Here is a 144,179-nt window from a genome sequence, read left to right on the forward strand (position 1 = left end):
TTTGTTAGGACTCCTAGAAAGTTCACCACTGTTCCAAATTATTTGTGAATAAAGGCTCCAACTGGGCTCCAACTAATTCAAAATCCTCTATCGTCCTCTACCATGCTATATAATGGAGGCCTAGTGCATAATACTGCTCTGCCACCCAACACACAACAGCTTAATTCTGAACTGCTATAATGTTATGTTGGAGTCCTGAATTAGTAAAATCTTACTCTGCCAACTTTCTGCATCTCTTTTACAATAAAACAGCAGAACTAAAAATAGCTAAAGCTCTACCAGTACGTACCTTGTCATCACATCAGATGTTATATGTTATCATGTCACCCAGCACTTTTACCAATGCGCAGTTGTGCACTGATTTTGGTGCACAGCGGGCTTCCTTGGATACTGAATGTGATGTTGTGCTCTTATCCTGCTGTTTTATTTTTATGCCTGCGATTCTGTTACGACTAATGAAGCATGTTTGCAGTACAGTGTTTTTTTTTTTTTTTCCATCTATACTGCCATACGCTGAAGTTCTACTTTATCTCAGTCTCAGTTGGAGAGAGGAAATGTGTTTCAGCTGGATGGCTTAACTCCAGCCTTAGGCTTCCTTACACCCTGTTTCCATGGTTACCATAGTTTGTTTCCACAATTCAGGAGGAAAATCTTTTGTCTAAGTTAGAATTTACATCTGGAAACTGCTTGCACTTACTTACGTACCTAGATCATGCAAAACAAACAGGGCACAGGTATGGATGGCTGTTCAGCTAGCCTAGCAACCCAATTGTGTAAGAATCAGTGTGTTCTCTTTAATGTTAATTTCCCCTTAAACCTACAGTAAAAAGTTTGCAAGGGGAATGTAAACTATATGACCAAATGTTGGTAGATACCTGACACAAACGTGTTGGACATTGTATTTCAAAACCAGGAGTTTTAACATTGTGACTGGAGCAATCCCATTTGAAATGAATTAGGACATGTAACATTGTGGTTGGATAAAAAGTTTATTTATCTGCTCCAAATCTAACATTACTCTGTATACCTGAGGGCCACACTTAATAATAAGCGTTCCTTGGACTTAGCTTGGGGCTAAGATCTCAGGATTCAGCCATTACATTAACCCAGCAGTGCTTATTCAGGGCAAGCTGTTGATCGTTGTGAGTAGAGGCTGGCCAACTGTCTAACTTTGAAGGTGTAAACCCATGAATCAGTTTCATTACCATCATTAACAGTAGATTTCTTATTTTGACAATATTATGCATACAAAACAAAGCAACTCTTTTTGGTCTTTACAGCCATACAGAGGTGAACATGCTCTTGTACTTCAGATTATTAACTTAATGCATAACCTAATTTAGTTTAATCTATTTAGTTGAGATGTTGATCAGGCATTTGTCTTTATCATTTTCTGTTAAGAGAGTGGAATTCATGGTTCTAGTAAATATGGTTTGTCCAGGCTGTGAGGCAGCAAGGCATTGTCACGTTAACACAGTACCACGTAAATATTGTAAAATGCTTTATGCCAGATGTAACAGGATCCATACCCTCCAAAACGTTTCACTTTTGCTTTACTTTCCATCAGACATCACGTTCTTCTCAAATGTAAGAGAAGCTTTTATGTTTCTCATTTGGCAACTGTTTTCATCTTTCAACTCTCCCAATAATGCAGTTTTCACTGAGCCTCCTAGTAAATGGTGAAATAATGAAAGATAACTTTATTTGAGGTGAATAAGGCCTGCAGTATTTGCAGATGTTTGTTTGGGTTAGTTTGTGACTTCCTGGATGAGCCACCAACCCTTTCTTGTAGGAATGATGGTGTTATCTCTCTCACAGAGATAAACACTCTATCTGTGTTTTGCTGGTCTCAGAGCCAAAATACACTGTATAGACAAAAGTGTTGAGACACCGTTTCTAATGAATGAATTTCAGCTGTAACAAGGTGTAATAAATCAACTATATGAAGGAAATTAAATGCTTCTAACTTTACAGCAACAGTTTAGGGAAGGCCCTTTTTTGTTCCAGCATGACTCTGTCCCAAAGCAAGCTCTATAAAGACATGAAGAAAAGCTTGGTTTAAAGAAACACCAGTGACCTCAATTCTGACCTCAGTCCCACTAAACAGCTTTTGAATGAACTTGAGGCTTTCTTGACCAACATCAGTGCCCAGCCACTCAAAATTTCTTTTGATTGAATAAGCACAAATTCCCACAGACATATTTTAATGTGTTGTGAGAAGCCTTCTCAGAAGAGCGGCTGTTATTATAATTATTACAATTATTAATTTAATTTACTAAAAGCGCAATTCATTTTTTAAAACAGGGTTAGATTTTATTTTATTATTGGCCATTATTATTATGATGATTATGATTATTATTGTTATTAGTAGTAGTACTCACTCACTCACTCACTATCCCAGCTTTTCAATGGGCGCAAGGCACACAATAATATGGGCACCGGTCCATTGCAGGGCAGACACACATACACACACATAAACACACCCATTCACCTATAGGGCAATTCAGTGTCTCCAATTAACCTAACTGCATGTTTTTGGACTTTGGGAGGAAACCGGAGCTCCCGGAGGAAACATACGCAGACACAGGGAGAACATGCAAACTGTGCAGAAAGGACCCGGACCACCCCGCTTGGGGATCAAACCCAGGACCTTCTTGCTGTGAGGCGACAATGCTACCCACTTAGCCACCGTGCCAGTAGTAGTACTCATTAATATTATTATTGTCGTTATGACTATGATGGTGATTATTATAGTAGTAGTACTGTAGTATTTGGTTATGGTTATAGTTAATATTATTGTTGTTGTTGTTATTATTTGATGACTGTATTTATTCAGATTGTTTGTATCTTTTATTAGACTTTGTTTAAAGATCTGAAGCAATTCGCTATGACAATATGCAAATCATGAATGGGACAAACACTATAACACTATACGTGTTCCCTACAAGAGTATGTAAACTTTTCACTATAATTGTTTATTCACTCATTGTGTTCTGTGGATATGTCATGGCAAGACTTTAGGTGTTAGAGTCTTGTGATTATGTCAGTTATCATATTCAGGTCTAACCGGTTTGTTTCTAACCAATCCTAACGGCACTGTACATGCTGCACAGTCAGAGGTGCACAAAGATTACAGCACTGTTTAATCATGATGAATCTTTTAAAACTACAGCCTTAAGCAAATCCACAGAAAAACACACTGTGAGTAAAATCACTCATTACATTTCCTAGAGGGTGCTCTCAGATATTTGCATGGTGCAGGTGGGACCCACATTTACAATTGAAGTTCACAGTTTGGCAGTGCCAAAATCATGTGGCTCTTGGGATTTAGGTTTTCTCATATATGATAATACTAGCATGTAAGTTAAATAAATGCTAGAGAGTAGGATTGGTAAAGAAAATACAATGCAGCCCCTTACACAGAAGAATTCTTATGCACTGTGTGATGTGATACATTTACCTCAAGTCCAGTGTTAAAATTATCTGTAATTTAAGCCAGCCGTCCTCCTGTTGGTCCATACCAGAATACATAGCCTTCATGTCCTCAATTAATGAGTGACATCAATGAGTACTGGCTAGCCAACAACCTGTCAACAGTTCATGGCTTGTTCCTCCTCAAACTCATCATGGGTACCTGTGAATGACCCATGCTGTTTCATGAAGACTTTATGATTTTATGATTTGGCCCTTATGCAGGTCTTAATGCCTGCATTTAACGTGTACTAAACAATAAATTTACATAAATGTAATGGCAGTTATTTGTGTAGATTAACTTTACAGCCTTAAAACCAACAGCCAATCATAGCATGGCTTTGTAGACGCATGTGTACGTGTGGCCTTCCTGCAGTTCAGATCTGTCTCCTAGTGAAAGTGCAGCGACTTTTGAGTCTTGTATCAAGCAAGAATGGACAAAGATTTTAGTATCTTCACTTCTCAAATGATAAAAAAAATTTAATCAATAGAAAAGGTAATTAACACAGTGGTAATTATGCCTCTACATTTTTAAATGTGTTCCAGGCATCTAATTTAAAATGTGTTTAATTTACAAAATACAATTAAGTTGGTCAGTGACAATATTGGAAATCTTATAATTTTACCATTAAATAAAGGTTAAAGAGAATTAACAAACCTTAACAAAGCTTCTTTTTTAATTGCATTTCACAAAATGTAAAGGATTCCTTTAACCCACAATGCCTGCTGCAAACTATTAAGTATGGTAATAAATCCATAATAGAATAGGACATTTGACAGAACTTCTTAGTGCATCCCTTGGTGCAAATACTTTTCTTTTCTGATGATTTTGATTAACATCATGACAAACAATGTGATTTAAAGATTATTTAACAATAATAATCATTATTATTTATCAAAATCTTTATCTTATAGTGCCATTTTGTTATAAGATCCTAATATTATTTTTGTTGCTAGTTTGCATTATTCTCTCTATTCACTGTGGACACTTCTGTTTGGTTTAGTAGAGAATATTGTACTAGATTATGTCCCCTTAGGACAGTACAAGATGCAAGTTACGTCTCTGTCTAGCCCCTGTCTTTCTGCCTCTATGTTCTCGTCTATTAGGCATGCATGGTGAGTGCTCTGTCTGAATCGCCTCACTGAGAAGTATACATGATACAAACTGACAGGCTGAGCATTTATCTCTGCTTGGAAAAGAAAATAAAAGGGGTGGGAAATATGGTTATTTCCCCCTAACACTTAGTGAAAAAATAAAACCCAGCCCCTCATTCAGTGCTTGAACCCAGAGCACTGCCCGGAATGTGTGGGTTTAATTTGGTGCTTGCTCAGTGATAAGTGTGTTTATTGCAGCACAATGTGTCTACGGGGCACAGTAATTATCCACACTGTCGGGCATCTACACTCACACTGCTGAGACCTGCATAGAGGGTGATGCATGGGGAACGTGTGGGAGTACAAAATTTGCAGATCATTTTGAAGTATGCTACAGACTATATAGGCAGAAACTTAAAAAGTTTATACTAATTTTGTAATATAAGATGTTTTCCAGAGTAAATCTGTGTATTTATTAATGGTGGTCACAAAGATGTAAAAAAACAGATCATGTCATTCACGACATTTGCTAGTGACTAATGTTCTGCCATTTTTACATAACAACATATTCTACAGTATATTTAAAAAAAAAAGATATCATACAGAATTGGACTACTAATCTAAAAATATGAGCTACTGATTTATATAATGGGTGGCACGGTGGGGCAGGGCGGGGCGGTCTGGGTCCTTTCTGTGCAGGGTTTGAATGTTGTCCCCGTGTCTGTGTAGGTTTCCTCCAAGAGCTTCGGTTTCCTCCCACAGTCCAAAAACATGCAGTCAGGTTAATTGGAGACACTGAATTGCCCTATAGGTGAATGTGTGTATGTGTGTGTGTGTGTCTGCCCTGCAATGTGTTGGCACCCCGTCCAGGGTGTTACTGTGTGCCTTGCGCCCATTAAAAAGCTGGGCTAGGTTCCAGCACAAACTGAGACCCTAATTGGATAAGCGGTTAAGAAAGTGAGTGAGTGAGTGAGTGAGTGAGTGAGTGAGTTATAGTACAATCATTAAAGTAACGTTTATAATTTTAAATATATTAACTTTTTTGTGTCTATGTATAATGTATTTTAGTTCAACCACGGATACAAATAAAAAATATGATAATTAAATTAATGAAATTATGACCTTTTTTCATAAAAATGTATTATAATAAAAACTATGATACTTCAACCTGCTGCTGTCTTTCCACTTCTCATATTCTTCTGCTTCTCTCCCATAATGCCAGCTCCTCCACCTCTGTTCTTTCAGATCTTTTATTCCCTTCCCTTCCCCCTGGTCCTCTAATGTTTTTACTTTCCTGCAGTCCTGTGGTGTCCCAGTGAGAACACTACAGGCACAATGCACCCTTTTCGTGTGTGTGTGTGTGTGTGTGTGTGTGTGTGTGTGTGTGTGTGTGTTAAAGTCTCAGTGTTCTTTGAGGAATGTAGTTTTGTCTGGCTTGCATTCATCTAACCATGACCCCTAACCTCTTCAAGCCCTAAATACTCTAACCCAGGGCCACATGTGAATCCACAAAACACACACGCACATAGGCATGTATAATGTTAGTGTGGGTAAGAAATCTAACTTTTGCATTGTAGCCCTGCCCTTTACTAACAGGTGCATAAAATTGAACATGCTGTCTCCATAGAGAAAAACTAGCAATAGAGTGCGCTGTACTTAAAAGATAAGTGTTTTTTACTGTGCCATTGTCACTGAAAGCCAATAATTCAACAATTCATACAGCTGTATGCAAAATTTGGTCATCCATGAATAAACATCATGTTCTATTAGTATTGGAAGAAAATATAAACACTTTTTTTGGCAGTAGTGTTTAACACAACCTTTATAACCTTTCAGTAATACGGCCTTAAAACGTTATTGTTAGGCTTTGATTAACTTGTTAGGACATGACAAGTAAAAAGAAAAGTATCTTTAGGAATAGTCAGCTGATGACAGTTACAACGCGTAATACATTCTCTGACTCATCATACCTTATAATTCAACACCAAATGTCTCCTTCAAGCGACTGACTAAGGATCTAAAATTGAAGCTAATAATCACCCACCAGGCAAGCAAGGGTAATGTCTACAAATATTACAGTGCTTTTAGCTTGTAATGTTTACTGTCTAAATTGACATTAGGTAATGGCAGTTCAGGGGAGCTGTGGAAGTCAAGGCTATTTAAAACACTTATTATGGCAGCAATGGATCTTTAAAATGATTTAGCTGACACAGAAATGGTGATGCATTCTTCTCCTGTGCAGCTCGGCTTGAATAAACAAGATATACACCTATCAGCCATAACATTAAAACCACCATCTTGTTTTTACACACACTGTCCATTTTATCAGCTCCACTTACCATATAGAAGCACTTTGTAGTTCTACAATTACTGACTGTAGTCCATCTGTTTCTCTGCATGCTGTTAGCCCACTTTCATGCTGTTCTTCAATGGTCAGGACTCTCCCAGGACCACTACAGAGTAGGTATTATTTGGGTGGTGGATCATTCTCAGCACTGCAGTGACACTGACATGGTGGTGGTGTGTTAGTGTGTGTTGTGCTGGTATGAGTGGATAAAACACAGCAGCGCTGATGGAGTTTTTAAACACCTCACTGTCACTGCTGGACTAGCCGAGAATAGTCCACCAACCTAATATATCCAGCCAACAGTGCCCCGTGGGCAGCGTCCTATGACCTCTGATAAAGGTCTAGAAGATGACCAACTCAAACAGCAGCAATAGATGAGTGATCGTCTCTGACTTTACATCTACAAGGTGGACCAACTAGGTAGGAGTGTCTAATAGAGTGGACAGTGAGTGGACACGGTATTTAAAAACTCCAGCAGCACTGCTGTGTCTGATCCACTCATACCAGCACAACACACACTAACACAACACCACCATGTTAGTGTCACTGCCGTGCTGAGAATTATCCACCACCCAAATAATACCTGCTCTGTGGTGGTTCCGTGGGGGTCCTGACCATTGATAAACAGGGTGAAAGCAGGCTAAAAAAGCATGTAGAGAAATAGATGGACTACAGTCAATAATTGTAAAACTACAAAGTGCTTCTTTATGGTAAGTAAAGCTGATAAAATGGACAGTGAGTGTAGAAACAACATTTGTATCTGCCTTGCAGGAGATGCCTTGGTCAACTTTAATTGCTGTTATTGAAAATGTAATAACTAATGCTGTGTAGTGTGGTTTACCCTGTGACTAAAAAAACTTAAAAATAATTGAACACAGGCAATAAATACAATACATTCATGGTTAAAATGTAAAATACACCTTAGAAAAAAATACAAAAATCATTTAATAGAAATGCAAAGAACAGAGCATTTTTTATCTTGCTATTGTTGGACACGGAATGAATACATTAAAAATAACGGTTAATTTTAAAACATGGCATGACACACTGTGTATGTATGCAAAATTACTTGAAAGTAAGAAGCACAGCACTATGACAGAACCAGACGTAGAACGCAGCAAAATACTGGTATATACTGGTACTGCTTTTGTCATCTGTCTGTCTTCACAGAGATGAGTTAAGAGGCTAGCTCTGAGAAGCACCAGCGAATAATGCAATATTGTCTCTCTCTTCAACAATCAGACCTTTAGTTCTTGTGTTTTGTTCTTCATAATGGACCAAAACAACAAACATTTCACAAAAGCAGAACTTACAACTTATTTTCTGGATTTGACCAGTAATGTAGTTGATGTTTGAATTCTAAACCCTGTGTTACTGTCCTGTGTTTCTGTGATGTTGTGCTTGTACTCTAATTTTGTCAGCATATATATTTAACACTGAGTATTACAATGTACTATTGCTCACTTTCTGTATAATCATCATGGTGATGATTAAACAGGATGTGGCCTGAACATGACTTCTCATAGGTAAACTACTTGGAAAAAAAGAAAAATGTGGAGATTCCCTTCACTTCCTGTTTCATTTCCATGCAATTTCCTCTTCCTCCCTAGTTCAAGTCTGGTGAAAGTCAATAGAGTGATTTCCATTTTTTCAGTATGACATCTCAGGCATGTTTCAATTCGTCAGTCCTTGTTCTGATAAATCTAAGCTGCATTTCCCAGAATATTTGCCAAGCTTCTAATAATTTGTAGACATTTGGTTAAATAGTAGTAACACCACATGAAAAAGTAGCTTTATTCCAAAGTAAACTGAGTCACAATTACAGGCACAGCTGTTAAATTTGGTTGACAGAATTAGGTTGTTATTGAAAATATGGGAGCTTTGTAAGTTAACACTTTGATTTATGTTCTGTTCTCTGTAGGTGCCATCGCAAGGACACGCCCCCCCCCCCCCCCCCCCTCCCCCCCTAAAAAGCACTTCCACTTACTAACAATTTTTGCATCAATGGCTTATATGCAAAGATACATTACTATAACAACCCACCTGCCATGTAGAGCAGTGGGGGCTCAGATTGCACTAACATGCCCACCTGTCATGCCATTAGAGCCAGCAGGGGGCATGGAGGTGCATGGGGGGGCATGGAGGTGCATGGAGGCATGTCAATCCCCTAAATCAACAGCCCCTGTGTCTTCTTAACCGTAGATTTCCTGCAGACATGAGAGCTCTTTAAATTTCGGCCTCAGTGCCAGCTCTCCGCTGACTCATTGGTGTTTTTCTTGTGAGGTGAGCTGTGCAAGGTGCACAGTGTGCAAGGCTGGTACGCTGGGCTGAATTATGCCCAGCTTTCTTTTCCACCAGCGTTAATGGCAGCATCCATTTAACTTTTTCCTGGAAATGAGCCAGCAGCCTTTCATGTGTGCAGTAGGCTGCCACGCAAGATCCAACCTGGACGCATTTAGTGTCAGGCAGGGGAGTGGTGGTCTGCCTTTCATTTTTGGTTTTCCCTATGAAGGTAGTGGTGGAGGTTCCACAACACAGGTGGACTGAGTAGCTTGTAACTGTGGTGTCTCAGCTTTCAAAATGTTCCTTTTATCTATTTTTCCTCCCTTTCTAAGTGGTTTTAAAATTCACTAATCATCTAACTCACCCGTCTATCTGTCCTGTCACCGCTCCGCTTTGGGATGCAGATTTTATTTGGTTTCTTTTGGTATCTTTTATTTGTTTCTGTTATTTTGGCCACCTTTTACTTTGTCTTTTTTTTTTGTGTGGCTCCTTAGCCTTAGTATTGTTCTACCTTATTTAAGTCTTCAACAATTGACTGCTCTTTCAATGGTCTTGCAGATTTGGGACTTCACCTACAGCTTCAGTGGTGAGGTGCGACCCATCACTTTACAGTAACTTGGTTTAAGAAGCACAAGACCGGGAACCTTGGAAACTTAGTGTTATGGAGGCGCCAGATAGAAGCCCCATACCGGTGATGTGAGATGGCAGGATGCCTAATCAAGGTAGAACAATACTGAGGCTGAAGAGCCATAAACAAAACAGAAACTATGAAATAACTAGTACCTAACCAGTAACTAGTAATAATGAAAAATGAAACCAAATATGGAAAACCAAATCTAAATCTGCAGCCCAAATCAGAGAGACAATAGAACAGACAGAGAAGTGTATGTAGTGGAGTAGGGGACAAGGCACAAGAAAAGTGAAGTTCGCCCTATAAGGACACAAACTCATACTGTCCACAGTGCAATGTCAGAAAGCTTAAGTTTCCAGTGCTCGCCCCACAGGGGCTTTAGCAACATGCCCCCAGGGCACTGCACGACCACCAAGCAAAGTAGATTTCCAGTATTTTCACTCACCAACTTAATTGCATTTCGTAAATATAAACAAATTTGAAATTTGATGGCTGCAACACATTTTAAAATACTGGTGCAAAGACATGCTTACCACTGTGTTACATTACCTTCTTTATTGTCCATACTTTATAACTGTTTAGGAACTGAGGATACTAACTGTTGCAGTTTTTAAGTTAAATTCTTGCATCCTTTGCTGATAACAATCTGGATCAACCTTTTTGTCTTTAGCAGGACTCGGCTTCCATTTTTCCCAAAAACAAACTGTAATATGGACTCATCTGACCACAGTACACTGTTCCACTGTCTTTTGGTCAATCTGAGATTAACTTAAACCAGAGAACTCCAGTGAGTTTCTGCCAGTGAACTGATTTATAGCTTTCACTTTGCATAATCCAATTTCAGGTTGCATTTCTTTTCTTTTTTTTTTTTGTTCCTTTTCTCCGATTTTTTCCCCCAACTTTCTCCCCTAATTTAATCGTATCCAATTACCCTGATTGCAATACGCTTCACCTCTACTGATACAACCCTTAACTTCCGACACGTGAGCAGTACCAACTGCCTCTTTTCACCTGCAAAGGCAAGTTCATATGCGGATCAGCTTTGTGCACTGAGCCACAACCTGATCAGCATTATTCCCCAAATCTGCACAGGCGCCATCAATCAGCCAGAAGAGGTCGTAATTACACCAGTTATGGGGAACCCTGGTCCGGCTTTCCCATCCCTGAACAACAGCCAATCGTGGTTCATGTGGCCGCCCAGCCGAAATCCCAGCTGGTTAAGACAGCTGAGATTCGATACAATGTATTTGAAATTCCAGCTCTGGTGTGCTAGTGTATTTTACCATTGCATTTCTTGATGCAGCAGCTGACTGTGTGAGTGACAAAGTTTTTTTTCCATTTTCCATTTTTACCAAACCCATGTGGCTATATTTATCACAATCGTATGATGCCTTCAATGCAAACACAAACTTGTTATTTATACAGGACCAGGAAAACGCTCTTCTACATACTTTTTATATTCAGGAGCATATTGCCCCAGTACATATAGCTACAATTAGAGCAAGAATAAGATAATTTGATAAACCCTAAGATGAAGCAGACTGCCTTTAATGCCACCTCTAATCAGTGGGTTTATACGTTTTTGAACTTTTAGGTAAAGTTCATGAGTGCAGATTATAAAATCAAGATGTTGCCCCCTGCTTCCACAAACCAGCACAAACTATTCAGGATTTGTAAGATAGCACTACTCTCTATAATATCATTGATATACTATGTATTGTTAGAGGTTTAGCTCATGCTCATTATGGACATAAAGTCTTTTCATTCTCTATTTGGAATGTTATGCTTATCCTCTTATCTGTATGTGATAACTTTATTCTTAACATAATCATTCTCTTTATTAACCTCCATTGTCTTAAAGAATTTTGCTTTATAAACACATAAAATATAACTTCAGTAATCCCCTTCGCCGCTCTGCCACTCTCTTTTTCATTCTTTTTTCTGTCTGAAGGAAAGGCATAATTCACTCACATCAGTACAAGCACAGTGACCTAAATGGAACCAGATGTTTCTCTTTTTGAGAGTCCAGGGACCAGACAGAACCCACTGACTACACAGCTTACATGAGCCAAAGTTACACACCCATCATATGACCTAAACTTTACACACCCTCTCATATAAAAAAAACCCTCTTCCAGACCTGGTTTAATGAAGATTTTAAAGACAGAAACATAGTATTAACATATCTTATTGTTTAAAGAAATAGTTTTTTTTATCTGTTTATCAAAACCATTTACAGCAAAACACCATTACTCATTACTAAGGCCCTATCTAATATGCAATTTGCTATGAAATTCAAAATTTAAGGTTTGTGTTTAGCGATTTAACATTTTTCATTCACATTCGTATTGTATGAGTTATGGGGCGCAATATGCAATATGAGGCGGTCCTAGCAATCATACAGCAATTAAGTTAGTGTAACTGACTTTTCTGTGGTGTAGTGTGCTGACAATGTTTGATGTACGTGTTTACATACTGAGTGCATTTTGTCCCTTTGTGGATTCCATAATCAATAGAAAAGTGTGCTTCTCTACACACATGATCATCTCTCTGTCTTTGCTCAAAATAACAAGCCAGTAACAAGCAAGTATTCTGCTCCCAATAATTTGTCTATGTAAAGATTATTTATCTAAAGAGGCTTGGTTATATTAGCAATTGATTAGACAAAATGTCCAAGATGTCGAAGTCTAAAGCAAAACTCCCAACCGATTATGTGGATGCAGAGAAGGGTGTGTAAAAACACGGATGAGATTATTCGTCTTTCAACTAGGTAGAAACGGTAGGCTGCGCTTCCATTTATTCTATCATTCAATTTATGTTATTTAAAGACTGATGTGAAATGTGGCTATTTTCTCTAAAAATCTGTGAAATTTGGGATTTTTAAAAAATTAGGTTTGTAAAATTAAGCACATTTCCCCGTGAATTTAATAGGGCCCTACTTATTACCTGTCTTGTTTTCATTTCGTACAGGAATACTGAGTTGCAGCCATCAAATTGAGGAACATATATATGCAAAAACAAAAAACTAATACATCAAGACATATAACTTGTATTTTACTGTATTTAATTGAATACAGGTTTAAATGAATTTGCAAGTCTGTTTTTATATACATCTTACATTTTTCTACTGTTCCAACTTTTTTGGAATTTGGATTGCAGGCTACAGATACAAAGGAAAGATGTAGTCGTCCTCTGTTCCTAGTAAATTTATACACTGTGTGTAGGAGGGGGTTAGACACCCAGAAAGGGAATAGAAACGGAGAAAATAGAAAACACATTAAAATTGCTTTCTTTTTTTAATCAGGCCAGCAACTGTGTCTGGGGTTATAAATGTTGCCTCATTAAACACTTTCAGCAATAAATGAGCCTACACCAACTTCAGCTGTTTTGTCCTCACAAACATTCTCCTTTAAACAAAATGGTATAAAATAGAAACAAGAATGAGTGTTTGTCTGTGTGGGTTTATATATCCCATGAGGCATGCACAGGAAATAGGAATGGGTGTGGTGATAATGTAGGGTTCTATGCAGCAGACAAAGCTCACAATTCTCAAACTTTCCAACACTACTGGATAAACAATAAACTTTTACTTAGCTCAGTTTAACTCTGTAAGTACCATAACTATGAAAGTAGTTTTGTTGCAAAGCTTCAAATGTAGTAGAATCAGATTTGAAAATTTGTAAACCAAACCTGTACTTCAATGCTTGTATGGAATTTTTTGGATGTTTATTAACCATTAAAAAGCAGAATAAATAATTTTATTATGTTGTCAATTATTATGTGAATGTCAAATACAAAACAAACTGTTTTATATCTAGTTTAATGTGTTGATCAAGGAGCTAGAGCTATCTTTGCTAGATATTTTGATTAGCTACCTAGACTTAGATAGTTGCGATTTTATGTTTAAGCAGTTACAATTAAAAATAAAAGTGCATTTTTTGTTTAAGAAGTTCCTCGATTTTACAAGTGTATTCATTCATTCATCCACTGTCAGTTTTACCATGGCTTTATCCTAGTTGGTGTCATGGTGGGTCTGATTTGGGCGAAAGGCAGGAGACATATCAGACAGGTGGACAGCTGTGCCATACTCTTTATCATGTACTATAATACAACCTAAAGCAGTATAGCCCATCTAATGCATATTTTTTACTCATGGCAGGTGTTTTTTTCAACTTCTTACCTGTGGTTCAGTCAGTAAAATATGTTTTACCTTAATAAAACTCTAGAACAGTGTTTCAGATTTAATTAAAACCCTAGGTGGTAGTGAGTTAGTAAATGTGTGTATGTGTGTCCTGTGATAAACTGGTGACCTAATAATGTTTAGAAAAAAATATTGCTTAGAAAAATATTCATACAAGATTAAAGTACAAATAGTTCAAAACCATACTTTCTTACAACACTGCTCATGTCAGAAACCCTTTGGCCTAAAGTGACGGGCCCAGAATTTCTAACATTGTCTGTGATTTTAAGTAAACACAAAATATCTACCAACTGCAAAACCCCCAACATTTGCATTGTTAAGTGGCCTATTTCCTGCACCTTAAAGCAGCCAGCTATCTGACACTACAGATTTCCATTCATTGTGCTAAGGAAAGGTCAGCTGCACTTTGTATGCAGATCTTGTGTTGCTTGTTTGAGTCCATTTGAGCCTACATAAACAATAGTAGTTTGTTCAGCATTAATGCACAGTTAGAGTTAAGTAGATGTAAATGGAGCTTAGTTGATTTGGTAGTGGGAATACAATTGAGGGTTAAGTATGGAGGATGGGTGGCATGTGGTGCAGTGTGTAGTACTGTCATCTCACACCTGTGTGTGTCTGCCTTGAGATGGACTGGCAACCTGTCTGGGGTGTTTTCTACCTTTCACCCAGTGAATTGTACCCACCGTGACCCTGAATAGGACAAAGTGGTGGTAAAACTGACAATGAATGAATGACAACAATTTTAACAATAATTTCATATCTAACTTTTTTTACTATTTTTGAATATGTTACTATTGTATGCTTTATAAATTCCATTGATATTGTCAATACTTTGATATTTTAGGGCTTAAAGATATAATATAATTTAAAATATTTATTCGAGTAGCTTACTGACTATAAAGGTGCACCAGCCCCACTGTTAAATTAATTGTATTGTGTTTAAAGTGAAAATAAATTAAAGCATCATCGATATGGAACCTTTTATTTTAGCACAGTTACTGCTTACTTCTTTAATTTAACAGTTCTAGAAGAAGAAATTAACTACAAAAAGTGCTATAATTGCACTTATTTTGTCCAATATGTTATTTAAATAAATGGAAAACTATTTTTGCAGTCCTAGAAGTTTAAAAAACCACACATTTTTGTTTGTTTTTATATATATCTGTAGTTATTTTTACTTAAAAATAGACAAAACGTGGAAATTGACCATGGGTGTTTGAAATTTGCGTAAGACTATGTGAAGCATTGATTGATTAAATAATTTACACTTTCTACACCACAAGAAAGTGGTGTCTAAACATAGACATTAATCCATAAATTTGTCAATTTAACAAATTTTACTGTCACATTTTGGTCTACTTTAGCAGTTTAAATGGTGGAAAAGAAATGTAAATAAAGGACTGCTGCACCTGATGCAATTTTACAGTGATCAGAAATGTAACAATACAGAATGTACTGATGTACTGACATCCGACCCCAGAGCTGTGAGATCAGTAACCAGTGTTTCTTGGTCACATGTTCAGACATGCCCAGTGTTTCAAAACTGTTTTTCTTAATGCATGCAATGTGCAAACACACACACTTACTCATAATGAAGGATGTAGCCGCAGCATACTAAGGCTGTTCAATAGTAAAATGTAATGTGCTCAGACTTGCCTACAATGTGTCAAAAATGTAAAAGGGTGTGTGTGTGTGCATGTGTTAAAGTTGCCTTCAGAATAACACACACAATACAACACAAGCACTCTGGTACATCTGATACTAACAGAATTTACTTTTACAGTCCCCCATTATATTTCCATGGTGTACCTCACTCCACACCCTCTATTGTCTTACTCTGCCTTCATAACTCAGCAGTCCTAGTTGGACCCACGCAGGGGGAAGGGTTTGGCTGGTCGATTATAAGAAAACTATGATTGTTTCATAATTGCATATTCTGATAAGATTTTGTAAATCAAGTCTCTGTTTAATTGTTTTATTTAGTAATTACATTTCCTATACAAACTTGGGAGGTATATCAAGCATCAAAGAAGCATTTGCTTTATCAGCTATCAGCCAATTAGAGATTCTTCTAACATAGTAAATCATAAGTGATTCACATGATCATCTCATCATCATGTTCCACGGAAGTGAGACAGTGTCTTGTACCTTCTGGTGGATGATGCAGCAGTGATTAAACTCTTAAACAATGATTAAACTTAACCCCTTTCTCATGTTTTTGTAATTCCTTAGTGCTTTCCATGTGTCTTTTGATCAAGGCTATTATAGAACATTTCTTTATTGTTTAATCTCTTAGGCATATATTTACAGTGTTGTTATGTAAAAAGAATCTGTCTACAGAACAGAGATACAGAAATATTTCTAATCCCTGTTGGGTGCACTTTGCTAAAAGTGACTGATATTATGTGTGATACAGCTACCATATGTTTTCCCCAAAAATGTGGCCTTCTCAACATAAACATCTTATCTGATGAACATTTGTACGAGATGTTTTGACAAAATGAGTCCGGAATTTGTTCTATCTGATTCCACAGTGATCAGGGTAGAGCTCTGACGCTCACGTTCACAGTTTTTTGGGTGTGCACAATGATATTCAGTGCATTTGCGGGAAAGCTGCCATAGGGTGGATTCTATTGGTTTGGAACTAAACAAGAACATGTGGAACGAGGGTGTTTCTGGTTATAATTTAGACATGGTCACTTGTCATGTTCTAAAACCTTATAGCTTCATAGTCAGGCATGAGAAGCAGATGGGTCAGAGCCAAAAAGAGCAGTTTTAAAGTATAATTTACATTACTTTCCCACTGTGTACAAAAATCTACCACTAATGTGTAAACTGATAGATTTGTAACATATAAATGATTTTAAAGTATTTTATATTGGTTTAACAGACTGGTGTGTGTTTGATGATGCCACAAGCAGCCTGGATGAACACATGGACACTGTGACATCTTACATCAGCTTTTGTGAAGACATCTGTGTTCCCACCAGGACTCGCATTAAATATAATAATGACAAGCCCTGGTTTAATGCCAAATTGAAACAGCTGCGCCGGTCTAAGGAGGTAGCATATAGAAGTGGGGATCGGGCGCTGTACAACCAGGCAAGGAACACCCTAACCAAAGAGATCAAGGCTGCAAAGAAGAACTACTCCAACAAGCTAAGCAGCATGATGTCCACAAATGAGCCATCAACCGCCTGGAGGTGTCTGCAGAACATCACCAGCTACAAAAGGCCACCTACACAGACAATGGGAGATCGTCAACTGGCCGACGACCTTAACAGATTCTACTGCAGGTTTGAACAGCCCAGCAACGAGCTCCCATCCAACACCACTTCACACCCATCTGACTATCAGCCACCCATCCAGCCTGCCCTGAAGATCTGCGAGGAAGACGTGCTGAGACTTTTTAAAAAACAGAAAGTCAAGAAGGCCCCAGGTCCTGATGGAATCTCTCCCTCCTGCCTGAGGACCTGTGCAGACCAGCTTGCACCTGTCTTCACTAAGATCTTCAACAGATCACTGGAGCTGTGTGTGGTTCCATCCTGTTTTAAATGCTCCACAATAATACCCATTCCCAAAAAGGCAACTACCACAGGACTAAATGACTACAGACCTGTTGCCCTGACCTCTGTGGTCATGAAGTCCTTTGAAAGACTGGTTCTCAACCACATTAAGGAAATCACGGACCCCCTGCTAGACCCCCTGCAATTTGCCTATCGGGCCAACCGGTCGGTGGACGATGCAGTGAACATGGGTCTCCACTTCATCCTTCAACACCTTGATCACCCGGGAACTTATGCAAGAATTCTGTTCCTGGACTTCAGCTCAGCCTTCAACACAATTATTCCAGGACAATTACACAGCAAACTGGCTGAACTCAGCGTACCAGCCTCCACCTGCCAGTGGATAACTGACTTTCTTACTGGCAGAAAACAGCAGGTGAGGCTGGGAAAGTGTACTTCAGGGACCAGAACCATCAGCACAGGTGCCCCACAGGGTTGTGTACTCTCCCCACTGCTCTTCTCGCTGTACACAAATGACTGTACCTCCATGGACTCCTCTGTTAAAATCCTGAAGTTTGCAGATGACACTACAGTCATTGGTCTCATCAGTGACAGTAATGAGTCTGCTTATAGATGGGTGGTTGATCAGGTTGTCCTCTGGAGCAGTCAGAACAATCTGGAGCTGAACACAGCAAAAACAGTGGAGATGACCGTGGACTTCAGGAGGAGACCCCCAACCCTGCCAGCACTCACCATCCTAGACAGGACTGTGATGGCTGTGGAGTCCTACAAGTTCCTGGGCACAACGATCTCCAAGGACCTGAAGTGGGACAGCAACATCAACTCCATCATCAAGAGGGCTCAACAGAGGATGTACTTTCTGTACCAGCTGAGGAAGTTCAACCTACCCCAAGAGCTGATGGTGCAGTTCTACACAGCCATCATAGAGTCCATCGTCACCACATCCATCACAGTGTGGGGCAGTGCTATCACAAAACATGACACCAAGAGACTGCAGCGCATCATCAAGTCTGCATCGGTGTAAAGCTGCCCACACTGCTGGACCTGCATGCCTCCAGAACCAGGAAGCGTGCAGAGAAAATCATCACTGATCCGTCTCACCCTGGTCATCACCTGTTTTGGTGCCTTCCATCAGGCCGACGCTTCAGCCGCATGAAGACCCGAACGACCAGGCTACAGAGAAGCTTTTATCCAAACTCCATTACGCTCATGAACAATTGAACACTACTGTACTGTTAATACTCGGGACACTTGCACATCAAAAACTACCTATTTCATTTATGTAATGGCATACACAGGATTTTCACCTTTACTTGCATTTCATATTTATATATTTTTATATTTTCTATAGTTTTTATATTGCACAAAACTGCACCTTTTTAAAATTACAATGTAAATTGCACATGCTAAATGTTTACAATGTTTTCTATGTTTACAGGTATGAATGTGTGTGTTAGAGAGAGAGTGAGCTGTGTGAATAAGATTGTCTGTATTGTATTTTTCGTGCACTGCAAGCATCTGTGTAACCAAAAGCAAATTCCTTGTATGTGTGAGCATACTTGGCCAATAAAGCCCGATTCTGATTCTGATTCTGATATTGTGGCGCCGGCGAGCAGGAAGGATAGCGTCAGGGCCGCAAGTGAGCTGCCTTTGGCAGTTCATTCAGTGGTTTAGGGACAGACACCCATTCATACACACATACATTCATACAACAGACAAACATATAAGTTACTTACCCAACCCTCACCGCAGCCACCCCACTCCCAACAACGGGATACACGGCTACGGTGAGCACCACTGCCGGTGAGCATCACTGTCGCAAGGCTTTCTGGGTAAAGCCTGTGCCGACGCTACACTGCCCCCTCCCTAATGGTCAACCGTCCCGGTGACCCACTCACCAGCGTCCACTGGGTGGCTCCATGTCCGGACCGCACCCCATTACACTGCCGAGCCGCTCTTCCACCCACTGCTGGACCGGGCACCCTGCCCCTACAGCCACCTGGGCTAGCGCACTCGGACAGACCGGACATATTGGCCCACTGAACCACCAGAGCCACCCAAATGCCACAATCCCACTTCTGACACCAATGTGGCGCCGGCGAGCAGAAAGGATAGCGTCAGGGCCGCAAGTGAGCTGCCTTTGGCAGTTCATTCAGTGGTCTAAGAACAGACACCCATTCATACACACATACATTCATACAACAGACAAACATATAAGCTACTTACCCAACCCTCACCGCAGCCACCCCACTCCCAACAACGGGATACACGGCTACGGTGAGCTTAGACACCACTGCCGCAAGGCTTTCTGGGTAAAGCCTGTGCCGACGCTACAATATATTATAACAAATATAAATATAGCCAGATAAAACAATTAGCAATGCTTTAAAGATGTTACATTATACATTATGTCAGTTGCATGTTCATATTATTACAGGTATAAAGGACATTGGGGGCTTCAACTGTGACTGCTGTTCTAAGAAAAAACATTTAATGTTCCCAAATATTCTTAAATCTTTTCATTAGAACTAGCTAAAGGACTAGTCTATATAACCCTTCTGTTTGGTTAATTTAGTTACATTCTTAACTATTTGAATAGTGTTTACAATGAATAGTTCTATATACAGTAGTGTATCTTTAATGTTACTAAAATACGTTTTGTAATATATCTCCACGTAGATTTCACTTTTACTGATTTTTTCAGAGCAACACATGAACGTTTAGACTGTATTTATATACTGTAGGTAAGTTATTACTATATATTCCTGCATGTGTGCATTTTGTTCATTCTTTTTACTGTTGGTTTAAAAGCAATATGTTATTTTTGGTTAACTTTTTGAGAATATGACTGAGATTTAGACACTGTCAAATTAGCAAATAAAATGAGCAATTAATACTTTCTTGTCAAACGTAGGTCAAAATACATGTACAGTGGTGTAAAAACTTCTGTAATGTTGTTTAACTTTGTGGTATGTTCTCCTTTTTTTCCTTAATTTCCTTCAGGATTAATAAAGTATCTATCTATCTATCTATCTATCTATCTATCTATCTATCTATCTATCTATCTATCTATCTATCTATCTATCTATCTATCTATCTATCTATCTATCTATCTATCTATCTATCTATCTATCTATCTATCCATCCATCCATCCATCCATCCATCCATCCAACCATCCATCCATCCATCCATCCATCCATCTATCTTCCCCGTCAGCCAAGTTTAGAGTGAAATTTAAAATGTCACTATAAGATTCAGAAATTTGGTTGGATGTAATAAAAGAACCAACAAACAGCACGTATGTCACAAATCAGAGTCTGTTTGATCATTACTGAAATAATAGAACAAGGTTATTGCTGTCGACACAGAGGCTGCTGTGCAAGAAATATGAATCATTATTATTTAGTAGTGTACTACTATAAATTCATTACAATTTCTTTAAAGAATGGGAGATACCAATGATGATTCCAAGCTAATTTAAAAAAGAGGAAATTGATTATTGCAAATTAAATTTGTACATAATTTTATATAGGCTATTACAGGTAAATTACAGGGCAAGTATGAGTGTGCACATTCATACACATTGTAAATAAGCTCATGCAATAATACAGAAACAAACCCTCTTTTGTAGTTTTGAGTCTTTACAACTCAGGTATGCAGGTATTTACCTATCATAGTGGTGTGTATTGTTTTGAGATTTGTATAAAAATGGCAGTTCACATATTAAAGGTTACAAGCAAAACCCCATTCAGAACTTATATCCTTTAATAATGTGATTTGTTTTCAGTTCTTTCTTTGTTTCTTCCGTCTCTCTTTCCTTTCTTTCTTTCTTTCTTTCAGGCTTCCACAGGCCACAGATGAGGCTGAGCAGTAAGCTGAGCTGTAAGTGCTGGGTGTGTCAGTCACCTTCTGCTCCTACTATACAATTAGAATAAGTATAGCACTGCAGCTCTGTGTGTGTGTGTGTGTGTGTGTCCTGCAGTGGAAGGTTGCAAAGAGATGTGATGTAATGTGGAGCCTAGGGGAATGTGGCGCAGAATGATGACATAACCAACGACTTATTACAAGACAAGAAGAGATTTGTTGTGATTGTGAATGTGGGTGTGTTTGGGGTGGCATACATACTAGTCATTCACATCTAGGGGCAAGTGAACACAGAAATTACATGGAAAACTCCTTACAGAGAGTCATCAGAAGCAGAAATACAACTTAGACATACATACTTAGATGTTCTATATGTTACTTTCTGGCACCCAATTTACCAGCTGTGACAATTTACCCTCTCCAAAGTCTGCAGGGAGAGGATTAGGGGATGAACTTGAGGGTTAATTGATGGTTGCACATTTGATGGACAGTTGACGGGCTATTTGTTAACCCCAGTCTTGTTACCCCGTGTTTGCTTCCTCTTGTTTGTGTCTTTGTGGTACATGAGCCCAAACATCAGGCTGAAAATTGATGTTACCTGAAAAACTACAGTGTTTGTTTGCTTTTGAAAAGTTAATTATTAACACATATTCTTCATGTCCTCTAATAATGCAAGTTGCATTTTATTAAGTGTCCCCATAAATGCTCACAGGGTTTAGGTCAGATGACTGTGGACAAACACTATGTCTCAGACTTCTGGTCCCCAATGTAGTTAGGGTTGGTCAAAAAACTCAGTTTGGCATTTTAACAACCCTAAACAAAAATAACCCAAGGCTGATTAAAAAAAAAAAAAAAATTAATAAATAAAGGTGCTTGCATGACCTAGTCAATTTACTGACTTCTATTGGATATTTATTAAGGATTTTGAAATTGTGGTTCTATCAGAGGGACCCTTATTACCCCAGGAATTATGGACAACAATGTTTTTCTCCTTTTTATTTATGTATAATTTATTTATTATTAAAGTGTATAAATTGTATGTGGAGGTTTTCCTAATGAGTTTGACTACGGGTTAAAACAATAAATACTTATATCACAGAGAGAGAGAGAGAGAGAGAGAGAGAGAGATCAATCCTTCAAAAAATGGAAATGTTTTTGTGCAGTTATTTTAAATGTGCATTGGACTTCAGCTTTGCCACCTTGAATTTACCAGCATTTTTTACAGTCTAGGAGCTACAGCCTATAATTCCATTTAAGTTCCCAGCTGTTTGAACCCCTTAAAGCTCAGATTATTAGTAAAAAAAAAAGTAGAAATAATGTCATAGAGAGTGCCATGTCCAACAAGCTCCACAAATCTCTGGTCTGTCCTGCAAGAAGAACAAATCATATCTAGTAAACACCGGAACAAAACTATGTATTGTAAGAAAATGTGAACCAGTCATAGTGAGCGTGTACTTAAATTTGTATTTAGTTACTGTCACAAACAGAGTAGCATGGCTGGTGCAGTGAGTACAGCATGGCAACATGGTTCCTGGGTATCTGTGTTTGATCCTCTTTGGTTACTCTGTAAAAAGTGTTGCATGATCTCTATGGAGGCATTCTTTCACCATATGAAACATGCAGAAGGTGGATTGGCTGTATTGTATTACCCTAAGTGTAGATGCATACATTTTATGTGTAAGTTGTAAGGTTTATGTGTGGCTAACTTATGTGTGGATAACTTATGTGTGGATAACTTATGTGGGTTCCTGCTTTGTGCCCATTGTTTTCAGGTAGCGCCGGACCTACCGTGACCCAGGCACTACGAAGGGTTAGTAAAAAATTTGAATTTATTTTTTTAAATTATCAATTAAAAAGGAATACAGTTACATATAATAACATGAGGGCAGCACGGTGGTGCAGCACTGTTGCCTCACAGGAAGAAAGTCCGGGGTTCGATTTCCAAGTGGAGCAGTCCGGGTACTTTCTGTGTGAAGTTTGCATGTGAATCATCCCCACCTTTAATTGGATAAAGTGGTGCTGATGCTGTAAACAATTCCAGTAAGCAATGAGGTATCTGGCCTATTAATTGGAATTTACACACGCTTGAATGACCTAATTAACGTGTTCCTTATGAGCTGATGATTTTGCAAAAAAATACAAAAATGTGCACGGCTAGGTACCTTTGGCTCACAAAATGTACGTAGTCCGTCTAAATAAAACATTTAGCCTATTCTACTTGTACACTAACCCGGGGACACAACTGGAAGTGTGTACAAGGCTTGATTGCTTAATGCATTTACCCTTACCGTTTTAGCTGAGCTATTAAAATAGAACTGGCTTCGGGTTCCTGATGCAATGCTAGTAGCATAATTTACATAATTGAGTAGTCAGAGGATCCATGCAGGGCTTTTTCTCTTAATAAGAAGCAGAGCTCAAGTTTAAGTCCAACTGGAACATCATGATAAAATACACAAATTTATTTGTATAGAAATTTAAAAATGAAGCATTTTAGGAGAGAAGAAAGTTGTAAAGGAAGAAATACTGGAAAAATAAATACTTAATACATTTATGGTCTGTTTTTTTAATTCAAACAATGAAATAGTAATAATAGTGAATAACTGGGTAGTCTTTGAAACATGATACACTAGGTAAATTAGAAGTCACATTATGGTCAGTCATGTCAGACTAAATTGGGCTATACAGAAAATAAGGTTATTATCTCAAGGCTATTATCTCAATCCTCCAACAGCACTTAAGTTAGAACTTAATGACAAGTTTGAGATGAAAGTCACATGGGTCGTCTTAAAATGATCCTACATGCTTTGTACTTAAAAATACGGTAACTGCACTGTAATTACACAGACTTTGTACCACCATTAATTAAATATATTCATATCTGTATAATTATCCCTAAAATATTGAAATATTCATTTGACCTTTATTTTTATTTAGAGTAGAAAACGACAATTTGGCGACAGGTCGTGTACATATAGTTAGTCAGAATTTTCCATACACTTACGGCTCTTTCAGCAGCTTTTAATTTGAGGCAGACCTGTTTCGGTGGCTAATAGAATACATCTGACTATCTGAATTGAGTGCAGACTGAAAAGCCCTGGAGCGCATACAGTAAAATATTTCTTTGTATGGTTGGACAGTGGAATATGTTGAAACTGTAACAGTTTATGGTGTTTTCATTCATAAATAGACACACTGGTCATGCTGTCCTTTTCACTGTCTCGATACTGGTGTTATTTTGTTTTCAGCCGACTAGCTAGTGCCAGAGTATAACTGTCACCCCCTCCTCAGTACATTGTCACTAACACCCCAATGTTCTATTATGACTGGAGCCATGGTTTAATGAGAAACTCCAGAGGTCTAAATGGAGCCCTAACCTTAGGAATGTGAATGCTTTTTGCATAAGTTGTATAATCATTTGATCACCAAAAACTGTTGGAGAAATTACTAAAATCCAGAGGTTCCCATGGCACCCATGTCCCATGCAAGTGTATGTAAAGTTTTGACTTAACTGTTTGTGAGTAAAGTTTTATTGTATGTGAGTGGGTTTTAATTTTAGAATTAAGTTTAGTTTCAAAAGCTCCAACATTCCTAGATTTCACACTGTTGAACTTACAGTGAATTAGCTTAAGGTACTTTCTCATATCTTTGCTATGTTCCTGTGTGACAGTTACAGGGCAGTTTACTTTAATTCAGTTATTATTTTTACTGACTGTAAAAAGTTATTATTTCTGTCTCATGCTCCTGTTTCTTGAAAACATGTTTTGAGTATGTACACATGCCCCTACAGTCATGAATAAAGTCTGGAATGAATGCAGCCATTATGAGGACGAAAATATACCACCGGTATCCAGGTCACACACACAAACACACACATAATGTAAAATTATCCATAAGCTAGTAGTATTCTTGTCAACTGTATATGCTCTCTTACTCTCTTAACTTCTTTTTCTTCTGAGCTCATATTTCTTGTAAACACATCACATGATATAAAAAGGCATTTTTACATACATATGATAAGTGATAGTCCAGCTCTTTCTCTCTGGACTCTGACCAACTTAATATCGAAACTCAAACACAGATGTGAGTGGGTCCAATATTTACTTTAGTGTTTACCTCAGCAACACGCTGTCAATTTTAACTGAGTATGAACCCTCAGAAAACATCACTTACCCCAACCCCACAAAATAAAACCCAAAATGAGTTATACTACTTTATGTGGCTCCTATATAGCAGCTACACACATGGAAATTAAATCATGTAAATGCACAAATAATCATATGGAAAATTATCTTAAAAGAAATGATGAGACTTAACCAGCTTAAATAAATGGTTGGATTATAACAGAAGCCATGTATGTGCAAAATGTCAAACATACACTGTATGGTCAAAAGTAGGTAAACATATCCCATTCTGAAACTATTTGCATTAATACCCTCCAAGGTTTGTGGCTACACAGACTCCACTTTTCTGGAAAGGATTTTTACAAGATTTTGGGGTTATATCTGGGAATTCATGTCCATATAGCCAAAAGAGCATTTGACAGTCGTTGACGTTGGACTTGATGGCTCACAACTGATTCTTCAATTGATTACTTAGGTGATTAGTGGGTTTGATGTCAGGGCTCTGTTCTGGCCACCGGCATTTCTTTACATCCTGAGAAACCATGTCTTTGTGGACATTGCTTTGTGTACAGCAGCAGTCATGCTGGGATACTGTTGTCAAAAACTTTGGAAGCTTATCTGATATTTTATAAAATTAATTGTACAGTATACACCTGTTAACAATGGGTGTCACAAAAACACTCAATAATTAGTAACGGTGTCCATGTATTTTTGGACATCAAGTGATCTATGTTTATGACCACCTAGGAACACTAGGCACGCACCAGAAATACAGCCTGTCAGTGAACTGCAGTGACACACACATTTACACAACTACTTAATCACACCTACAGGCAGTTTAAAGTAGCAAAGCTAGGACCATGTTTTTGGGTGATGGGAGAAAAGCAGAATATCCAGAGGAAATCCACACAGACACCACATTAAACTCTTAACACCCAGTGGCCTAAGGCAAGGATCAAACCCAGGTCCCAAGAACCCACGTGGCTCCCACAGCACTGGAATGTTTTTAGTCATTCATATTTATCTCATTTTATCTCATTCCTGTCTAAAGAAAAACTAGCTTTAATTAGCTAATATACAGAATTGTGTATAAATTCTTTAGCTGACTTTATTTTACTTTGCATAAGCTTTAGTTGAAAAAAAAAAAACCGTGGATTTGTTCGGATTTGTGTCAAAGCTGGTGCTTTTTCAGAGAAGCAGCAAGTCTTCTGTAGAAGCTAGTCAATGTTTCAATCAAATAATATCTTTATTATCACAGAGAGCCAATTTGTTGCACAGTCAGCAGTTTCTACAAAAAAACATCAGACGAACAGTAAATCCAATAACAGATAAAAATCCAGAATAAGAACCAGTAGGTAGTGACTACAAAATAAAAGAAATAAAATCACAATGAGTTATTTAAAAGGTCATTGTCCTAGTTGTTATGGAAACATAACCATTCTGCCTCTAAACCCCCAACATCACCGGTTCTGTAATCAAGACTGGCACCTTTTCTGAGGAAAAAAAGCTATCAGAACTCTGTGGATCAGTGTGTTCTTTGTTGGATATGTGTCGATGTGGACACTCAAAGCTGCATCTAGTTGACCTTATTAATAATCACCAGAGCTCAAAACTGCTAGAGGTTTGAACGGCCGAAGTATAAAATTCTAAACAGCAGGTAAATAACCATGAGTAAGGGAGCAAACAGCGTTCTCTATGCCTAAAAAATCGAAATAATAGACATAATGAATTAAAGTGTATATGCACCTGTGTGTTCGTGTGTCCGTGTGCGTGAGCCTATTGTGAATGTTGTGTTTATTCATTATTCCGGTCTTTGCTGGTGCATGACAGGTTTATAATACTGCTCCACACCTAAATGCAGCGAAGGTCAGGCCAAATAAACATGTGATGAATGAGCTCACCAAGTTATGGGAATAGCTGCAGGGTCTGGTATTATTGGCTATGTCCACCTGGAGTTGAAGTCTTAAAGTTAAAATTTAACTCTTATGTATGTATTTAACTTATGTATGTAAGTCATGTATGTCATGGCAGGATGTTAATAATTTATTTAACTGTTCTCATTCTTTGACTAAATAAATTAAACACACTTCTTTGACAAAATAAAAACTTTATTTATTGGATTGTTTTGTGATTACTGAAAACCTTCTAGGTCAAAAGTATAACTACAGAAATGAACTATAAAAACAGAAGAGCCTATAAAAAGTTAGGAGGAGGGTCTGCTCTCTTACAATCTAATGCTAATGTATGCTAATGTAAAGCTTGTTTGGCAAAATTGTCAATTGCATTCCAGCACCTTCCAACTAATTGCAGCCCTGTTTTGGGGGATTGTTAAACTACATCTTACAATCCAGACATACTGTATGTGTTCCATATGCTTTTTTGAGAGGTTTAGGCAAAATAACCCAATTTATATGGCCACAGAGAGGTCATCGGCTGTAGTCAACTACAGTTTGTATATATATTCAGTGGAGTATATATTTTCAAAACCCACAAGACAATTAAAAAAGGTAAAACAAATTTTAAATGTACAAAAAAATTTACAAAAAAATATAAAGATACCTTTTTTTGTCATTATTAAGGGACTCTTTTAGAAAAGTGTATATATTTTAATAATTTAGTCACAAAAACAAAAACTATTAAAATTCTAGACTGCTATGACTTGCAATCTGAAATATTCAACCGAAAAAAGTAAGGATTTATAACTCTAAACTTTTCTGCAGAGCTAGATTTAGCTTTAAATAAAGTATTTATTAGTTAGATGATACAGCAAATGAACAACAAAAATGAATGATGTAGTATTTAAGTAGTGGAGTATTTTGTTAATACTGCTATGTCACAACAGCTGTGATGTGTTATATAAACACAACCCAGAGATTCAAGTGTTAAAGGTATTTTACAACCATGGTGAAAACTAAGGAGCTGTCACAAAAGCTGAGAGAGGAGATAATTTTATCTCCAGAAGGGCAATGAGTATAAGATTTCCAAGACCTTAAACATTCCTAGAGACACCACTGGGAGGAATGTCCATAAGTTTCAGATTTATGGCACAGCAGCAAACCTGCCTGGCTGTAGAAAAAAAGACCAATTTAGTTTTTGTCCAAAAACCTTACCAATCTAATCAAGACAATAAAATAAACAAATGCGTTACAGTAAAAGTCTTACAGGATCACCTGATAAAAACTGGAAGAAATTTGTCAGTGGCAACCATTACAAGATCACTTAACAACCAAGGAGCTCATGGCCACATATGCCCAAGAAGCACAGGAAGGCTCAACTGGAATATGCCAGAAGAAATTTGGATAGGCCTGCAGTGTTTTGGGACACAGTTCTGTAACGTGACTAATCAAAACTGGAAATGTTTGGCCATATGAATCAGTGGTTTAAATGATGCAGGAAAGGAGAGGCTTATGACCAGAAGAATAATATCCCACATTTCAGCATGGAGGTAGATTAGTGCTGATGTGAGGATGTTTTTCTGCTGCAGGAACTGACCATCTTGACTGTGTGACTGGCAACATGGATGCACAGAAATGCCGAGGCAGGAGGATTTGTATGCCTTCTGTGGTAAAATTCGACATCGGTGATAATTAAACTTTCTAGCAAGACAAAGATGCCAAACACACTTCCAAGTCAAACAAAACTTGGTTAAATAATTAGTCCTGAAATATTCTGGAGTGGCCTTTTTAGTCCCTAGATTTAATTAGAAAATAAATAGAAAATCTTTGGTGGGATTTAAATAAAGCCATCAAACCTCAATGAGCTGGAATCTTTTGCTTGAGAAGAATGGGTATGGATTCCACAAGAGAGGCATCAGAAGCTTGTTACTGAAATCACTTATTATAGGTAGCAAAAGGACGTTCTACCTATTACTGAGGATGGGGGTTGAATAACCCTTCTGTCATGTTCACCTCCCGCCCCTTACTTTAGTGTTCCCGGTCAAAATTGACCGGTCTGTTTTAACTGCTCTTAAATTAGCACAAAAACCATTTTTCACCACCAAATTTTTATTCAACATTCTTTAGCTGTGATCAATGTCTCAAAGTAGTGTTTAACATGAATTTATAGAATTAGACATAAAATAACTGCAGTGAAAATACAAAATGAACATGTAATGTAAAAAATAAATTGAAAACCAAAGACCAAACTCAACATGAAGTCGTGTGTGTGTGTGTGTGTGTGTGTGTGTGCATGCGAATTCATGCACATGTGTGGCATGTGACACTCAGGTCAGAGTGGGCCTTGCAAACATAGGCATCACATTTGCAGCATCTCAGGCTTGTTTTGTTGTCTCTAGGGGCACAGAGCTCACAGCGCTTCCTTTTCTGCCCATGTCCTTGTTGGGGGAGAGCAGCCAGGGCAGCGGCTGGGGCTGGGGCTTTCACACTCCTAACCAGACTGGCAGAGGCTGGTGTGCGGGGAATGTACACCTTGAAGGAACAGCGACCTCTGAAAGGAACCAGGCGCTCATCAACCGTCACCTCAGGGCCTGGATTGTACATAAGTGGTAGGCGCTCCACCCACCTGTCCCAAATTTTCCTGATGGCAGCCAGTTTGTCATTTCGCCAGCGGACGGGTCGTGTATCTTTGTTATCAAATCGAATAATTCTTGAAAGGACATGAAACTGTTGTAAGGACATAGTTGCCCGGAATATAGGCCTGCCAGACTCTGCATCCCACAGACTTTTTGTAGCCTCATTGTTTGAGCGATATACTCCTGCTAAAATCAACAGACCGAAGTAGGCTTGGAGGTCTACCAGGTCGATTTCTCTCCAGGTGTCCCCAAACACACGCTTCCCCTCCAGGTTTGTCATCTCCAGTATAATTCCCTCAATGGACTCTGGTAAAAAGAGTTGGAAGCTGGACTTGATGTCATCCACACGAGATGTCGCATACCGTGTTGGCCCTGGCGTCATCTTTATGATGTTTTCCACTCTCGCTCTACTTCCTCTGTCCTGGGGGGATGAAGACCAGAGCAAGTGTCCACTCTTGGACTGGAATCTCTCCTCAGGTGCCTGTTCTTCAGGTGCCTCTCCCTCTCCATCTGACTGGTCAGTCTCCTCAAAGTTTGGATCTAAATCTGTGTTGTCTTCCACTTCCGAGACATCCTCCTCTATCTCTGGTTCAATTTCAGTGCCCTCTTCATCATGTCCAAAAACCTGGAAGGTGTGGTTAACGTGTGGTTCACGTGGGGGATGGGCACATAAGCGCGGGAAAGAGATGGGTTCACATAACAGACACCTGTTTAGTCTGGTCAAGATATGATACATTGTTTCATCCGGAAGTTGGTTCACGTGGGAGGATCGGCACATAAGCGCGGGAAAGAGATGTGTACACGCAAAAGACATTGTTCAGTCTGTAATGTGTGTGTGAGTGAGTGTGTGAGTGAGTGAGTGAGTGAGTGGGTGGGTGAGTGGGTGGGTGAGTGGGTGGGTGAGTGAGTTTGGGTGGTGTGTATGGGGATGTTTTCTGTCTGATGGATAAATATAGTCTGGATACCCATTCATTTCCTATGGCGGTCACTTTTGACCGGGAACACCACAGGTGTCACAAGGCTGACTAAAACACTCAAAATTCAATGAAAGAGGTGATCATCACTTTTATATGTTCAAGTGCATATTGTGGAGAATATCATGAGGCCTTGAGGCAATCAGATGTAAAACACAATATTTATGAGTGTTTTAAGTTGTAAATCGGTCAGATTTGACCCGAACACGACAGAAGGGATAATAGTGCATGGACATTTGTTGAAAGAACTAGATGTCTTTTATTTAAACTCAAAAATATATTAACTTATGTCATCAAAAGTGCTTAAATGTATGAATAAGTGTTCTTTCTATATTTACTGAGAGTTCTTGTTTTATATTTTTATTCAATTGTTTATACATCACTATTATACCTTTTAAGACAAGAGGGTTTGGTTATTTCTGCTGTACTCATACCTATATGACTTTTGTTCTTTTGTACATATACATACATTTTTCAGGACTGTGACCTGAAATCTTCTTTACTATGTTTACTTTTCATTCGTCCTCTTTTTAAACCTCATCCACCAATCCAATTTCATCCATCCTCAGAGTTTAGACTACATTTTCACCATCTGTTCTGCGGACCAGGCTGGGAGAGAACAGCGGTGTTTGGGTGACACAGAACCATATTTTGACATACGTGGGTGTGTGTTTGGGTACGATGTATTTGGCAGAGTGGGAATCGGTATGTTGGTGAAGTTTGTGGGAGCGAGTGTTGCTGGTGCTTCAGATCTCTGCTGTTTTTACCTCCCTTTGACCTCACTTTGTTTGAGTTGGAACTCAGGGACTGATAGGCATTAGCAGATGTTCTGGACTTCATGCTGGTACCAGTGTAATTGACCTGACCCTGTGATATGTATTTTATTCTGCATTTGATCATAACTCAAACTTTACTGTTCAAAATAGAATAACAACAATAATATGTAAACTTGGAATGAGCATATAAAATGTTTCAACTTTACTGCATAAACCTTACGTATTAAAGTACCACTTCTTTACATTTAAATGCAGTATTAGCTTAAAATTAATAAACATTCAGGTACAGTAGTTAATAAACTATAAATCTATTCTATAAAATATAATTCTATAGATATAAATCTATCTATAAGGTTTTGCTGCAATGACAGAGCATATATTGTGTGGACAAACCTTGTATTACAAACACTGGATTTTACAATTCCATGATAGGTTAAATGCATAATTTATACATCCAGGATGTTTAATCATTTGAGATGTACAATAATTCTGTTTGTGTAACGTGAGCATACAGCTGATGTTTTAGTCACATATTTTAGTCAATTGTTTAGATGTTTGTCATGGCAAGTTTGGGATTTCATTAAATTTTGTAACTTTTTCTATGACTAAATAACTAGAACACATTTTATTTTGTGGGGACAAATGTAGGAATAAGTGATCATTCAGTTTGTTCATCCAATGACTGAGCTTTTTGTTAATGTTCCTCATTTCTCAATAACGACAGCATCATCAGTTTTAAGTGTTTAGTCATATATTTAAAAATGTAAAATTTATTCACTGTCTGGTTTACCACCAAAAACCAAATACCAACATATACCTCTGTATGTAAGAAAGAAAACCCCAAAAAGAACGTTTAGAAATCAATGCTTTCTGTTTTTATTTGAATTTCATGTACTGGCACATCTTTTTGAATTTATAGAAGAACTGAAAGGACTATGAGTTCCAATTACTTGGACAAAAAGAACATTAGCAGAAACTATTGAATCCCAAGACTGTTTTGTAACTTTTTACTTTAACTGTGTGTGGAAAAACTTGGCATATTGTATTTGCACAGTATAACTAATGACTTAAAAGTGTCTGTGTGTTGTGAAATATCAACTGTAACAGCACACTTGTAATACTGAAAAGTCAGCCTGTGTGACTGATGACTGTTCTAAGAATTCCTTTAACCAAATGTATATGCAAACACTTTCAGCTCAGTTTGTGAGCTGTCAAGCACTTATCTTATTTATCTACATACACTGAATGGACAGAAGTATTGTGACACGTCTTCTAATAACTAAATGCATGTGTTTTAGCCACATCAACTCGCAACAGACGTGATAAATCAATTATATAAAGAAAATTCTAAGCTCCCAACTTTGCAGCAACAGTTTAGGAAAGGCTCTTTCCTGTTCCTCAATGACTGTGCCACTGTACACAAAGTCTATAAAGACTAAAAGAAAAGCTGCATTTAAAGAAACCTCTGTGGCCTGCACCCAGCAGCTTTGAAATTAACTGTAACATTTAAGTTAACATTAATTTGAGGTTTTCTTGACCATTGAACATTTGTGTCCAGACATACAAATCCTTTTTTGACTGAATGGGCACAAATTTCCACAGACATACTGTATGTCAAAGACTTGTGAGAAGCCTTCTCAGAAGAACGTCAAAAGAACGTGAAAAAATCACATAAAGGTCGCTCTATTTTAATACCATTCATTTTTAATATGGGATGTCCAACAAGCTCAAGGTCAGGTGTGCAAATACTTTTGGCCATATAGTGTGATTTTATGCTCATGCTTCATTAGCATGTTCTACCTGTGTCCACATGGGTTTTCTCTAGGTACTTTGCTTCTTTCCCACATCCATAAAGTATACCAGTAAGCGGATCAACTGTTTTAGACTGTCTCTAGGAATTAATACATAAATAAATAAGTGAGTGATGCTCTGCAGTGGAGTGGTGCCCAACTTGTATCGCAGTCTTGTGCTGAGTGTTTCAGGGTAGGCTAGAGACTCAATTCAACCAGGATCAAGTAACTGAAGATAAATGAGTGGATAAACGGCCATCAACATTTTCTTCTACTTCTGTGGTGGACACGGTGACCTCTTGGCTCCCGGACCCTCATTGTTATTTGTTATATACTTCATCACCCACACACAATCATGTGCACACAAATGATCGGATGGCCCCTAGCACTTCACACCATGATCAGTGGCTTTGCTTTGAAATATGATCCAGAATTCTCTGGCAGGTCCTTTCTGAATACAACTAAAGCATCACTGCAATGCTTCATGACTTCTTTTAAGGCTTTTTGCTCTTACCCTAAGAAAAATTGCTCTCTGAGGTCTTTGGGGAGAAAAGGAAAACTTGCACCTATGCATTCTCAGCACTTAAAATGCACCGCAAGGTCAGCAAGCACATACTTCAGAAAAATGTCTACCTTTCAAGTACTGCACTAATGCTCTAGCCAGCATTCACATGTGCAGGAAACACACAATCTAAACTGTAATAACTTTGGTGCTTAAACAGCAGTAGTCTTTTAGACACACAAAAAAAACTCTGTGTACTGCTGGTCATATTTACCAAGCCTCAGGTTAGGCTTTAATGGCCAAGTGTACATTAGGTACCTGGTCAGTGGGTGTAGCATCTTGTGTTTGCCACATTCTGCCAATTACAAATTAGAATAAAATACTATACGTGACAACATTAGTCTGTGGTAAAATCTGGCTAGCCCTAGTGCCCAAATTGTAGAAAACTCTATATGTTAAACAAAAGCCATATTTTCCCATATCATAACAGTATAGTCTGTGTTACATACAAACATTTGTGTTACTACCTGTTTGTTTTATTACATTTTTATTGACATGTAAATCATTTTTTTTAATTTTGTCATAAAATATTTCTAAATTTTCTTAATGTTATCAGGGGCAGCAACGTGGCACAGCACAGTTTTATTCTCACCTCCTGTATATATTTCCCATGCCCATGCATCAGTAAAAAAAATAGGTTTAATGTATTGTGGTGGAATAGTTCTTGTATAAGATGTATTTCCACATTGCCAGTGTTTCTGGATACATTTCTGGACTTGCCGTGACCCTGATCAGGATTAGGTGATCAGATGAATGATAAGATGAATGAATTAATCATTTTCTCTCATCTTCTTCTTCTTCTTCAGCCTTTGTCCCGTTCGGTTGCGGGGTCGACTCGTCTGGATCGCAGTCGCCATTTTTCTCGGTCATGAGCTTGGTCTGGGTGGAGTCGTGCAGCGGCGAGGTCAATGTGCAGCGTGTCTGTCCAGCGCTGCTTTGGGCGGCCTTTCGGGCGCTTTCCGGGCACTTCAAGGCTGTAGCCGATGTGTGCAAGTGAGACGGCATCTGAACGGAGTACGTGGCCATACCATCGGAGGCGTGCTTCACGCATCTTCTCTGTGATGTGAACGACGCCGTAACGCCGGCGAATGTCGTCGTTTCGGACGTGGTCGAAGCGTGTGTTGCCGCTAATCCAGCGCAGCATCTTCGTCTCCATGACGGCGAGGCGGCGCTCGATCTCCTTGGTGGTGGGCCAGCACTCTGAGCCGTAGAGAGCGACTGGGCGGATGACTGCGCGATAGATCTTCGACTTCAGGCGATCCTTCATGCGGTGGTCACAGAGCACCCTGGTAGTGGAGCGCCACTTCAGCCAAGCAGCATTGACCCGCGCGTTGGCTTCATGCTTCAGACTACCATCAGCCGAGATTGACGAGCCAAGATATTTGAAGTGCTCTGTGCGGGTCAGATCAACACCGCTGACATTGATTGTGCCGTATACGTTCGCATCTGTTGTCAGGTACTCGGTCTTTTTAAGGTTCAGTCGGAGCCCGTTTTGTGCGAGGCGATCGTGCCAGGTCTGGACGAGCAGCTGCAGGTCGGCCTTGTCGTGGGCGGCGAGGAGCACATCATCTGCATAGAGCAGAGTATAGGGCGCCGTTCGTTGGAGGTCACGAGTGATGGTGTCCATGACGAGTATGAACAGCAAGGGTGAGAGGGCAGAGCCTTGGTGCACGCCAACAGAGATGCGCAATGGCTTCGACGTTCCGGCAGCGCTTCGAACTCGAGTCTTTGGGTCGCGGTAGAGGAGCTGGACCCAGGTGACGAGTTCCTCAGGCACTTGGTGCTGGCGGAGCGCATGCCAGATCAGTTCGTGTGGGACCCGGTCGAAAGCCTTCTCCAGGTCAAGGAATGCAACGTGGAGCGGCCTCTGCTTCTCGCGGTGCTTCTCAATGAGCAGTCGGGCAGCATGGATCGCGTCGGTCGTTCCGCAGTCTTTCACAAAGCCAGCCTGGTTAACCGTCAGCTGGATGAGATCACGGATCCGCTTGTCGAGGATGCGCTCAAACACCTTCATGGTGTGTGAGAGGAGGCGAATCGGCCTGTAGTTGGCGCAATCAGCGGGGCAGCCTTTTCGCTTCCAGATGGGCACCGTCATGCTTTGCTGCCAGTCGACAGGTGTTTTCCGCTCCTCGACGATGCGGTTGAAGAACTTGGCAAGCCAAGGAGCGGGGTTCCAACTCCTGGACTTCCAAAGCTCTGCCACGATGTCATCAGGTCCTGCTGCCTTGCCGGACTTCATCCGCTTAAGTGCTTCAGCGACTTCTTCGGCATTGATGGGCAGGGCAGGGCCGGGGACGGAATATAGCTGGGGGATTGGCGGGTGCGGGAACTCCTCGGTGGAGATCTTTTCGAAGTGCTGTCGCCATCGCTCCACAGCGGCCTTCTTGTTGACGATCAGCTTGCCGTTCTCATCATTGACACAGTGGAACTGTTCGATATCCTGCGCTTGCTGATGTCGGCGCTTGACGAGACGGAAGAGGTCGCGTTCGCCCTCTCGCGTGTCGAGCTTCTCATAGACCTCGGTGTAGTGAGCGGCCTTCTTCTTGGCAACGGCTTTCTTTGCCGCCTTCCTGGCTTCGCAGTAGGCCCTCCAGTTCGCAGCAGTCCTGTCATCGAGGAAAGCATGAAATCATTTTCTCTCATGCTGAGTCACATTTGCGATTTAAATCAAATGATGTTTCCAGGACATAAAGCTCCTTTGAAAAGAAGATGCCAGCATGCCTGAACTTGTACTCGAGGAAGAATCATCCGGTTTCACAAGCCTACATTCCAACACAATGGCAAACACCAGGTTTTGTCAGTCAAAGCATTTAAATGCATTTTGTGTTATGTAGCCTATTAGTAAGAGTCATTAATAAAAGCTTAGAACTAAATCTGACACACATTTTAATTTTGGTGTTTTCAACATTATGCCGAAAATGTAAATGTTATGTAAATGCTCCAGCTGATGCATCACTGACACAAAACCCTGAGCTTATGTTACAGGCTGATGCGGCTTCATCTGTTAACAACTGCTACACAAGTGAATTCCTTCTACAAGATATTATGAGCATTGCATCCATGTGAGGCTTTACCTCAAATATAAGACTAAACATATAAAACTAGGAGATTACTCCAATTGTCGTCCATTTTATTCTTTTAGGTTTTAAATGTGCCGTTTAATAGGGCAGAAATGTATGGAAAAATTTGACTGCGAACTGAATTAAGGGAGATATGGTGGCTCAGTGAGTAGCACTGTCGCCACACAGCAAGAAGGTCCTGGGTTTGATCCCCGGTGGGGTGGTCTGGGTCCTTTCTGTGTGGAGTTTGCATGTTCTCCCCGTGTCTTTGTGGGTTTCCTCCGGGTGCTCCGGTTTCCTCTCACAGTCCAGAGACATGCAAGTGAGGTGAATTGGAGATACAAAATTGTCCAGGACTGTGTTTGATATTAAACTTGTGATCTGATGAATCTTGTGTAAGGAGTAATTACCGTTTCTGTCATGAATGTAACCAAAGTGTAAAACATGACGTTAAAATCCTAATAAACAAATAAGAACTGAATTGTCTGTTCACTCTTGTTCCCAGGCGTAATGCAGACCTAAAGGTCGCTGCCGTTATTAAATAAACAGTTAAACGTGCCCGTCCCAACTGAGTCATGCCTGGTTTTCTTGGTTTTCCGAGAGTCCGCTTCAGGCGCCATGACTGACTGTGACTCCCCTAAATCCGCCCTGCTCAGTTCCTGCTCCACTCGGGACGAATGGCATGACAAGCAGCCGTGGACGCTACCACTCTCCGCTATTTAGGGGAGGATTGTCGACAATTTAGACAGCCGCGCTTGCTTTTAATAACCTGAACGAAAAAAAACACACTAGACAGTCTGGCTATTTTAAAGTCGACAAGGAAAATACAGTGTGAAGTTTCGTCTCGGTATATCTGTGGGTATTTTGTCACCTATCAGTTCGAATTTGGGACATTCCATTCAGCACTTCCACATGTACCGTGAGTTGTTACCTCTCAGAGCTAACAGTGCCCCGCATACCACAGTCCTGGTGGTTCAGTGTCTCACAGAAGATACAAACGGAGTTATTGCGTCGTTTCGGATTTATTAGGATTATAGGATTGCAGTTAAGGAATTGATTTATACGTCGGTACTAAAAAAGGTGAGTTTGAATGTTTGTGCATGTTTAAATGTTGGCTATTTTCCTCTCTATTTTGCTGTTGCAGTGTTAGAATGGGGAGGGGGAGAAGAGTCTGACTGAACACACCGACTTAAGTTTTCCACAAATGTCCGAACACTAAACGTGGCTTATTAAAGCTTATTCAGCATGATTTGTTTAATAAAAGGTAAACTGTAGTATTTAGTTTGTTTGTGTTTTGCATTCCGGGCATCTCCACCCATGCAAAAACAAACCCTGAGCCGCTTTAACATAACCAAGTCCCAAATTGGTTTGAATAGCCTAGAATTGAGCATTTTACATTCAAGTGTCACTGGAAAAATGTGCCTTAATATCGCTCAAATTCAGTTGGCAAATTTCTTGTGAAACCGCGTTTTCTGGTTTTAGCTTTTCAATATAAAGTTCCATTGTACCCAGTTAGAAAAACCAGTTTGTCATCTGTTAGAAACGTGAGAAGTGTTTGATGGCTCACAGCTAAAATGCGCGCGTCTTCTAATTAACACTTAAATAAACAAGCTATTATTAATAATATAATAGTCATTAGTTTTAATTAAAGAATACCAGATATCTTGCATCTTACTTTCCAATATTTTTCGTTTCTCTGGAACATTTGAAAATTCGTAGTGTAAAAATGTTAATCACTTTTATCTACTGCTGGATGAATAATGCAATAATCTAAATATAAAGCACTGTGTCATATTAAGCTTTGACTTATTTGTAAATGTATTTATTATCTTAAAGTATCTTAACATGGCTTAATTATTCAAATAAATGACCAAGCAACCCAAAGTCTGTACAGTTCTGTACACTTGTTATACATTTGAGTTGTCATGCACTGCACATCATCTAAGTTTTTAATACAATAGGTTAACATTTAGCCTAATTGTGCTTTATATGTAGGCCCAGTGTATGGCATCACTTCTGACTACACAAAAGTAGTGATAAAGTAAGAAATGGGCTATTTCTAGATCACTATTTTAACCCATGATTTAATCGTATGCAGTTTATTATGGTACATCTATAATGAGAAACATTAATATAAGATTTATGTTATCTGGCATCATTCCAAATACTTCTGCTTTTATTGACAGTATAAATAGTGATCAACACTGTGTAAAAAGTGGAGCAATTTTAACACCTTTACCTATATTTATATAGAATTATATTTAATTAGAATACATGTGTTCTAGTAGTATATTTTTATATTCAGTTTATTATGTTATGCTTTTAATAGAAGGCAGTACCTACATTTAATGTGAGTGTGAGAGGAATTTGTTGTTTTAACAATTAAGCTGTGTCTAATCATGAATTTGTATAAAGTTAAAACACTTTACCTAAAACTATTACCTTTTTGTTAGTAGTGTAAATGGCAATGCAGATATATATTGCTATATATTGAATATATGGTTCTAGATGCAGTCTGTAATGTATTCCATTATTATACATAAAAAGTTAACGCATTTATTAAACATTTTCAAAACATACACATTAAACATGTCACAGTGTTCCTCAGAGCTGTTCGAAGGGATGGCTCTTTATAGTGGTGTCCAAGAATTGTAAAACGATTATAAATTATTCAGTATTTAATTTAAACAAAACAGACAATGTCCAGCCCATGGACAAAAAATCAACTTGTGGCATCATGCATTAAAAAATGTAATAAACAAAAAAAAATTATTTACCAAAAAGTTATTTCATGCCATTGTATCAAAAGGTGTCAAATTCTGTTTCAAAGTGTCAGAAGCCAGAGAAAAAAAGGAATGTGGCACATGTATGCTACTCTCTCTTCACAGTCTGTTTTACAAATGTGTAATTTGCAGTTTTAGGAATGATAATGTGGCATCAGATAAATCTATTTCAGTCTCGGCTTGCCCATATGGCTCCAGCATTCAGGAATGTTCACCATTTCCTCCTGGAATCCCAACACCAACTCTGTACAAACAACAAATCTCAACAAGTCTCCTCCAACGCTGCTCTTCACGGCTCCACATGTGTTTATCTTAGTTTTTATCCCCTAAGTGCGCCTGATGTTAATTTAAGGGCTCTTAAAAGATAAATCTCTTTAAGGTTATCTTTGTGTGGGTACTTGTTAACAGCCTTTGCAGTTGTTATGGCTATAGGATACACCATATGGCATAAAATGTGAACACCCCTTATAACCCCATTGTTGAGTTTAGGTGATTTAGCTACACCTATCGCTAACAGGTATATATATTTCATTATATAAACAAATATATAAGCTTTCAACTCTTCTTCCCTTTAATGTGGTGGAACTATAATGGCCTGCACAGAGCCCTGACCTTAATCATATTAAACACTTTAGAGATGAATTAAAATGCCTTTGGGAACCAGGCTCTCTTGTCCAGCGTCATTGTTTAACCTCTCAAATGCTCTTTTGACTGAATGGGCACATTTTTACAGACATTCTCTAAAATCTTGAGGAAAACCTTTTTACAAAGAGTGGAGGCCACAAATGAATGGGGCAACTTATCATAATAATGCCTGTGGTCTTGAAATGCGATGTCCAAGCTTATGATCAGGGATCTACAATTCTTAGGCCATACAGTGGAGCTTAGTTTGAGAACAATTATGTAGTTTTGTATGATAATGTTAATGGATTTTGAATAACAAACAGAAATGAGTCATTTGTCATGTATTTACCAGTGAAATTTTAACTAAAGGGCTGCTAATTGAAAATGATCTGGTCTGCCATCCACTAATCAAATTGCTGTGTCTTAGTTTGTTTTGGTGGTAATTGAAAGTATCTTACTCAGAACAAAGCATTGTTTGTACTAAACACTTTCTTAATAACAATGGAGTCTGATTAGTGCTGTTACTTTTTTACATTTTCATCAACCACTTTATCCTGGTAAGGGTTGATTCACAGGGAAACACTGGGAACAAGGCAGTAATACCCTGGATATGCCAGGGCATTAATCAGTTGCAGGGCTTCGACCACCCCCAAGACATAGTCAGTCATGTCTGTGTAGATGCTTGGCCAGCCAGTAGCACTGCTGACATTCAAACCTGAATCGAAGTGGTAGTGGACTAGCATAATAGACTGCTGTGATACCTGAGCGCCATGCTAGACATAGTCAGTCAAGTCTGTGTAAATGCCTGGCCGGCCAGTAGCACTGCTGACATTCAAACCCGGATCAAAGTGGTGGTGGGTTAGCGTAATAGACTGCTGTGATACCTGAGCGCCATGCTGTTATTTTTTATTGTAATTTGACGTATTGCTTATTAGTAATAATTGTATAAAACTGAACTGATTGAAGTTGTTGTTTTTAGTTTAGTTAGAAGATAGGTGTAACTTAATTGACTCTAATTGTGGCTGTAACAACTGCTACTGCATGTCTGCCAGGATTGTTTGGCCGGCCATGCAGTAATGACAATACCAGAACATGTACGATTTGTCATATTGTGTTTGTTTAGCTATTGATGGTCATCTGCATTTTGGAGCAATGGACATATTTAAAATAGGTTATTATGTGGCTACAATAGGGAGGTACGGTGGCTCAGTGGGTAGCACTGTCGCCTCACAGCAAGAAGGTCCTGGGTTCAATCCCCAGGTGGTGTGGTCCGGGTCCTTTCTGTGTAGAGTTTGCATGTTCTCCCCATGACTGTTTAACAATGAAATTTGTGAACTGATGAATCTTGGGTAACAAGTAACTACTGTTTCTGTCATGAATGTAACCAAAGTGTGTAAAACATGATGTTAAAGTCCTAATAAATAAATAAATGTGGCTACAATAAATTCAATTAAACTGGTTTCCAGTTTAAATTCAATTTACATGCCTTTACAAATGCATGTTTCTGTGCTTTACCATTTTCCAGATCATTCCTGGTATAATGCATGGTACAAATTAGTGTAAAGGGATGTGATTGATATGGCACAATGTTTTTGTCTTTTTAGAACAAACAAATGAACAAATAAAATGTGAATAAATTCATATTAACATTGTGTGGATGAGGCACTGAAGCATAATCTGGGTGTGAAGCGCTGCACAAATCCAATACTAGGTATCAGCATTTGGCAAATTCTTGCCTATAATGTTGAAATCCGGTTAGATTTAATACATTTTAATCATAAAGTGGGTTCTATTAAATGAGCTTGACGGACACAACAAAAATTCGACACAGGACACACACTAGTGAGTTTTTCCATCACTACTGTTTTGGAGCACACATTTACAGAGTTGTCTTCTTTACTGTGAACATATTTGTGGTAATAGTGTCCAGTACTGTTATAAACAAATCACAACAATAAGAATTCCCGCTATGCTTGAGCATCCTGCTAGCACTGTGACCATAACTGGAGCACCTTGAGAGCACCTGACCCAGTTTTCTAGCCCTGCATAGATATTAATCTTAGTCACTAACTAAGAATTGTTTTCAGCCTTTTATTTAAATGTTCTTTGAAATCAAGAGGTTACATTGATATCCATGAAGCTTCTCAATCTGAGGCAACAGTCTGCAGTTAAGAGCTGGTTTAATGTTTCTGCATCGTTCTTTTTATCTCTTTCTTCTTCTCTTAAGTAATCTCAGCATGTGTTGTGTCTGTAGGACGTACTGGAATGGTAGTATGTGATGTTAATTTACAGGCACTGATTAATTCAGAGATGTTGTGTCTGCTGTAAAAGAAACATTGTGATTGTTTGCTCAGGGATTTAACCTTCATGTCACGTTATTGTCTGATTTAGTTTTATGCTCCCTGGCATGTTCGTGAGACACAAAAAAATTTATTGTGTGCGTGTTAGTTAACAAAGGTATGATGGTGGTGTTGTCATGAAATGTTGGTTGTTTGCTTGGTAGGCTCAGTACATTCCAAGTATATAGTATAGTCATGTATGAGTTTTTGTGTTGTGTTGTTCTTGTGCTTTACTTCGTAATACTTTAATTACCCTTATAATTCCTGCTTTCTGTATGCGTCATGTTGGAATTGTGCCTTTGTAATGTGTGTCCACCTGTGTCGGACCATGCAGGAAAATGGGTCATTCCCTGTCCCTCCTGCTGTTTCCCTCTTTTCCTTTTACATTTATTTGGCCACAGGATGTTTTTCTTTGCTTTTCTATTCTTCTTTTGTGTTGCAGAGATGTGTGTGCATCATGTGTATTGTTTTTAGATGTTTTACCTGATATGGGAGCTTAAGCCCAACAGGGTTTTTAAAAGAATACAAATGCATACTTGCACCAATCAGGTGGCTTGTGTGGGGTGTTGGGGGGATTTAAGCCCACACTGGCTGTGTTTAGCTCGAATGGAGCGTAACAAACTGTTTGGGAATGCGGTCGTTCAGAATGAAGGACTCTGTATTTGTGTGGGGGGGGTGCACTTTTATGTGCCATGATTACTATCATAGTAATAATCAATTAATTTGTTTAAAAGTAAACATTATTAACAAAATGTAAGCGCTGTAACAAAGTGTAAAGCACTGGACATGAGATGCAACATGGAATGTGCACCTCATTATTTGATTTTATTAAACAAATTTTCAGCCTAAATTTCAAGTGTATGGAAAGTATACTCATGTGAAACTGGCTTATTTATTAATTCATACATTTTTTCTACATTTTCTTCTGTCATAGCCATGTTGGGTCTGGTGCCAGTTCATTGCAGGGACTGATTTATTTTTAGAAAGTGTATCATACCCAGTTCACCTTTTGCATGCTTTTAGAAGGTAGGGAGCACATCCAAAACATCTCACATACAGCAAACAGAGGTGAGAATTTTGCATAATAGCTTCATAACTTGTGTAATCAGATTAAATGATCTTGCAAGAAACTTGTGTATGGAGTAACTATAAAATCAGTTACCAAATTTCAGATTAATCTTATGGTTGCTACACAAGTTAATACACATTCATTGAATAGTCTAACAAGGCCTAAGGTTGGGCTCTCAATTGGTGATTAACTGTAATGTTTCAGTACAACAGTATTAGAGATCTAATTCAAAAGCACTTACCCAACAGTTCTAGTTTGCACTTGTGTTCTGTGTTGCACCATGATCCTGGAGGAACTTGTATAAAGCTGAAATGATCATAAAGCCTATGGAACAGAATGGAGTACAGAATCAACCCCAGCCTGTGCAGAGCAACAAGCCACAGAAATGCAGTGGAAAGCTCAGGGGTCCTGCTTATACAAAATTATGTACAAACATAAAGAAAACACCAAGCTTTGCAGGTAGAAACACTTGTTAAAATAGGTCTAAGAAGAATATTGAATAAATGAATGTTTGCGCTGATATATAGGACTAAATCCTGCATTGTATCAAAGGCTGCTGGTAGTGGTGTGATGGTCTGGGGAATATTATTTTCAGCACACATTGTGCCCTAGATACTAATCAAGCATGGTGTGAATTCCACAGCCTATCCTAGTATTGTTGCCAACCATGTACATCTCTTAATGGCCACAATTTCTCCTTCTAGGCCTATGAAAATAGGAATGAGTTCAGTGAGCTTCAGTTTTCTTCCCAGTTACCAGGTCTAAATCCAGTAGAGCACCAGTAGAGGAGAAAATGCAAAAAAAAGTCTTACATTTATTTTTTAACCCCAATGGTTTACTCCAATTAAGAGTGCATGTACGTGTATATGGTGATAGCAGCTGAATGATGCCTGAACAATTAAATCTCTCTTTAAACAGCACATTTTTTTTCTTTTGAAGATCAATGATATTAGAGAACAGGAAGTAAGCTCTGCTTTTTAAAAACACCACATTTAATAGCTGCCTATATGCCACATCTGTTCTCCAGATAGTAGCCCACTCAAGACACTTGTGTTAAATTACCTCTTACAGTAGTCTTCGGGTTCAAGAAGATTTAGTTCTTACTGTGTAATTGGTCGGGTGATCTAGCAGGCATTTTAGTTGGTGGATTTAAGACTGGTGTTTAAATTGTCGCATTTGTTATTGCTAATTACATGTCTGGTATGTCTGAACCAAAAGCCAAACAGGAAGTCTTAAGATCTTTCAACGAGAAGTGCGGAGGCCTTGGTTGTTCCTGCCATCCTGTTTTCTGCTGGACTGTCGGAAAAACAGTATTAAGGTCTCCATGATGGTTAGAGCTTGGTAAACTAAGTGAACTAAAAACAAAAATTATGTTTTGTTTTTTTTACACGCTACCAATGGCTTTTCAAGCAAAGCATTTGTGCTTCACAATGGTACAGTAGGCTTAAACAAAACATACACCGATCAGCCATAACATTAAAACCACTTTCTTGTTTCTACACTCACTGTCCATTTTATCAGCTCCACTTACTATATAGAAGCACTTTGTAGTTCTACAATTACTGACTGTAGTCCATCTGTTTCTCCACATGCTTTTTTAGCCTGCTTTCACTCTGTTCTTCAATGGTCAGGACCACCACAAAGTAGGTATTATTTGAGTGGTGGATCATTCTCAGGACTGCAGTGACACTGTGTTAGTGTGTGTTGTGCTGGTATGAGTGGATCTGACATAGCAGCGCTGCTGGAGTTTTTAAATACCGTGTCCACTCACTGTCCACTCTATTAGACACTCCTACCTAGTTGGTCCACCTTGTAGATGTAAAGTCAGAGACGATCGCTCATCTATTGCTGCTGTTTGAGTTGCTCATCTTCTAGACCTTCACCAGTGGTCACAGGACACTGCCCACGGGGCGCTGTTGGCTGGATATTTTTGGTTGGTGGACTATTCTCAGTCCAGCAGTGACGGTGAGGTGTTTAAAAACTGCAGCAGCATTGCTGTCTTATCCACTCATACCAGCACAACACACACTGACACACCATCACCATGTCAGAGTCACTGCAGTCCTGAGAATTATTCACCACCTAAATAATACCTACTCTGTGGTGGTCATGGCCATTGAAGAACAGCATGAAAGGGGGCTAACAAGTATGTAGAGAAATAGATGGACTACAGTCAGTAATTCTAGAACTACAAAGTGCTTCTATATGGTAAGTGGAGCTAATAAAATGGACAGTAAGTGTCGAAACAAGGAGGTGGTCATAATGTTTTGCCTAATCGGTGTATGTAGTTGTGTAACAGTTCTTGCAGTGTAAAACAAAATATTTTCTATGTAGATGAAAAATAACAGCATGTCTAACAGCTAACAAACCATGTAAGGAACATCCAACCTAATCAAGAAAGAGATGACAAGATCACTCGATGTTCATATCTTCCACATTATGTCTAGTAGTTCCATGCAGTTAGCGATCCATTACATTTACAACCCCACAAATACATACACTGAAGAGCCGAAACATCAGGCCGTCAAAACATAAAACAAAAAAAGCCGAAACGTGGACCCAACAAAACCTCTGAATGTGTCTCGTGGTATCTGGTTTCAGGACATTTCCAGCAGGTCCCTAAACTTCTGTACTTTGTGAGGGGGATGCACACATGCTTAGTCATTCAAATGACCTTGAAGAAAACAGAGTTTGTCACACTAGTTGATGTCCAGTTCTAATGCTTATGTGCTCATTTAGGTGCTTCTGACAGTGGACCAGGATCATCATGGCTTGCAACCACCCAGTACACAGGATTCAGGGGACTGTGTTTTTTGTCAAAATCATAGTTCGTATAGCAAAAAAAGTTGTTGTTTGCCAATACTTGTGTATCTCTAGAAGAGAAATTTTGTGTGTATTTGCAGTAATTTTTGTAAATGTGCTGATTTATGTGTAGAAAACACAGAGCTAATCACATTACCATGTTGTGCTATGGCCAGTGTATTGACGACGCTAAAAACTTAATTTCTTTTTCTGTCCATCTGCTTTCCCGTCACAACTAGCAAACCCCACCCTTGTAAATTGACTGGATTGACTGTTTTTTGTTGACCTGTTTTGTAATTCTGATAGCTAAGAGCTGTCGTGTGTTTCACCCAGAGCAGAAAAAGAAACTCGTCGGCTGTTAGGGAGGGGAACCACAGAGTGTAATTTTTGGCCTGCTTGCTTTATTGAAGCGTGTTGGGACGTGTTGATTCAACTTGCATGTTATTTACATTTTTCCTCCTCCCGCTATGTTTCCCTCAACTTCTTGCTCTGTTCTACTACACATGGTTGCCAGATGTTTGCCTAGTTTAAAGTCATATGTTCATACTCGGTTGCTTTACTGTAAGCAGCAAAGTTGCTGGGAGAGCTGAGATGGGACTGGGAAGTCGTGCTCCTCCACCACTCTGTGGCAGTGGTTTTCCAGTGTGTTATTTGTGGTTTGTTTTCTGTAACTTTATTTAGTCTAGTTTCCATTTGAAGGTGTATTAGTCTTATGTAGTTAACCAGAGTTGGCAGTGGTAAATTAAGTCTGTTTATTGAGTCTGTGAGAAAATTAGCATGTTCTTTCTGTGTTCGCCTAGGGTTAAGGTTAGGGTCTTTCTGGTCCTCCAGTTTTCACCTTTTAAAAACATGCAGAAAGTGGACTGTACTTAAGTTGAAGAGTCGATCTGCGGGTTATTGAGTTGGTGAGTCAATCCGTGAATTAGTGAGTTAACGAGCCATTCTGCGAGTTAGTGAGTTGGTAAGTCAATCTGCAGGTTAGTGAGTTAAAAAGTCAATCTGCAAGTTAGCGAGGTAACGAGTTGATCTGTGAGTTAGTGAGTTAATGAGTCAATCTGTGAGTTAACAAGCCAATCTGTGTCAATCTGCAGGGTAGTGAGTTGAAAAGTCAATCTGCAAGTTAGTGAGGTAACGAGTTGATCTGAGTTAGTGAGTTAATGAGTTGATATGTGAGTTAGTGAGTTAACAAGCCAATCTGTAAGTTAGTAAGTTGGCTAGTCAATCTGAGTTAGTGAGTTAACGAGTTGATCTGCGAGTTAGTGAGTTGCTAAGTTAATCTGCAGGTTAGTGAGTTAAAAAGTCAATCTGTGAGTTAACAAGCCAATCTGCGAGTTAGTGAGTTTGTAAGTCAGTCTACAAGTCAGTGATTTAACGAGTCAATCTGCAAATTAGTGAGTTGGTAATGCAATCTGTGAGTTAGTGAGTTAACAAGTCAATCTGTGAGTGAATTGGCTAGTCAATCTATGAGTTAGTAAGTTAACAAGTCAATCTGTGAGTTAGTGTGTTGGTAAGTCAGTCTGTGAGTTAATGAGTTGGCTAGTCAGTCTATGAGTTAGTTAGTTGGCAAGTTAGTTTGTAAGTTGCCAAGTCAATCTGCTTGCTAGGGAGTCAGTTTTGAGTTGGTGAGTTGGTGTTACCTGTGACTATTCACTGTTACGATGGCCTGAGAGAATTTTTAAACCTTTATTTCCTACTCCTGACAAGTCAAGGCACTGTCTGATTTTCTGCCAAGTACTCAAGTTGTGATGATGACCATTTTGCATCCCTTCTGGGCACCTGCAAAAGTACAATGGTCAAATCTTGACCTGGGAGGAAGAAAGTTGAAGTGCAATATACAAAGCTGAAAAGCCAAATTTTTACATGTACCATGAGGGGTCTTATTAAAATGTACTAATATTCTACAGTTGATTTTAATGAAAGCTGTATTTTCTTAAATACCAGCAGACTGCCTGATTTACAACCTACTTTAAATACTGATGTAAGCCATCAAAGCACAGAGGCAGTGAACAATATCCCTCAGGGTACACATAAAGTGTACCTTTATGATGGAGTAATGCAAAGGGGGGGATGGGTGGTGTTTCATCATAAATCTTGAAAGAGTAACCTAAAGTGAACATCGGACAGCCTGCAGTGTAAGTTGTTTGTCAGATGAGCAGGTGGTCCTTAACTGTTTATTTAACAAGGTAATCATGTTAACCAAATGGGTGACTTAGGGAAGTGCATTAATAGCTTTTGTTTAAACATTTACATTTTCGGCATTTAGGAGACGCCTTTATCCAAAGCGACAGTGTTCAGTCTGAGCAATTGAGGGTTAAGGGCTTTGCTCAAGGGCCCAACAGCAGCAGCTTGGCAGTGGTGGGGCTTGAACCAGTGATCTTCTGATTACTAGTCCAGTACCTTAACCATTAGGCTATGGCTTGCCCTATAAAATAGTAGGTTTGGGTTGAGACTTTGATTACTGTATTGATTACAGTTGTGTTGCTTTAGCTGTAGAAGCACCGTAGCCCAGGATGGAATGTCAATAAATGCTGTGTAAAAGTCATGGACATGAACCCTGCTGTGAACAAAGCGGCAATGTGCACCCAGCATCTGGCTCTGTGAAATGTAAAGGGTTATGTTTTTGAAAGCATAACAAAGGTAGTTGGAGTGAAGGCAGTAAGATGTTACATTTAATACTTCATGGAATGCCCTCATGCAAATCCTAAATGGTTTACAGTGGGAAGCACTTTAAAGTTTGGTTAAGTGCAAGCTTAGTCTCCATTTACTTTTATTTTTTATATTCATTTATTAATAATTTTATTTTTCAAAAATTCAGATTTGTGTTCTTAGATGGTTTATTTTTACCAGAGTAAGGAAGCATTTTTATAAGTTGCTCTGAAAGAAGTGTCTGCTAAATGTTGTGAATGTACAATTTAAAGCGATTTTTAGAAAGAAAGTGTTACAGTTTACAACTCTTGCATAGGGGTTATATTAAGACTAGGACATAATTAAGCTCATTTATGCCTGTGGTTATTTTAGGGTTGCATTGTTATGGTCAGAGATAGGGATGTAACGATGCACCAATACACAGTTAAAAATCAATGCATTTTTGCCACGATTTAAATCGGTAATTCAAGTAAAATGAATCGATATTCACTTTAAACAGCAAAGGGCGCTTGCGCTACCACCTCGCCTGGTTGCCACATCGAGCTTTATTCAAAATGGGTGAAAATTCAAAGGTTGCTGTGGTGATTTATGCCAGACTTGGCAACCCGGTCACTACACAGTTCTAGAAAAAAGGCGACCGCAGGTGAAGATGTTGAACTTGAGGATGCCCCCTCCTCTTTCAAATCAGAAGTATGGCAGCATTTTGGCTTCCTCAAGACCGAAAATGAAAGAAGATAATGGGACAAAACAAAAACAACAGGATACTGAACTACACAAATAGCACAATGAACATAATAAACATATAAACCGGCACCACGGTGAGAAGCTCCAGTCACCCCGCGTAAGCGAAAAACATTCATAAAAGGGCAAACTACGCTGACAAGCGCATTCACATGAGGTGCATTGGTATTTTCATGGCAAAAGATATGAGGCCATTTTCAGTAGCTGAAAACACACTGGAGCCTAAATACTGCATTCCATCGCGCCCGCACTTTAGCCATACTGTAATGCCAGCACTTTACCAAGCTTGGAAGGAGCACAGGCAAAACCTTAGTTTATTTATTTAAGGTTACTTTCTGTGTATTATTTATTTATTTATACAATGTGGGATTTGTTTTAAAATTTCATTTGTTTTTTACACAAAATGTGAAATGTGAGGGGAAATGTGCAGCATTGTTTTGATTTTGTTTTGTTTTTTATTTAGATAAATAAAAGATGATAAATAAAAGATAAGCACACATACAGTATTCTATTTTATTTTTTTTAAGAGAAATGATAAAAGGAAACTGTCATAATTTGTCTTTAATTTAATTTTGTTTAAAAAAATCGGGAAAAAATCGTATCGTGAATCGTATCGTATCGTGGGTAGAGTGTATCGTTACATCCCTAGTCAGAGATGTATTAGATGTTTGGTTGATGGTAGCTACTTGTAGTACTTGTATGTGTTGAATGTAGTAGATATGGGCAGCATAATCACCTGAGTTACTTTGATGATCGGGAATTCCATATAGCAAGATCACTGGGTTATGGTAGCTCAGAAACAACAAAAGGTGCTCACAGGCAGCCATGGTGAATAACTATAGACATTAGTTCAAGCATGGACAAGCCACAAACCCTGACAGGTTGCATGTGGACATGAAGGCAGTGTTTTCTCTTACAGCTGCAGAGGACCAAATTGCAGATAATTTTACTACTGCTGATAAAGTGAATGTGTCAGGATACAGAGTGGATTAAACATCTCTGTGTATGAGGCTGTGTAGTGACAGGCCAGTCAAAGAGCCCATTTTAACTCCTGTCCACAATCAAAAGCACTACAATGAGCACACATGCATTTTATGGCTGGGTATCTGTGCATTGTTTACCTGTGGAAGATATTGCACCAGGGTGCACTGTAGGACAATTAATTTTGCAATATACCAGAGGACACTTTCAGATGTCCTGGTATGATGTGAAGTCCATGTCTCGGTGGGTCAGAACTGTTTTGACAGCATATTAGGTGGGTGGTCCTCATGTAATGAATGCCAGTATGACTTCTATGACTGACTTCCATAAAACATTTTATAAATAAAACAATTATACCATTTTACTGATACCTCTGCTTTTCTATTTGGTCTGTGTTGGAATTCTGTTAGTTGGTTCATGTTGGTTTGAAATGTCACATAAAATAACCAATTGCCAGTTCACATCGTGTATCAGCTTAAAAAAAGCTCCGATTGAGCACTAAGCTGACATAGCAGTCTAATACCACCCCAGAAACCTGAGTTTAGGTCAATCGTAGTCAGTTGATTAACAGACACAGTTGACAGTGGGGTAGCTGGATGGGGATTTTAACTCTTAATTTTAATAGGGACGTGGTAAACAAAAAAAGAAAAGCTGTCTTTGCAACTGAGATTTCGGCACTTTAAATTCAAACCACCTCTGAATGTAATATTTTTGATTATTATCCCTAGTTGGCCAATTCAGATCTGATACCAGCCAGTGTTGGCACGAACACCCACAGTTGGCATTTTCTAGTTAGATGTGATGCCAGTGTCTCCAGGACCTGACAGCTTTTGGTGATCTTATTTTGTAAGCTTTTGTAAGACATAGCATCTACAGTGTATCACAAAAGTGAGTACACCCCTCACATTTCTGCAGATATTTAAGTATATCTTTTCATGGGACAACACTGACAAAATGACACTTTGACACAATGAAAAGTAGTCTGTGTGCAGCTTATATAACAGTGTCAATTTATTCTTCCCTCAAAATAACTCAATATACAGCCATTAATGTCTAAACCACCGGCAACAAAAGTGAGTACACCCCTAAGAGACTACACCCCTAAATGTCCAAATTGAGCACTGCTTGTCATTTTCCCTCCAAAATGTCATGTGATTTGTTAGTGTTACTAGGTCTCAGGTGTGCATAGGGAGCAGGTGTGTTCAATTTAGTAGTACAGCTCTCACACTCTCTCATACTGGTCACTGAAAGTTCCAACTTGGCACCTCATGGCAAAGAACTCTCTGAGGATCTTAAAAGACGAATTGTTGCGCTACATGAAGATGGCCAAGGCTACAAGAAGATTGCCAACACCCTGAAACTGAGCTGCAGCACAGTGGCCAAGATCATCCAGCGTTTTAAAAGAGCAGGGTCCACTCAGAACAGACCTCGCGTTGGTCGTCCAAAGAAGCTGAGTGCACGTGCTCAGCGTCACATCCAACTGCTGTCTTTGAAAGATAGGCGCAGGAGTGCTGTCAGCATTGCTGCAGAGATTGAAAAGGTTGGGGGTCAGCCTGTCAGTGCTCAGACCATACGCCGCACACTACATCAAATTGGTCTGCATGGCTGTCACCCCAGAAGGAAGCCTCTTCTGAAGTCTCTACACAAGAAAGCCCACAAACAGTTTGCTGAAGACATGTCAACAAAGGACATGGATTACTGGAACCATGTCCTATGGTCTGATGAGACCAAGATTAATTTGTTTGGTTCAGATGGTCTCAAGCATGTGTGGCGGCAATCAGGTGAGGAATACAAAGATACGTGTGTCATGCCTACAGTCAAGCATGGTGGTGGGAATGCCATGGTCTGGGGCTGCATGGGTGCAGCAGGTGTTGGGGAGTTACATTTCATTGAGGGACACATGAACTCCAATATGTACTGTGAAATACTGAAGCAGAGCATGATCCCCTCTCTCCGGAAACTGGGTCGCAGGGCAGTGTTCCAGCATGATAATGACCCCAAACACACCTCTAAGACGACCACTGCTTTATTGAAGAGGCTGAGGGTAAAGGTGATGGACTGGCCAAGCATGTCTCCAGACCTAAACCCAATAGAACATCTTTGGGGCATCCTCAAGCGGAAGGTGGAGGAGTGCAAAGTCTCAAATATCCGCCAGCTCCGTGATGTCGTCATGGAGGAGTGGAAAAGCATTCCAGTGGCAACCTGTGAAGCTCTGGTAAACTCCATGCCCAGGAGAGTTAAGGCAGTTCTGGGAAATAATGGTGGCCACACAAAATATTGACACTTCAGGAACTTTCACTAAGGGGTGTACTCACTTTTGTTGCCGGTGGTTTAGACATTAATGGCTGTATATTGAGTTATTTTGAGGGAAGAATAAATTGACACTGTTATATAAGCTGCACACAGACTACTTTTCATTGTGTCAAAGTGTCATTTTGTCAGTGTTGTCCCATGAAAAGATATACTTAAATATCTGCAGAAATGTGAGGGGTGTACTCACTTTTGTGATACACTGTATGTGTTGTGTGTCCAGAATCAAAGACATCCATTGTTGGAATGAGAAGCAGATGTTGGACTGGAATTCTACTGACTAAAGCATTTCTTCTCTCACTCATTTGCTTTCTTTATTCCTCACTTTCTCCCACTCAGCCTTTTACACAGTTCATTTCTTTCTTTTTCTTTCTTTTATTATTTCTTTCTTTCATTAATTAATTCTTTCTTCTTTTTTTTTTTCTTCCTTTCTCTGACATTCTTGAGAATTTGACATTATTTGTTCTTTTCTGTCTGTTTAGAAATACATCTTATATATCACAGACATGTAGTCACATGGGTGCCAGGCAGCAGCATACTTTGTTACATGCATTTGCATGTAAGTTTAGGAAAATGTGTGTTTCATTTACTGATGTTTAAATTGAAAGCATACTGTGTGTGTGTGTGTGTGTGTGTGTCCTGCCACGTTGTAGGAATAGTAGGAAGTAACTCCAACTTAGTCCGATTTAGAACCACTGCCCCTCTGTCTTTTCACTCTTTCCATGTCTTGTCTTGAATGTAGTGCAGTGGTTCTTTACTTCTTCTTTTTTTCAGCTTTTTCCTAAAAGGGTCTTAAAGTTGCAACTCAGCATAATTTTATTCACAAGTTCATTCAGCAGAATGACCCTTGAATTGCATTACTTTTTTACTTATGGCGAATAACCTGTAACACTACATATTTAGTGGTGAATTATATTTACTTTTTAGTTTTTTTAAATAGGAACTGTCACCTTTAGCTATTTTTATAGTGGAAACCGTTGTGTAATGCTAGCAGGAAACAAAAAACCTAATGTGATGAAGTCATGGTATTTATTTTACTCTTTACCTTTGTGATAGTGGGAAAGAGCACCTGGACTGAGACAGATGATGACCTACGAGGGCAATCTGTAGCCTAGTGGTTGGGGTACTGAATTAGTAATCAAAAGGTTGCTAGTTCAAGCCTTACCACCATTGCTGCTGTTGGGCCCTTGAGCGAGGCCCTTAACCCTTAATTGCTCAGATTGTACACTGTAACTGTACTGTAAGTCGCTTTGGATAAAGTCGTCTGCTAAATGCTGAAAATGTAAATGTACTAGTCTACACCCCAGCACACTCACCTATTTTCTGTTCATTCATGACTGAAGACATTTTTTAACATGTAACATTAATGTTTTTGGGCTTAATTTGCTTTTTGCATAGTGATTACTAAGTAAACCATTGGTCAGACACATTCCAGATAGATAGACAAATTAAACTGCTTGTTTAGCTTAGCTCTACTATTTTCAAATGCCACTGAAGTTTCTGTCCAAGATGTCCACTGGCAACTGCACACACAACTATTAAGGAGGTTCTGTTTTGGATTGGGTGCCCATAAGTGCTTAAACACTCATAACTTTTAAGAAATGTTCTACATTTTAAGTTTTCGGACAAAAAAAAGTGTGGTGTTTTTTAGTCTAGCAAAAACACCACCAATTCATATTCTGATCCAAGGAAAAGAAGAACCAACAGGGTTTTTGGTCCTGGAATATTTATAGTTGCTTTGAGACAATGTCCACTGTAAAAAAAAAAAAATAATAAATAAAAAAAATTATACACAAAATATATGTAAACAATTTTTCCAGGAATTTCAGGGGTCTCTGAAATGTCAGTAATACACTGTAGTGCCTTAACAGTGCAGTAACTGTAAAACTACAACAAACTGCCCTGTTGTTTTGATTGGATATTTATGTAGTGAGTAGATAAACTATTTTAGTGAGTGATATTTTTAGGTTTTTGTTTTTCCGTAGCTCTAACTGTTTTTTCTTTTTCTTTTTTTTCTCTGGCATTGACTGACCAAATGTCTCAATTCCTGCCCAGGATCAGTAAAGCCCTATTCATACTCTAAACCTGGGTCATTAATGGTTTCCTTTACAGGCTTTGCATTGTTCACACTTACTGCTTTCACATGGTAATGTACCGTGTTGCTTCTGTTTACACAACAAATTGTCCTGTAAAAGTCTCATTAAACACAATAAAACAGTAAATCTTACCATCAGTACCACAATTTAGAGTGAATCACTGGCAATCAGCTTATCAATGACTGCATACATACATTTACTGTGTATAACTAAATCTTTATTTTTAAATTGCTTCTGGTTTCAGGTATTTTTTCTTGTTTTCTTAGTTTTCTTATTGTTATTTCTTAACTGTGCTCGCTTTAAATGTGTTTTTAATATATATTAGCTTTTATTCAACCCTGAAAATTAAAACAGCTCTTGACTATGTTTATGGTTGTGTTGTTCTACTGTTGTTGACTGGGTAAATGAACAGAAAAGCCTTAATTTTAATAACCTTAATGAAGTTGTTATTTAATAATTGAGGGAGGTCATTTTATGAATCAAAAATCTGACTGAATTACTGTTGTGTAAAATAAACGCAATTAGAAATTAGTGTCCAGGGGCTGCAAGTTTAGTGACTGGGAGCTGATTGAACAGAGTTTGACGCTCACCTTGCTTTTAGGGTGGATTGGACGGCCAATATAGGGTTTGTTTTGTTTGTTTATTAGGATTTTAACATCATGTTTTACACTTTTACATTTATGACAGGAATGGTAGTTAATCATTACACAAGTTTTATCAGTTCTCATGGTTATATCAGACACGGTCATGGACAATTTAGTATCTCCAATTTACCTGTCTTTGGACTGTGGGAGGAAACTGGAGCACCCGGAGGAAACCCATGCAGACACGGGGAGAACATGCAAACTCCACACAGAAAGGACCCGGACCGCCGAACCCGGGACGAACCCAGGACCTTCTTACTGTGAGGCGACAGTGGCCAATATTGGGTGTTTGTTGGTTCGTGTATGACGGTGGGTAGGTAGTACCCCTTTTCAAGGCATGCTAAGCTCTTAAAAAGGCTGTGGTTGGCTTTACACAGCTTGAAGGGAGCCGTCAGGGTGGAAGAGACATAGCAGATACAGACTGGCAATGTCTGTCGAATAAACACAGTCCTGTGGTGAGGAATTTAGACATCAGATTGTTCCTGTGTGTTTTAGTGCACACAGATGTTCAGATTGTCCCCAGAAAGAGACGCATTCTTTGATGTTGAGATCAGAGCTGTTGGGTGTGTGTGTGTGTGTGTGTGTGTGTGTGTGTGTGTGTGTGTGTGTGTGTGTGTGTGTGTGTGTGTGTGTGTGTGTGTGTGTGTGTGTGTGTGTGTGTGTGTGTGTGTGTGTGTGTGTGTGTGTGTGTGTGTGTGTGTGTGTGAGTGAAAGAGAGACATAGACAGTTTGTGAAAGTCTGTTTTAACACACTTCTGTTTTGTTTATATTGTCAATACACTGGTACTGTATGTCAGTGTCCACGCTGAATTGAATGACTCTTTTTACAGACTGTGTGTACATATTCACAGACTGTGTTGCTTTGAACTCGTGTCTGTACCTTTTGGTGACTGGAGGATTAAAGGACATATGTAAACACAACCTTTATTTGAAAATATACTTTGTGCTAATCTAGAGTAAACAGAAGATCGGTATGTAGGGAACAGATTTAAATCTGTGCTAGTCTTTTTTTAACAGGCAGGTATGGGTGATGCTAGAAATGGGGCATACAGTTAACCAAAAAAATTGCGGTGGTTTCTTTGTATTTATATGTTCTTTTTTGACAGCATGAAGTGTGACATAAATGTTTTAGAGCCTACATGATGCACTTACTTTATGCTCAATTAAATGGAATTGGTAACTCGCTTTATTTTTACTTTAACACCCTTGTCTTTGTTGATTGTGCTTTTTTATCATTAAGTGAATCCAAATTGAAAGGAGCAACAAACATTGTGTTTACAGCTAGGAAGGCCGAAAGCACAATGCAGTATACAGTGGGGGGTGTCGCATCCCCTCTAATATTCATATATGCTCATTCATATATGGTGGCAAAGTCGCCTAGCAGCTAGAAGGTCCTGGGTTCAAATCCCAGCTGCGGGTTCTGGTTTTTTTCTGTGGTGGAGTTTGCATGTTCTCCCTGTCTGCATGGGTTTTCTCTGGGTGGTCCAATTTCCTCCCACAGTTCAAAGGCATGCAGCCAGGTCTTTCCTACCTTTTCGCCCAGTGAATCAGACCCACTGTCACCCTGAAAAGGATAAAGCAGTCGTAAAACATGACTGAATGCATGCATGAATGAATATACCACGCATTACCTTTGTGTGATGTTAGGATTCATCAGTGTTCCTATGACTTGTTGATATGTCAGGAATGTTTGGAATGGGACGAACCCCCACCACCCTTTTTTTTTTAAATAAGCATTTTTTGTCAAAGATCTGTGTTTATATTATATGTAATACTGTTACTGTTTGAGATGTTTTTTATTATTATTCAATTAATCTCCCTGTCTCTCCTTTTCTCTCTCTGTTTTTGTTTTTTCTCCTGTAGGAAGTGTACTGGTGGTGAAAAGGCATGAGAGTATGTGTGTAAGAAGACCTGCTAGTACCAGTACAGCTATATGTATACGTTTGTAAACTCACCCATCCCAGTACAGGAGTCAGCGTAAGGACGCTCTGAGAGGTGGGGCTCCACACAGGGGCGGGGTTTCCAGGGGGACACCCGACAAACATGAACAAATTGACGTTCCACAACAACAAGACCATGCAGGATCGCCGTTGTGTGTGTGTGTTTCTCCCCAACGATGAAACACTCAACGTCATTGTCAGCGTGAGTTAACATTAATACTAAAGCAAACATGCAATGATTTGCCACTTCCTAATTCCATGTGCTTTTGCTGGATTTTGTGGGTCTTTAGCATAAATCAGCATTAGGCTCATGCTTGCAGGGAGCTTGCAGAGCAGAAGTATAAGATATATATCATCCTGCTACTCTGCTAACTCCCTGCAAGCATTAGCCTACTGCTGATTTATGTTGAAGATTCAAAATTATATATGTATCGCCTAAAACTGTTCTTTTACTGACATTTTCTTTTAAATATTTCTTATAGGGTTTTAGCAAATTTGTGTTTTAGATCTATTGCTCATGTTTATACCAGAGCAAGGATTTTTTTTAGCAAAGCACATCTTTGCATAAGAGAGACTTGTATGTAACTGTTTTCATCACATTCCTTGATGCTGATACCCACCCATACTTTTTAATAAAAAATAAAAAAAATCTAATCAAGGTTTATTTGTCACATACATAGTCATACACAGTACAACTGGCAGTGAAATGCTTTTGTGACTGCTCCGCCACAGTAATTACAAAAACTACAAAATAGTTAAAAAATATATTATACAGAAAAATATAGAATGTTTTTAAAAGTAAGAATGTAGAAACATTAGAAAAATTTACAATATAATTAAAAAGAGCAATTTAAAGTGAACAAGTGTGTAAAGTGACAAGTAGTGCAGATTGTAACACTGCCATAGAAGCAATGCATAAAACAGGTCTTGGTAAAAAAAATTTGTATTTGTTTGTCAAAGTATAATCTTTTGCTAAAAATAGAAAAATCCAGGGAAAAGAAGAATACATTTATTTGTCATTTATACATACACATATGTACAGTACAATTAAATTATTTTTCCGCAAATCCCAGCTTGTTTGAAAGCTGGGGTCAGCGTGCAGGGTCAGCCATTGTTTAGCGCCATGCAGCAGACAGGGTTAAGGGCCTTGCTCAAGGGCCCAACAGTGTCTGCATAGCAGAGGCTTGATTTGAACTGACAGTCTTGCGCTTGAAAGCCCACTGGTCCAATTAATTTATATTAATTAATATTAAGGAAAAATAATCCAAATAACAAAACCAAATTACACATTATCCTTTAACATAAATATTATTTAATATTAAAATTGTTGTTTATTTTTAAAACTTTCTGCTTTTTTATCAAATTAATGGCAGAATGATTATCCCACCATTCTGTTTGATAGCAGCATAATATCTAAAGATTCCCAGCAGTTACATGTACATTTACATTTTCAGCATTTAGCAGACGCTCTTATACAGGGCGACTTACAGAAGTGCTTCCATAGTGAACATTACCTTACTCTAGTTTAAGTAGACAGGTCCAAGAATACAAATCTGCTGAAACCCTGTTAGAACCAAAGTTTTTTTTAAAGAAATAAATAAGAACATTAGTTAGTACATGTCAGCTTAAGTGCTTAGTAAAGTTCAAATTTAGCAATTCATATTGTAATTAGCATTAGTTTAAAAAATCCTGTGTAATACTGTGTAGCTTTCATTTGAGTCTGTAATATTTTTAGTATTTGCTATACATAGACTAAGATGCTTTTCAGTGCTAATGACAAAACCTCTTTCTCAGGTGAAGACTTTGTGTCAGGAACTGTTAGTGCAGGTGTGTGATCTACTCCGATTGAAGGACTGTCACCTGTTCGGCCTTAGTGTTGTTCAGAGTAAGCCATTTTTTTGTTTTCTGTTATGCTTGTGTGTCAGTATCTGTGCCTGTAGACACTTGTATTTAAATTAAGTACTGTTTTCTCAGATAATGAGCACATCTACATGGAACTGGGACAGAAGTTGTCCAAATACTGCCCAAAGGAGTGGAAACGAGAGGCCAGCAAGGTACAAACACACTAGCACACATTACTAATAGTGCATTTAGCATACCTTTAACCTGGGAAGTAGGAATTTGGAATTATGTCACTACGTCACAGTTTTTGCACATTTGAAACGCAGAGTGGAAACACCCATGGACACTTCCTTATATTTGGTTACCAAATAAATGTATATCCAAGCACCAAAAACTTTGAGTTTCTTTCTTTCTTTCTTTCTTTCTTTCTTTCTTTCTTTCTTTCTTTCTTTCTTTCTTTCTTTCTTTATTTCCTATGTTGTTATATTTTGTTGTGTACTTGATGTTTAAGTACTGGTTTAATTTTTTTCTGCTTGAGCATTCGATGTGTTTCTTTCTCACAGATCTCACACTTGAGCTATGGTTAGAAATCACTTATGTAAAAGTACATAGGCATTAATTTAGTTATTTTTTCTTAACTACATTATGTGTATTGTACAAAATCACTTTAGGACACGATAGAAATAATGTTTCATATTATTGTTTTTCTAAAAAAAAGTCTTTATTAAACATTGATTTTATGCCTTTGTGTTTTAAATGAAGGGAATTGATCAGTTTGGGCCTCCGATGATTGTGCACTTTAGAGCCCAGTACTACGTAGAGAATGGCAGGCTCATCAGGTAAAATGATTCATCATGCAAATCTTTTTTTTCTTGTTTGCCAGGGTTTTATAAGCAAAATGTCTTTTGTATGTTAACTAAAGTAATGTGAACTGTGCAGGACACACACCAGCGTACATCTGAATTTCCACTTTCTTTTTTTCTTTCCTAGTGATCGTATGGCGAGATATTATTATTACTGGCATTTGCGAAAGCAAGTCCTGCAGTCTCAGTGTGTGCAGCGAGAGGAGGCCTATTTTTTGCTGGCTGCATTTGCTCTGCAGGCCGATCTGGGAAACTTCAAACGGAACAAACATTTTGGCTCCTACTTTCAACCTGAGGCATACTTTCCTTCTTGGGTGAGAACCGGACCCTACTGTTGCACTTATACCCTGCACCCTTACACCTGCACCCTGTTTTTATCCAACCAGTGTTAGTAGAATGGTACAGATTAAAATGTGTTCTTTTACCTGAGCACAAAACTACTTAACCTGAGTGCTCACTGTTTTATTCTCTCTCTCTGTCTGTAGGTAATTACTAAAAGGGGACGAGACTATATTCTGCGTCATATTCCCAACATGCATAAGGAGCAATTTGCTCTGACTGCATCAGAGGCTCAGCTAAAGTACATTAAAGAAGCTGCACTGCTGGATGATGTTGCTGTCCACTACTACCGACTATACAAAGTAAGGAAAGAACCATTTGTATGTATATTTTGTGAGTAAGGGCGAGGTCAAGAATTTTAATAACCAGATTAATGTTCCTTTCAGGATAAAAAAGAAGTGGAGGCGTCTCTTACTCTGGGGCTTACTCTGCGTGGTATCCAGGTCTTTCAGGTACATATGTGGGTGAGGGTGTGTGTGTGTGTGCTTGCTGGCATGTGGATTTGAGTTTATTTGAACCTAAGTAATGATAAACATTCTGACTGTAACAGATATTCTCAAAGCCACGAATGCACATTTTTGTCAAAACTGGCCATGCCAATTGTATTTACATGTAAATATAAAATGTTAGACTTTTTTTTTTTTTTTAATGGAGGTTTTACATTTTTCTAACAATGTTCAGAAATGCAATGTTTTTACATTGTTTTAATGGGCTTATTATGTTGATTGTTTTGTTGATATTTAGAATGTGGGCACAGTCAGGCAGCTTCTGTATGATTTTCCTTGGACCAACGTGGGAAAACTTGTATTCGTGGTTAGTATTATACTATTATATTATTTAAATGAAATATATTGTTGTATGCTTTATCTAACTTAAATGCTTTATACATACAGCGGCCACTTCTTTTCTTTCATTTTATCCATGTTGCATGCTCATTCTTTGGCTATTTTATGATCTACTCTTACTATATAGAGGCACTTTGTAGTTGTACAATTACTGACTGTAGACCTTTACTACATTTTAAAATCCACATCTACTGTATTTGTTAATGAAACAAACCCTTATATTGTTGTATTAGTATATCAGGTGCAGCAGTGTGTCTGGGTTTTTAAATTACTGTTTACAGTTTAATGAATGTTTTTAATAAGCACCCGTACTATTGGCACATGCTCACTAAGCACTTGTTTTTTGCATGCATAATGTTTGAGTCATCCTTCAGCCTTTTATGAATAGGCAGTTTTAAATTACAGAAGGCTGTTGACTTTAAGAACGATACGTTATATTTATTAGCACTGTGTGTGGCTGAACTCCATAAACAAAATAGCTTGTCTACATACTTGTGACCATTTAGTGTATATGGTAGGTGTAGAATATAAAATAGCTAATAAATTCAAGTACCAGATAGGTGAACATAATAAAGTGGTCATACAACAGGTAGAACACTACTTAATAGAATTTTGTCTTATGCCCACCTCTACAGGGTAAGAGGTTTGAGATTTTGCCTGACGGCTTGCCCTCTGCCAGAAAGCTCACCTACTTCACAGGTTGTCCTGTACGTTCCCGCCATCTTCTACAGTTGCTTAGTAACAGTCATCGCCTATACATGAACCTTCAACCAGTGCTTAAGCAAGTTCGACGCTTGGAGGAAAGTGAAGGTATTTCCATGTGTTGTATTTGCTAGTGTGTGTGTGTGTGTGTGATTGCGTGTGTGTGTGTGTTGTATTGTTGTCACATTACCGCTCTGACTCCAGACAACCAAATGAGCAGTGTTTCTTCAAAAAATCATGTCTGCTAGTTGGGTCTTATTGCTTTTTAATGACTTATTCATCATTCCTCTAATTATATCAATCTATTATATCTTGCTGCTGGTCGTCATTGACATTTTTACTGCCAACTCTTCCAAGCATAATTGTCATTTGTAATTAATTGATTCTTCTCATAATGGGTCCAAAATAAAAGAGCTTCAGCTTGGTTATGTAAGCTTTGAGTGAGAAGTTACATGTGATTTTTTTTTAGGATACCCTTGATTGACTTCTTTGCCATCACCAAAGTTTAAAGACATTGATATTCTCTGCTGAATTTCTTTGTTGTGAATAATTGAGACAAGTAGGCAAAAGTTTACCATTTTCTCCTTCACTTAGTGGTCTTTCATGTTTTCATGTCCAATCTTTGCGCTTTGTTCTTTAACTTTCTTCATGAGGTCCTTAAGGTCTCCCTGATCTTCTGCTTCTATACTGTAGGTCTTGACATTTACAAATTGTTTCTTCCACCACTACTTTGCCAATGTGGAGGCCGTCTGTCCATTTTCTGTCATGACCTGACATATGGCTTGTCGATCAGTGCAGAGATTCCTTACTAGAATAATGAGATACTCTAGTATTCCCATAATTCTGAGGCTGTTCCGTAATTTTTGGGTGGAGAACACTGTTAAAAGCTTTGCTGTAGTTAATGAAGCACACTGAGTTCTTGAATATTTTTAGCTTTTCCCTTAACCTAGTGGATGTCTCTGATAATAGCTCTTTTTATTGTGCTTTTGCTGAATTATGTTTGCACAACTGGAAATTCTCTTTCTGGCTTTAGTCTGTGTTGAATAATCTTACTGGCATGTGATGTGATGGAAATTGCACAGTAGTTTGCCCACTCCTTGTATTTGGGATCTTAGGAAATTAAGCCTCCAATCTACAGGCCATTGACTTAGTTTATAGATAATCTGATCAGCATTTTTTTCCAAGCCTTCTTTAGAATCTTGAAATATTTCTGTTGCAATGTTGTTGATCCTTGTGGTTTTTTTCTTTGGTAGGGATCTCAGGGTCTTATCTTACTTGTCTTACTCATCTTTAATTTTGTTTATATAGATCTTCTCAGTGTATCCTTCCATCTGTGTTCATTGTTTGATCTGTTCATGGATGTCCCTCAAGGTTTAAGTTTATTCCTGATCTCGCCCCTCTTCTGTATAGCTCTGCATGAACACAAAGCAAGATCTGTTAAATGTTTTCTTTAGTTTGATGTGGAAAACTTGACTGTCCTACAGAGCCTTGACCTTAAGATAATCGAACATTTTTTGTATTAAAATGCGGACAACAAGCCAGGCATTACTGCTCATGTTTCAAAATCTAGTCAAAAGCTTTCCCAGAGGAGTGCTTTTGGAAACTGTTAGAAAAGCAAAAAAAGGAAGGTCCTTAATTCTTATGGTTTTGGAATAAGATCATTAAGAAAAAAAGGCATTTTAATTATCACTAACTATTAATATGTAATAATTTCGTTACATGTCAGTGATATGTAAATGTCCTGATGTTGGTTGGTATGTGTTTGTAGAAAAGAAGCAGTATAGAGAGTCCTACATCAGTGATGCTCTGGAGATGGACATGGACCAGCTGGAGCAGAGATCCCGGGCGAGCGGCAGCAGTATGGGCAGTGTGTCACGCCAGAAACGTTTCTCGCGTCACTCCACAAACAGTCACAGCAGCTCTCACACATCAGGCATCGATACAGGAAGCTTTCGCACCCCAACACACATGCCCCACCGGCCTCTCCGCACACATTCCTCCTCTAACACCAGTCATGCCAGTACCCACACATCCGGCGTTGAGAGCAGCGGCAAGGAGCGAGGCCTAGATGATGATGGTAAAATCACACAACAATTAAATACTTACTTTCAAACTGCCTATTTCATTTCATTGTCATGGTTTACCACCGCTTTATCCTGCTCAGGGTTGCAGTGGGTTGGTTTCCCCAGAATCACTGGGTGCAATGCAGTAACACATTTCGGACAGGACACCAATCCATCACAGGGCCTTGGCCATTAGACATAGCCAATTATGTCTGTATGGAGGTACCTGGCCATCTGATAGCACCGCTGGAAATTCTAACCCTGGATCCCAGCAGTACTGGACTAGAATAATTTACTCCTGCGCCACCTGAGTACTCAAGAGTTTGCCTCATTTTTCTTATTAAATGAGCTTCCAATGTAGCTCAGGTGGCACAGTGGTTTATGACTGGCTATGTCTGGGAGGAATGGGTGGTTTTTTGGTGGTTGTCCAAAGCCCTGCGTTGGATTGGCGCCCTGTCCAGAGTATCCCTGCCTTGCGTCCAAGGTTTCCAAGTGCAACAATAGGTAAAGGAAAAAAATAGATAACTTGCGCCCCCTAGTGAACTAGTGCATGTGTATATTAGATAAGCAGAAAGCACTGATCAAGGCTCAGTATTAAAAATGCTGCGTGAGATGTTTTGAATTTAATACTATGCATGTTCACTACAGAGATTGAGATGTTAGTTGATGACCCTAAAGACTACGAGGAGCTTCATGAGTTGGCACTGGAGCTTAGTCATGACCTCTGCATTCACATCACTGAAGACATGCTTACATCTGCACAAAGCAATGGCTTTTCAGGTACTAATACACACACATGTACAGACACACACACTTTGGTCTTGTTTCCAAAAAATATTGTTTGTAGTGTTAGTGTAACATTTTCATGCAACATTTTGGGATTTTAAATTAGCTTAAGCTGCTTTATTTTATGGGTTAGTGAAGGTGGGTGGTTTTTTCCCCCTAAAGTAAAGGGGACCATACAGAATGTTAAGACGACACAGAAGTTAGATGCTCAAAAATATGAAAACTGGCGTCTGTTTGGAGGACTCCCAACCATCCGGCAAGAGAGTGAAATAATTTGGTAGGTGAGGCATAACCAAGCACAGATCTATAGAACTTTGACTCCCAAAGTATTATATTTTTGGCATTAACTTTTTGGCATCCCGCCATATAGGTCAGCATTAAAGTAAAGCTTATAAGATAGTTGTGCAGACCAATCAATCGTGAACATGAAAATTGATATTCCTGTCTTGTCTAGATCTAGATCCCTGGCTTTTTTGTAAGTTTTTGATCAATTTGGCTTGGCAGTCCGATCTAGACAAGTTGTTGCTGGTGCCACACACTTTTCACTTCTGTACTGTAAAGCATAGGTATCAAAATCAAAACCACTCCACTACCTGAACCCAAAGTAATGTCTACTGGACCTGCTATTTTATATAGGATATGTTTTACTCCTTCTGTTAATTACTGTAGTAGAATACAGGACACATGGAAAGTGATGGTGAATGTAAAATCACAACCCTAAGCTGTTGAATGCTTTTTTTTATTTTTTATTTTGCAATATTTGCTTGTACACTTGATAATGATAAAGATTATTATGATAAAATTGATTGTGTGTGCACAGGTTTAGTTGTGAAGGAAGTGAGTTCATCAACATCAAGTTCATCAGAGACTGTGGTGAAGATGAAAGGCCAAAGCATTGAATCACTCCCTCAGGTTATACACACATACACAAAAACACACTTTATTACACTTTAATTACTTGTGCCAAATCAAATTCCTTATATAAGGCAACTTCTGTCAGATTTCATTGCAAGGTGGAATTTTAAGTGGATTGTACTAACTATACCACGTGCAGCAACTCTAGCACTGTCGTCTCACAGCAAGAAGGTCCTGGGTTAAATTCAGTGTTTGAGTGGTCCTTTCTGTGTGGAGTTTGCATGTTCTTCCCATGTCTGCGTGGGTCTTCTCCGGAAGCTCCGGTTTTCTCCCATAATCCAAAGACACTCAAGTGAGGTGAATTGGAGATACTAAATTGGCCATGACTGTGTTTGACATTAAAACTTGAACTGATGAATCTTGTGTAACCAGTAACCACCTGTTCTGCCATAAATGTAAGCAAAGTGTGTAAAACATGATGTTACTCTCTGGTTATGGTTTTGCATGTGCCAAAAAGTATGAAAAATGAAAGATTTAATAAAAGGTACACATACAACATTTCTTTTAAATTGTGTAGTTGTATGATATTATTAGTTTTATATATAATAAGGCAAATATAACTTTTTAGAATGGTGCTGTGTTTGTATAAAGTTTCTTTAAAGTTAAATATCAAAATAAAAATGAAATATATGTATAATTCTCACACAATTATTCACTTTTTCTAATTTTCTGTGTTTGTTGTTTAGACAGGGACTGGAAGGAAGACTCAGAACTCCACAGACCGGCACAGCCAGTCATTAGATGACGTTCGGCTGTACCAGAGCAATTGCCAGGAGTGGGCAGAGCTCTGTCAGGACTCTGCACACAGTTACACATTTGGTTGTGTGGAGGATCTCAGTGACGGTTACCAGGGACTGGCAGAACAGCAGGCTGGTATCCTCAACAACCAGCACCCTTTTTCCATAAAAAGAACCAACAAGTACTTTTCCTTGGACCTGACCACAGAGGAGGTGCCTGAGTTTGTGGTGTGAGTGAAAAGAAGGATCTAAACAAATAAAATCAAGATTTAAATAATGACTGAGAAAAATGGATTTGTGTGTATGTGAGAGAGAGTGGAAAGATCATAATGTGATGGAGCTGCTGACTGGACCTGAAGGGGAAACTCTGCCAGTCTGTCTTTCAGCTGCTTCTTTTATAGTTTGTGTTTGAGTTGTTCTTGGCCTGTCAGTCTGTATGTGTAAATTTGAATACTGTCTAGTTCATGTTTATCCTAAAGCTTTTCTAAGACACACCGTTTTTACACGCTAACAGAACATTCACACTGCAGTGAATATTTTTTACCCCACCATTTAGCCAAAAACAATGAACAAAGTATAGAAGTGGGAGCTATAAACATGAGTGGCAATGAGAGCAGAAAAAGTTTGACTTCTCAGCTTTCTGCCAATAAGAATAAACATTATTGGGCACCAGCCAGTCAGATTACTAAACATGACTTGGCTGGTCCTTGTCATGTCTTGTGCACAACCAAGCTGTGTGTTGTTCTCTCTACATTTGAACATTTGAAATGTGCCTAAATACTAAATGAAATAAATACTTAAATTTGTAACAACTATATATTAATATATATTATAATATATAAAACAAATGATATCAATGGATCTATTTAGCTAATAACAGCCACTCTTCTGAGAAGGCATATCACAAGACTTTGCCAAGTATGTCTGAGGGAATTTGTGCCCATTCAGTCAAAAAAGCATTTGTATGAAGAAAGCCTCATTTGATGTTCCAGTTCATTCCAAACCTGTTAAGTGGGCTGAGGCCAGGGCTCTGTGCAAGTCTTTGGAGTTTCTTTAAAATTATTTTTTTTTAAAGACAGCATGGTGGCTGAAACTGGTGTAGTGTGTGCTGCACAGCACTTTTGGTCCTGTTTGGGTTCTAATCTTGCATTGAGTAACATTCTTTACATTTACAATTTCAGCATTTAGCAGATGCTTTTATTCAAAGTGACTTACAGTATACAAGCAATTGAGGGTTAAGGGTCTTGCTCAAAGGCCCAACAGTGACAACCTGGTGGTGGGGTTTGAACCAGTGATCTTCTGATTACTAGTCCAGTACCTTAAATGCTAGGCTACAACTGCCCTGTCTTTGAGGAGTTCAGCATATTCTCTGGTTTCTCTTTTGCCACTCAGAAACATACAGTGGGTAGAATTGGCTGCTTTAATAGCTGCTATTGGATTTAATTATTTTACCAGTTGTTTAATAATTAAGTCATTAAAAGAGAGTGAATTAATGAAACCCATGGCTTTTCATTATCACAAGTGCAGCTACTACATTGATTAAACATTTACCAGTGTATATAATGCACACTAATATAATGAAGTAACCTATCTACTAGACATAAAAGTTTCATTATAATCTACTCAAAATTTAAAGATACTCCTACCTCTGTACTGAAAAGTGAAGAGCTTCATGACTGGTTGTCACACCAGCTCTAAGAAATCTGTTTTTTTGACAAACTGAAGTAAATAAACTAGGAAATATTGTGATTTGTATATTATCGCTCAAAACTTGTGACATTCAGTTATTGATTATTGGGTGCTTGAGAGAGCAGTCAGTGTTTTGCTGCAGTGTGAATGTGCCCTGTTAGCAGAGACAGTGTTAGTCTTTATGGGTGTGTGAGATAAAAATTAATGTATCTGTTTGTGAGTGTATACAAGTGTTTCTGAATTATACCATAATGAGCTTTGAACCAAAGACTAACATCCCTCAGTGTTTAATAAGAAACTGATTATACAAGCCATATCATTTTAAATAGACATATGATTATGCGTATGTATATATGTGTTTTATTGTGGTGCTGGCTGCTCTGACTGAACCGCCTGTGCCTTTGTGACTATGCAAATTTAAGACCCAAAACCTGTTGCTTGGAGTCAAAATTATATTAGATTTTCATCAGTTACACTTATCCCTACACAAAAAAATAAATAAATAAAAACAGCTGAGATCCCACCATGTGATGCACGCTGTACTAAATGTAATTAACACTTAAATAGCTTTTACCAGGAATGTACAAATTGATCTGATCTGATCCTGACAGTAAATGTCAAATGCATAATGATGTTTGGTCTGCATGAGTAAAAATCCCAGGCAATCACATCATTAAATAGAATTAGATCAGTAATTATGTGAAATACAATCTGATACTGATCTAGCATTTTAGGCCAGAATAGCCCTGAATGCTATTACTCTTTGTCAGATCTGGACATCTCTGGTTTTTACTGTGTTGTTCAACCATACCAACTTTAATTAAGTTAATCACCCTCAGAAAACTATAATAAAGTACGAGTTATTTTGGCATGAGAGGACTTGTACCTGCAGATAGCACAATGGACTGCTGTGAAGTCAAATACTGTGCACACAGATTGTTCTCATATGACCAACTCTCAGCAGTGGGGAAAAAAAAAAAAAGAAAACCTGGTATGCAAAAGTACAGAGTTGGTAAATAAAGAGTTTGAGTTCTGCCCACACTTTACTGATTTAGTTGGCACAGGTCATATGTTTGGAAAGCAATCATCAACCTGAATTTTCCCAATTTCCCCTCAATTGCAGCCTTGTTTAGAAACTCACCAACCAAACCTTCATTGCTAATCTGTATTGTTTTTTTTCTTTCATTTTACTGGTAATGATTTTATTAACTGGAACGTTTCATTTATGACTGTTGTTAAAAAGTCATACTGAGTGGGAGCTTTGTATTGTTCTGTCTTGGTGTGCCACATTGTCAGTATTATTGTTGAATGGAGGTCAGTATTAGTAATCTTACTTTTTCCACATTACTCTTAATGTGTGTGTTTAAGTTTCAGTATGAAATTATTCAGTAACCTATATTAAATAGTGTATCATTAATGAAGAGTGCTATGTAAATCAAATTGTCAGAGTGATTTAATGTAGGACATAAAGCTGCAGTTTTCATAAACATTGATATATATCCCTGTCATGCATGAGGAGCACAGATCTTAATTCCAAGTTTTTTTTAATATTTAATAGTTAGCAGCACTTTTAAATGCTCCTTTGTATGTGGCAAACCATTTCAGGTCCATGTGCATTTGTTTTCTCATGCTACAGTCAAAGCGTGGTCTAATAATTTCTCATCAGCTTTTTAAAACTGGTTGTTGTAGTTTAGAGTTATATTACACATCTCCATCTACAAGGTTGACTTAACACTTACCACAGCTGGTAATGATTTGACAATATATGTTTTTTTTCTATAAATCAGTTATTAAAACTGCAGTTTGACACATATATCTCATCATTAACAAGTAATAATCATTACTAAGTTTTAGACTCAGTGAAGACATAAAAGCAATACATAAAGTAAACTAAAAAGGATGTAGCCAGTATAGCCCACCTCTATTCTTATTCTTTGTAAAAAAAAAAATAATAATAATAATCAAAAAAAATTCTGACTGCAATTTATTAAACTCCTTTCTGTGAAAGGAAATGCCCTTAAAATATTATTTTTCCATATTTTTTTGTAAACTCTGTTAATTGATGTTTCTGTAATGAAGTCTAGTGTGTGCCTCGCAGGTACTAATGTCCTCATATGTACACAATAAAGGTACCTTCATTTTGCAATAAATGGAGTAAATGGTGGGTGTTTTTTTGGGGGGCGGGGTATCAGGGGTTGGGTCTATTCATTGTTAACATAGATCAATAATCATTTTCTTTTGGCTTTGCATTAAAAATACATTTCTCTCTGTTCCTACTCAAACTGTAAAGAAATATTAAGTGCACCCTAGTAAAGCAACTAGTATTACTTACCTTATGCTAACAGTTGTTTGCAAAAGTTTGGGCTTCCTGCAAATTACTTACTTTATTTTTGGGAATTGTTAGCTGCTAACAACTCCAAAGGGTAATTTTGGCTCAACTCAATAAATGGTCCCCGTGTGACCATCTCAGAATCCATATGTAGGACCCATTCATGAAAAAATCCAGTGTATTTTGCAATCTGTCAACTAGTTACAGATTTTTGTGGCTCTTGCTGTGACCCTCCCCCAAAAAAGGCACAATTTAAAACAGTGTCAGGTTAATATGTCTGGAAAGAGAAAAGCTACAGGGCTAATTTTTTTGTGCATTTAGCTTCAAGCGTAGACGAGTCTATTTATTTTACTTGTAAGTCGGCTGCTCTTAAGTAAAAAAAAAAAAATCTTAACTTATGCATTATGCATTTTGAAGGAATATGTGCAATAATGCCTAAGCTGCAAACTTGTATATCTTGGTAGCGAGATGGCTAAAAAAAGGTCACCCTCAGGTCTGATATAGTTTAGGCACAATGCTAATGAAGAAGATTTTTGACTGGATGAAACCCATGTTGCCATGATACTTCCCAAAAAAGGGCAAAAAATATTTTGATATTGTGTTTATAACCAGGTAAAAGATCTCATATCTACTTTATGCTTTCTTTTTGGTAACTAATTTTTATGTCTTGGGGTTGTGTGGCAGCCAGGAGCACAGAAATCTTGCACATGAAGATAAAAGAACACATGAAGATTTTTCAAAATATATGCCAACACTGGATGCAAATGTGACACAAATCTGTGCTCAGTATAATTACTTCATTTATTGTCTGTTTTACCAGCTGCTTAATTCTGGTCAGGGTCACAGTTGGTCCGATTCATTGGGCAAAAAGCAGGAAGCACCCCCAGACAAGTCGCTAGTCCATCACAAGGCAGACATGCATACTTAGGTCAGTTTTTAGTAGCTCCAGTTGGCATGACTGCATGTCTTTGAACTTCACTTGAAGGAAACCCACATAAATGCAAGGAAAACATGCAAACTCCACACAGAAAGGGCCCTGGCAACCCAGTCGGGAAATCAAACCCAGGCAGTTATTAACTTAATAAATAAAAAATCAACAAGCTTTGTTTGCATAACTGTATGATACAGTGTCATAGCATTTGGGATGGACAAAAGAAAACCTGAAACAATTGTATAAAGCTGTGCAGGGCAGTAGTAGCTCAGTGGTTAAGGTGTTAATAATCAGGTGGTTGCTGGTTCAAGCTTTGTTATTGGGCCTCTGAACAAGGTCCTTGACCTTCAATTGCTTAAATCAGGGGCTTTTTAAATAAAAAAAAGTATCTGCTATATGCTTTTAATGTAAATATAAAAAACAGCGGTAAGGTAGACAACAATAGCAGTTATAATGTAAAGGTAATTTTGTGTTGGGGATAAAGGGAGGTGTTGACAGGGGTCTGAGACATTGACAACAATAGCAGTTATAATGTAAAGGTAATTTTGTGTTGGGGATAAAGGGAGGTGTTGACAGCGGTCTGAGACAGTGACAACAATAGCAGTTATAATGTAAAGGTAATTTTGTGTTGGGGATAAAGGGAGGTGTTGACAGCGGTCTGAGACATTGACAACAATAGCAGTTATAATGTAAAGGTAATTTTGTGTTGGGATAAAGGGAGGTGTTGACCGGGGTCTGAGACAGTGAAAACAATAGAAGTTATAATGGTGAAAATAAATTTGTGGTGGGTGTGTAGGGAAGGTTTTGCATTTTGTACTTGAGCAGCATCTTTGTATTTTCTGTTTTTAAAAGAATAGCATTGCTTTGTTCCCTTCGATAGCTCAGTTGGTAGAGCGGAGGACTGTAGATGATAATCAATGGTGATCCTTAGGTCGCTGGTTCGAATCCGGCTCGAAGGAGAGCGACTTTTACGTCAGAGGGATCCTCCTGCACGGGTCAGGTAGCCAATAGCTGACTGACTGCTAAATACAATTGTTTATGTACGAACTTTCTTATGCTACTGTAGGTCTTTGTTTTACATTTTCCAACAACTAGAAAGCTTAGTGTTATGCAACTCAATCAGAAATAGCTGAGACGGTTAGCAAAATGATATACAAAAATGGTGTGCTGTGGGTTTTATCATAATTTTCTGTACTAGTTCTGATTTAAGGTTGTTTATAACTTCTTATAACATTCGTTAGCTAAAAAATGCAAAAGGAGCAAAAATAATTTTTGATTTGTTTTGTTTTTAGCAATTTAGTTTGTATTAGCTTAAATCTGGCAGCCAATTCAAGGGAGAGATTCATTTACACACCACTATGTTGATAAAATATAGATATGAGTTACCATATAATATATAATATATAATATATAATATATAATATATATAGGGGGGCAGTCCGGGTAATTTCTGTGTGGAGTTTGCATGTTCTCCCTGTGTCCGCATGGATTTCCTCCGGGTGCTCCGGTTTCCTCCCAGAGTCCAAAGACATGCAAGTAAGGTAAACTGGAGACACTAAATTGTCCATAACTGTGTTCGATATAACCTTGTGAAGTGATGAAGCTTGTGTAATGAATAACTACCGTTCCTGTCATGAATGTACAGTGTAAAACATGACGTTAAAATCCTAATAAACAAACAAACAAACTATATGAAGCGTTTCTATAAGACAAAAGTGAAACTGGATGTTGTGATTATTGTTATATATTTTAGAAGGAAAAGTTGTCCATTTAATTGTCCACTGTAATTATCAATACAGGCATGCAGTATTTTTCTCACATGGAAACAAGAAAGTGTCTCCATCACTATATTTGCACTGGAATACCAGCATAAACGCGAGGCTCCTTTTTAGAAATCTGAACATTGGAACAGTATGGGTGGTGAAGTGTTTAAGACAAAATAAACCTATTTTATGTTTTATCTTGTCAACTTTATTTAATTTGTTTATATACATCGATTCTTGAACAGTAGCTATAGGTGGCACAGTTCACTTATAATATTGATTTTTTTTATTTAAAACCACTAATTGCTGCCAAGAGTTCACACAACAGAGGCTGTCACTTGTATTTTAGTTTTACTACTGCGTTAAAGTGAAATATTCAATAGTAGTGTAATAAGAAAACGTACCATAATTCTAAAAGGAGAACATTAGATAATTAAACAATTCTGAATTTCCTATTGTGTGTACCCTTCGATAGCTCAGTTGGTAGAGCGGAGGACTGTAGTGGAAAAACAACAGTGATCCTTAGGTCGCTGGTTCGAATCCGGCTCGAAGGAGTCAATGTTTTTGCACTGTATTGCTAGAGATGGACGTTACAACGATACAAGATTACAGATGTTTGTAGATTTCTTACATAGATTGCAGAGTACATATTCTTCAGTAATAATATTTGAAGATAGTTACTGTATTTCCTGTTACTTTTTATGTTTTAGCAAATGTACGTTTCTGTAGGCATTAATATGCATTTGCCACCTTTCCTTTTCCCCAAGAAGACCTGGTTTGCAGTCAGCAATGCTGTTAATTCCAAATGTGTGTAACTGAATTTCGGTTGAGGTCAGCTCTTTGCAGGCCACTGGATCTCCTCCACACCAAACTTGTCAAACCATGTCTTAAAGAACCTCACTTTGTTCACAGAGGCACATTCATGTTGGAATCACTATTCCTGAACTGTTAAAAGCATATTATGAATTTTATGATATTTTATGAACACCCGCTTCGGTTATTTTGGTCTTTTGACAGTTGAGGCCTGCATATGTAAATGATGGGTGTGTTCGAAAAGCTAGGGAGCTGTCTACATAGGCAGCATTTTACGTCATCCTGTGCGAAATCCTAGATGCCTTAAAATCCACACTTCTGAGGCATCTTAATATTTCAATGTTATTTTGGCTCAAGAACGAGTGAGCATCCGACGCTGCCTTAGTGATCAAGACAATCCCAGCATTCATGGCTGACGGGGCGGAGAAACGAATGGAGTTATTTTCAAACGTAAATAAAATATTACTGATTTTTAACTTGTATAAACTTGTACCGAGTGTTTTTATTTGCAAGTTCGGGCTTGTCAGGAAATGTACCTGTTATCGGTACATGAAGGGAGATGTTATTGACGTTAGCGTGCTGTGCTACCTCAGTTTATTGGTTTTAATGGCGAGATGCTAAATGCTAAACGCGAAATGCTAAACCCGATGGAATCGCTGTCTAAGTAGTGCGTTCGAATAACCTGCCTTTTAAGTCACTGACTTATTAGAATCCTCTCTACTAAGTCAGCTGCCTATGTAGACAGTAAGACAGCAAGGCAGCTCCCTAGGTTTTCGAACACACCCGATAACTCAATACTGGAAAGAGAAACCCAGTATATTACAAGTGTTTTGACTGAGTGATGGGCCTAAATAAGATTCGCCTAACACGTGATTTTGAAAAGAGTTGCTTAAGTACGTCTGGCTGTCCCATAAGTGGATCTAAAAGAGTACCATAACCACTAGGCCACCAGGGAACACCAGTGGTGGTTCTAGACCATGTGAGGTGGGGGAGCCAGGCAGGGGCCAGAGGCTATGTTAGAGGGGGCAATTACTTTCTGCCCAAATGTGCATTGTGGACATTAAGAGGAAACAGTCAATATTCAGTAGAATTCAACATTTTATTTATGCAGTTTTCAGTCTACATTTTCTTGAGTTTGATGTAAACAGATCAACAAAGAATCACCATTTTAGGCATTTGCTCTGCTTTTTCTTTTTCATATTCAATTTGAGTTACATATACTGTATTCCTGGAGGGGGCTAGAACCGCCACTGGGAACACTACAGGTTATGTTAGATAACAACATAATTATTACAATCGATGTACGATTTAGACTTATTAAAGCAACTTAGGTATTTATACTTGGCAGTAAATGCCGCATTTAACACATGTACTACGAGTCATTGCCGTAAACCTCACATTTAATATATGCCTATCATTACCAATGTAGACTTTTCAAGCTTCCTAGTTCTCCACGCCCTTCGATAGCTCAGTTGGTAGAGCGGAGGACTGTAGAGGAAAAACTAACAGTGATCCTTAGGTCGCTGGTTCGAATCCGGCTCGAAGGAAGCAACATTTTAGTCTTGCAAAAATCAATCGTAGATTGCATTGCCAGAAATTATTATTATTATACATACTTTATTTTTTAATAACACTTTCTTCAGTAATGATATTTAAAAATTATTACTGACTGAATTGCTAAATAATTTTTACATTTGCAACCTCAAATTAAACACTTTTTGGGGATGTAACAACGGTGTCCTGCAAGGTTTTACAATAATCATTCGAAAGCGTGTTGCAACGTTCCAGTCTACAATTTAGCATTAAAAGAAAATCATTACTTATTTGATATGCAGGATTCTACTAGATTGTTTATACATTACATTATTATACAGTTTATTATATACATACAGTTACATTTCTCTACGTGTCTCTTCCACGGAAACCACCTGTAAAGTTTGCATGTCACCACAATGGTTTGCCTTACACATTTGCTTACATACAATAAGTCAAACAGCTGTCCTCTAACATTGTTAAAATACGGCTAATGAAACTAAAGAATAAACTTAGAACTATCAGTACTGTACCTAAATAATCTGTACGTGTAAACATTAACGCTGTACACCTATTCATTCACTCATGTCGTTGTGGACTTGATACCGTTTCCTGTTTAAAGGTGCAGCACTTGTTTTATAGAACCGGTAGATGGCGCACTTGTAACACTAAGAATTACATTATAAAAGCTCTAAATAAAATAAGTCAGCGGTTGCGTGTGGACTAAAACATGTTATTTTAAAACTAAAGTCTAAAACATGTTATTTTATACATAAACAGTGCGTAAAAGTATAAGCTGGACTGTGTATATTAGCCATTGTCTTGTTAATTTGCAATTTAAGGTAGAAGTTTAACTAAAAGTTTCGGTCGCTGGACTGTATTATATTTCTTGGTTTGTTTGATTCCGACGTGTAAAATGAAAAAAATAATCAATACTAATCAAAACAAACGTCTGCAGTCTGGAACGCTACTGGTACCCTGATATATTCTCAGAAATTGTGATACAAACTAGTATATATTTAACATATCAGTATGTGTAAAAGATTATTTTACAATAATAATACGTTTAATTATGAAGGTAAACTGTATGGAATGCATTCACTGTGAAAAACCGTGATCTTACTAGAATTTATCTTCAAAAGTCTCAAAACATTTGTAACTAAATAAAAGTTATTTTAGCCTCCTAGTGGCGCTTGTGCTCTCATCAGGACTGTGGGTGTGGTGTAACAAACAAATTTATACAAATGCATGTTGCTCTCTTTGTTAAGAAAACGAAGAATTTACCGCCCAACGTGGGGCTCGAACCCACGACCCTGAGATTAAGAGTCTCATGCTCTACCGACTGAGCTAGCCAGGCTGTAGGCTCAAGTTCTGTGACGTATAACAGGACCCTTCACACTGCTCTACCAGTGTCCTGCAAAACAAGTTACCAACGTGGTCTTATCTATCTTCCCTGATCCTCACGACCTTCGATAGCTCAGTTGGTAGAGCGGAGGACTGTAGAGGAATAACAACAGTGATCCTTAGGTCGCTGGTTCGAATCCGGCTCGAAGGAGCAATGTTTTATTCATACAAAAATAAATCTTCATAAAATATTAATAGAATTGCTGGTGATGGACGTTATAATTAAAAAATAATTAAGCATTATTATAAATACCTGCAAATTCTTATTAATAATAATAGCAAGATAAGTACTGTAAGTGCTCATTTTGACATTTTCAACCTTGAAATGTAACACTTTTGGGTGTTGTAACAACGGTCTCTACAACGTTTTACAGTAACTATTACAAAGTGGTTTGCAAAGTTCCAGTCGACTTTTTAATCACAACATTAATAGTCATTACTTAATTGGTGACATTCGAGGTTCTACTAGGTTGTTTGTCAGAGAAGTTAAAATGTGGAAAAGTACAGGTGCTGCCAGTCTTACATTATACAGTTACATTTGTTACATCTTAACTTAAAAACCCAAAGAAAAGCAGACAAACTGTCGTTTTCACAAGTTGGCCACGTTTACGTTTCTCAGATGCTTATTAAAATAGATAGTTAAACACAGAGTTGAAGCAGCACTTTGTAGATCAAAATATAATTTGTAGATCGATCATTTGTTGGCCACGTTGGCTCCAACCTCCAAACTTCATGACGGCGACTTTATTTACAATAAAGCCTGAATGTAACAGATTTGCGATGTTTATATTACGATGTTACATGATGTTAGTGCAAATTAGTTGGCGGGTTAAACATATAAAACAGATATACATCCAATTATAAATATAACTGTAGCTGTAGTTTATGTTAATCTCACGTCGGTACAGAAGCTTTTCCCCATTTTCGTTCTTCTCCACGTCTCTTCCATGGAACCACCTGTAAAGGCCCAGCTAACAATTTTTGGTTCCCAGAACGTTCTGGGAACGTTAGTTTTTGGTTCCCAGAACGTTCTGGGAACGGATCATTTTGGTTGCCCTTTGGTTCCCCAGGAAAGTTTTCTTTACGGAAATAGAACGTTCCCGTTTGGTTGTGCATTATAGTTCTGGGAACGTTCCCCTAACGTTCCCGTAACCTTAAAATTATTGAAACCTGCCCCCGAAACTCTGCGATACTATTTATTTCCCGTTTTCTTCTCCTTTACATCATCATAGATAAAATAGTAGATTTATGCTACAGATTAACTACAGATTGTGCAGTAGAAAGTATTTTATTAAGATAATTGCAGCAAGTAGTATAATAATAATAATCAGAATATTATAAATAAGACCAATTATAAAAGTGAACCAAAATGACAGCTATATGAATACTATATATAGAAAATAACATATAATTGCATAAAAGAATAATAATTATAAAAGTGAACAATATATAATATATATATATATATAAACAATATAAATTACAGTTTGTTTGTTTGTTTATTAGGATTTTAACGTCATGTTTTACACTTTGGTTACATTCATGACAGGACAGGCAGTTAACTCATTACACAAGATTCATCAGTTCTCAAGGTTATATCAAACACAGTCATGAACAATTTAGTGTCTTCAATTCACCTCACTTGCATGTCTTTGGACTGTGGGAGGAAACCGGAGCACCCGGATGAAACCTACGCGGACATGGGGAGAACATGCAAACTCCACACAGAAAGGACCCAGACCGCCCCACCTGGGGATCGAACCCAGAACCTTCTTGCTGGATCTTGTGACCTTGGCTGATGATCTACACCGGCTGTTAGATGCTGCAGAGTAGTGTTCATAGTTTTTACTCATGTATGAGAGGTGAATAAGCAAATGTGGCTCAGTGATGGTAGTGGACACTTGAATATCTACAAAAAATACAAGGGACAATCTTTGGGTTATAAAATTATATACGATCAGCCATAACATTAAAACCACCTCTTTGTATGTTTACTCTTTTTCTATCAGCTCCACTAACCATATAGTTTACTAACCATTTACTGACTTTCCCAATGGGATTAATAAAGTTATCTATCTATAGGTGCACTTTGTAGCTCTACAGTTCCACTGTCGTCCATCAGTTCCTCTGCATACTTTGTTAGCCCTCTTTTACCTTATTCTTCAATGGTCAGGACTCCCAGGACCACCTCAGAGCAGGTATTATTTAGGTGGTGGATCATTCTCAGCACTGCAGTGACAGGTGGTGTGTTAGTGTGTGTTGTGCTGGTATGAGTGGATCAGACTCAGCAGCGCTGCTGGAGTTTTCAAATACCATGTCCACTTACTGTCCACTCTTAAATTATACACACCTGCTTTGTTGGTCCACCTTGTGGATGTAGTCAGAGATGGTAGGTCGTCTGTTGCTTATTATTGTATTACTATTATTGTTGTTGTTGTTCTTGTTGCTTATTGTAGCTTTTAAGTTAACGTTATCCACAGTATTCAGTGAGCTTCAGTTATTTAGCAGCTGTTGTCTAATGCTAGAAACTGTTAGCCTTTTAGCTAACGTTACCTGAAAAGTTTCAGTTCAGACTACCAGTTAACCTGAAACTCACTAGATAACATTACCTAACAGTTTAATTTCCAAATTGCTCTCTATCTTAATCCAAAACTCATTAATATACTTTCTGCTTACATTTTACTAAGTAAAAAGTTGTTAAGATTAAATGTTTATTTACCTCACACGAACGAACGATTCCTATTTTTCAACGGCTCGCGTCGCACTGTTGCTATGGTGACGCTGTTCTGCCGGCGCTGAATCAGAGACTGGACGCTGGGCCACAGCCGGACAACCAGCGTCGGCGCGCACGCGTTTCTACGAGCACCAGCCAAACCCAGCTGTGGTAACAACTGGGCCGGATCTGGCTACATTGGCCGATTCTGGCCGATTCTGACACTCGGCCGACTGTGCCGATAGAAAAGTGGGAACTGGGCCAGATGATTGTGCTAGCTGGGAATGGAGAGTTCTGATTGCTATATATATAGAGAGCTAATTTCTCTCACTGGATCATGAGAAAACCTTCCGGGAACGTTACTGGAACGTTACTTTAAACACATAAGAAAGAAAACCTTAAGGCAACTTTTAGATAACGTTCTCTGTTAGTTTTCATAAAACCATGAGAGAACGTTAGGTTTCATAGTTCCCGGAACAGCGCTGATTTTTTAACGAAAATAGAACCATAACGTTATGGGATGGTTCCCTAAAAATAACCATAGGGGAACCAAAATCTAACGTTACGGGAACGTTCTGTGTTAGCTGGGAAGGCTGTGGAGTTTGCATGTGTGAAAACAAAGGTTGGCCTTACACATTTGCTTACACACAATAAGTCAGCAGCTGTCCTCTAACACTGTTTAAATCTGGATTACAGTCTAATTTTCACTGCAAATTCAGAACTATCAGTACTGTACCTAAATACTCGGTACGTGTAAAACATTCATGCTCTGCACTTCATCATGGCGTTGTGGACTTCATACTGTTTCCTGTTTAAAGGTGCAGCACTTGTTTTATAGAACCGGTAGATGGCGCACTTGTAACTGAAAATTACAATATAAACAATCTTATATAAAAGACTTCAGGGGTTGCGTGTTTGAGTGAACTATATTTTTATAAAGTCTAAACCATGTTATTTATACATAAACAATGCGTAAAAGTATAAGGTGGATTCTGTGTATATTAGTCATGGTCTTGTTTATTTGTAATTCGCTTTACGTCAGTCTGACAAGGTAAAAGCTGAACTAAAAGTTTCGGTCGCTGGAGCACTGTATTATCTTCCCTGGTTTGTTTGATTTCGACATGTAAAACAAGCTACTTGAAAAGAATGTGTGTAATAAAACGTTTAATGATGAAGGTAAACTGTATGGAACGCACACAGGGTCTGAACACTGTGAAAAACGGTGATCTTAACAGAACATATTCTAAACATCTACTAAATAAAAGTTATCTTAGCCTCCTAATGGTTCTTGTGTTCTCACCAGGACTGTGGGTGTGGTGTTACAAACAAATTTATACAAATACATGTTTTCTGCCCTTTTCGCATCTTTTAAATTTTGGTTAACAAAACGAAAAGTTTAGCGCCCAACGTGGGGCTCGAACCCACGACCCTGAGATTAAGAGTCTCATGCTCTACCGACTGAGCTAGCCGGGCTGTGGAAAGTTGGTTTGTTTTTTAAAATATAACTCTCTGTCAATTGCCGAATTGTTAGCAAAAGACATTACCAATGTGGCCTTAAAAATAGTTTTGCTCAATGGTCATTCTAAAAGATTCCTAAAAAATCTGCCCTAAACGATTTTTGCTGTCAGAATTTACTTTTAAGTTGATTCACTAAATTAGGCTTTGATTAGCTATAGTATACATGGTACATGGAAGTTGTGAAACTTTTCCCCTTGCAATATCTTAGTGCACAATGACCCTGTGGGTGTCTTTTTTAATTTATCAAAATTGTGAATTTATTTAGTACTTCACATTTTATTTTACTTCATTCTAGTGTCTTCCAGCTTATCAAATATGAATAATCAATCACCATTTGTAGCATGATGAGTTACATGACATTGCAGAGATCATTGCCAAAACCATAACCAAACTTCCTGTGCATTATTTGAATAAACCCTTTCACAAAAACCTTATGCATACAATAATACTACAGTTTACAAGTGGCTTTTTTGTTCAGCAGGAGCTTTAAACAATTCCACAAGTTTGTGATAGAATTGAGTGCCACTTGTAATATCAAAATATTTATCCTATAGTTTAGCTGTTGACCAGTCTGTAACACCTTTCCACGAGGTTTACATAACACTTTCTGTTAATGCTTGTTTTGCACACACCACTGAGCAACCAGCAGCTGGTTTTATGCCACAATTTACGGACCAATTTTGATCCAGAAGCAAATAACATGAATTATACACACTACTACTTATTCATTATGAAAAATACCAAAACAACATTAATAACTACTCATTATTCTTTATTTGTTATGACATAATCAACAAAATCGTTGTAATAACATTTTCCCCATGACTATATACATGACATTTTTTGATCCCACTTTTATCTTTAACATTGTAGAGAAGCACTTCAGACCTCCTACAGTGCAGGAAGTACCTTGTTAAAAAAATCTTGAAAAGGCTTGTCCATTTTCATGTGTCCTAACCATGGCTGCTGTAAATCACAGTTTGGGAGAAGGAAGCTGGCTCTTATCAGCAAGCAGGACACATTACACACTCAAAGAAGTCTACTTTTTAATTCCTTTTCACAAAGAAAAGACATTGACATAAATACAGAGAATTTCTGTACACTTCAGAAAGACAGGCTGTTAAGATCTTAAGGTGTGAAATCTTAAAACATTTAGGCCTACAGTACAATAAAAGAAAATAAAGAAAAGCAAATACTAATGCTCTAAATATGTGCTGAAAGAAAAACATGCATCAACAAAATAACTTTACCTTAAATAAGGCCGAATAACAGGCGCACACTCACATACACACGTGTATTTAAGCACAAATACATGCATACAGCTGATGCATGGACTCACACATGCATGCTTTCACTCTTAGAGAGACACAAATATGCCTGACACTGGCATACATTTAGGACATTTAGGATAACACAGAATTATACAGGTCAGTAACTAAGTGAACACAAACTGAATAAGACAAGGATGGTTTTGGAACATTTTTACCAGAACATTTTTATGTGGTCTTGTTGAAAATGGAATGATCGTAATGTAAGCTTGTTAGGAATGCTTACTGCTGTTTTAAGGCCACCGTTTATACATAAAAAAATAATAATGCCAAAAAGTTATTGGCCTAACAATTTATCTTTGATTTTAAGAGTAAAGTAACAGTTAAGGTACTACAGAAATGTATAGATAACGACAATATGTGTGTTAAAATAATAAATGTGAAGTATTTGGCAAAATGATCCTTTAATATTGGTTTTGTAAAAAAAAAAAAAAAAAAAAAAAAAAAAAAAAAAAAAAAGCCACATCAACACACTAATTAATATTAAAACACAGAAACAACTGTGTAGGAAACCATGTTTATTTCTGCCACTTTTCCATTCTTAAAATTTCAATTTTTAGTAAATATTGTGAATTTGTTTCTTAACTTTACAATTAACTTATTTTATAAATCATTTAACACTTTATTTTTAATAACCAGTTAATTCAAACAAATTACATATCATTTTTAAAACAGTGGCATTATAACAGCAAGAAAAGAAAGGAAGAAATGCTTTTTCATATTATTGTTTCTAGGAATGTACTTTTGATGCTTGCCATTTTCCTCTACTTTCAATCATAAAATCTTTTTCACTAGGATTTTTCTGCTGCATAAACATTAAATTATTAAATATCTCCAATGTAATCATGCCATACCATAAACAAAATCTGTCCTTTCACACAATCAATATGAAAAGCAAGGACCTTTTAATTATAACTGACACCCGAGTGGCACTTATACTTTTGATTTTGAGATTTAAGAGCTAAAAAATAATGTAAACCTTGATGGAATGACATGTTATTAAAATAAACGCCATTAAAAACTTTTTTTTAATGCACACTAAAAGCATTCTCTCTTTCTACAGACACTACACCGTAGGTGTTTACAATTTTCTGTAAGGGAAGTTCATTGCTCTAAGCCGTACCCATATAACATTATACATGACATGAAAAAAACAATACAATAAAAATCTTAAAATAAATCTCACACATGGAATGATGTAACATAACGACAACGGAACAAGTTAAGCTCCAATGTCGCAGATATTGTAACAATCATAAGAAGTGGTCATAATAAATGTTTTTGAGAAATCATTTAAGGGTACAAGCATGCATACACACTCAAACACACACTTTTATTTTTGCTGCAGCTGGTCATATAACTAATGTATCAACCTGTGAGGTTAGAAACTACCTTCTTTAGTCTTTCTTTTTCTCATTCTTTTGCCTATTCTCACCATCAAGTTCTATTCCCCTTCCAGCGTAATCCGTCAGTCAATATACGTTCTTTTCCTTTTTTCACTACACATTTCAATCATATGCTCTCCATCAAAGCAACCTTTCATCTTTATTTTTGTAGTTTTAGTGGTGTAGCCTATAGCTACAGTGCCTATTTATTAATAGCATTTATAAGGTGTGGTAACCAAAACCACTCAGATCAACAAGCAGGCAAATGTACGATCTTTTTTAAGGTGTAAACATTCAGCCCTGGTTTAACACACCTATACCAGTTTATCCAGATCTTCAAAAGCATCAGAATATTACAGGCTCAAATGTTAGCCTTGGGTTGGAATTTAACTGAAGAATAATTATTTAGGTAAAAGGTTACACAGACTCATGCACTTTGTCAGGAAAAAAATAATGTGTCACACTCAGGCAGTGTGAACAAAAATAATTTTAAATCTACTGATTGTGATCTTGGTAAGAGTATGTTCTTCTGAACAGTCATATCAAGTGTTTCGTGGTTTGTAAAATGAAAATAAATAATCTACAGCAAAATGGCACTTGAATACTGCTTTTTATTTTCTCTAATTTGCTCATTAATTCAGACACACACACACACACACTAACAAACATGCTTGTGCCCCAGAAACAACCCTCCCAAAAACAGTAACCATCTCAAACATAACAATCCTCTCCTCCCAATCCAAGTCCAGCTCTCACAGCTCCAGCCTTTGTTTGAACCTTAGACTCTTCTCCTCATTACTCCTGCACCTCATAGCTGCTGTCCATCCTCTTCTGTGATTCCCTGGGCCTTTAATTCTTCCAGCACATTGTCCAAGTAGCCAGAATCAGGGTAGCCATGGCCTGTGAGATTGGAGCCAAACTCCGTTTTATGGTGAATCTCATTCCAGATGACCGTGTCTGACTCGCCTGTGGTGCTGGATGTACCCACTGAGAAAATCAGCCTCCTGTCCCATGCTACCAACAAAAGCCTTAACACCTACAGAAAAGCAGAACAAAATGTATTATTAAAATATAAATATCTTTGTTTATTACATAATATTTTGCCAAGTGCAAACTACACAGCTTTTAAAATCGTAGAATTACTGTACAGCAAAATTAACCACTCCTATTTTCCCTTGGTGTAAGTGAGTAAACAGGTAAGTTAGCGAAGCCTTGTAACTGACTGGCACCGTGTCCTGCCTTGTGGAGAACGTTTTCAGGTAGATTCCTGACACACCAAAACCCCAGTCAGGATAAAGCACATAATAAGGATGAATTAATACTAAATAAATATGGAAAAATACCATGTGGTTTGGGATAGAGCCCAGTGTTTTGTGTTGTGCTTTAGTTTCGGCTACTGCTGCTCTGTTTCCCTGTAGCTCTTTTCTAAAAGTTTTCCCATGTGATTATAATGGTTGTTATTAATAGAATCCCTGTTTTACAGTAATTTTCACAATGAGCTTTCACAGAGCATAACTGCTTACTGATTGCTTTAAATTTTAGAAAACTGCAGAGTATCCATGACCCTTACAGTAACTGAGTAGTCACGAGAGGCAGGTGCTGATTTTAGTCACTAGCTGGAAAATTATGCTTTAAAATGTCTGGCTTGTCTTGATCCACCTCTCAGGACTTAAGAAAGGCTGAAAGTTGTTCTCAGTAGTAGCACTCAGGCACTGAAATGAAAGACAACTAAAACCCACTTATTTACTAAATACTTAAATGGACACTAACCTAGCACCTACAAATGTCTCACTTTTTATATTTCTTAAAAAAAATCATACTTTACTTTAGCAAGGTTTTAGCATGTTTGTTTTCTTGAACTAGTCTCTACTTGTACTAGAGTAAATAATATTGTGGGAGGCACTTTTGTCTCTGTGAAGTTTCTGCTAAATGCTGTTAAATGTGAGAAAAATGTGTGAAGTTCAATGAAAAAAATTATTACTCTAAACAAATAATAAGAAAAAAGCAGTAAATCAGCAATAAAATGTGACATATATGCTATTGGACATACCTTGCGTCCTTTTTCACTGTCTGGAAGATAGCAGTGCCGTGGAAATCCTCTTGCTGTGAAGGATTTTCCTGGGTTTGGGTGTTCGGGGCCCTTCAAAAAGAAAAGATGTTAATGAAGAAGTCTTGCTTGTACTTACGCTTATTTTCAAGTCTAGCTTTTTGTTTATGCACAAGTCCGAAAAAACGTAAATGAATGTTACCTGTATGCCAGGTGGTATGTTATATATGAGGCGGATGGTTTTGCAGTCAGGGTGCCCCGGGAGCGAGTGTGGAATAACATGGTACTCCATCTTGCCAGGCGGCTGGTTACCTGTCTTCACACCGTAGATGGTCTTGCACGTGGGACACTGCAGACTGCCATCTTTGTTGCCATTGTTGTACATGGCCACCAGGCACTGCAGATGGTATTGATGACCACACTGTGCCAGTCGACCGACAGACTCTGCACGTGACACACCGCCCACACCTGGACCTTTATAGCCAGAGGGGCCCGTCAGAGGCTCCATGCAGATAGTGCAATCCTATTGAGAAGCACAGAAACTAATATTTAGTTTGTATTTTAGACACGTTAACCACTTATTAGTGGGCTTTATCAGAACCCCATACCTACACCAACTGGCCATATTATCAGGTAGACCAACCATGTAAGTGCATTTCTGTGCAGAAATACAGTTCCACAGCTATTACAGTTTCAACCACTCAAACAATTACTGGTCAGTGATGGTTATATGGTGGTGTTTTCCCATCAGTTAACAACTGGCACAAATAATACATAGCAACGTGTACCAGTGTGGCCACTGTGGGTAAATTACGCAAAAAATGAACAAAAAATTGAAAGAAATGAGCACACTTAATTTTGGGCATTCTATTAATGAACTGCATATTTGTACCTCCAAGCAGAAGAGAGAATGCTCTGGAGAAACACTATCCATATGTTTACCAGGAGTCAGAATCAACTTGAAAGGATGTGATCATATTTGTACATAATGAACAAATTGTGTATTTACAAGGCTGCTGTCCTTTATAAACTGGCCACACAGAGAATTATTATTCTACATCAAAACACCCTCTCAGACTCCCATATGAGAAGATACAATCTAACTGAAATTATATCAACGACCCTGTATCACACCAGTGGGTATGCAAAGCAGCCTAAGCAACACTTAGTAAGATCATTTAGATTTTTTTTTAAAGTTTATTAGCTGTTTATCTCAATAGTACTAAGTGAACTCATGCCAAAACATGCAAGGGGGCAATAGAAAACACAGTAAGGGGGTGAGTGAGCAATCATACCTCTTCAGGGGGATTCCTGACTTTTTGTAAGTACCTCTTTACTACATCTTCAGGGGTCTTGCCTAAAAAGTAAAAAGAAAATTAGTCTGTAAAGTTTAAAAAACAGAATTTGATAATCCTGATAATCAATAAGGCCAAGTTGTGTGTGTGTGAGTACCATCACCAGCTTGTGTAAATGACTTGATTGGAATCTGTAAGTAATAAATGTATGTACAACCCCTGGCAAAAATTATGGAATCACCACTCTTGGAAGATGTTCTGTCAATTGTTTAATTTTGTAGAAAAAAAATAAATCACAGACATGCCACAAAACTATCATTTTTCAAAATGTCAACCTTCTGGCATTAAGAAACAATAAAAAAAAGAAACAAATATAATAGTTGTGGTCAGTCACAATTGCTTTTTTTAGATCAAGTAGAGGAAAAAAATATGGAATCACTCAAATCTGAGGAAAAAATTATGGAATCACTCTGTAATTTGCAGTTTAAAAACAAAACATCTGCAGCAGATTAGATTTGCTAATTATTCTTCAGTTTAAAAAGAGTGCTCACACCTCGGAGAGCTGTTGCACAAAGCAGATTGTCATGAATCATGGTTCCAACACAAGATATGTCAGTTGAAACAAATGAGAGGATTATAAAACTCCTTCAAGAAGATAAATCATTGTGGAATGTCGCAAAAGACGTTGGTTGTTCCCAGTAAGCTGTGTTTAAAATCTGGACCAAGTACAAACAAAATGGGAAGGTTGTAAAAGGGAAGCATACTGGTAGACCAAGTAAGACATCAAAGCATCAAGATAGAAAACAAAGCAATATGTCTTGAAAACAGAAAATGCACAACAAAACAAATGAGAAACAAGTGGCCGGAAAGTGGAGTCAATGTCTGTGACTGAACAGTAAGAAATCACCTAAAAGAAATGGGATTTACATACAGAAAAGCCAAACAAAAGCCACCATTAACACCTAAAAAGAAAAGAACAAGGTTAAAGTAGTCTAAAGAAAAGCAATCGTGGACTGTGGGTGACTGGATAAAAGTGATCTTCAGTGATGAATCGCGAATCTGCATTGGGCAAGGTGATGATGCTGGAACTTTTGTTTGGTGTCTGTCCAATGAAATTTATGAAGATAACTGCCTAAAGAAAACATGTTAATTTCCACAGTTGTTGATGATATGGGCCTGCATGTCGGGTAAAGGCACAGGGGAGATGGTCTTCAGTAAATGCCAAAGTCCACATTGAAATTTTGGACGCTTTTCTTATTCCATCAGTTGAAAGGATGTTTGGTGATGATGACTTCATTTTTCAAGATGATAATGCATCTTGCCATAGGGCAAAGGACGTGAAAACTTTCCTTCAAGAAAACATATAATGTCAATGGCATGGCCTGCAAATAGTCCGGATCTCAATCCATTTGAAAATCTCTGGTGGAAATTGAAGAAAATGGTCAATGACAAGGTTCCAACCTGCAAAGCTGATCTGGCAACAGCAAGAGACAGTTGAAGGCAGATTGATGAAGAATACTGTTTGTAATTAGTTAACTCCATGCCTCATAGAGTTTAAACCATTATAAAAGCCAGAGGTGGTGCAACAAAGTAATAATGGTGCAGTGTTTTCTAATGATTCCATAATTTTTTCCTCAGATTTGAGTGATTCCATACTTTTTTCCTCTACTTGATCTAAAAAAAAAGCAATTGTGACTGACCACAACTATTATATTTGTTTCTTTTTTTATTGTTTCTTAATGCCAGAGGGTTGGCAGTTTGAGAAATGATAGTTTTGTGGCATGTCTGTGATTTCTTTTTTTTCTACAAAATTAAACAATTGAAAGAACATCTTCCAAGAGTGGTGATTCCATAATTTTTGCCAGGGGTTGTATATACAGTGTATCACAAAAGTGAGTACACCCCTCACATTTCTGCAAATATTTCATTATATCTTTTCATGGGACAACACTATAGACATGAAACTTGGATATAACTTAGAGTAGTCAGTGTACAGCTTGTATAGCAGTGTAGATTTACTGTCTTCTGAAAATAACTCAACACACAGCCATTAATGTCTAAATAGCTGGCAACATAAGTGAGTACACCCCACAGTGAACATGTCCAAATTGTGCCCAAATGTGTCGTTGTCCCTCCCTGGTGTCATGTGTCAAGGTCCCAGGTGTAAATGGGGAGAAGGGCTATTAAATTTGGTGTTTTGGGTACAATTCTCTCATACTGGCCACTGGATATTCAACATGGCACCTCATGGCAAAGAACTCTCTGAGGATGTGAGAAATAGAATTGTTGCTCTCCACAAAGATGGCCTGGGCTATAAGAAGATTGCTAACACCCTGAAACTGAGCTACAGCATGGTGGCCAAGGTCATACAGCGGTTTTCCAGGACAGGTTCCACTCGGAACAGGCTTCGCCAGGGTCGACCAAAGAAGTTGAGTCCACGTGTTCGGCGTCATATCCAGAGGTTGGCTTTAAAAAATAGACACATGAGTGCTGCCAGCATTGCTGCAGAGGTTGAAGACGTGGGAGGTCAGCCTGTCAGTGCTCAGACCATACGCCGCACACTGCATCAACTCGGTCTGCATGGTCGTCATCCCAGAAGGAAGCTGATGCACAAGAAAGCCAGCAAACAGTTTGCTGAAAACAAGCAGTCCAAGAACATGGATTACTGGAATGCCCTGTGGTCTGACGAGACCAAGATAAACTTGTTTGGCTCAGATGGTGTCCAGCATGTGTGGCGGCGCCCTGGTGAGAAGTACCAAGACAACTGTATCTTGCCTACAGTCAAGCATGGTGGTGGTAGCATCATGGTCTTGGGCTGCATGAGTGTTGCTGGCACTGGGGAGCTGCGGTTCATTGAGGGAAACATGAATTCCAACATGTACTGTGACATTCTGAAACAGAGCATGATCCCCTCCCTTCGAAAACTGGGCCTTATGGCAGTTTTCCAACAGGATAACGACCCCAAACACAACCTCCAAGATGACAACTGCCTTGCTGAGGAAGCTGAAGGTAAAGGTGATGGACTAAACCCAATTGAGCACCTGTGGCGCATCCTCAAGTGGAAGGTGGAGGAGTTCAAAGTGTCTTACATCCACCAGCTCCGTGATGTCATCATGGAGGAGTGGAAGAGGATTCCAGTAGCAACCTGTGCAGCTCTGGTGAATTCCATGCCCAGGAGGGTTAAGGCAGTGCTGGACAATAATGGTGGTCACACAAAATATTGACACTTTGGGCACAATTTGGACATGTTCACTGTGGGGTGTACTCACTTATGTTGCCAGCCATTTAGACATTAATGGCTGTGTGTTGAGTTATTTTCAGAAGACAGTAAATCTACACTGCTATACAAGTTGTACACTGACTACTCTAAGTTATATCCATGTTTCATGTCTATAGTGTTGTCCCATTAAAAGATATAATAAAATATTTGCAGAAATGTGAGGGGTGTACTCACTTTTGTGATACACTGTATGGGTGTGTGTGTGTGCGCGTGCAAGGCCTTACCTTTACGAGCCTGCTTTTTGGTGGTTTTGCGGCAGCAGTGTCCAAGGCCAGGAATGGGTTTAATATCACTCTTGCTGACCGGAGGAGGGTGCAGCACCAATTTAGGAGGACGAGTTAAACACACCGGTAGCCCTGCTGCACTCATCAGAATACCTGTGATCCCTAGAATGCACATAAATATTCTTATTAATAATTTATTCATTTATTTATCAAATTCAAAAGACAATTTCATCCTGATTAGGGTCATTTAGGACCCGGAATGCACAAGGCAAAAATGACCTCGACAGGGCATCGGTCCAGTGCAGAGCATCACACACTCACATATCATTAACCTTTATCAATCCAATAAAATTTTACGACTGCCCACAGAAATCCAAATAAATTACTGAAAGGCAGTCTATAAATAGCTACAGGGAGGTCACACTTCCTGATTATTGATCTGTATTGGCCCGCAGGAATGGCCTATGGATAAATATATAGAGTTCCCCCAACAATTGCAACAACATTTTAATATAGGCCAGCAGATCTGACCGTAAAATAGGGCTGGGCGATTTTCACAATTAATTCGGTTAATTAGCATGAACGTTTTTACCCGATGTTAGAAACGTGACAATCGAGATTGTTTACATACTTTATCTTTTAATTAAAATACCAACATGTCACGAGGCAGAAACTGACCAGACGCTCGCAGAATATAAATCAGGTAAAGTTTAATATCAAAAGGGCAAAAACAGTGTATAAAACCAGCGAAAACCAAAACAGTAAACAGAAGACAACAAGGATTATACACGGTAACGGTTAGATTCAGTAATAAGGAGCGCAAATACAATCGGCAAAACGAGACACACAAACAGAGTTCAAATAAGAGTCATTGAATCAAACACCGCCGAACTGAATCAAAACTCCGGCGCCGATGAGCGCGATCAGGATTGACTGACCGGGGACATGTGCTAGTCACGTGACAGTCCGTGGGAGCATGGGAATTGTAGTCTATATTAGAAGCAGAACTTGCCCCCTCCATCCACCCCCCAGTCACAAGAGGACAAAATCAAAGCTGAGCAGAGTGATTACTTGATAAACCCCCCCCCCCCCAGCCTAGATACTGATACAGACTCACTTCACTTCACAGGCTTGTGTTCCTTTTAAGAAACCTGTAAAGAACTTTTTGTAGTTTTGCACTTTTCCTAATGTAAGGAAGTTCTGCTGCACAATATTTAAAGTAAGGGTTGTTTGTGAGCTATTCTTATAAAGAATATAGCTAATTAAGATTTCTATTTTGTTTTAATTATTGTTATATCGTTATAAAGTTTGAGTCTCTTGAAATGGTGGTGCTGTTACTATTTTTCACTTCTGCAGTCTTTTAAATTAAAATGCAAAAAAAAAAAAGAAATTTGAGTCTTTTTTCAATTGCATTATACAAGAACAAAAAAAATCGAAATCGTAATCGACAATAGGTAATAATTTTAAAATAATCAAGATTTTTATTTTTTGCAAAATCGCCCAGCCCTACCGTAAAATAAAAAAAGGTTAATTTAGAACAAATGACTATCAGATTGTACATTCATTCATGATTTACCAAGTGTGTCCATATCTTACCTGCTAAAGCTGGATGGATGGGACTGGAACCATTAAGGTTTTTCACTGGCACTGTAGGTACACTAAAAACAACAAGAATATTAATATATAAGAAACAATGTTCTGTACAAATGACATACATCAAATTAAATATCTGACCTGTAAAACACAGTTCACAGCCTTATTTCCCAAAACTGTCACATTGTGGTCAGTTCAAGTCAGTTTTTAAGAAGTGAGATAGTGTGAACTACAACACAGCACATTTGAAACATAGAAACAGCAGTGTTGTTATATCTCTGCACTATGTTTCTTCATTAGTTCTCTCAGGTAGTAATGTAAAATTCCTGCCCCTGCAAGTTTCTTATCACTGCACCAGTGCACAGCACACAGGCTGAAGAAAAGCTCTACATTTTGGCTAATGTACCATATAATCCACCAACAGCATTTACAGCAAACACTTATTATTAAAAACAAATAGTGGGGCATAATTGTTACAATTGTCTATCGCTGCACACCAAACAACTTCTATCCTGGGAACACTGGTTGCAATTAGAAAGTTTTGCCTGAAAATTCTGCTGATAACCTATCACTATTAGTCCATCTTTAAAGGACAACCGCATGGTGACCTATTAATGGCAATGTGGCTATAAGTTTCATTCAATTAAAAAAAACAGGAACAGAAACAGGAACATAAATATCAAGAGGGTCAGTAGCTAGTAATCTATTACAGCTATACATGCTTCTCTGGTAAACAAAAACTGTCTCATTTCTGTTACACAAAACAGCATAACAGTAAAAATCTAATAATTTTGCTTTACTAAGAGTACACCAAATCTCTACTGATGATTATTCCTATAGCAACACAGTAAATACCTTCAAACTGCCCATTTTTGTGTGAACTGCTATTTTTTCTCTTAATTGTAACAGCACTAGATTACAAACAAGCATTTATTAATTTATTTGTTTGTTTTGTTTATTAGGATTTTAACGTCTTGTTTTACACTCTTTGGTTACATTCATGACAGGAACACAGAACACAGTCATGGACAATTTTGTATCTCCAATTCACCTCACTTGCATGTCTTTGGACTGTGGGAGGAAACCGGAGCACCCGGAGGAAACCCACGCAGACACGGGGAGAACATGCAAACTCCACACAGAAAGGACCTGGACCGCCACACCTGGGGATCGAACCCAGGACCTTCTTGCTGTGAGGCGACAGTGCTACCCACTTAGCCACCGTGCCGCCCTATTAATTTATTTGTGAATATGCCATAAAATCATAAGTGATCTACACTTATTGTATACAGTTAAATAAACAAGGGACTATTCCTAATCTATTGTCCAAAACTGAGTTCAAATAAACCTTTTAATATTCTTAAGCAACAACTAAATCCTTCTGAAATCCAACACCCTCATAAGTCCACTTTCTCAATTACAAGCTTAATTAGCTACATTTTTTATGTTGACATACATTACAAAAACAGGCATCCTGTACAGTTCCACAGCAGATCTCCCATGCTGGTTCTACCCCTTCTTTCCTTTCTGAAACTACAGTATTAATTCAGCTATTTTCTTATTATGTAAAATGAATCATGTGAGAATTTATCTGCCCTGTCTTGTGATCATATTTTTGCTTTTCAGAGAGACATAATCTATTAGTTTCCATCTGCTGTATGACCTCACACTACAGGAGTGTCACATCTGTAACAGATCTACACATCACAAGCTCATGCAAGAACAGCTGGAATAAACACATTCTTACTTTACTAGCACATACACATACACACATTCTTCTCAAAGTTATAAACAACAGTTCAGAACAGCTTATATGCAAAAAAAAAATCACCACTAGCATTTGCACGCCCCGCTTAACAACAGAAAGGCAACAACTTACGGCCCATAGTTTCTTCTACTTTGTTTTGTTAGTACAGTCAGGTTAAAGTTGTTAAAGTGAACAAAAGTAATTTAGGACTGACTTGATTACATGTATATTTATTGGACCTGATGTTCCTTTTTCCCTCCCAATGAGTTTATGAATGTTAACAAATCTTACAAATGGCCAAAGAATGGTGTTTCTTTCTGTAGGCAAATCATGTTTGCTTTGTATTACCTGCTATAAAGAGGGACAGAGTTATTATAGGAAAATAACATGTTGAATAAACCAATAAATTGGGGGGTACTTGCATTTCTATTTACCTAAACTATGTCATACATTTAGACAGTGAATTAAAAAAATTAGGGTGGCACTGTGGCTCAGTGGGTAGCACTGTCGCCTCACTGCAAGAATGTCCTGGATACGATTTGGTAAGAGTGGTCCTTTCTGTATAGAGTTTGCATGTTCTCCCCATGCCTGTTTACTTTAGAGGCTCGGGTTTCTTCCGGAGCCCCCGGTTTCTAACCGTGTACGTGTGTTTGCCCTGTGCTGGACTGGTGTCCAGGGTGTTTCCTACCTTTCACCCTGTGAATCAGACCCACTTCAGCCTTGAAAAGAATTAAGCGGTGGTAAAACAGACAATGAATGAATTAATGAATGAATAATTTGTAACCACATGTTTTTAAGTACTCCTTTTTCCTTCCCAAACATGCAGAAAGCAGACTGGCTAATTACTGTTGCATAGACTGGGGACAATCTGTTACACTGTATGTATTTGGACACCCTGGATGTTTGGACACACACTGGTTAAATTCTATGTGGTGGTGTTTTTCCGAGTAGTAATTACTAAACACATCATTTAAAAGAAAGACATCTAAATGTGACTTTTTTCTGCAGCTCTTGTGAAACCTGCAGTCATCAGTGAAATAAAGAAGTCATATTGCTAAAGAACTGATAGACATCAAGGTACGTTTTAACAAGACAAAAATAATTAGATGAGGAAATGATTTAGAGAATATTTTAAAGAAATGACTATTATAAAACTATAAAAGTCATAGGAAACAAGATACATTTAAAGGCACAGCATATCACCAAACATGCAGAGATACTTTTGTGCATCTTGGATTATGAAAGACATCCTAATTTCTGTTTAATGACCTAATGTCTGAGTCGTTGCCTAATGACATTCTTTTCTCCTTTCCAAAGCTTGTAGACAGTCAAGTTCTACTGCCGACCCATTCCTTTACTGAGTTTTTACTTTGTCTTTGTTCTCCAGCATTTCACAGCAGGAAAGCATCTGTGTATGACTTGTTTCATGCGCCGCCCCTCCTCCCCAAACGCGTACTATTCTCAAATCCTCCCAGACTCCTTTCAATCAAAACTCAAGACAGGCAGATAGAGCACAATACAATCCCGACTGCATTTTTGTCTCTATACACAGACAAACGCATCATGCAGTGAAGCAGCATTGTGTTGCTAATACTTACTACGCTTTACCATGCTAACAAAGGTTACCATAGAAACCCCACAGGACCACATAATGTTGGTAGGGGTGTGGGTGGGGTGTGGATGGGTACGTGCCTAAGAAGAGGGTGGAGAAAGAGGGAGAATTCGGGTGGACGGACTATCCTCGCATTCTCATTTTAGTGTTTCTATTTTTTTCTCTCACGTAACTCTCTCACTCACTCGAACCTCCTCTCACACTGTTCAAGGGCTCAGTTCTGTCCCCAGATGGTCACTGAACCGAGACATGCTGGATGATTTAGAAGTGTGAGAAACACACTCCCCCACACAGCACTTCATGAGCGTGCACACACGCAACCACGCCACAATACATTCGGATACACATATCCTGAGCATGGGATGTGATACAAATATGCAAGAATCCTTCACACCAATGTAAACATGATACCCAAATACACATATGCAACATGTGCACTGAAAAACAATTTTAAATTGCAAACACACAGATAAACACAGGTTAATAAAGGCCAAGTGCACCCAAAATCCTCTGAACAGTACAGGAAATAAGTTCTCAGAACTAACCAGAAACACATGATCAAAACCACAGCAGCAGCATTTGCAACATGTTTACAGGCAACACAGCTTATCGAATTCCCCATGAACGACATGACCTCGATCAGGGTTTTTAACAAATCTGGCAATTCAATCTAGCCTCCTCTATTTAAACTTAATCACAAATGCCCAATCTCAATCTCACTACTAAGATAAATCATACAGATTTAATAAGTCAGAAAAAAAACTGTTGAAAAAAATTAATATATGTTGATCAATCTTGACGCAGACAGCACCTCTAGTGTTGGCAAGCTCTAAAAAATACTGCTACAACACATTACAATGTAACTAATAGCATTTTTGGATTTATATACATTGGGACAGAGAAAGAACCAAAATGACAATGCTATACAGACTTTCGTAATGAAATGGTAAGTGTTCACAGCACACCTGAATCTACAGAGGATTGGTGTGTGTGTGTGTGTGTGTGTGTGTGTGTTAATGTAAGATAATGTATCTGTGGTGCGTACAGGTTTTGGTTAGATTGGGGTGATTTACAGTTCGAGAATCAGTGACAGTTTCCTTCATTCTTAAATCATTCAAACAAACATTAACCGTTAATAAACCTGGTCAGGTTATTCAGGTCCATCAAACACTCGCTGAGAAAATCAAACAAATCACTGATACAATGCAACTATTACAAAAGCTAACACACATCAAAGGCTGAACAAGCCTTGTGAAAAGCATGTGGGATATTTTAGACATTACACAGAGTAATGTATTAAAAGTGCTCATACTGCCCAGGATACACAAAATCAGAACAATTTAGCCATTTATCAAAACATTATTTCTTCTTGTTCATCAGTGAGGAGAACATCAAAGGTTTATAACAGGCATTCAAACTGATTGGATGGTACCAAATTTAGAAAGGCCAAATGTAGCAGATATGGCTGTAATGCTTCTTAGGCATAACAACCTGTATTTAAAAATACAAAATATCTACAGTACATGTGCAAAGCCCAATATTCTCTACAGTGATACCTCCAAACACAATGTCTACAAATAAATGCAGAGATATCAGTGATGTTATGGAGAATGTGGAGTCAATTCTTCTAGAGTCAGATATCAGCCTTTTCTCACTGGTGCTGATTTGCAATATCCACACTAGCACTATTTTTAAGCTCAAACATTAAATTGTTAGCTGCAGAAGGTTAAATAAACGTTTCTTTTTACTGACAATGCTTAATTAATAATAGCTTATTTGTCAACATTACTGCATATTTGAGCCTAGAACAAAAAGGCCAACTAAAGCAACAGCTAGCATGTGACTACTTTTCCCTTTTTGCACCATAATCTAGTCATGGAAAGTTGGAACTTATCTCTTTCTTGTCAGTGCCACCACTTTCATCTCCAACCAAGGGGCCAGAACTGTCATGTGCCCCCTCTGACACTTGCAGCTAATCACTTCTTTTCACCTGCCAAGGGCGTGGTCTTACAGAGCCATGATTCATAATCAGCCGCCCTTTTGTAGGTGCCTGCACCAGCGATGAGAATCCCTGTTTCAGGCATTGTCCCTCCCCCCTACAGACCCACAGCCAATCGTGAGTCTATAGGCGACTACCCGGCTGATAGCAGAGCTGAGATTCAAACTCGAGAGCTCAAGATCTCAGCTTTAATGTGCTAGCGTGTTTTACCACTCAGGGACCTGGTTAATTACTCACTCAGCGTGTAACTTGTGAATGACTCTTGACAGTGTGTTTCCTTGTTTAAACAGGAGCACTAGTGTGCAAACCAATAAGGCAATACAAGAGGTTTCTTACCCAGAGGCAATAAGTGCCCGTGATTGTGCCATGGCAATTCTTTGCAGCGCTGGTCGACTCAGTCCAGCAAGACTTGAGCGAGGGGGAAGAGGAGCGGCACAGGCTGCAGAACGCTGGGGTGGAACTGCTGTTGTTGAAGACATTGTGGATGACGTGGTGGTTGTGCCTACAGTTATAAGTGTTGCAGTTGGCACTGATGGAGGAGATGTTGTTGAGGTGGAGCTTAACATAGATGAAGACTGCTGACAGGATGCTGGTGGAGGTGGAGGAGGAGGCATAGGTGGAGGTGGCGGGCGATTAGAGGACAGCGAAAGAGTGGCAGTGTTTGAGGTGACCATAGACAGTGAATGAGCAAAGGCAGCAGCATTCTTACGCTCTTGTGAGAGGGAACGCTTTAAGGACAGTCCATGAGGCAGTGTTTGTGAGTAGGAATTCTGTATGGATGATGAAGTAGCTGCGTATGAAAGTGTCCCTCGGTTGGGATTTGGACTGGGTGCTTTTGAAGGGGGAAGTCTGCGTCCTAGCGTTTGCGATGCCATGGCATTTGCTTTAACACTTAAGACAAGCATACACTGTTGGCAAGCACAAGGCTGTCCGAGAGGGTTGAGAGATGACATTGAAACACTTCCACTGGGATACATAACACCACCGTTTCCATTTGAACTAGAACCAGAGACTCCAACTCCCAAAAGTGCTCCAGTTGAACCTGCAGCTGTGTTCCCGCCACCAGCTGCACCTCCAGGACCACTGCCTCCACCTTGGGTGGCTTTTGTAAGTGCCCCAGAAACCAACGGGTAAGGCATATCTAAGCGTCTCTGAATGCGACGACGTCTCTGTGTTTGCTGGTTAATCTGAGTCATGCTCTGGAAGTCCACGAGGTAGCAAAAACCGAGCGGTGCCAAATCTAGCCAGAGCTGCTGCTGATCCAATGCTGCTTGCAGGGCAATGCAAACCTCCATGTCATACGGTGTCCAAGAACCAGTATCATTTTCCCACTCCCACAGCCAGCCCTGGCCTGGTGCTGATGTGGGGTCATAGAAACTTCGTCGTACCGGCCTTAAAGTACCTGTTGAAAAAAAAAAAAAAAAACAGTTTACTTTGTATACGTTACCATACACCACCTGCAATAATCAAAGTCTTATTTTGCTGAATTTCTTAATTATTACATTATTTAAAATGTAAATCTTTTAATTATTAACCGATTAATTATATCCTCTTATTTGTTAACCTATTAATTAATTAATACACTTGGGTGGAGCAGCTGTAAATTACAGTAGCCCACTAATGCTAAAATCCAGGGTTTGAATCCCCAGAGGTGCTATCGGCTAATCGGCTGTCTACACACAGTCATGATTGGCTATGTCTCTGAGGTGGGTCGAGGCCTTGTGATTGACTGGCATTCTGTCAGGGGGGAAAAACAGACCCACAGTGATCCTGACCAGGATATATAAAAGCATTTAATTACCAGTGGCCTAAGGCCAAAGTTACAGACAGGTCTACTAAATAGAGATTTGTGTGTTTTTAAAAAGTGTTTGACGGCCGCTCAGGTGGCGCAGCGGTAAAAGACACGCGATGCAACCAGAGCTGGATTTCGAAGGAGCGTCGTTTCGAATCCAGCTCTGCCTTCACGGTCGAGGCTGGGCGGCTATGGACGATTGGCCTGTTGTCCGGGTGGGGGGCGGGACTTGAGACCGTAGGGGATGCTCTCTCAGGAACGGGGCGGTTGCGCCCTCTGCTGGCTGGTTGGTGGCACCTGTATGGAGACGGGAGGGGGGGTGGCGGAGCGTGTGATCCTCCGTGCACAGTACTCTGCCACGCTACACTCGTCAAGTGTGGGTGATAAGACGGTCGATTGGCTGTGCACGTTTCGGAGGAGGCGTGGAACGGCCTCGTCAGCCCCAATCAGGAGCAGGAATCCGCACTAATGAGAGGATGATAGATGGGACGAAATTGGACGTGCTAAATTAAAAAAAAAAATTTATAAAAAAAAATAAATAAATTTGAATAGTGGCTGAGAAAAAAAGAAAAAGAAATCCAGGAGGTTTTGTCCAGAGTGATGAAGAAACCCAACACAATAGATCAAACACATGTATGTTTGTATAAGGGCACACTGAGACCAAATGTAATGAAACAATGAAAATGAAATTATATTAGTTGCTATTCAACTGACAGAATAGATAGTGAGATTAATAATGTTACAGCATACACCACTGCACAGATTGCTGATAATTTAAAAAAAAATCCATCTCATTCAAACAAAGTACAGCCAAAGATCATTTACTCCACCTTTTCATTGACAGTCTGAAACATCTTTCTAACACTAGCTTTTAAATGCATGTGGACATGTAGTCAAAAGCCAGGCAGAAAAGAAAGGTACACATTAACATTCCTGAAAATGGGAGGAACACACTAACAATAGATAAGAGCCCTGAGAAGGTCAACATTTGCTTTGTGCCGACAATGAATTGTGATACATGCTAGCAAGCAGTAACACGGAGGCCAAGACGGCCAGACAAAAGAATGCAAGATGACTTTACATTGAAAAGACTTACACTTTATTCCGTATAAATACTGCTTTTAAAGTTTTAAAATGAGAACAAATTAAAACAAACAGCCTGTTTGAGCTAAGGGAGCCACTTGATGTAATTCAATTTTCTCCAAGTGTTCCATTTAATTGGTTCGTAGTCTAGACCTTAATCACTTTCTTTCTTCCATGTTGTATCTAGTCCTGCACTGTTCTTTGTGTTAAGGGAAAAATCTTGTTTTCTTTCTTTCATTAACAGATGAATAGGACAGTATTCCCTTGGTTGTTTTGTTCCTTTTCTTCTCCTTTCCAATGTCAATGGCACCGGGGAGAGCAGAAGCCATACAAGTAATTAGATATAAATTAAAAAGAGGTGGGTTTCAAAAGACTCTCACAGGCAGTAACTTAAATGGTAAACAAAGCATTTACATTTTTTAAAGGGCTGATCTTACTCCAAAACTATGATGTTATGTGGATTGATTTTTGGATGAATAAAATATTTGCTCTGACTTATAATCCTCAACAGATTTTACAGTTGTATCATGTAACACACTTAACAGACACACTATGTAACACATTAAGATGTATTTTGGAACACAATCCTTTCAGTCATTTCATTTTTAAGCTCCAGAGACTAATGCTTTAATAACAAATTTGACCCAAATAGCAGCCCATAAGCTCCAAATAAGCCATCAAAGTCAACTATGTACTATGTACTATGAGAACTATGGGGGTTTACCTTAAAGCACCAAATACATTTTTAACAGCAAAAATACAATGGCTACAATAAATTGGGCTGATTTTATTTACTGACACCAAAGACAGTGTATTGAAAATGTATCTTTTATAGTCTCATATTAAATGCAACCCCATCAACAGATGGCCGTGCCCACTTTTACATGCCAATCAATAGATGCTTAGTAATAATGAGTGAAAATCCATCAGTATATATGCGATTGTATCAATGTGTGTGGAAGGCCAGTGGCATAGTACTTTAGATAGTGTGACATTAGGTTCAAGATCCCAGGACCTTTGAGGCTAGACAAAGCCCTAAAGCAGGTGTACAGGGACCATCCATCTGTTCCATTGTAAAGAACGCCTTGCTTCTGTGACCTTCAGTCCCCCAACCTCAATGGCTATGTGAACCCCATTTCTTATTTTATTGTTAAGTCGTAATGTTTGTGAAGTGCAATTAAAAGTTTTTAAAGCTTTTTAAACTATTATATGCTAAAAGAGGCAGTACAGAAGAGAGAAAAAGAGTACCGGTATACACTTTGAATAACTGCCTAGTACAGATTTTAAACTTGTAAGTAAATGAAACATCTGTGTGCCATTCAGATTTAACATGACATGGATTAAGCCTGGTGTTACACTAAAAGTCCAGTGATTAAACACAAATTTTGCTAAATTAATTTATCAGATAACCAACAATCAATGGTAAATCGTTCACCAACAAGCCTTCAGGCTTTATTTAAAGCATAGCTTAATGTAGCAGTAACATAGAAAAGCTACATAAATAAATTCTATAAGAAAGCTAGTTACAACAGATTTTATACATTTTGTATACTGAAAAAAGCTATTGTATGTAGGCCTGCGACATTTAAAAGGTCTTGCCTGATAATTAAGTTAACATGTAAGTAAACAATACTTATAATGAATCTTACGTTAGTCAGTGCATACAAATGTCAGAATTCAGGAACCTTGTTATCAGACCATTATGTAATAACTGTGACGAGTCCTAATTGTAATTGTGGTCAGCCGCTGCCCCCCACTCGCGGAGGCGCCTCAAATGTTGAGTTGAGGCAGTAAGTGCCCTAGCGGAGAGGAACCCTGTTTCAGGCATTGTAAAGGCACTTAGCCGGCTGATAGCAGAGCTGAGATTCAGACTCGACATCTTGACATCTCAGCACTGGTGGGCTAGTGTGTTTATCCAAACAATTTCTTTATCACTGTAAAATATCACAGAATACAGCTACATTTTTGCGATTTATGTAAATTAAAAAAAAAGTTCTGAATTTTCTTACTAAAACTTATATATACACACAACAGTGCATATGGCAGAAACACTAAACAAATAAAAACAAAGACTTATCTAAGAAAAGATGATGGAAAATTTTGTAGGATTAATAAAGACTGAGACATTTACATTGAAGAGATCTAAGAAAAACACACTTGGATCACATAATAACTACAATCAGTTAACAGAAACCCTCTAAGCACTTCACAAAGCAATCACATGACAGTCATTTAGAATAAAGGAACACAAGTCGGGCTTGTGTGCATAAGTGTGTATTCAGTCATGCATGAGTGAATCTACGTGCACGCATGATTAATCCTTCAATCTTTCATTAAAAACCATGCTGAGCCCAGGGACTGTGAAACACTACACAGCCTGTTGCACAATCATGAGAAATTTACAACCCTTCAGATTTCTTCCTCTGTCCCTTTCACTAAATTATTCCCCTGTCCCTCCCTCTGTCAATCCCTACATAACACTTCCCCCATGTACCTTTGTACAGCATTTCTCAACTTGAAAGTGGCCCGTCTTTCAATCCTAGCTACAACTTTAGTATGTGTGTGGGGGTATTATTATGAATAATAAAAAAAGAGAGGCTTGTTTTTTAATTATTTTTTATTTGGGATCCGGCTAGACTGGATCAACTGGGAATATCTAAAGATCTAGACTATCATTAACTGCTTCAACTGTCATGTTTATTCAGACTGATCTTGCTTACTGCACAGTAAAACAGATGGCTTTGACAGACTCCAAACGTATTTTGTCCATTCATTTGTAAAATAGTTTAAGTTTCATTCATTTGACCATTTATTGTTTATGAAAACAACACACAATATCCTTAATTTGAATAAAAACATTACTGGATTTCAGGAAATCTGATAAATATACCTGGATTGCACAGAAAGAAGCTTATTCAGTGTGTCTATTGTCTTAATCAATTCTCTTTATTTTTTACATATGTACATGTGCAGTAAAATAACACTAAAGAAAAAGAGGCTCAGCTGCATCCCAAACATCATAGTGCCTTAATTAACAAAGACATAATGGTGAAGCTGCGTTCCACACAAGTTCCACACAACAAAAAAAAACTTTATCATTTGTTTGTCCACCTCCGAAGCCACCAGTGACTAGAAAAATTCAGTAGTCCATGAGTATTATGCACCATTCATTTATTTACATTTAGTTAACACTTCATCCTGGTTAACAATACAGTAGGTCCAGAGCAGGACCTATAGTGGAACCACTGGGCAAGCCGAGTAGCCAGTTCACATGCAGGAAAAGTTTTAAGATAGAGGAGCAAACTAAAGTATCAAAAGGACAACACTACCCGTTGCATCACCATGCCAAATACACAACATGATAGACAAAAGTATATGTCCATACTGTGGACACTAAAACACTAAAAGCCCTACCTAATTCAGAGCCATGAAAATCACGTCACGTGAACTGTGAAATGAGCCGTTTCCCATGTAATATGCAATTTGCTGTGAAATTCTAAATTTAAGGTTTGTGTTTAGCAATTTAACATTTGCAAATTCAAATGCAAGCATTCAAGTGCCTTAAGTTTACTGGTTAATTTGGACTACGAGGCGGGCCTAGCAACCCTACGGCAATTGAGTTAGCAATCGGTTATTTAAAATTTCCAGGATGTTAAAGCGTAAGCAGCTAAAAACACGACTCGGGTATTTGAGTTGTGCCGCGCACTCTCGCTGGATGTTCTAGGTTTACATTCAGGTATTAAGGTAGGCTCTGCTGTGTATTTTAGCTTCTATTTATTCTATCATTTAATGTATGACTGTTATTTAATGACTGCCGTGAAATGAGGAACTTTTCTTTAAAATCTGTAAAATGTCAGTGAAATTAAGCACATTTTCCCATGAATTTAGTAGGGTCCTAAAAATAGTATACAAATCTTTTAGCACTACTCTCCTACCTAGTTTGTAACCTAGTTTAATGACAAACTAAATTAAATAATTTTAAAATAAGCCCATTTATAAAAATGTTCAAATACCAAGTATAATTAACAAAAAGGCTGTGTGTCATACATGCATTTAACTTTTACACATCATATTACCACACAGCACAATTTCACACTTTATCATCCTGGAACGTGAAGTGGGGCATTAACAGTCCCACACACTCTGAATCTGTGGAAGTTAAGTTTAAAATGCATTGCTTGAGTTTAATGGGCCAGTAAACAATTAGACATCCTCTAGTAAACCTACATGTCACGTACAGCATGTCAGCATGTCCAAATAACATCCAAACAGTTGATTTTGTTATCTTTTAATGCCTCTTTACTGTGTTAATGTTTTAATACATTTGCCTAGATAAGTTTCTTATCTAGTTACTTATTAATTTTTGTTTACACATAAACCAACCCAGTATTTACCAAACACTAACCAGGGGTTTATCAGATAAATCTCAGTGTCAGTTTACCATGCATTTGACTACAGCATGCTTTTATTATTTACTAGGCATTGACAATTGTATAAATGTTCTTTGAAACCATTTCACAATGAAACATAAAAGGTAACTTTATTACAATTGTAAAAAGCCTAGCAACAGTTTGTACAGATTTTAAGGTGAACAGTATGTTCTTTCTACACTAAATCCCTACAACAAATATTTAACAGAGTCAGTGGGGGGAAACAGCAGAAACTGTGTGATTTATAGCAAAAAATTAAAAGAACAAAACATGTGTACCAGAGTAATATATGCCTTACAATATATATTTCCAGACCACCAGTGTCTGATTTGTAGAGCAAAGCAATGATGTTCAGAATGCAGTATACATGCACAATATAAAGATTATAAAATGGTGGAATTCATTACATGGTGCAAGAACTATAACAAATGTTTGGGAACCACTGATATTAACCAATTCTTTCCCAGGGCTTTGTGACTATTTAGTTTACATGGAGACATGTAAGTCTGAGGAACTGGTTTCCAGTGTCACTGACTGCTTCATAAGATTCTGAGATATAGCAATGCTAGCATGGCAATACTAGGTTATAAATGTTTGCTATTTGCTGACAACAAGCAGGGCACTAGCATACTATTATTAAATTAATTTGGATTTACTGGTGTTTGGTATTTCACTGACAGTTAAAAACACCAATCAATCCCAGGGCAAAAGACAAACACACTTAAACCTAGGGGTAAGGAAGTAGCCACTTCACCTAAAGGAATGTATTTAGGAGGAAACAAGAGAATCTGAAGAAAAATATACACAGAGAGTGGCTGAAAGCAAGAATCTAACCCAAGCCCTGAGAACCCCACTTGCTGGAATGTTTTGGGGGTAAGAGGAATCTGGAGTACACAACAAAATTAACTGGTTAGTTAACTGGCTAACAGCACAAACCATGTCGATGATCAGTCAGTTTGTTTTTGGTAGATAATGTTTCTAAAATATCTAAGCAAGTAAGAAGTAAAGAGATGCAAATATTAGATCAGCCTACTCCATGAGCTATTAGCATCAAACTAAAGCTATAAAACTACATGAGGATATGGGTCAGACACCCAGTGCACATGCTAGCTTGCCCTTTTTAATATTTTTGCATTTAACTGTGGTCAAACACATAAACTCCCTATTTTAAAGTTTTACAAAAAATACACCTTTATACTGTTAACCTGTTATTCCTCTTCAATGCCCTTTATTTGGTAAAACCATGAGCTGGAACCCTGTGTTTTTTGTAGAAACAATACTATTGGTTAAGAGATTAGATGCAATTATTAGAAACTACCTGTTCCTGAAAAGACTTAATAGCTGATGGCCTTTGTATGAACCAGAATAATGTGTAAGACAAAATAGACTATTACCTCCTACACATACTAATCTTAGCCACCTTACAGACTTTAGTTATTCATGTTAAATTTCTAATTAGCAATCACACACAATACAGTTCAGTTACAAATGTTCAGAGGGTGGCACGGTGGCTTAGTGGGTAGCACTGTCGCCTCACAGCAAGAAGGTCCTGGGTTCGAACCCCAGGTGGGGCGGTCCGGGTCCTTTCTGTGTGGAGTTTGCATGTTCTCCCCGTGTCTGCGTGGGTTTACTCCGGGTGCTCCGGTTTCCTCCCACAGTCCAAAGACATGCAAGTAAGGTGAATTGAAGATACTAAATTGTCCATGACTGTGTTTGATATAACCTTGTGAATCGAATAAACTTGTGTAATGAGTAACTACCGTTCCTGTCATGAATGTAACCAATGTGTAAAAACATGACGTTAAAATCCTAATAAACAAATAAACAAATGTTCAGAGATTGTTACATCTATGTATGACTAGATATATGTCTTTAAACAATGTTGTACTAAGATCACATTATTAGCAGGTTCATCAAGGCTAATCATTCTGTCCTGCTCTTCTTTGCTCAGAGAACCCTGTCCCACGCTCTCCACTCACATCTGTTCTTACAATTCAACAAAGAGAGTGGGTGATGGTGCCTTGCAAACTCCCCTTACTTGCAAATGTTCTAAGCCCCCACCAACCCCCTCTCAAAGCCTGGCTCCAGTTTCCTTTCTTTGCCCGAGTGCCTCTGTATGTCCCTCCCTCGACAAATCCCAACCCAGGGTAAAACTCCCACAAATCACGACAAAACAAAAGCTAACATGAATCGGAGTTATGATGATTCTGTTGTTCTAAATGCTTTAATGCTTATATCATATTGACCAGTGGTTCTCAACCCTTTCATCAGATGGGTCATACATGTGTTTATTTATACAAAGAAAGAATAGGCCTAAAGTATAGCAGGGCAGGCAGTAACTACAAGCCACATGTTAAAAACCTCTGATCTAGACCAACAGCTGCATTACTAGGACTAGTTCCAATATAACAAGCTCATAAAACAGCTTTTTGTCACTGTTTTCACATGAATTTTATAAACCAAGTAAACAAACACAAGTTTACTGCATTTTCCATAAAACACAGTCAACTGTCAGCTTGTCACGACTGTCACAGTTTATTGGAAAGGGTGTGAACTTCTACTGCGCAGTGTTACAACACAATAGACACTTGATGACCTACCATCACGGGTAACAACACTATCAAAACTTATTGCATGTTTAAACCTGCAATGCTACAATAAAGGCGACTTAACCTATGTTACCATGAATGATATAATTTCTTCTGTGTACAAATGTATCCAACACTTTAAACTTAAAATATACCATAGAAATTGGTGGCTGATCATCACAAGTTTTTTTTACTTACTATATTTAAAGTTTATATATCCAGGTCAAATCCACATACTTACAAGTACGAATAAAAATGCATGGATTTGGAAGCATAATCAAAGAAATGTTTCAAACTGCACAGGAAAAAGTAAGACACCCCATATTCATAACATCTGTACTGTTCCGAAAAATAAAAAAGGCTACAGCTTCGAGAACCTCTTTCCCTTTTCAGGGAACTGTACAATTTTGGCCCATTCCTACTGGTGAAGGGTCTGTCCAAGTCTGCCCTGGGGTCCCCTTAAAAGACTAACAATTTCACAATCCTCATACATTTTTATGGGATTCTGGTCAGGAGACTGGCTAGGACATGCAAACATAGTTATTTTTCTTATTCATTCTATTGTTTGCAAATTTGTTTCACCTGATTGTTGCAGATCTTTAAACAAAATTAACAAAAATGAATAACACCAGGTCAACATAAGTGAACACAATTTTTAAACAATTATCAAACCATTGAAGATATGCAGCAGTAACTGGCCTCGTGTTAAAGTAACTGTCTCTTTAGTTACTAAACTTACCATAAACAAAATGTAATTAATAATTAGGATAATTGGTTTAAATTAGTCTAGACATTCCACTAGACTAAACAGATTACTGCAGCTCTAAGAATCCAAACATGTCATGAAAATAGGACATCCCTGTTTGTAAGAAGTTTTAGTGCTGAAATGTAATGTGGATTGATATTCTAAATTATACTTTACAACTTACTTAAAGTGTATTGTGTTTTCTTCTGTACAAACTTAAGACAAGTGTATATGATAAGTGACACTAATACAGAAGAGAGCAGAAGATGACAGAATAACCTTTTTGCCCAGAACTGTCTTCTATTAAATATGTATTTGTTAATAATAGCTAACCATTGTAAATAAGTAAAACATATTTATTGATACATGGGGGACACAGTATGTAGGCTCTCATTTAGATATATTACCTAATTTCAAAACACCTGACAACACTGATAACATGCAGAGAATATACTGAAAGGCCTCTGACTAAATCATATATTTGAAATGAATTAAATATAATAGTCAAGTCCAAATGGTAAACATTAAAATAACAAAACTAAATTGTGTTTATTAGTGTTACTAATTCAATAAAATAGCCTAACTGCAAGCTTAGATGCTAGATTTAAACAGTAATGGTGCCATCACCTCACTAATGGAAAATAAACAAAATAATTAGCACTGGTGATTCATTCTAATGTCAGAATACTTTAACCCACCTTACATGGAAGTTTTGGTTAATAAGTCCTGAAAGTAAATGTTTCAGAAATAGACTTAGTATCTGCTGAATTTTTATTTATTTTATTATGTTTTTGCTCCCATGTTTACATTACATCCTGTACAAGATCATGCAGATAATTTTGACACATGATTTCCTGGCTGTGGCCCAAACCACATCATTTTTTTACACGTGTATAAAAGCCAACAAATGTCAGTCAAAGCCCTTTAAGGTAAAATAATATTTTTTTAAATTTTGCCATATTCCAAAAGGACAAAGTCCCCACTCTTACAAAAATACATCATGAAGTGAAGCAGCTGGTTACCGAACACCAGAATTCACTACAATCACTCATCCTTTAGGAATTATTATCACCATCTTATTCATTATGCATTAAACAGCTCTTAGAGAATGCTTGATTGCACGGCTTGTATAAGACCATTCCAATGTGGTTTGTAGCTCTGGGGCAGATTATCCCCCTTAATCCTTATTAGACCTTAGATTTTAATAAATGGATTTCTGTCATTTTGTTTGTACTAGGTGCATATCACATTTATTTTCCACCCTGCTCACTGTTTTAAAAAGCACTTAGAATTAAGAAACCAATCCCTCACCTGTGTCCTGTCTGAACTGATGCATTGATTGGAGATCGATGATATAGGGCGAGAGGCGGCTGTCGGCTTGGCCTAGCACGATGCTTCCTCCGCGGGCTTCACTCCGGATCATCGACTCGATGTGATGAGAAACGGCTGGGCTGTAGGGCCTCCACCGGCCGTGCTCGTTCAGCCATTCCCACACCACCACGGCCGAAGCCAGCAGCATCGTGTCCCTGAAAACAAAAACACGGGCTAATGGGTAAAAACACCAGAGAAATAGACACATTTACCGGAGCATGAGAGTGCAAGCACTGTACTGTCTATCAGCGGTATCAGTTCATTCACTGCAATCTCGTCCTGTTTACATATATATGATATTTACATATACATTATATACATCGGTTCAGGTTCACTTACATTGAGTAAGTTCACAGCAGACTAAGGTAAGAAAGATAAGGATCTGATCAGACATCCCCGTCCCATTTTCATGGCGGTAGCTCCTTTAAAAGGTCAGTAATAAGCCAGACAAACACGCATTAATCCGAATCATTTGTGTATATCCACATTTGAGCCGATTTTCGCTTTCCTTATGTCCATTATAGCCGACCGGTCCGTCACACAGTCCCTCGGCTCTGTAGTAAGCACAATGCATGTACACTGACATGTAGCTCAGCCCCCTAATAATGTGTCGTTTGCGAACGAGTCGATTCTTTCAGTCGGTTCCTTTGTTCTTTTAAATAACGCTGGGAGCCGACTCACTTTAAAGAGTTGTTTTTAAAGACTTACTTAAATGCATCAAATAATTGGTACATTTACAACCTCTTTCCACATAAATAATTCACAGCCTGAAAGTAGAAATCTAGAAATGAAAAAAACATATTTATTTTCTCAGTGAAGACCAAGATTAAATTATTATTGTGTCTAAAATGTGCTTTATATATATATATACAGTATACTGTATATATATATATATATATATATATATATATATATATATATATATATATATACAGTATACTCTGTGTATATATATATATATATATATATATATATATATATATGGGTCATTCTATAATTTGGGGTACATTCCATGTCCAATGATAATAATTATATTTATTCTAACTATTTTCTTTAAAAATGTCATATTTTACCTATTAATGGAAAACATGTTGTAATATCACAAAAACATTATGTGCATCCTATGCTTCATTTAGCTTGAAATTTGTCATGATCTTCCTAAATGAACAGTTTTTGCTGTGTCCGTTTTTTAAGTTGAGGGTGCCTTGGTTTCAAAATAACGAATAAAATCATTAAGGGCAACAACATCTATTTTTTTTATTTATTTCAAAAGTTTAAATACTAAAGAAAAAAAAAATTGAGTTTCTCTTTTAAATAATTTAAATATCTTTATTTATTAATGTCTGCAAAACTTCTGTCAACTATGTTACTAACAGAACTCCACTCAGCAACTCAAAAATGGTTTGTTCTAAAACTATGTGACCAGCATTACATGATATATTTTTTCTCTGTGGTGGGTATATTGAACAAACTGTGTTGAATGTCCTCTTATTTTTTAAAATATTTTATCTATAATAGAACATTGTCAATGAGTATATTAATTGACTGTCAACTATGTTACATACATTGTCATGGTTACAATTTTTTAAAATAATTTTTATTCAAATGTATGTTCAAATTAAACGTTATTCTGTTCAAGAAATGACATGTGGTCAGCCAGGCAAGGTCTACCACTGAAGTTATGGGTCAAAATAGGGAAATTGTCAACTATGTTACCTGTCAACTAAGTTACCTAGTAGTCTACATCTACTGTCCCTTTTAAATAAAAATTAAAAAAAAATTATGTTTAAGCTTTGCAACTAGTGGATATGTTACACTAAAGGAATATATTAACTTGAACCACTGATTGTTTTATTGAGAGAGAACACTGTTTTTGTACTTTTTTGGTGATGTGAAATGTACCCCAAATTATAGAATGACCCATATATATATATACTATATACAGGGGTTGGACAAAATAACTGAAACACCTGGTTTTAGACCACAATAATTTATTAGTATGGTGTAGGGCCTCCTTTTGCGGCCAATACAGCGTCAATTCGTCTTGGAAATGACATATACAAGTCCTGCACAGTGGTCAGAGGGATTTTAAGCCATTCTTCTTGCAGGATAGTGGCCAGGTCACTATGTGATGCTGGTGGAGGAAAACGTTTCCTGACTCGCTTCTCCAAAACACCCCAAAGTGGCTCAATAATATTTAGATCTGGTGACTGTGCAGGCCATGGGAGATGTTCAACTTCACTTTCATGTTCATCAAACCAATCTTTCACCAGTCTTGCTGTGTGTATTGGTGCATTGTCATCCTGATACACGGCACCACCATTGGATGCACATGGTCCTCCAGAATGGTTCGGTAGTCCTTGGCAGTGACGCGCCCATCTAGCACAAGTATTGGGCCAAGGGAATGCCATGATATGGCAGCCCAAACCATCACTGATCCACCCCCATGCTTCACTCTGGGCATGCAACAGTCTGGGTGGTACGCTTCTTTGGGGCTTCTCCACACCGTAACTCTACCGGATGTGGGGAAAACAGTAAAGGTGGACTCATCAGAGAACAATACATGTTTCACATTGTCCACAGCCCAAGATTTGCACTCCTTGCACCATTGAAACCGACGTTTGGCATTGGCACGAGTGACCAAAGGTTTGGCTATAGCAGCCCGGCCGTGTATATTGACCCTGTGGAGATCCCGACAGACAGTTCTGGTGGAAACAGGAGAGTTGAGGTGCACATTTAATTCTGCCGTGATTTGGGCAGCCGTGGTTTTATGTTTTTTGGATACAATCCGGGTTAGCACCCGAACATCCCTTTCAGACAGCTTCCTCTTGCGTCCACAGTTAATCCTGTTGGATGTGGTTTGTCCTTCTTGGTGGTATGCTGACATTACCCTGGATACCGTGGCTCTTGATACATCACAAAGACTTGCTGTCTTGGTCACAGATGCGCCAGCAAGACGTGCACCAACAATTTGTCCTCTTTTGAACTCTGGTATGTCACTCATAATGTTGTGTGCATTGCAATATTTTGAGCAAAACTGTGCTCTTACCCTGCTAATTGAACCTTCACACTCTGCTCTTACTGGTGCAATGTGCAATTAATGAAGATTGGCCACCATACTGGTCCAATTTAGCCATGAAACCTCCCACACTAAAATGACAGGTGTTTCAGTTATTTTGTCCAACCCCTGTATATAAAGTTCATACACCAACAAGCACTGTGTACGGAGGGCCACACCCCCATCAGCATTATTCCTCAGCCCTGTGCAGGCGCCATCAGTCAGCCAGCAGGGGCCACAGTTGCACCAGTTATGAGTACCTATGATCCGACTTTTTACCCCAACCCTGAACAACAGCCAATCGTTGTTCATGCAACCACCAAGCCCAGTCGGAAGTCAGAGCTGAGATTCGATACGATGTATTCGAAACCCCAACTCTGGTGCGCTAGCGTACTTTACCGCTGTGCCACCTGAGCGGCAATCTAAAATGTGCTTTTTGTTATTTTTTTATAAATACTTGTTCCTTTTTGCTGTAAAGCATAGCATATAACATGATGCTACTACCCCCATCAGTATATTACAGTAGTAATGGTGATTGTGGCTGATTTGCTTTGTTAAATCTTACACTCTAAAAAATGCTAGGTTGTTTTTTCTACCCAAATGCTGGGTTGAGGCAGTTGGTTTACCTTGCTGGGTTATTTCTCACTCAAATAACCTACTTGTTGGGTTATTTTTTTTAAAGACTTGCTTAAAATACCTCAAAATAATTGGTACATTTCCACGTAAATAATTCACAGCCTGGGATTTGAAAGTAGAAATCTAAAAATAAAAAAAATAAAAAGATTTTTCTCAGTGAAGACCAAAATTGAAATATTAGTGTGTCTTAAATGTTTTGATGAGTTGCCTTTTGTCAATTTCTTATGAATATCTTTTTGCTAAAATGCATTGCATATAACATGATGCTACTACCCTTACTATTGATAATAGTAGTAATGGTGTTTTGTGGGTAATTTGCTTTGTTAAATCTTGTACACCTTTCATAACTCGTTTAAGCCTTAGTTGGTTAGTTAGTTAGGGGCAGTGGTAACCTAGTGGGTAGCTCTGCCATGCAGCCACTGTTGGGCCCTTGAGCAAGGTCCTTTACCCTCTCTGCTCCAGGGGTGCTGTACAATGGCTGACCCTGCACTCTGACCCCAGCTTCCAAACAAGCTGAGATATGCAAAGTAGGAATTGTACTGTACATCTGTATATGAATATATGACAGATAAAGGCATTCTAGTTTCAGTAAGACAGTAAGACCCCGTCAGTGTATGAAAACATTACACTTTAATCATAAATAGTTGTTTACAGTGCTATTTTGTGAGTTGGGAGAGTTTGGAGAATCCACTAAAATTACGTTGCTGCTGTAACACAAAACCAGTGTCCAAACTGTTAGCCTGGACTGGGCCTGAGTCAGCAGCAAACCAGGTCTGACGTGCTTTACAACTAACTGGCAATGCTAAATTAAAAGCCATTTGAAAGCTGAAAGAGTCGACTGCAGAGGGCTGAACCAATTCATATGACTCAGTAAAAGAATAGAATAGAATCACTACAGTTCGCTCAGTGTAATGTGTTGTCTGTTCTCTGCCAAAGCTTGAACTCCTCAGCATTCAAATTATTCAACTGTACTCAAACCTGACACCAAATACCAACGGCTTTACAAACATCTGCACTGAGCTTACCCGCCCGTAACGACCCTTCTCTTAAACATAGGCCTACAACAGGCAAACTGGTTTGGTGGGTCATGTTTTTTTCTTTTCTTTCTTAAGACTAGAGACTGGAGTGTAAGACTCACTAGAGTGTGACTTCTCAAAACAAGCAACAGACAATATTTAAACTAATTATACACCTTAAAAAGCCTCTGTTTTATATAAACAAACAAAAAGATTATTATTACTGGTAAGATTGTGATTATTTGTAATGATGGGATAATTTGTAATTGCTGGATTTCTTTATTATTTCTGCAAAAAACTCCTCAACAAAATATTTAGGAAACTATGTAACCCAATTTGCTATTTAGGATTTTAATAAGGGTCATGTTTGTTGGCACCCCCAACTAGAAGGCAGCCCCAGCTGCAGGCAGGTACAGAGAGCCTGCCTCAACATCTGTTTTTTCCTGAAAATAAGCTGAAATGTGGACTCATATGACAACAGCACACACTGTCTTTCGCTCATGTGAGATGAGCTTATACCCAGAGAACATGGGGGTATTTCTGCATAGAGATGGTGTATGGCTTTCCCTTTGCCTTACAAAATTTTAGGTTGTATTTCTTGATGTCCTGATGTGACAACAGTTCTCCTAAGTACTCATGAGTCAACATGGCTACATTTTTCACAGTAGCATGATAGTTTCTCAAGTTGCATGTAAAGGCTCAAAGGTCGTACACATTCAACAGTGGTTTCCGGCCTTGCCCTGCACTGGATTCCCTGATTTTTTTTTCACAATGACATGTGTGGTTGATTGAAAAAAACCTAAGTTATTGGAAGTCTTGCATTGAGAAATGTTCCTTTTGAATTGTTCAAAAATTTTCTCATGAAGTTTGGCACAAAGCAGTAAGCCATGACCAATCTTTGCTTGCAAAGACTGAAACTTTGTTGGCTTCTTCATTTATACCACATCATGATATCCTCACTTGTTACCAACTCACTTGCTTATTGTGGAATGTTTTACAATTATGTGTTTCACCCTGTCCCAACATTTTATGTGTGTTTTGCAGTAATCGATTTCGAAACCTCAGTAAGGCAGAGGTTCAAGAGAATTGACAAATCACAACCCACTTTTTATTGCATTTTACAACACATGAAAACTTTTTTATAAATATTCAAAACTTTTTTGCAGAGTGAGATTCTGAGAGTGAGAGTCTTCACCTGTTGAATGATACAGAAAATGAATGATGTAATATTTTAGAGTAGCAGGATATTTTATTAAAACTGACTCACAAATATGCAACCCCTACATAATATTACTAATCTTAAACCTATGCAGCCACTGTTGGGCCTTTGAGCAAGGCCCTTAACCCTCCCTGTCTGCTCCAGGGGCATGGTACAATGGCTAACCCTGCGCTCTGACTTCAAGCTGGGATATGCAGAAAAAGAATTTCATTGTACTGTACACATGTGTATGTATATTTGACAAATAAAGGCATTCTTCCTCTTCTTCCTCTCTGTATGACTTAAAGTTGGATTACACCCATAAACCCGTGAGAACTTAATAAAAACCCCTAATTTGCTTGAGCTTTGACACCACCCAGAGATTCAAATGTGAAAGGTGTGTTGCAGTAATGGTGAAAACTAAGAAACATACTCAAAAGAACGGACAACGGGAATAAGATTTTCAAGACCTTGAACATTCCTAGAGACACAATTGAGAGGACTGTTTGAAAGTTTCAAATGTATTAAGCAGCAGCAAACCTGACTGGCCATGAGAGAAAAGCCAATATTTCGACCCAATGCCTTAGCAATCTAATCAGGACAACAAAATCTATGTTACTGTAAAAGACTTACAGGCTGAACTAATTAGGTGTGCCAGTGTTAACCAAATGTGTCAGTCAGTGCCAACCATGGAAATGTGGATATGTTTTTTTTTCCTGCAGGAGAAACCTACCATGTGACAGGGCTCATGGATTAACAACAATCCCAAGGCATTTTGAAAGCAATGTTATGTGGTCTGTGGTGAAATTTAACCTTGCTGATAACTAGAATTTCCAGCAAGATATTGACCCCAGACATCAGTCCTGAAATATCCTGGAGTGGCTTTCTCAAACTCCAGATGGAAGTTTTATAGAAAATATTTGGTGGCATTTAGATAAAGCAGTTATAATTCAAAAGCCATCACACCCTTTTTGCACAGTATCCAGATTTAGAAAATACAGTCAAAGCTGATGTAGAGTTTAAAACTGAAATGTAATAATACGTGTCGCTAGATGGCGCCAGCGATCAGATATTCTTCCAGTGACGGCGTATTATCGGTGTCGTAAAGCATTCATACAACAAAAAGGGATTTTACTGGAAATAAAAATGGCCGTAATACTAAGGACATTTATCTAAGGTGTATTTTATATAATACTGTACATATAGGAATAATCTTATTGTGCATGTTACATACACTGACTTAAGATCTAAAGAACATATCACATGCATGGCTCCATAGCTCAGGGGTTAGAGCACTGGTCTTGTAAACCAGGGGTCGCGAGTTCAAATCTCGCTGGGGCCTTCAATCCTTTTCGTTTAACACCTTTTATTTTTAGATTTGATTTACATTTCACTGCGAGAAACAGAGATCTAATCCATTATACATTCCGAAAAGGCTTTATCTAATGATAAGTAGTTAAAACAATGTTACTGGTTAACAAACCTACATAGTCCGGCAGACTGCAGGAACATTCGAGATCACAAATCTGAACTAAAACGGCCACAATGACAAAACCGAGTATTTCATTCTACAGAACAGGAGCACTTTAGTTCCAGATCTGAAAGCGCGAATGGATAATCGGTCTCCGAGCACATCATCCACTTCATAACAAACCTGAACAGCACCACGAACATCCTGATCATTAAAAACTCAGTCATCTTTGCAACTGCTGTTTTAGAGCTACCAAAGTGGAATGATTACCAAAGCTTTATCTGTCGCTAGTATTTGTAAGTTATTATTTTATTATTTTTATCATTCACGTCATATTTTAAATAGCAGCTAAGCTAAGTATGTAGCTAAGTTATTAGCAAATATCTCTGTTAAATACACGTTGTAGCACTAATTTCTGTGTAAAAACTCGAATTCCTGTGTTAAAGGTCTTTGTTTTCTTTTCTGTAGCATTAGATCACCCAGTATCATTACATAAGTCCAGCATAGCCGTTATGCTAACAGTTAACTACAATGCTACACAATAATAGACATTTGTTTGCTAATGAAAACACAACAGGTTCCTTTTTAAAAGCGAGTTTATGTAGAAGAATGAAGTTAGGTAAATGTTAGGTATTTGTTATTCAAGTTTGTCAGCAGAAGCCCGGATAGCTCAGTCGGTAGAGCATCAGACTTTTAATCTGAGGGTCCAGGGTTCAAGTCCCTGTTCGGGCGCTTCGTTTTTTACTTTCTATTTAACAATCCACAAAGTTGAATCAGTTAAACGTTAACTTATCAATATAAGCTATTTTCACAGAGGTTACACAATGCGTGTTGAACAGTCATACTTTATTCGTAGGAATATCATAACAACCTCAGTACACATACTCATGGGAATTAGCGCCCCCAATGGTACTAACAATTACAATTTCCTCTATTATGCCAGACCAAAATGCAACGTTTCTCTGTTTTTACTTACTCTAAACATCAAACAATCTTTAAATAACTAAACCATGAAGTAGATAGTATCCATGGCCATTAATAATTGAAATAAGTTTTGTGTTCCTGGGTCGTCGTTTTAACACAAGCCACATTTTTCACGTTAAGCGTTTCTTCCACAATTAAACACAGGTACCCAGGGCTCACGTCGCTGTAAGTCATTTGCTCCATTACAAGCTGTTTTCTGTACTGTCTTATAAGTGTTAAATGTTTAAAACTAATTTTCTAGAGACAAAGCTCACTGTAGGTTCCTCACGTTTCCTACTTCCATCACACCTGATTACACCTGATCACTAAAGCCTGGTCCATTGTTCCTGAAGTTTAATTTCATCTATTAAGCCATACTATAATGCAACTTTTCTCTGATTGTTCTTAATAGTCTCTTGTAATATTTCCGCAGAAAAATAACCATGAATGCATCCACAACAGCTGTTTAAGTTGAATTTAACAGTGATATATGTCACATTATTGAGTAGTATGCCATGATCACTGTTGCATACTTTATACTCCTTTAGAAAATAAATTAATAGTATTCAACACTTAATGCTGCAATGTGCAGTAATGATGATCTGAGCATTAACTACTAATTATAAAACATGCTGTAAAATTTTACACAACGAAAACATTGATCGCCCAACGTGGGGCTCGAACCCACGACCCTGAGATTAAGAGTCTCATGCTCTACCGACTGAGCTAGCCGGGCTGACAGCTTTCCTATTCAGGACTGTTTAAGTCTTTCTAACACTAGTTAACTACAATTCACGTTATTTTATAACTGATAAATAACAACAAAACTCACAAGACAAAAGCTATTATACACCGTTGTTAGTTAGATGGAACGATAAAAAAACGGCGAAATCTATGACTGAAGTAATAATAAAGGAAAAAATAAAATACTTATGTTTGTTGCCGGAGTAGGCTTGTTAAAATGTGTGGAAACAAATAAAAAAAAGCGGTTAATAAAAACACAACTGCATACATTGGCAACTTTAACGAGGGATAAAACAAAACATATGTTCCCTGACCGGGAATCGAACCCGGGCCGCGGCGGTGAGAGCGCCGAATCCTAACCACTAGACCACCAGGGACATACCAATACGCCACTGAAAAGAACACTATTGATTGAACACTATTTTAAGTCATGTACTATACATGGAAATGTCCAGATTAATATAAACAGTAATCCTAATCATTAAGCGGGTGTTTCGTCTAAGAAATAGTGTAATAGTGTTTGTGGAGGGATGTTTATTGTGAATGTTATGTTCGCCCTCATGTTGCCTAGCAACACTGTTAACGGACTACCTGATTTCACGGAAGAATGCTTTTTGTAAGTGTTTTTGTAAATAAAAATATTTATAAATTGAACATTGTTGTATTTTATTATATTTTATGTTGACCGCCGTTTTATAAAAGCAATAAGCCATAAGAGACCGTGCGTTACTGCTATGATTAACGCTTCGCGTCGTGCCAAAACATCCTTCCCCGTGATAAAATCGCAGTAACGCACGGTCTCTCGTGGCTTATTGCTTTAATAACGTACATGCAGCGTTGTAGTTTAAAATACTTTGGCTAGACTACAAGTCACACCCAGTTTTTACCTGTATATCAGATCATTAAGGATCACAGCCGTTAGAAATGTAGTGTCCAGCAGGATCTGATGACATTAAGCGTTGGAAAGTACGAAACTAATGACATGAATAAGTAGCATCACTTGCACAGATATATTAGCATAAAACTCGCCACATGAGGCTGCACACTGAGGAGAGCTGCTGTGTCCCAAATACTCATACAGGTACACAATATAAGGACGAAACGTATCTCCACACCAAGCTCTGTCCAAATGAACGAATTCAACTTTATAGGACTATCCCATACACTAAATTATTAGATTTTGGCCAATGTGTGCGCATTGAGACACAGCCCCTCAGCTTGCCGAATTAGAAGTGTTCGTTTGTATTGGCTGTTTTTACAGCCTCATACAGCGAGTTCTGGACTTCATAGCAAAATGTTTCGCCTTGAGTTATTATGTCCTCCTGAGACCCAGAAGAAAAAAGGTTTTGGTATAAAGGATTTTTTTGGGGGATAATTTAAGTATTGTGGTTGAAAGAAACAGTGCAACAATTAATTCTTCAAATCATCTGTCCTTTACAGTGGACATCGGGTCTTGTTTGATCAAAAAATTGAATGTTGTAATGTAATGATATTGTATTTATTTTAGTATAGATTTTAATTAAATTTCATTTAATTTTACCTACATTAAAATAGTTTGCTAAAGGAAACACACCTAAACCCTGAAACACTGAAAAAAAAGAAAAACATCTCAGAGTGGAACTTTTTTCTTTAAACTGCATTCACATAAATAGTCACCTAAAGATCACATCACACAGCATTTACAGCATCACGCATGGTATAACAGGAAGCAGTATTTTGTCTTTGAAACACACAAAAACATGTTACATTTAATACATTTGACAAATGTTTCCCTTTGCATCCTGCTCTCCTGCATGGTGATGCATGTACTGCATTCAGCAGTTTTGGCAAATGCCGTGCCCCATACTTTTTGACCTCATCATTGGGCTGAGGGTTCAACAGGCCTCCTCTTCTTCCAGCTCTACAGTCTGGCCCTCCTCTTCCTCATCTTCTGACAGCTCTAAATCTGACTCTTCTTCATAAATATCTGCCTTACTCAGCCCTATGCTTCCTTGTATTGAAATAGGCTAAAAACAGGGAATAGTAAGTCCTGCTGTCCACTACAAAGGACATTGAATAAATATTGTGTTTTGAAAGGCTTAGAATTGCTGTACATTTCTGAAATCTTTCTAAATTGAAGTTAAGACTCTCATATAGATGAAACAATTTGATTTTTAGGACCAAAAACATAATTTTAGCAAAAAAAAATCATCTCTTGCCTTGCTTGTTGTCATAAAATGTGGAATATGAGATGGCAGCCATTTTGAAAAGAAAGTGAGCTCTGTTTGCTTGCCATGCAACACCCCCCCCCACAAATGTGACATTACTAAAAAGCCCAGGATGTGCTCTATACAGCACAGTAGTACTCTAATGGATTGCATAAACAGTGCCTGAGTTAGAGATCTCAGACTCATGTCCCCCACCGTGGACAAAAATGAATTGCTGGGTCTCAGGAGGATATGGCTCTAATGTTTCTACTTCAATACTCAACGGCAAAAGTCTGGATTAAATGGTGACTGGGCTTCTCAATGCCCCTTTACGACTGTGTATTGCGAAAGGTTAAACATAAGCTGGTTCTAAGTTTCTACATAAGTGATTCCTTAAAAAACAGCTAGCATCACTATGGTTGTTAAAATGACTTCTCAAGGCCCCTGGGTTTTTACAAAATGATTGTCAACATTCCCTTACCTGTTATCATTACAGTAATTAAAAATAGGTTAATATTAACAGACAATTAGCACCAATCAATATTGAATCAGCTCTGTTACTATCAGCACTAACATACATTTTAGCAAAACAGACATAATTGTTTGACTAAAATATGGATACATATTTGTATGCAACTATGCTCTTTTTTTCTTAATTTAAAATAATCTTATCTCAAGATGTTTTATTAATAAAATTTAACAGGAGAATAATAATGGTATAATTTTTTTGCATTTACCAATAATGTAAAACATTTTGCTGTTGATATCCGTCGATTTTGTGCCACTTTTAACAGTGATATACACTTTACACTTTCATTAACGAATTACAGAATAGATTATACAATAACCATTTTAAGGGAACTAGCAGATAATGTGTTCAAAACACAATTTTAAATAGTCTATAGCTATTACAATCTGATACACTAGATCACTGGATGATTATTAAAAAAACATGAAACATGCTAAATGCAACAGGACACATTGCTTAAAAATTTGTCTTAGATTTATCACTTTTGATATAGAATATTACAATAATTATAATAGTCAGCGTATACCTTATTTCTAGTAAGACATTTTATTCTGACACAATAAAAATATCAGTAAGAACATTTGAAATAATAATTCTAACAGCCATTTCAAGTAAAATTTGAAGGTTAAATTTTAACTAAGTTTCCTTTACAGTCCAGTTCAGTCCTTTTTCCAGAAGATAACATGTACAATAAAAACAACCAGCACCATCCCCACCTGCCCAACACCCAACACTGCTGCAAATATTGGGTATGTGAATGATCCCTTTTCAGTAACTGCAACTTTGCTTTCAGCTGCATCTTTGCTTTCAGCTGCAACTTCATCTGAAGAATAAAAAAGAGCCTAGTTACAATGTTTGTGTGTGACACCGGTTACCCTCAAAGATATATGATTAAAATATAGGACATTTTTTTGTTGTTGTTGTTGTGGGAGGAATTTTTGGGGCAAAATAAAATTGAAACCAAATGTTTAACCACAAAAGACAATTTCTATTTATAAGCTAGTGTGATGTGCTACATAATATTGCAGAAAACATTATTGTCTTGGTAAACCCTTACTGCAGCTCTTTAAACTTCATTGATTGGGAAGATAGTAAGCTTGATAGACATTCAGGTCCTATTCGGTAGATTACTTAAAATATGACAAAAATAAAAGTTCACATGAAGAGGCCATACCTCTCCATAAGGCATTACCATATATGTGCACTCCATCTCCAAACTCCATGCGCTTGCCATCAACAGTTCCACAGAAGTATGAACCAAGGTCACTCTTTAAGACACTGAAAATTCTCAGTCCAAACAACTTTTCCACCAAACAGCCCTCAAGATTGGAGGCATTGTAATTAAGAACCTCTGTTAGCCCTCCATCGTTTTTCAGTCGTGCAACCAATAGAAGCCTCGGTTTTTCCTTCATGTTTACTCTCAGCCAGAAAATCTCATTATGCAATGAAATGTTACACTTCAGCACAGCTGTTTCTCCAAGTTTAACCCGTTTCATTTCTATATTTCCAGATGCGCTCAATGGCAAAACCAGGACATCCACTAAAAGAAAAAATATATATTTTATTGTAATCCATGTCACTTGGGATTATAAACTATCACAGAAGTTTTTGTAATAAACAAGAATACAAGATAAAAAATTTATATTTTTAATGTATATAAAACTCACCTGTCAGTGTAATTAGCAAAGTCAGTAGCATCATGATTGCAAATTGTGACCACTGTTGCTTTTCTGAGAATTTTTGTTGTGCTCTGTGTGAACGGAAGTGTCACTACCCTTCCCCTCAAAACCAATACCTGCTGTTGCATTTCTCTGAAATGTATTCACCTAAAGAAGTATTCATCATCCATACTGTTATTTATTTATAAATAAAACATACATTTATTGTAAAATGCAGTTATAATGAAGGATTACTTTAGATAAAATCTTGTTACGAAATGTTAGAAATCAAAAGGGTTTTCAAAAATTTCAGATCTTAGTTGTAAATCCCCAAAGGTGTTTTTCCCCTGTACAGAGTAGCACATTACCAGAGAACTGAAACTTTTGTCTGTGGGCCCCAGACCATTCTGTTTCTGTTCATGTTTTCCACAAACATGAATTTCACAGCATTGTTTTAATAAAGTATGACCACACAAACAATTATCAAAGAGATGTAGTAAAAAAACAACAGAAATAATTGTATCACTTATAATTCATAATTGAACAAGACAATTTACTTACTTTTCAGACTTAAATTATTTAAAATAATAAAGCAAATGAAAGTTAGCATGAAATATTATTTCTGTAATTCTAAATAAGATTTTGGCACGACACTGTTCCAATTTTGGGGGGTCCTCCATTTAACTGCAAGCCTTAGTTTTTCCCTCCACAAATATTGAATAGGATTCATATCAGGACTCATAGTAGGCCACTTCAAAAGCACCCAAGAATGAATAAGAAGAAAACATTGGACCATTGTGATGTTTTAATGTGTATTTCGTGTTATTATTGTTTGCTGGTGACCCATCCTATACGTTTCACCCTAGTCCTCTGACATAATTGTGCCTTGCACAGATTCAAGGCACCCAGTATCTGAGGTTGAAAGCACTCCAAAAATAACACTGAACCTCCTGTTTCATAGTAGACAGTATTTTTTTCTTTTGTAAACAGAGTTGGTGTGACATACCAAAAAGCTAATTTAGTTTCTTGTGACAATGGCATCTTTACTCAAAAGAACTGTGGTTTGTCAACACAAATTTTGGCAAAGTGTACCTGGACTATTTGTGCCTTTTTTTGTAAATGAGCATGTACTTCATATTCATTCAGACACAGATAAATGGTGTCTTAAAACTGTTGCACCTTTAATCTTAGGCCAATTTTTCTCTTTCCTCCACATTCAGAGAGAATGCAATTGTCATACAACTTTCAAAAAATTTGCTGCTATCAAATAAACCATCAGTTTAATAAGATCATTTTAAATTATTCAAAATAATAAAGAATGCCTTTTCTTCTGGTAAAATTACAAATTGACAATTTGATGCTTAGGACAAAAATGTCTTAATGATACATATTGTGCACCATTTGGTGAACTTTTGGTTGACAGGTGAAGATGGTAAAATAACCAAGAAATGTCAAGAAATATGCCATCAAGCAAAATATTACCTGATCTTAAAAAAAAATTGATTTTAATTTACTGCTTTATTTGAAAACACTTTTTGTTGTGAAAGAAAGTAATGTGAAATAGTACTAAAATCAAGCAGTGAGTCAGATTTTATAATGTGTCATTTAAATGTAAATCTTTATTTAATATATGGCTGCTCCAGCACTTCTGTAGTTTTCTTACTAACGAACTGGATTTTTTTCTCTCAATATCAGCTGGATAAACACAAATTGCCAGAAAGATAAACCCACTAAAGTCACATGCAATCACTTCACTTTGCCACTCAGAGATAGACACTAGAGAAAACATCAGGGCAAAAGAATTCCACATAGACAGGAGCCAATTTTCATGAAATTGCTGAAAAACACTTCATAGAGAAAAAAGGCAGTGCTACAGGTTATAACAGCACAATTGCACAAGAAATGGAGGTATCAATCATTAACATTAGAACATGAAGTAAATCTCATTGTAACATTTAGTCTGTTAAAGCAACAAAAATGAAACAGTAAATATGATATACATCCTGGCCAAGCCATGCAAAAAATGAAGGAAAAAAGTATCACAATTTAAAAATGACACATTAAAAACATCTGGCAATAAAACAACCAACCACATATTTTTAAAATTTAAGGCTGTATTAAATTACAATAATACAATGATTCAAGTGGTCTTACAGCTTTGACATGACATAAAAAAAGAATGCTTCTACAGGTAAGCTGGCAATTTAATATTAGTTATTAGACAGTATCATGTGACTTATGTTGAACAGTAAGACTTCTGTAAAATTGTGAATACAATAGTCACCCAAAAATGTACAAATTAGCATACAGTTTGAGTAATAAACACTCTAAAAATAACTTTCATTAACAACTCATCTTAACCCAGTCAGTGATGATGACAAGACATACATTTCTCAGGCTTGGACATCATGGATTAATGCCACAAACCTGGTGACATAAATGCTACCTAAATCAGGTTAAAAAGTTTAGCTAGCTCACCAGAGTGGAGATCTCAAACTCTCAAGTTCAAATCTCAGCTCTGCTATCAGTCGGCCGGGCACTTACACAGACACACAACTGGCTGTGTGTCTGTGGAGGGCAGAACAACGGCTAAACACAGCTTTTTTCAACTGCTCCAATTATGGCCTCTGCTGGCTGATAGCTGGCCCCTGCACAATGAGACGGGGATAATGGAGATTGGAGATGGGTGCATGAAATGAATCCCCATTTGAATCTTCTCATGCAGGTGAAAAAATGCAGTCGGTACTGCACACATGTCAAAGGGAGCGTGCAACGGTCACAACCCTCCTCAGTCAGGAGTGAAGGTCTTCAGCAATAGAGGCAAATTACGGTAATTAGATACAACTAGATTGGGAGGAAAATTGGGAAAAATTGCATAAACAGAAAATACAAAAAGTCAGTTTATCTTAGGGTTTTTATTGAGAGGGATTATAGTGAATACTGATTTATTGCACTTGCTGTTATGTTTCAAGTAGATTAAACAAAACGCATGTCATGCTAACTATGTCTCTAAAAAGTTATCCAAGCAAATAAGAAAACTAAAACAAAATGTAACCAAACTCCTAATTATGATGCTGAAAACCAATGGACAATTTAAACAAAATAAGCAATATGGAAATAATAATCTTCACAGTCTGCACCTCCCAACTCCAGCAAGTGGAAGGACACATATTCCATGTATTTGGTACCACAATTTTTATTATTTTTTTGTTATAAACAAAGAATAAATGGACATATTAATGTGTAAAATAAAAAAAAATATTTACAAAAACAAATATTCAATGACTAAGGAAGTTTCAGGGCTGGATGTATTCTGCAGTGGTGTGCAAAAATCCCAAACATATATATAAAAAACTGTGCATCTGTTTGGATAATTTGTTGCATTTGGATGAAGTCAGGGTCAAATTGCCTTGAATAATGGACTCATGTCTGCAAATGTGCATCTTACTTAAACAAAATATGTAATAATTAGCATATTTGCTTTTTTAAGCAGAATGTAGTAGCAAATCATGCTGCACAAATGATCTAGCATGTTTTTTTTATGTTTAGGTCCCTAAATAAATAACTCACAATTTGAAATTCAGATGGAATAGTGAGTGCAAACCTAAAAGCTACTACATCTTTTTTTAAAAACACGTATTTACAGTATTCACATAAAAGATCATTTCTGCTTATCTTTGCTTTTAAGTCCTTCTTTTTTGTCATCCTTATAGGAGATAAAACTTTCTGCTGGCTCCCAGGTGTTTTTCCATTTTGCCCCACTGAAAGAAAACAAAATATGTCGATTAAGATTAGCTAACTGACAAAAGACAGTTTAAATTATTTTATGTGTAGGAACTAGTTAAATGTGTCATATTACTGGTTGATCAGGGCAGCAGTAAAAGCTACCAGCCTTATAAATGATTTAATGGTATACAGAAAACAACCTACCATAATGAGCAAGGCATCCACTTGATTCTAACTTCATTTTGGCCCTTTAGTAAATGAAGGAAACAGAGTGAAACATTACTATTTAACATTTATCATCTGAACCAGAGTTTCCTTTGGTCTCTAGATAATGTCATTATTCTCACAGCGATGCAAACAGAAGTGTTTGTCAACACTAGATACAAACCAAATTACTCCTGGCTTTTTGTGTGTCATGGCATAGTTTCTGTAACCTCATGAATAGCCACAGACCCTTGTGGCTGTTCATGAGGTTACAGAAGTTATGCCTCATCTGTTTAAGTCGACTAGAGATGTTCATGAATAACAAATTAACAAATGCCAAACAAATAAGTCACTGTCTACTGCTGTCAGTTCTAAGGATCTTTTAAATTCAATCGTAACAGCTGAGGGAAGATATTTTACTTAAGAGCAGAGCAATTTACCAACCATGTCTACCATCTTAATCTCACCCCGACAGTACAGCAATGCCTCAGAACTGTTGATATTGTGTAGTTTCTACAGAGAAGCTTTTATCCAAACTCCATTACGCTCATGAACAATTGAACACTACTGTACTGTTAATACTCGGGACACTTGCACATCAAAAACTACCTATTTCATTTATGTAATGGCATACACAGGATTTTCACCTTTACTTGCATTTCATATTTATATATTTTTATATTTTCTATAGTTTTTATATTGCACAAAACTGCACCTTTTTAAAATTACAATGTAAATTGCACATGCTAAATGTTTACAATGTTTTCTATGTTTACAGGTATGAATGTGTGTGTTAGAGAGAGAGTGAGCTGTGTGAATAAGATTGTCTGTATTGTATTTTTCGTGCACTGCAAGCATCTGTGTAACCAAAAGCAAATTCCTTGTATGTGTGAGCATACTTGGCCAATAAAGCCCGATTCTGATTCTGATTCTGATTCTGATTTACATTGTGGTGAACGGTTAACCATTCATGTCAGAAAGAAAAGTTAAAATAATTTACAATAATTCTGTGTGTGAATTCATGTCCTGACTAACCAATAATACTCATTTCATATGACCTACCTTTTTATTTCTCCATTTCAGAATTTTCTCGACAGGGAACACACCATTGTACACGTCGTGATTGCAGTCTGGGGAAAATAGTAGATAACCTTTAAAATGACTAATAAAAAGTTAAATAATTATCAAGCAAGTTCAAGTGACTATCGGTATGAAATTACTGACAAAGAATGTTGAGGAATTTAAATCATTTACCTGCCAGTTTCCGCTTTCGTGAATTGAATCCCATTGTTTCATCACTTGCACGGGACATGCTTTCTTCACAATCAATCATAGAAGCTCTACGCAAAGTCAGTGATTTCGATGGAGTCCTTTTTTCCACTGGCTGAATTTGAGCAGAGGGGCTTGGAATAACAGAACCTTCTGTAACATCATCTGAATGACTCAAAATTTTGACTGAATGACTCAACTCAGTTCCAGGACTGGAACCTTGACCTACTATGACATTTGTAGCACCACTCTCAATTCCAGATTCTTGATTTAACAGGGGTGCATTGTTGACTGCCTCTACAGCTAGTGTGCTCCCGGTAGGCACAGTGGTTTCTGCTGCTAAGGGCACTGGAGAAGCTGAGGAGCTCATAATGTTTTTATCACTAATTGACAATGAACCTTTGGAAGACAATGCAGCTTCCAACTGAGCATGTGAGATTCTCTCTAATCGAACCTCCACCTTGGCATTTAGTTCTTTTGGCACTGTGATTGAATGGGACGAGCTAGGCATGCTCTGCTTTGTAGTCTCAGAAAGACATCCATGGGTGTGGATTCTCTTGTGCATGTTCCAGCCACAAAGTGTTGCAAACATTTGACTACAGGGGTAGCAACGATAAGGAAACGCCCTCTTTGAAGCAGTGTGTACACCCTGACTGTGAGTGGTCAGGGTCTTTAGACTAGTGAATGACTGTCCACACCTGTTACACATGATGGAGCACTTGTGTCCCTTGAGCTCCGTCTTGTCCTGACATGTCGTTCCACAATCTCTGCAGGTGGACACACGTGGAACCACAGAGGAAGTGTTTCTTTTTTTTGGTTCTTTTTGTTGGTCCGAGCACTGATCAGAGGAGCAGCACAGACAAGGTCTTTGGCTACGGAACTGCCTGCCACGAAGTGTGTGTGGTGTGGTGTTGCCATCTGTAGGTGAAGCGTGTTTTTGCAGGTATGTTTTCTTGGTCACTACTGCCCCCTTCTCCTCTGATCTCTTGGTAAGTAATATGATGCTTGTGCTTGTAGATGGCTGCTGGGGGTCGACCACTGGGTTTGTCTTGGTTTGTATGATTGCAGGGGACGTTTGGCACTCTGTAGTAGATTTTTGTGCATGCCTTTTTTTGGGTTTAACTATACTCTGTGTAGCCTCAGCCTCTAGGTTTTGGGTGAAAGATGAAGCACTGTCAGTTGTAGCTGTAAAAACAAACAAACAGAAATGTCAAAGTAAAACAGCATTCTAATTTAGCATTAAGTTATCAAGGAACCAACAGTATGTATTTAAGAATAGATGGGTCAGTACTCAGTACTTCAGAGCAGCACGGCAGGATTTTCATTAATATTAGCAATCTTAAACAAATTATGCATGTTTATATCTAAAATCTGTTTTCTTTGCACAATTTGTATTTTTTCCAGTGCTTTCTGGAAAAAAGAGCTACAATAATTAAGGACCTAATTACACAAATTAACCTAAATTAAGCCAGCTTTACCAACTGTTGTGATCCTTAGAGTCAGTGGTCCAGGGACTGCTGCACTGTCTTTTCTGGTGTCTGTTGCCTTCTCAGGTTTCTGCACTTCATTCTAAAGTAATTAGAAAAGTTTTTAAACATGCAGGTTAACTGTCACAGTGCATAAATCATATTATATCTACTTACTACAGTAAGAAAAAACAAGTATTTGCCATTTATGTTTATTTAATATAATTGCAATGAATAAATCCACTTCAAATGTTGAATTTCTACTTTTGAATTTGTAACTACAAATAAAAGAATGTTGCCACTGGTTGAGACGACAAGCATTATCTAGCACATTCTATCAGACAGGTGCTTCATGCAAAATGTCATAAGATACTCTTAGAGAATTTATAAGAAAGCCAGCAAAAAGGCAGAAGTCAAATATTTGCTGGACAATGTAAAAGCAGCATAAACAACAATTACACAGTGCACATTATGTAATAAACTGCACTGCAATAATTTTTGCAGCCCACAAAAATCTACTTTGCTAAAAAAATAAAAATAATAATAATAAAAACAAGAAACAAAAATTATTTATGTAAAATTTGCACAAAAACATGACCAGATAAAACAAGAATTATCTCTTTGGCAAATTTTAGCTTGTCATTTCTAAAGAAAAAAAAGGTACATCTGTATCTGCATTCCTACAGGCAGCTAATGATTGCTTTGCATGACCTAAAGTTGGGTTACAACATGATTAACAACCCTTAATATGCTTTAGCTGTAATGTGTTATATAAACACCACCCAGATATTTAAGTGTTCAAGGTGTGTTGCAACCATGGTGAAAAATAAGGAGCTGTCACAAAAAAAAAAGAGAAAAAATAATTTCATTGTACTAAAAAGGCAACAGGTGTAAGATAATTTTTCAAGTAGAGTGTTGTTCCACATTTATAGGGCAGCGGCAAATCTGCCAAAAAAAATTACATTCAGAGGCCTTAGCCATTTAATCAGGACAACAAAGAAAAACCCCTTTGTGATATGGATTAACAGAAATATCAAGATGTGAGGAGGAATTTTATGCCTTTTGTGGTGAATTTGAATCCTGGTGATAATTGGACCTTTCAGCAAGACCATGATCCCAAGCACACTTCCAAGTCAACCAAATCAGTCCTAGAATATGCTGGCATAACCTTCTCAGTCTCCAGATTTAAAGCCCATAGAAAATCTTTAAAGCGATTTAAAGAAAGCATTTGCAGCAAGAAAGCCATCAAACCTCAACAAGCTGGAAGTTTTTGCATGGGAAGTTGCATGGGAAGTTGCATGGGAGTTGTCAGAAGCTTGTTAGCTTAACAAAATTGCTTCCAAGTACTGAGGCTGGGGGTTATGAACATTTATTTTGAGAACTAAATGTCTTTCATTTAATCCTACAATTGTTAAATTATGCAATCAAAAATATTATTATTATGTAGCGACAAAAACAATAAAAAGCTGAACACTGGCAAACGCATAATTAGTTACTTACCTGGCTTTCTGTTTCTGCTGATTCAACAGTGCTGGGGTCTGAAACAGCAATCTGAGGGTCTTCATGTAATGGGTGCACTTGTACCTCAATTTCTTCCCTTTTGAAAGTTACTTGAGTCGTTTGATTTTTGAGAACACATTTTTCTCTCTGCTCATCTCTCTGTTCTAACTCTTGCTTCAGCTCATCAATTTTTCTCCAGCTACGAGAAATCTCCACTCTAGTCTCGAGGAGAACCTCCGCAAAAACCTTCACAATCTCCGAGGTCGTCTTCGCCATGAGTGCCTCAACGAGCGTCCGGAATTTGTCAGATATGGGGTCCTCCACCTCCATGACGTCTGTCTGATCTGTTTCCACAATCTTCACTGTGTAAAAAAAGTTATAAATACAGATTATTTCGGATTATTTGGAAAAACATTTTTTTTGTTTTTGTAAATGTAGTATTTGGTTGGTTGCATTTTTAAGATCTGTAAAACAACAACTCTAACAACAGATAGGAATAGGACTGTGGTCTACAAGTAAAATTTTCTTTCTAACTATGTAAAGTTGGCATTCGAACAAGTGACTTTAAAGCAGATTTACAATTGCTCAAAGGACACATGACAAGTGGGCTGCTAAATGTGGCAGTCACCTAAGTTTTTCTACTATAACAGCCTAAAAACATTATTTGAGGCTAAACAATTTCAAGTGTACAGCAATATTCAGGACAAGGCATCTTCATTGAGAACACAGCATAGTGTAAGATTTGTTAAAAAGCTGATACAGACCTGCTGCTTATCTTTCTTAATATACTGAGCTTCAAATATTGGGTTTAGGATTAATCCTTACACTTTTAAGACCATGACATTCAAAAACGTCTTAGGGTGTAAAAACGTTATTTAATCATTTTTACACAGTGGGTATTAAAGCTGGGCAAATATTAGTTTTTTTTCATAATCAAATTAAGGTGTATTCATATTTAATTTATATCATTATTGCTAGTCAAGTCATTTACCTATGAACTACATGTAACTTTTGCTGTTTATCACTAATGCATTACAGTACATATAAGATTGATTACCACCTTATCCCAGAAGCATTCACAGCCTGGATAAAGTAGTCTTTAAAAACCATTTACGTTGCTCAACTTTCGCTTTGGTCAAGCTGCACAATGCCCACACAGACTATTCTAACATGTGTGAACCAGTCGGCCACATCAATACACCAACCAGAGTCATATAGTGTCTCAGGATGTAGGGCAGACCAGGTTAATCCCGCCGTATTCTTCTAGCATTCATGCCGGCACCCTTACCAGATATTAGGAATCACTTCTGCGGTGGCATGGAGGTGAATCCCTATCGGCCTTCACACCCTCAGACACAGGCCAATCGTGTCTGCTCAGCGGCCAAAGTTATTCCTTGGCAGTGGCGTTAAGGCCAGTATTTCTAAGGGACTGATGGGTGCACCATGAGTAGTATGAAATCTTTAGTGAAATTAATAATTGATTAGTAAATATAATAAATGATTAGTTAGTATCATAAACAATGGACAGCATTAAGTAAATGGAAAGACAATTATGTTGTACTTAACAGTATGTCATAAAATATAAACTTAACTCTTCTAGTCTTTTTATACAACCTGTTTGATAGCAAGAGGAAACCTGGGCACATGCTTACCGGCCTGGAGGTAAAGTAAAATTCCTAGGCTTTAAATATTTCGTTATTTAATATTCTGTTTCCCTAAAAACACGTGATTAAACAAAACTACTGACCTAAATTTTTCTATCGTTTAGCTTTTAACAATAACTTCTGCAAACATGAAGATTGTAAGATATACCGTGTATAGTGAAAATGTCAATAATCGCAGTGATAAACCGCTCACTCGATACTCTAGTTCATATTTCTTAGCCAATACTGACAGAAACCCTGATTTTCTCCTCCCTATATAGACAGTCTACTGATTGTTATCTATAAATATTTGTTGTGTACTAAACTAGGTGTGTAATAGTTACACATCTGCAATTCAGCCTCTTAACTGGGGAGAAAATGAACAGGTTGCTAAGCTACAACAAAACATACGTGATTTAACCAGTTAGCATCAAGCTAGTGTTGGCTAGCTAAACAAGAGCAAGCATACAATGTTCTGACGCTGCGTATATTCTAACATAAAACTGTTGCAAATAAACTCTTAAAACATGCTAACAAACCAACACGCGCGATTCTAACCTGAATAATCGCCGTTTTCTGTTGACTTCTTTAGCCCGCGAAAAAAATCCAAGAGAGAAGTGTGTGCAACTTTGGAAAAACTCGTGTGGACACACTCACAACTTTAGTTTAGTTCCAGTCGGCGAAAAAACGTGTGCAGTTATTTTAGTTCTGACTTATAATAAACAATTTCTTTACCAAGTATGAAGAACAACCAATCCACCGTCTGTATGTTTTTGGGGGATGACCAAAGTATCTAAAGGAATACCACGTGGACAGTGGAAGAATGCGCCCAACTCCTTACAGCCAGTGACCAGGGGTGAGGATTAAACCCAGGTTGCCAGGACCATGTTGCTGTATGGCACAGTGGCGGTTCTAGACCATGTGAGGTCTCTCCAACTCAAACCAGATACCACATGGCACATCTAAAACAGAGTTTCATTTTCTTTATATATATTTTTTTAAATACTGAATGAGATTCAATGCAATAATCATAAAAAAATACTGTTGGTGTAAGTTTCTTTCAGAAGTTTCCTGCCAGAGGAAGTGACTTCACTTGGTGCAGACCCTAGTGAGTCTTAGTTTCTCTAGTTTTCATCTCTAAGCAGCACACCTTTCCTTCTGGTGAGTAGTTAAAAAGTGGACTAAAATATTGTGCAGGTGCTTATTGCACTTGCATTGCACTGTTTTAATAATAACAATAAAAAACAAGGTGTAATGTTGCCTTCAAGTGCTTCCGTTTCACAAGTTAGTGTGTTCAAGTGGGTTAGGTGAGAAACAATATGGATGCCACAAGAATTGTTTTTCATTTGTCAAAAAAAGTGAATTTAGCTAACTGCCTTAGATTGGACAGGAAAGAATTTTAATTACAGAAATGCTCAAAACTCATTTTTTTATGTAAAAACAATAAGGCAATTCATATTTGATAGTCTACAAGAAATCCTGAGTCATTACTAAATTATAAAATTAAGTTTATAAAATTATAAAATTAAAGTTTACAATAGTTTGTTTACATATGTGATTGTTTAAAACCTGCCAATGCAACATTCACACCAGTTGCTTCTTTTTGTTGACGCACCACCACCATTTTTTTAAACATTTGATGTCTAGTGAAGTCGCTGAAAAACTTGTTGCTGTTTTAACCTTACAAATGCTTTTTTGACTAAATAAACAATTTCCAACACAGTCTCTAAGATATTGTAAAATGCCTTTCTAAAAGAGTAAAGGCTGTTATAGCCACAAAAGTAGGCTGTCAAATTCCAGCTTTGGGACAGGATTTACAACAAGCTCATGGTCACATATCACATTACTGTAAATGGAGTGTAAAGGGAGGTTTTGGGGAGGTACCTCCCAAATTGTGCATCCAGTTAATCCAGTCAATTTTATATTTAAAAGAGCAGCCTTTTATATAAAAAAAGCCTATAAAAAAACATTTAATGATTTATATACTGAAATAAAATGAAATGTAAATCTAGAATTCCTAAACATACCCCTATCTTCATTTGGCATACACCAGATTGAAAAACAGAAATGTAGAAAAAGGATTAATAGTTTTAACTGCTTTTCTGGATAAGTATGTCAAGCATTCAAAAACTAGCTGCTACTGTGCTGGACATCAGTCAACCTTTCACATGTGATCCTGAATGTCTTCTGTACACCACTGTCACAAAAAACATTTATTTCAGTATTAGTAGTTGCTGGTTTAAATGACAGCCAAACAATGTGTTCCTATGTAAACTATTTAGACTGCAGTTAAGTAAGTTAAGAAATATCAGCATCATCGTCCAGTAGGATGCTGCGATCATGTCTCTGTAACAGCTACATACTATTTTATAGAATGATTGGTGATCATTTTTAAGCTGGTCACAGTGACCTATGATTATCACCACTTTGTCTTCGTGTAGATTCTGAAGGCTTTGTTAATAGACACACTTTTATTGGGACCTGCACATATCCCACTTGGACCTGTGTTTTTGGCATCTTCACTTTTCAGGGCTGAATAAACACCATTGTTTTTTTTGTTTTTTACAGGTGTCATCTAAAACAGCTTTTCTGCACTTGATATGCACTTTATACAGGTTTTCTATATTAAAAAAATGAATGAAGTAAAATTATGTTGTGTTCTTACAAGACGTAATAAGAATTCCCATTTGCAATCAAACAACTTTGTAATACCAAACATAAAATTACATACAGTTTATTTGGTCCCACATTTGTTAGTCCAAAACACTACAGTTTAGACAGTATATTTCTCTTCTCCTTGTCTTTGAGATTTGTGGTAGCTTGTGTAGTTTTTGTATAGTTCATTAAATACTTCCTGTACACCAACTGACAGAGTCCTGTTTAGGAACTTTATATCCTGTTCGACACAGTGATCCAGAATACAGTAGATGCCTTCTGTCAGGTGGGCCTTGATTTGTGGTTGCAGCGTTACCTTTGATAATAAAACATAATATTTATTACTAATTCAGTAAGCTGAGTATGTATACAGATATGCATCCAAAGTAAAACTTGTAAAAAACATTACATACACCCTTTTACCTACGCCTAGGATTTATACCAGTCAGTCCCCCTGCTGTATGTTATTTGGAGGTAAAACATCTTCATGCAATTTTGTGTTAGTGCTGCTGCGATAATTGATGTGTAGAGAAACTGTCACAGTAACTTTTCGATTGAGGTAAAGTTTTGTTTGGTGCATGCTTCTTATGTATTCATTTTAATAATAAAAATACTACAGATGGACCGATTGGGGTTTTTGGCACCGATTCCGATCTCCTTTCAGGGACATCGGCCGATAGCCGATTCCGATCGGGGGGGGGGGGATATGCAGTAAATAAACTTAAAAAGAGCCTCACAGTAAAGATAAACCGGAGCAGCGCGCGTGTGTGTGTTTGTTTGTGCCTTTAGAAGAGATGCTTTGTTCACAGTATCGCTATAAGTGATTCATTGATTCATGAGTTGATTCGTTTTTATGTGAAGCGTATGTTTCTCTTCTCAGTTATCTCTCCGTGTTTACTGTTATTATTTAAATGTCGTGTTTTTAAATAAACACCAGCTACTACAGAACATTTTGTGTGACTCTCTTACATTAAAAAGCTTAATTAAAAAGCTTAATTAAACTGCTATTACCACAGATCTGTAACCGAGTCAGACTCGTTCCGTCTAAGGAGCTAAAAGTTTTCTAAAAGTTCAGCAGATGATCCTGAACTAACGAATTTGGTAATGAATAAACTTTTGCCTCGGATTGGCTCTGTAACGTCTTCTGTTCTCATCTACATCACAAGTAAGAACCGCTTACGATTTACCAAAGTGAACCAGGAGTTTATATAACGTGCTGATAGAATCGACTCAGATGTGACCGGGTTGAATTATCTTTTTAAAGTAAATATTACAATCAGCAAAATTACATCGTAAGAGCTTTCACGATGGTTTCTGTATGATGGTTGATGAATGGTGATGTGATGGTTGGTGCTTCGTAGCTCAAAGTCTGGATCAATCCACTGAGCTGTTAACTTAACATGGTCTTTATATATCACACGATCGGATCGGCTACTTTTAGGAAATATCGCCGATAGGATATTTTGATTAAAAATCGGCCAATACCGATTCGTAGCCGATCGATCGTCCCATCTCTAAAAAATACCAAACACCCCACTTAAAAACACTATTTACAAAATACATAAAGCTGTCATTTTATGCCTGGTTTCTCTACACAACATTCTGAATGATATACAGAACACAGGAGTTATTTGTTTAACCACATCATAGTCTTACACTACACTATTAATGTGCATGCTTTAAACACAACAATAAAGCTGTTATGCTCGAGATCTTACCCTCTGAAGCTCATTAACATACTGAGCCACAACAAAAGAGTTCAAGACTGTGAAACTCTCAGCTGTTGTTCCGATGTGGGTGTACATCCTTTCTATAAGCATGGCGCACTTCACAAGCTTCTCAGAATCTTTCCCTATGAAAAACAAATAAACATATTCTAATTACTCCTGTTACATTTAATAAAACTCCAATTAAAAATGGGCTAAATAAACTTTTAATATGAATTAGTTGAGTTTTGCCTTATGAAGTGTCTGAAAAGATGCACTGTACTACATGTTTACTTCATGTTCAGATGAACCCATCATTATTTAGCATATAAGAAATTAGGAACTTTAACCCAGTGCATCCAACCAACAAAAAATACACAATGTGATGATATGAATAATGATATGAATGACGATTTCAATAAGAATAAATGACTGACTAAATCTACCTTTCTCATTCTCCCCCTTGTGTCTGCCCTCGTATATGATGGACTTCACCAGCCGATAAAAACAGTTCAAGAAAACTGGTAAAGCCTTCAGCATAACCTGTACCAACAAGAACAAAAGTCAAAAATAAAACATATACAGCTATAAACACTATCATAATGAAACTTTGCCTATAGATTTACACCTACATCTACTCCAACAGATGTAGGTGTCAATGTTTTTAATCAAGACTACATATGTATGTACAATGGAGGACAAATATCTCAGACCAGAAATGGAAATGCTTCTGCTTTGCATTTTTCTTACATTTAAAGCAATGTTCTTCATTACAAATCTCAAACCTAAAAGCTCATAAAGGTCAAAGAACATAAAGAACATTCTGTCCACAGTCACCTGACCTAAACAACATTAAGCAATAACGGGTGCATTTAAAGACAGAAAGCTAAGCACACAGTAACTCTGTAAGATAATATATATATTGTAAGATAATATACATTATAAAAGTTATTTTGTGATAACATGGATTATCAGAAACTGTTATGCTAATTTTATAATTTGTGATAAATATAATGTGTGCTGTGGCAACATTTTATCAAATTGAAGGAAAATACCAAATAAAAGCATTTTCACTTCACCACTGTAAGTGTATTAGAGTTAGAGTTTGTATTTCATTTTCATGTTTATGTAAACTTCACCCAGAATGTTCCTTAATGTCATTTTGTTATGTATTATGTAAAACTCATTGAGACTCAGACTAAAGCTAACTTACCTTGGGGTAGCACAGGATAATGACGAACAAAGCTTCATGGATGGCCTGAAAGGCTGAACAGTATTCTTCTATGTACTGGTTTTCAAGAGGCACAAACTCCAGAGCTTCCAGCACCATTAAAACATGGTGTGACTCAGTGATATAAGATTCCCCCTGACGGAGCAGTGAAGTAAGGGTCTCCACCGCTGGCACAGTCAGTTCACTGGTTAGTGAAGCTCCTCCACTGAACTCTTTTACCACAGACTGCAACAAAACATTTAGGGGAGCAAGAGCTATTAAATTTAAACACTCTGTAAACACCAAATGTAAGTCCTTAACATTTCATGCTTTATACGTGCTTCATGCTTTATACATTTTATTTTTTAAGGCTTGGCTTTAGTCTTTTTGGCATCCTAGAGACTTTCATAGATACAAATATTTAAACAGGTTTTGTGGTTGATTTGGCAGTGTCTTTTCAATATTAAAACATCTATAAAAGAAAAACTGTGTGAAACATTTAGCTAGCTCAGAACATGCATGGTTAAAATTTGTAAAAACAAAAAAGCAGTGAAACACTTACAACAATGGAAGAAATGATCTGTGGAACAACCTGCCAAAATAACTCTGAAGCTTTCTCTGATAATGAACAGCAGGCAAGCAGCTTAACTGCAGTCACAGTTGCAAGTATGTCCTGTCAAATAAACATTTTTATTATTAGTAGTAGTAGTAATAGTAGTCTTTATAAATAATAAGCATTTGGACATCTGATTGTGAGGAGCTTCGTGCTAATTGCCATTTAAGCATAAAATAATTTCATAAAATAAACAGGAATACAAACAATACTTTCAGAAAAATTTAAACAAATCCTTTAACATATATTATTTCATAATAAACAAGATTGACCAAATTGGATGGCGAGTAAATGTGAATGGTTTCTACAAATCATAGATAGGATTTAGATCTGAGCTTTATCTGGGCCACTCAAGAACATTCAAAGATTTGCTGTAAAGCCACTTCAGTGCTGTCACCCCAGTCTGTGTTTGCATGCACATGGGAAGATAGCATGATCCTGCCACCACCAGGTTTCACCATATGGGTGGTATTAGCCAGAAGAGCAGAACCTTTTGTTTACCAGACATGGAGGTTAATGCTCATCAGACCAGATAATCTTTTTCTTAATGGTGCAAGAGTCCTGTCCATACTGTTTAGCAAACTTCAAGCAGGCTGTCAGATGCTATTTACTCAACAGTGGCTTCTGTTTTGTCACTCCGATAAAGCTGTACTCATTAAAATGTTTAATGTGTGTTGGTAAAAAAAATACAGTTTATGGCCAAAAGTATTTGGACACCTGACCATGAGCCTGTGAGACATCCCATTTAAAAATGCTATTAAAACAATGTGACCTCTATATGATTTTTCAGTAATAACAGCAGCCACTCTCTGAAAAGGCTTCCCACAACACTGTTGTTACCCACATTCAGATTGATTGATTACAGAGGCTCCTCAGTGGTTTAGTTTCTATCCGAATCAGCCATATCTGTCCTATTCTACCTAGTCCACTGAAAAAAATGAGAGGAAAGTACCGATAGATAGATAGATAGATAGATAGATAGATAGATAGATAGATAGATAGATAGATAGATAGATAGATAGATAGATAGATAGATAGATAGATAGATAAAAGGTGGTGGCTTAGTAATTTCTGTCCTGTCCAACTCAACAACTTAGCATTTCTGAGGTCAAGTGTTCTTGTCTTCGAAAAATAAAAAGGAACTCAGCCCTCTTATGATCACTAATAATATATTGTATGATGTCACTCTGGGCTACTTACTCCATCGATCAACAGAGTTAAAAATGTACTCACTTTATAATGGCCTGCTTCAACCTTCGCAGCAACAAGTCCATTTTGAATCAGGGAGAGAAATAGCATACGGAACTGCTCTATCGAACAGTTAACCATCAACTGACTAAACAGGTCTTTCATTGGACCCTCCAGTTCCTTTTCTTGTGATATTGAAATCCACATACCTAAAAGAACATTAATGACAAGAAGTCAGCAGACATTAGCAAACTAGTTAAACTATCTTTAGACAATATCTCAAACACATTCTTACCTGACAGTAGTTTATGGACACTTTGCAGAATCGTAAAATGAAGACTATCAAGATCTGCTGCTTTAGTTGTCTCTGCAGCCAAATAAAACGCTGACAGATAATGTAGAGCTGAAATAAGAAATTCTTTGGGTTGAGGTAATGAGTATAAATCCTTCAAGATCTGCTCGCCAAAGCTTTTGTAAAGTGTCATGTTGGATAACTTCTGTTGTCTATCCCCATCAGTGATGTCCTGAGTCTCATAATTAGCTACTGCAAGTTCACTCTTAATTATCACAGTCAGGACATCAATACAGAACGACTGACTAAGCACAGTGCCTGTCTTATCAGTGAATGCAGACTGAACAGCAGGCCCCATTACCAAGATGATTTTTCCTAGCAACTGTGTCAGAGTTTCATCCATCTGCTGATTTTTTCCAAGGACAGATATCATTTCTTTACAAAACGTGCTCAGAGTTGCTAAATGAAGCTGAAATGAGTATGAAGCCTTGTCCAAAGGTGGTTCAGCTTTTTCAAACATAAAGCTGGTAAACTTCTCAAGATTGAGTCTCACGCTGCTTTTCCGGTCGAGTATCAGATGAATTAGGTGCTGAATGAATTCTTGGACTGATTGAAGAAAAGCAAACCAGGCTGAGCTTTCAACATTCTGAAAAAGGCCCTTGTCAAAACAAGAGAAGAGTGATGTTATGGTGGCCTTCAGGAGGGTACTGCCATGGACAATTTTTAATATTGTATGAGAGTTTCTTCCCATCAAGAGCATCTTCATGAGGCCAAAGAGATCTTTTAAAAGGTTAACAGGTACCAAAGGTGCTCCTGTTTTATCATGTTGAGCACAAAGTGTCATCAAAAAGGAACTCAGAAAAAGTCCCAAATAGTCATCTGGAGGCATCGCATATGGATTCAGGACACATGTTAACTTTACTAGCTTTAGAAGAGTCTCTATTTGTGCTTCAGATACTAGTATTGAAGGAGTTTCCTTGGCACAGTCCATAATCTCCTGAGCTACAACCTTCAACCTTTTGAAAGGAGGCGAGTCTTCCTCATCTGTTGTTGTAACAATTTCTGTGCACGGTTTTAAAAATGATGGACAAAAAGACTGCACATCATTAGGACTGAGAATTCCAATGAACTTATTTGTTACTGAAGACACCACTGCTGAGTGTAGGTCAGGTAATTCACAAAAAACTGGGCTCTCAAGTAGCTGTTTTGAAATCAGGTGTACAGAAAGCTCAGATTTACCCACAATGCTTTCAGGGTCACTCTGAAGCAATGAGTTCAACATAGTATCTGCAATGTGAGATGTAACCTCAGGTGAAATGAATGGAGCAATTATAGGGAGGTTGGTGGTAACTATAAACCAGAAAGCTACTGGATAGGTGTCACTGTTGACACTGCAAAGCTGTCGGTCCCAAGTTTGGTCAGGATTTGTGTTTATTAAGAGTTCTTGTCCATTTAATACAGACTGGGCAGTTTCTTGAAGGTTTTGTTTAGCTGCATCTGTCAGAACTGAAGGTGACGTTAGCAGGCAATTTTTCATTCTGTGGAGTGCAAGAAGCTTTAGAAGAAGTCTACTTAGATGACTGATTGTCTGTCCTCCACAGTCTGATAGTGCCACTACTTTATTGTCTATAGAGCTGATGTCATTGGTGGAAACAGATGGAGAGTTGTATTTACTGCAATGAACATGAAAAAGTGTATCTGTTTCATGCCAAGTGTGAATCAGTAGAAAACACACTTCTTGCATCTTCTCTGCCCAGAGGGGGTCAGCAACTAAAGCTCCTTCAAGACCTTCCAGCAGGGATTGAACAAATGTCAGAATATGCTCCATCAGACTCTGAGTTTTTCTAACAATAGGTACAGGGGTGCTTTCATCCAGAGTCTTAAGACTAAAGAGCACAGCATGTAAGAGAACAGCCAGTGAAAACATCTTCAGTGCAGATTCATTTCTTCTCTCTTGAATGTATGGAAGATCATTCTGCATCCTCTCCAGAATAAGTCTGCAAATTTCCAGATTCTGGCTGGGGGGGTTGTCCAAGAGACACTGTCCTAAGATGTTGTGCAAAGTCTCAGACAACAATCCCTGTCTCATTTCATCTGCAGCTGGTCGACAGATTACATCCAGAAGCTCCTCAATGAGTCTTGGCAGCTGGCGTAGTTTAGAGTAAGTCTGAAGGACTGCGCATAAAAAAGCTTCTCTGGCTTTCTTTACACGCAATTCTGTGTTGTCTGCATCCACCCACACCAAGGAAAGAAGTTCGTCAAGATCGGGCTCCAAGATTTGATGGTTCAGTGCAAGCAGGGTTTTCAGGCAGCGGTACCAGGCCGGGATGCCTGTCTGTGCATTATTAAATAAAAATTGTGCCACTTTCCTATAGAAATTAAGCTGCACCTCTGCGTGATGGATTTTATCTGCAGCTATATTATAGATATCTCCAGTCAAACAGGAGTTTAAAAGGTTCTCTAGAGCAAACAACGTCAGGCTCCAAGTTGCTGGGTTAAAAGTTTCGTTGATGTTTAGATCATCAGTAAAACCAAGAGAAATAACAAACTTAGTCATGAGGTGAAAGCAGACCAGCTTGTTTTCTCCCCCTTTGCAAAATGAATCATACGCAAATTTGAAAAGCAGTGGAAGAGAACTGGACTGGACAGCATAAAACAGTGTATCTTTGTCACCACCATGTTCCTGGACAATCTTTGACAAAATTGCAGCAATAGGGCGGAGCAAGGCTTTTCCTG

At 37.9% G+C, this 144,179-nt stretch overlaps 4 protein-coding genes and 10 non-coding genes across 15 annotated transcripts in view; 7 read left to right on the forward strand and 7 right to left on the reverse strand.

Moving 5' to 3' along the window:
• The first annotated feature begins 38,280 nt into the window (after positions 1-38,280).
• On the forward strand, positions 38,281-67,577 carry frmd6 (FERM domain containing 6). The gene is made up of 14 exons (XM_062994840.1): positions 38,281-38,313; positions 58,132-58,410; positions 60,003-60,093; positions 60,183-60,262; positions 60,813-60,889; positions 61,041-61,227; positions 61,399-61,554; positions 61,639-61,704; positions 61,997-62,065; positions 62,733-62,907; positions 64,568-64,876; positions 65,511-65,642; positions 66,469-66,560; positions 67,250-67,577. Exons 2-14 carry the CDS (start codon positions 58,312-58,314, stop codon positions 67,532-67,534), a joined length of 1,818 nt encoding a protein of 605 aa, XP_062850910.1. The 5' UTR covers positions 38,281-38,313; positions 58,132-58,311; the 3' UTR covers positions 67,535-67,577.
• Positions 67,578-73,119: 5,542 nt separating this feature from the next.
• On the forward strand, positions 73,120-73,208 carry trnay-gua (transfer RNA tyrosine (anticodon GUA)). The gene is given in 2 exon segments: positions 73,120-73,156; positions 73,173-73,208. It is a non-coding gene; the product is annotated as a tRNA-Tyr (tRNA).
• Positions 73,209-74,477: 1,269 nt separating this feature from the next.
• On the forward strand, positions 74,478-74,566 carry trnay-gua (transfer RNA tyrosine (anticodon GUA)). Its single transcript is given in 2 exon segments — positions 74,478-74,514; positions 74,531-74,566. It is a non-coding gene; the product is annotated as a tRNA-Tyr (tRNA).
• A 1,716-nt stretch (positions 74,567-76,282) lies between these two features.
• Positions 76,283-76,372, forward strand: trnay-gua (transfer RNA tyrosine (anticodon GUA)). Its single transcript is given in 2 exon segments — positions 76,283-76,319; positions 76,337-76,372. It is a non-coding gene; the product is annotated as a tRNA-Tyr (tRNA).
• Positions 76,373-77,642: 1,270 nt separating this feature from the next.
• trnak-cuu (transfer RNA lysine (anticodon CUU)) lies at positions 77,643-77,715 on the reverse strand. The gene has a single exon. It is a non-coding gene; the product is annotated as a tRNA-Lys (tRNA).
• A 109-nt stretch (positions 77,716-77,824) lies between these two features.
• trnay-gua (transfer RNA tyrosine (anticodon GUA)) lies at positions 77,825-77,913 on the forward strand. The gene is given in 2 exon segments: positions 77,825-77,861; positions 77,878-77,913. It is a non-coding gene; the product is annotated as a tRNA-Tyr (tRNA).
• A 3,962-nt stretch (positions 77,914-81,875) lies between these two features.
• trnak-cuu (transfer RNA lysine (anticodon CUU)) lies at positions 81,876-81,948 on the reverse strand. Its single transcript has one exon. It is a non-coding gene; the product is annotated as a tRNA-Lys (tRNA).
• A 3,349-nt stretch (positions 81,949-85,297) lies between these two features.
• Positions 85,298-111,095, reverse strand: dtx4b (deltex 4, E3 ubiquitin ligase b). The gene is made up of 9 exons (XM_062994841.1): positions 110,852-111,095; positions 110,453-110,667; positions 98,840-99,905; positions 93,149-93,210; positions 91,553-91,714; positions 88,049-88,110; positions 86,956-87,276; positions 86,757-86,846; positions 85,298-85,742 (listed from the first exon to the last, which is right to left on the reverse strand). Coding segments are annotated over exons 1-9 (2,208 nt in total). The 5' UTR covers positions 110,854-111,095; the 3' UTR covers positions 85,298-85,514.
• Positions 111,096-117,689: 6,594 nt separating this feature from the next.
• On the forward strand, positions 117,690-117,762 carry trnat-ugu (transfer RNA threonine (anticodon UGU)). Its single transcript has one exon. It is a non-coding gene; the product is annotated as a tRNA-Thr (tRNA).
• Positions 117,763-118,550: 788 nt separating this feature from the next.
• On the forward strand, positions 118,551-118,623 carry trnak-uuu (transfer RNA lysine (anticodon UUU)). Its single transcript has one exon. It is a non-coding gene; the product is annotated as a tRNA-Lys (tRNA).
• An 894-nt stretch (positions 118,624-119,517) lies between these two features.
• trnak-cuu (transfer RNA lysine (anticodon CUU)) lies at positions 119,518-119,590 on the reverse strand. Its single transcript has one exon. It is a non-coding gene; the product is annotated as a tRNA-Lys (tRNA).
• Positions 119,591-119,903: 313 nt separating this feature from the next.
• On the reverse strand, positions 119,904-119,975 carry trnae-cuc (transfer RNA glutamic acid (anticodon CUC)). The gene has a single exon. It is a non-coding gene; the product is annotated as a tRNA-Glu (tRNA).
• A 6,113-nt stretch (positions 119,976-126,088) lies between these two features.
• On the reverse strand, positions 126,089-134,536 carry zgc:66472 (uncharacterized protein LOC327494 homolog). 2 transcript variants are annotated; one of them, XM_062995638.1, is made up of 7 exons: positions 134,515-134,536; positions 132,137-132,498; positions 130,649-130,739; positions 129,156-130,355; positions 128,964-129,031; positions 127,902-127,945; positions 126,089-127,732 (listed from the first exon to the last, which is right to left on the reverse strand). In XM_062995638.1, exons 2-7 carry the CDS (start codon positions 132,464-132,466, stop codon positions 127,633-127,635), a joined length of 1,833 nt encoding a protein of 610 aa, XP_062851708.1. In that variant the 5' UTR covers positions 132,467-132,498; positions 134,515-134,536; the 3' UTR covers positions 126,089-127,632. The 2 variants fall into 2 exon arrangements, with proteins under 2 accessions (XP_062851708.1, XP_062851709.1); XM_062995639.1 differs by lacking the exon at positions 134,515-134,536 and adding an exon at positions 134,338-134,419.
• Positions 134,537-136,497: 1,961 nt separating this feature from the next.
• The window catches only part of urb2 (URB2 ribosome biogenesis homolog), a 10,222-nt gene continuing 2,540 nt past the window's right edge, over positions 136,498-144,179 (reverse strand). Inside the window, exons 4-10 of the mRNA XM_062995637.1 lie at positions 141,447-144,179; positions 141,197-141,360; positions 139,913-140,023; positions 139,354-139,596; positions 138,587-138,683; positions 138,153-138,286; positions 136,498-136,750 (exon numbers count right to left, since the gene is read on the reverse strand). The exon at positions 141,447-144,179 is cut by the window's right edge and continues 517 nt beyond it. Of these exons, the coding sequence (XP_062851707.1) occupies positions 136,553-136,750; positions 138,153-138,286; positions 138,587-138,683; positions 139,354-139,596; positions 139,913-140,023; positions 141,197-141,360; positions 141,447-144,179 (3,680 nt within the window). The 3' untranslated portion in view covers positions 136,498-136,552. The remainder of the gene's footprint in view (positions 136,751-138,152; positions 138,287-138,586; positions 138,684-139,353; positions 139,597-139,912; positions 140,024-141,196; positions 141,361-141,446) is intronic.

This window comes from Trichomycterus rosablanca, chromosome 5, assembly GCF_030014385.1.
Source record: "Trichomycterus rosablanca isolate fTriRos1 chromosome 5, fTriRos1.hap1, whole genome shotgun sequence".
Lineage (NCBI taxonomy): Eukaryota > Metazoa > Chordata > Actinopteri > Siluriformes > Trichomycteridae > Trichomycterus > Trichomycterus rosablanca.

What these genes read in the sequence shown, in the direction of transcription:
- frmd6 (XM_062994840.1), top strand. Translation starts at nt 58,312, where the DNA reads ATGAACAAATTGACGTTCCACAACAACAAGACCATGCAGGATCGCCGT. An exon ending in CACTCAACGTCATTGTCAGC is followed by an intron (nt 58,411 to 60,002) that starts GTGAGTTAACAT and finishes CCTCTTTCTCAG; the next exon opens with GTGAAGACTTTGTGTCAGGA. An exon ending in ACTACTACCGACTATACAAA is followed by an intron (nt 61,555 to 61,638) that starts GTAAGGAAAGAA and finishes TGTTCCTTTCAG; the next exon opens with GATAAAAAAGAAGTGGAGGC.
- dtx4b (XM_062994841.1), bottom strand. An exon ending in CATCCATCCAGCTTTAGCAG is followed by an intron (nt 91,715 to 93,148) that starts GTAAGATATGGA and finishes TGTGCATTCTAG; the next exon opens with GGATCACAGGTATTCTGATG. An exon ending in ACATACCACCTGGCATACAG is followed by an intron (nt 86,847 to 86,955) that starts GTAACATTCATT and finishes TTCTTTTTGAAG; the next exon opens with GGCCCCGAACACCCAAACCC.
- zgc:66472 (XM_062995638.1), bottom strand. Translation starts at nt 132,466, where the DNA reads ATGGAGGTGGAGGACCCCATATCTGACAAATTCCGGACGCTCGTTGAG. An exon ending in CAGCAGAAACAGAAAGCCAG is followed by an intron (nt 130,740 to 132,136) that starts GTAAGTAACTAA and finishes TAATTACTTTAG; the next exon opens with AATGAAGTGCAGAAACCTGA. An exon ending in TGAAATGGAGAAATAAAAAG is followed by an intron (nt 127,946 to 128,963) that starts GTAGGTCATATG and finishes CATTTACTAAAG; the next exon opens with GGCCAAAATGAAGTTAGAAT.